Source organism: Mustela lutreola, chromosome 3 (assembly GCF_030435805.1).
Source record: "Mustela lutreola isolate mMusLut2 chromosome 3, mMusLut2.pri, whole genome shotgun sequence".
Taxonomy (NCBI): Eukaryota; Metazoa; Chordata; class Mammalia; order Carnivora; family Mustelidae; genus Mustela; species Mustela lutreola.
In genome coordinates this window covers 22,638,528-22,782,706 of record NC_081292.1, presented here as the reverse complement: position 1 = coordinate 22,782,706, position 144,179 = coordinate 22,638,528, and positions in this window count along the sequence as shown.

The window sequence follows — 144,179 nt, the reverse complement described above, 5'->3', positions numbered from 1 at the left end:
GGACCCTAACATTTTTTACTAGCTTTCCTCATATTTGTCAGTATTGGTCCCACTTCTTTATCATATCCATACTCTCCTACTGGAATAACAGTTGTGAAAAATGATTTGAACACTATAATGCACTGAATCAAACTAAGTTTACCTATAACATCAACACAAAACCATAACTACTTATTGGTAGATTAAATAATTTTTTTTTAAAGTCTTATATCTTCTAAACATAGTATTAAGTTAACCAGGTACAATGTTTAACTTTGCTTTTCTTTCTGGAATAGTTTTTGGGAGCTGAGAAATGCATTGAAACAACAAGTGAACAATGCCATCCAGTCATGAAAATGACCAAAAAGATCCCATTGTCTACACAGAAATTAGATCCATTCCGCTAACCATGTTGTCAGAACTATTTGGATATTTACACGATTTCTTTGTATGGAATAACCCTGTAAATATTTCTGTTCTCTGATGAAATTATAGTTTCAAACCCTGCATAACTTTTTTAATAACAGATATATTTATGCAGATTATACCATGTGATAGGCACCATTGCAAGCATTTTATGCATTATCTTGTTTAATCCCTACAACAATTGTATAGTAGATATTACTTACATTTCCTAGATGGGGAAACCTAGGAACACAGAGGCTGAGTCTGAGGTCACACAGCTAGCAAAAAAGAAAGCTACAAATCAGGCCCACGTTTGCCTAACCCCAAAAGCTTGCTCTCAACGAATTATTACCACCTTGTTTTGTGAGTCTCTGGGATAGATGGGCAATTCTAAAAATATATAAATTTGCTTATTGTGTGTTTGTGTGTATGAGTATATAGATCTAATTCACAGTAACAGTGAGTATGAAAGTTTTTAAAAATGATATATATTAAATATTTTAATATTTTAAAATCTGATATTAAGTAAATGATATTTTAATAAAATAAAGATGAAATAGATCTATATTTTCCTTCAGATTGAGAGGATTCTACAGTTTAATCTGTTAAAAACTTTAAAAATGCTACCTTTAAAAAGGTTAATTCACTATACACGCACCACCCACTACTACAGTCAATTCAAACATGTACAAAAGTTGAAAATGTGAAAATACTAAACCCACTCTATCAGCTTTAACCTCTAATTTGACCCTAAGAGTATGAATTTTACAAGATACCTATCATAGCAAAGACTAAATAATAATAACAATGATATCAGTTGTTCTTTAGAGTATATAGATATATGAAGATAAATATATTTTAAAACTTTCCCCTTATTATCATTTCTAATCTTTATGAAGCCTTAATAAGAAAGGTATTATCTCCATTTTAAAGATAAGAAAAGTTAGGCTCAGTACAATCATGTAGGTTGCATAAGGTTACTCAGCCAATAAAAAATGACCTTAGCATTTGAAGGTAGAGATTTCTAATTGTGTGGACTTGTTCTCACAAAATCCAATGCCATAGCATGGCCCCCCAAAAACATTTTATAAAGGTCAGGCACTTCCCTGAGATATTGTTGAAAATCCTAGGTAGCTGAAAGTCCGTTTTATGCCTTCCATGTGTTAGCAACACTATAAAAGTTAAATTCATCGACATCTGTAATATAAGAACTAATGGGATCAGTACTCTTTGAAAATTATGCTTTTTTTCCAAATGTCACCTTATGTTCCACACATATTTTCAAAAATGAATGCTCAGTTTTTAAAGAGGGACTAAACAAAATTGACAATGTAATTTTACCCAGGTACAAAAAAAAATACATTCTCTTGCCTTATGGGTTACTCTACCAGTCAGGCCGTGATAATAATTTACTATTCTGGAATACAGTTATTCTTCCAATTTTGACATAACTGCCATGTTATTTCACTCACATAATCCTCTGTCTATCCCAATAGTCAGGGGCCATTTTTCATGCAGTTCATTTGCATCAGAAATTATAGGTTTTGATACCACTGCCATAGCCTGTGTTTTAACTTTGAAATATATTGTAGCTAAACCTCTAATGTGGCTAATCTAGTTCATGATTCAATATGACTGCAGTCATGGTTCTCTGAAAGGGCTGCCACTGACAAAAATACCGCCCCTGGGCTTAAGCTGGAGGACTCCAAGGGCTCAGCTCCCCCAGCTCAGGTTGAAAGATTTCCCTTAGTAAACAGTTGTCTGAGGCTCTTCCTATCCTGGTCACTGGTCACCAATATATTCTATGACCCTGGCACTGTTGAGCCTCCTCTTTATATCTCTTTCTCTCTCCCTTTCTCTTTTAACTGACCGTAAATCAAAAAGGCACAGCATGGTTTTCTTAATTTATTTCTCCTTTCTACCATTCAGACTCTCACAGATGTGAAGAGCTCTTTCCCTGGGCTCAGAGCAAAGGAAGCATTGACAGCCCTCTCACCACTAGCTCCATGGCAGGGCTGGGGCTTTCCTCTGGTGCTCACACAGCACATCTCAGTCATCCAAGAGGAAGGGTATAAGCAGAAACTGACCAAGGTGGGAAGAGTTGCAGGCTGATAAGTTGGAAGGAACTTGAAATCACTGGTCTACTGCTCATTTTCCAGAGTCACCAAGAGCTGACCTGAGCTACTAAAGGTTACCCAACGTGTTCCCAACTAGTTAATTCATGAGTTCCTTCATGCACCAAACACCCAAGCATCCACTGTGTCCTAAACCCTGTATAAGATGCTGGGGATCTTGCGATGAGTGAGACATGATCTGCCTCGGAGAGAACACAATCTGGTGGGAAAGTTAGACTTGTAAACAAAGTGCCATCAAGAGGCACTGTAGCCATACAACCTGACTGGTCCAGAAAAATCCCAGTTTGTCCCTGTTGTTCTGGTTTCATTGCCAGTAGCAACCCCTTTCAGTCTCGAAAGTGTCTCTGTTTGGATACTGATGATAAATTAAACAAGCCCTTCAGCTGTAGGCGGTAAGAGAGAAAAATGTGAACTGATGGCACAAAGGAGAAGATAACTGCTTCTAACTTTCATTCTCTAATAAACCTTTGCATTATGTTGTTCCATGGAGGGAGCGATCCAGTCAGTGTCAAGGAGTCTTTTTGTTGTCTTTGAGAACAAAGGAGGAAAGCATTGTTAAATAGACTTCAGAGGACAGAGGTTTCTGAACTGGTGGGCCTAATCTGGTACTTGGACTTGGCTGTTGTTCATCGTCACACAACCAGTTTGCAACAGAGCCAGGCAATAAATCTAGCATTATTGACTCCCTCTTCAGTGCTCTTGCTATTATGTACAATGCAAATGAATACCCAGGATGTGAATTTGTGACTAAATGGACCTCACTAATAAGACTCCATGCAGCCTCTATTGGCTGCCTCTCACTCACCTGCTTTGCTGCCTGCTTCTGTCAGTCTTACCAACATTCCTCACTAACCATGACATAAAACACAAATACACAGAGATAACCCATTTTAACAGAACCTGACACTGTCCCTACAAAAGTTATGTCATAAAAAATCCTATTGGCAACCCACTATGATACATAATAATAATTATAAAAGAGCTATCATTTTCTAAGGACACATTTTGGGTCCTATTATTTTATCCTGCAAGATAATACTATCCTCATAATTATTCTGCAAGGTAACACTATCATGCCATTTCACAAATAAGAAATGTTATTTTCTGGGAACAGTCTGGGAACTATATGACTTGTCATGCAAGTGATGAATGGCAGAACCAGAGCTAAAACACAGGTCTGTCAAGTCTTAATGCGCCACGTTTTCCACAATCATATACCATCTATCCTGCTTCATTCCATTCCTCAAGGGAAAAAAATTGTTAAAAGATCCTGAAAAACAATCATAGTAAGGCTCAGTAGGTATTAGTAATTAATTGAGATGTTTATAGAGAAACAGAAGCATGAGACACAGACCCACTATCAAGAGTTGAAAGCCCTTGGGGTACCTGGCTAGCTCAGTAAGTTAAGCATCTGTCTCCAGCTCAGGTCATGATCCCAGGGTCCTGGGATTGAGCTCTGCATCAGGCTCCCAGCTCAGTGGGGAGTCTGCTTGTCCCTCTCCCTTTGCCCCTCCCCCTGCCCCCTCATGCACTCTCACTCCCTCTCCCTCACTCTCTCAAATTAATAAATAAAATCTTAAAAAAAAAAAAAAAAGATTCATAGGCTCTTTGGGGAAATAAAGCACACATACATGTGCATCCATTCACACATGCACAAAAGTACTAACAACATGGAACAGAAGGTGTGAGTGCAACAGAGCAGATTATAAGCACTACGAGACTCCAAGGCAGAGGAGACCGACATGGTGGTCAAGGAGAGCCACCAAGAAGAGGCAGGGTTTGAATCACAAATGAAAATGAGGAAGGTTCCAGGTAGCCAAAATCTGAGGTAGAATACTCCTTCCCAGGGTTTGCCATGGTCAAATTCAGGAGGAGTGATTAGAGAGAGACAGTGCACAGAATGGAAATGATGAAGTACTCGAGGTGTTACCGAACAATGGTTAGGAGTAGTGAGGGTTGCAAATCACTCACCTCGTGGATCTCAAGTTCCTCATATGGGAAATGGGAACCGGAATACACACGCCTGCCTTACAAGGTGGTCAGAAGAACTGAAGGAGCTGATGGACGAGAATCACCTCAGCATAGTAGTTACACACGGCATTCACCTGACAAACTGTAGCTCTTATTATTACCTTATGAATGTAATAGCCATCTCACTGACTTCCAGTGTCTCACTGGTGCTATAGGTAAAATGATAATAATCTTGAGGAGGACACTTTTGTCAAGAAATACCCAGCAGCTCTTACAAACTCTCCAGCCTTCCAGGAACAAAAAGTCACTGCTGTGTGCCACCAGATAACGACACCTCAGACTTGGCAGCAGCTGGGTTGCAGCCTCAGTTATTCACTCCAACGTGCAGACCCAACATCATTTTCTCAGTGTACCATGACATAAAAACAGGTAGAGAAGCACTGCGTGAAGGACCAAAACAAGGCGACAAAGCTTTATGCAAGGCTGGTATGTGCTTAATTGCACACGTAGGTCTCCATTAATTATCCATAATTTTAAGGGGGGAAATACGGATTTATTAAAGCACTAACTTCTTGTCAGACATACTTAATGCTATCTTTTTTCACTCCTCAGAGCATTCACAGAAATACTGTAAGCAGCATCCCATGGATACGCTTCTGTCTGAAATCCCCAAGATGCATTTCCATTTGATTTGAGAAAATTACAGCCCATAACTACTCTCCCTTTACATTTCTTGTTTTCTTCCTCTTCCTATTCTGTAAAGCAGAGCTTATTAACTCTGGCTACACATTAAAATTATCTGAATGGCTTTTTTAAAATTCTGGCATCTGGGTGCCACCCCAAATTTGTTATTATAATCTTTGGGAGTTTTGTGAAGGCATCAGTGTTTTCCAAAAGTCTGCTTTACCTCCCAGATGGCTCCAAGGTTGGGATCTCTGCAAAAGGATCCTACCACCTTCTAGGGTGTGCACAATCAATTCTTCCAATTTAAAACCACCTTCAAAGGTTGATTATTTGAGACTGGTCAGTACCTGCTTCAGACTCAAAGAAACACTCAAACAGAGATGCCACTTTGCAACATAAGGAGATGGCAGCCCCCATTAATTCTACTGGGAATTTTTACATCTATATCTATTCCTCTGCCACCCTCAACTCACACACACAAACATCATTACCAAATGCAAGAGTATGCAGTACAGCCACAGTTTACATGCCTCTAAGTAGTAATGTCTTGATTTATAGTTTGCACAAATTGCAATAAATGGCATTTTCTGTTATGTGGGAGGCTAATAGATTGTTCTAGAGTGAATACAAATCCATAATTCATTCAAGGGCTATACTGATGCTATAAACTAAGGCTCACAATTTAAGCAGTTAATCCATGGTAGTTTAATGCTGAGAATGGTTTTGGGGTGGTATTTAATTGGTAATCATCTATTATTTTAGTTGAAGCATAATTAACTTGACAGATACAAGAAGCAAGAGGAATGTTTTCAGAGACTTTTCTCCTTTCTACCTTCTTAAAGTCTTGCTACATCTCCACATTGCTCTCCAGGATGGCCATACCTTGTGCAGACAGGGAAGAAGAACTGTGGTTGTCTCAGGGACCAATGGCATTGTGTGGTTTCCATAGCTCAGCAATGTTAGGGTTAGAGTTAGAGAGAATAGCCCAGAAACTTGAATCTGCCATACTCCAACAAATCATCAATTTATCAGAAGTACAACAGAACTGAGGGAACAAAACTTAGGGTTGCTAGAGGAAGAAAATAAATCTTTCTTGGGTCATGGTTTCCCTCACTTACACAATCTCCTCTTTCTTTCTGTTCATCTTTTTTGACCTTCTATGTCACAGACAGATACCCTCTCTACTAGAAACTGTATCTGTTTTCTCACAGGCAGAGATGAAGTACAACCAAGTAGAAGTAGAATAAGTGCTTGGACAAGGATCCTGGAAGCAGTCTACATCCACTTGATGGATGTAAACTAAAATTAAGCCTTTTAAAAACAGACAATTACTACCATATAGCTTTAGAGAAAATTGGCCCTAGCAAATACCTGTGACTTCACTGGACTGAAAGTTTTTCAATGACAAGCTCTTCTAACTTTTCTCTTTAAGAAAGAACCAAACAGGTGATATTGGTTCAACTAACATTAAAAGAGTCCAGACCTTTACAAATTAGCATTATAGAAAAAACATAAGTCTACATTCAAGAATCCATAATACTCTAGATGTATTTTTCTCAGATTCCATACACAAGTGGAAAAATTAAGTTAAATCATTCACCTAAAGAGACATTAAATAGTGATAAAAGTGTTAATTCACCAAAAAGACATAACAATTCTAAATATGCATGCTTCTAACAACAGAGTTCCAAAATACATGAAGCAAAAACTGGCAGAACTAAAAGGAGAACAGACAAGTCTATAGTTATATCTGGACACTTCAACACTCTTCTCTCTGTAGTAAATAGAACTAGCAGGAAGAAAATGAAAAAGGATAGCAACTGAACTATACCATCAACCATCTCAATCTAGCTGTATACAGAGCTCCACCCAAGAGTGGCAGATAATCTAACCAGAAATACCTTGGAAAAACAGACGTTTTTTTCCAAGTGCACATGGAACATTTACCAAGATAGAAAATACCTGGTGTCAAAAACAAACCTTAACAAACTTAAGTGACCTGGGGTCATACAAAGTATGTCCTCATATCATAACTGAATTAAACTAGAAATTAATTATGGAACTACAACAAGAAAGTCTCTATGCACATGGAAATTAAAATTAAATTTCTAAGCAAAGCATAGGTCAAAAAGGAGACTAAAGGAATATTAGAAAATATTTTGAAGTGAGCAAAAATGAAAATACAATATAAAAAATTTGTGTGATATGTTTAAGGCACATTTAAAGAGAAATTTATAGCATTAAATCTTGTGTTAGAAAAAGAATAAAGATCACAAATAAATAATCTGAGATTCTACCTTAAAACAATGGAAAGCAAAGAAGAATGAAGGAATTAATAAAAACAACAGCATAGCAATGGAACTGAAAACAGAAAACCAATAGAGAAAATAAATGAAACCAAGAGCTGGCCATTTGAAAGATCAATAAGATTGGTAAATCTCTACCTGGACTAAGAAAAAGAGAAAGAAGTCACAAATCACCAATATTAGGAAGAAACTAAAGGACTGCAATTATGTTAGAATCTTCCCACCATGCCTGAACTCCATAAACCGCTGCGCTAACTATGTGTCAAATTTGCTACAAGGAAGAATAGCTGTGTGGTAGATTTTGTTTTGGGTGGAAAGCCCCAGAAGTATAAATGTGGAGCGAGACCTTACCTTAAAGACCTAGATAAAGAGAAGTTGCATAGATTCCGGCACTGTCAAGAAAGTGGATCAAATATCCTCTTTTAAAAAAACTTCAAAGCTCTTAAAGAGGTAACTGCAAACTTCTAACAGTAAGTCATGACTATGTCTGAACCAGTTTATGATGTATTCCTTTGGGGGAAATTGAAGAATTAGAGTTAGAAAAATGGGATAGAACAGGGAAAGATCATTTTGAAGCACTGAATACAGCTTCTGGATAGCACTGCTAAATGGATTTTTTTTTTTTTTTAAGATTTTATTTATTTGACAGAGAGAGACACAGCGAAGAGAAGGAACACAAGCAAGGGAAGTAGGAGAGGGAGAAGCAGGCTTCCTGCCAAGCATGGAGCCTGATGTGGGGCTTGATCCCAGGACCCTGGCATCACAACTCTTGCCGAAGGCAGATGCTCAATGACTGAGCCACTGAGGTGCCCACATTTTTTTTTTAAGATTTTATTCTACAGTTAAAATAATCAAGACAGACAGATAACTTAGTAAGGAGAAAAACATGGGCAGAAGACAATAAATACTTCACAAAACATTCAAATGGCCAATAAATATATGAAAGAGTGTTCAACTTCAATAGTCATTAAGAAAAAGCAAATTAAAACCACAAAAAGATACTACTACATACCAGAATTTCTAAATGAGAAAAGCAAACTTTAAATGTGAAGTAACCAAAATTTTCATCACTTCTAGTGCAGAATATACACAGGTATAACCACTTTGGAAATATATTTGACATTACCAACTAAAGCTGAAAACGCATATCCTATGACTCAGCAATCTCCTCCCAAAGGGTGGATGTTCTAAAGCAATGTGCTTGTATGTTCGCCAAAATATAGGCACTAGAATGTTCATAGTGGCTTTACCCATAATAGGTCTGTATTAGTTTACTATCGTTGCTGTAACAAATTACCACAAACTTCATGGGTTAAACAACATCAATCTGCTATCTCAGCATTCTGTAGGTCAAAAGTCCACAGGGGTCCTATGGGATAAAAATAAGGTGTTGGCATAGCTACATTTCCTCTGGAGGAGCTAGGTATAAGTCTGTTTCTTTGCCTTTTCCTGCTCCGAGAAGCCAGCTGTCATCCTTAGATTGTGTCTTAAAAAAGCAACCCTCCAACCTTTGCTGCCATCACATCTGCTCTCTGACTTTGACTCTCTCGCCTCTCTCTTTTAAGGACTCTTTCAGTTACTTTGGGCCTGCCTGTATAATCTAGAAAAATCTCCCCATCTCAAGATCATGAACTTAATCACAACTGAAACTCCCTCTTGCCATGGAAAGTAACCTATTCACAGAGATAAGGATGTGGACATCTTTGGGGAACCATTATTCTGTCTACTAAAAACACCAGAAAGGATTCAATTTCCCAGCAACTAGAGAATGGATAATTGTGCTTTATTCATATACTGGAATACTATATATCAATGAGAATGAAATTTTTCAATGACTTGCAATATTATGACTGAATCTCACAAACATAATACTGGGTGAAAGTAGGCAGAAACAGATTATAGGAGTCTAGATATAATGAACAGAAAGAGGTAAAATTAATGTATGATAGAAGTCAGGAGAGTGGTTATTCTGGAGGTGGGGGATTCATGACTGGGCAGGTACATAAGGAACTCTTGAGGATGCCAATGATCCTTCGTGTTGATCTGGGAGCTAGTTTATGGATGTGCTCAGTCTGTGAAAACTCCATCAAACTATACCCTTTAAGATACATGTGCATTTTTCTGGGTGTATATTTTAATTCAAAGAAGAATATGACACTTTTATTGACAAAAAGGAAACACAGTGTCCTGTGAGCAGAAGTAACTCCCAAACTTTTATAACTTGGTATAACAGGAAAGTTGAAGCTTTAGAATCAGAGAGGCAAGACCTAGACTTGTGACTCTTACTAATTCTGTGCTATTCTACAATTATTCAATCTTTTTGGTTTCCTCCTCTAGAAAATAAGGATAGTAACACTTCCTGCCTCACTAGGTATGTTACATATGTAAAGTCACATATGTGAAAACAAATGGAACACAACAAGAACTGAGTAAATACTTCTTCCTCTCAGTTTTGCTCTTATGTCTGTCTATCTGTCAACAGAACAAATATGCAACAGAAAAAAAAATTTCAAAAGCTGTATTTTTCTTTTCATTTTCATTGCCATGTTTAGAGTTATTTGCCAAGAACGCTATGAAACATTACTCCACACCCTGTAAAATTAGTAAAGAAGTAGTTTTGTTTCTTTATAAACACTGCCTATTTCTTTATAAAACTGCCAGCTTCACTGTGAAAATGTGTTACAAAGATGAGCTACTTGAGATCATGAAAGCATCAGGTATCACTTATACAAGCTATGACATCTGTAGGAAAAATTCAAGGAACAAGGTAGAAATACCGCCACCTCAGACTGACCGACAAAGCAAACACAGCCTAGAGCACTGCACATCCATCCTTGTGACTAGAAGGGATATCTAGAGAGCAAACCAAACTTACACTTCAATAGGCACCTCTAGCCCTCACTGCCCTACAGCAGGGCATAAAGAACAAAGAGAAAGATAAACATAGGTAGAAAGTGAGTTCCCCTTGAAATACAAGAACATGGCGTATTTGAAATCAGGACTGAGATCTGGAGCCTTAGAGATGGTTTAAAGACGTTAAGGCACTTGGAATTACTGAGCTTGGTCAAGGTCACTCAGACCCACACATAGTCTGGTTTACAGTCCTCTTCCCAGGGGTTTGTAAGTCATGGTTTACATTTCCCATTCCTCGCCAGAACATTTTATTTGTAGTGCTTACTTCTTAGCTGTATTTTCTCACCCCCATTTTTATTGCCACTGGTATTATTTCAACATCATTTAATTTTTGATCCCAACCTGACCTACTTTTCTTGCCCTATCTTGTGCCCTCCCCTCTTCTGACTCTTGCTCCCCAAATCTTCCCACTCTCTCTCTCTCCCTGAATGCCTTTCCACTCCCGCTCCTCCACACGGGGCAGACTCCTCTCAGGTGCTGCTCTGTCAGCCCTTCCACTGAGATGCCTGCCTGGCTCCTTGAGTCTGTACCATTTTGTCGCACCTGCAGGGAAACCTGAATCACTGTGTTTATCACACATACACTGTTTGTTTATCCATGTGTCTCATACTCTAGACTGTGTGCTTCTTTAGAACAAGAGAGGTATTATTCACTCCAGCCTTCTAAGTGTCTTGTTTAGAAAGTATTCCAGAAATGTTTGTTGAATGAATAAATGTCTATCTGGTGGTCACCAGCTAGAGGAAGCAGTTGAAGCTCTCTTTCTCTGTCTCTTTAGATCAACAGTCTCTTATTACAAATTCTTCAAATTTTATTTTAACCTAATGGTGCTTTATTTACCCAAAGAACTACTACCATGAACTGTTACTGGCCCTATTTTCTTACTTCTCTCTTCCCTCAATCAGAGCACATTCTTTATTGTACAATAATCTCTAATAATATATTTAGACTTCTCTTACCTATCAAATCAGTGATTTTAAACCAAGTATAAAAAAGAAACACTTATAAGACCTTTAGGTAACTAGTGAATGAAGCAATATTGCTTTGTTCTTATCTCAAAGTCTAACAAAAACCACTTCCCCACAGACCAAGTGATTATTTGATTCTGTGTGCATAGAGATTTTTAATAGAAGAGGCCAAAGAGCTATAAATGGTAGCCGACCATTATGTATAGATAGACTTTTCAGTTTACGGCGGTTGTTGATCTTGTTTTCCTCATTTTATTAGAAAAAAAATCTAAATGTTAAAAATGGAAGTTATTCTACTTAAAACTAACTGAGCTCAACTGAATTTCATAGGAAAGACAAGACTTCATGTCAGACATGAGGTCAAACTTGAAAATCAAAGCAAATGAGCTTTCTCTCCAAGCAGAGCCATTGTAAACTGCAGAATGGTGTACATCAGCACTTGCAAAGACAGTATTAAAGCAGTAATCACTTTTTTTCCAGTGAACAGCAGAGTGGTGATAAGGCCAGTCCTGTGCTCGTTGGAGTTGAACCCAGGCAGTCTGATTCCAACCCTTCTGCTACCTCTCAGGAAAACAAGAGCAGTCCAAACGATTTTTACAAATAGCCTGTAAGCACAGGCCACAGGCCACTCTTTTCAGAAATTTAGCAATCACAGGAAGAGAGAGAGAGATAGGGAAGTTGCATGAAAAAAAGCAGGGCCAAGGAAAAGTATTTTTAGGGAAGGAGAGTTTTGAGCCTGGTTTCAGCTTGACAGGAAAGAGCCAAGGAGAGATTAAGATATAAGAGAGCCGGCGGCAGGTGGCAGAGAGCTCCCCACCCCTGCCAGAAAGCTATCATGCATGGAATCCAGAACAGAGATTGGCAGACTCCACTTTTCAAGGCGAAGAGACTCTGAAACAAGGAAGAGGAATGAACAGAAAATGGGTGAAGATAAAAATAAATTTTGAGTCAGAGAGGAGGGAGGTTGAGAGTTCACCGTATATGGCTTCAAGGATCTCTCTGAATAGGAGGTAATTTCATCTGCTGAGAGGGAGGGAAGGAAAGGGCTGGGGTTTGAACAGTGTAAGAAGGGCTCAGAACACCTGATCTGAGGACCAAGTCGTGAGGGTAAGAGACATATGGATGAGGCTTGCTGAAATTCACTCAAGACTGTAATGCAGAAGCAATCTTACTTGTGCTTTGGTGAGCAAGGCCCTGAGAAAAAGGAGTTCAGGGCTTGACACTTTATTCTTTTCTATAATTGCTGCTTGATATGACAGAGTTTATTAAAGTTCTCTTGCTTCATTTCCCCTATAAAACAAGTTAATAATCATTGCCCCCTTCCTATCCCATAGGACTTTAACAAGCATTAATTAATATCTTCAAAGTGTCCAAAATGCCTTAGGAAAGCGCTATATAAGGACTTTTTTCATCACTTTTATTACTCTTGCAATTGCATTTCCTCACTCCGTTTAGAAGAGAGTCAAAATGCAATCTTAATAACTTCCTTCACTTGTTTCCAAAATTTATTTACTAAGTCCACCTAAAATCAGCCATTGAAGCATCAGATACAAAAAAGGAACAAAATCTAAAATCCTGTCCAGATGCTATTAAACCAAAAAAAGAATTATTTGAAGTTAAACCACATCAAAATGTGTAGTCTTTTTAGAACTCATTGTTCAATCCAACCTAATGAACTCAAGCAAAAGATTTCAAACTGGCCCTTCCCTCAAAATGCCAATGACCTGGAAGAAAAACCATAACCCTAGTGAAAAATACAGCATACTAATAATATATTTTTTTAAGGTTTATTATTTATCTTAGAGAGAGCAAGAGGGAGAGAGAGTGAGCACAAGCAGGAGAGGCAGAGGGAGAAGCAGAGGGGATCTCAAACGGACTCCACGCTAAGCACAGAGCCCAACTCTGGGCTCCATCTCACAATCCTGAGATTATGACCCTCAGATCACAACCCGAGCCAAAACCAACAGTCGGATGCTTAACTGACAATGCCACCCAGGTGCCCAATAATAATGAATATCTTAATGCTTAATGTAGCAGTGGCCCAATGCTAAGACGTCAATTATTCTGCATAGTTTTTCTATTTTCTATTTTGATACACAATCCCAATTCCTTCTTCCTTCCTTCATCTTGTCATTCAGGTGATATATTTTGATCATTTGTATGTTCAGGCACTGTTTTAGGCCTGAGAGTATGCTAGCATCTACCCTGACACACACACATTTCCCCCTTCAGATAGTAGTTCTCTCATTATCTAAAATACTGTAGTACCTTTACTTTCATTTCTTTTTGATTAGAGCATAGATAAATAGAGCTGAAATTCTATACCATCTCTACATTGACTAGGTCGACATTATTTATTGGTATTAAGACATAAAGAGTACTGAGCAATACTCTAATATCAATAATTTGCTGATCTTCATCCAAATAACTGCTTTCAAGTGCTAATTAGCCCATGGGTATCATGGGCTATGAAATCACTTGTATGAAACCATCAGAACTTCATTTAACAGGTAAAGGTTACTTTTCCAAGTTTATTTCTGATAACAGCAGCTACTTGTTATAGGATGTGGTTGCTATGGTGATGCGGGAGCAGGGAAAATTTTTACTTTACATAAAGTTTTATCCAAGTTTGCTCCTTTGAACTTAACTTGAGACACTACATGATCCAGCTGATTCCCATGATACAGGGTTGAGTTTTGAAGTCAGTAGAGTTTCTTCAGATTCTACAAAATGACGTATCTTTTATTCTTCCACATTATCTGAGGACCCCCATCGAGGCTATAGTTGGCTGAATGTAGGGATTGGGGTGGGGAGAATTAAAAGGAGAGTCCTGGTATAAGGAACAAAAAGAACTTCTCAAAGCTAGAGTCACAGAACTGTCAATACCGTATTTCTAGTCCACAGATTTAGCATATCTATGAATTACGTTTTGTACTGTAGGGCCTCCCTTGAACCCCCAAGACAATGTGGAGAAAACTCAAAATTCTTGTGGCCATCCCCTAATTAGAACCATCTAGAAGGCTGCATGTGTGGCTATGTGGCATGCTCACAATTCCTTTGACAACTCCTCAAATTTGTATCACCTAAAATTATCAAAAACCCAGTATTCTTTGTGTGTTACATTTGCATCATCATGTTGTTATGTCTGGGACAATTCCACAATCACTTTAACCCTGATGGAAATCAAGTTCAGACTTTTTCCCAAAACATTTCACAAAATAAAATTATCACCAGTATCCAGGAATTTTGCCCCCAAAATAATGAGAGGGAAGTAAAAGTACTTCATCAAAATCAAAAGCTTCTGCACAGCAAAGGAAACAGTCAAGAAAACAAAGAGGCAACCCACGGAATGGGAGAAGATATTTGCAAATGACAGTACAGACAAAAGGTTGATATCCAGGATCTATAATGAACTCCTCAAATTCAACACACATGAAACAGGCAAACATATCAAAAAATGGGCAGAAGATATGAACAGACACTCCTCCAATCAAGACATACAAATGGCTATCAGACACATGAAAAAATGTTCATCATCACTAGCCGTCAGGGAGATTCAAATTAAAACCACATTAAGATATCACCTTACACCAGTTAGAATGGCTAAAATTAACAAAACAGGAAACAACATGTGTTGGAGAGGATGTGGAGAAAGGGGAACCCTCTTACACTGTTGGTGGGAATGCAAGTTGGTGCAGCCTCTTTGGAGAACAGTGTGGAGATTCCTCAAGAAATTAAAAATAGAACTTCCCTATGACCCTGCAATTGCACTCCTGGGTATTTACCCCAAAGATACAGATGTCATGAAAAGAAGGGCCATCTGTACCCCAATGTTTATAGCAGCAATGGCCACGGTCGCCAAACTAACGAACGACGAATGGATAAGGAAGATGTGGTCCATATACACTATGGAGTATTATGCCTCCATCAGAAAGGATGAATACCCAACTTTTGTAGCAACATGGACAGGACTGGAAGAGATTATGCTGAGTGAAATAAGTCAATCAGAGAGAGTCAATTATCATATGGTTTCACTTATTTGTGGAGCATAACAAATATCATCGAGGACAAGGGTGTTAGAGAGGAGAAGGGAGTTGGGGTAAATTGGAAGGGGAGGTGAATCATGAGAGACTATGGACTCTGAAAAACAATATGAGGGGTTTGAAGTGGCGGGGGGTGGGAGGTTGGGGTACCAGGTGGTGGGTATTATAGAGGACACAGATTGCATGGAGCACTGGGTGTGGTGAAAAAATAATGAATACTGTTTTTCTGAAAATAAATTAATTAAATAATAAATAAATAAAAATTTTTTTAAAAAAAGTAAGTGTAAAGTGAGAGGTCACTGGCCAACATGAGAACCAATCCCAGAACCCCGGGAAGCAAAGCCAATTACAGCCAATACAGCTTGTCTATGGAGAGGGTAAGAACTTCCCAAGTCCAGATTGCGGCAGATGATTTTCCTATGAGAATAGCAGCATACATTCCTATCCCCCATCGCATATGCTTTCTTAGAACTTCGCCATTCTCTGAGCAAGGGGTAAGTCTATGTCCCATTCCCGTGAGCCCAAGCAGGTCTTTATGACCACCTTGACCAACAGACTATGTCAGAAATGACACTGTATGACTTCTGAGACTAGGTCATACAAATGTCACGTATGTCCACCTTGTGCTCTTAGGATGCTCACTCTTGGAACCCAGACACTACATTCTGAGAAAGACTAAGCAGGTCCACATGGGGAAGAACTAAGTTGCTTGTTCATACTCTTACTCTCCTCACATAATTTTTCTATATTAAGTTTCCCATTCTGTTTTAATGACCTATTGGTCTTTTTGCTTTAATTATCATTGCTTTCTAAAATGTTTTAAAACCTGTTAAGGCAAGATGCCACTCAAGCTTTTCTATCAAATTAAATTAGCTAGCTTTAACACTTCAGTGTCCAAATCAACCATTAAAAACATTATAATTATATTCACACATACATATATGTAAATACATATAGTGTTAGTTTCATAGGACTGCTGTAAGAAAATTTCATCTTTTTAGAGAACATGAGTCAATCTAGAACATTTACATGTACACACACACTTTTTAGTAACGTTGCTTTCTAGAAACGTTGCTACCAAAGTGATGCAACTCTCAATTACTTTTTTCTAAATGTTAAATCAAATTTTCCTAAATAATATATTAATTAAATAAGTCCTCTCTATCTCATTAGGATTATCTGTTTTACCACATACTAAGTTTTCATATACTCTATAGTTTGGATTTGAACACTACATTATAAGCTATTTTTCTGTCTCCCTGTCCAAATACCATATTGTTTTACTTATTACAGTTTAATAATATGTTTTATTGGGGTGCTTGGGTGGCTCAGTCAGTTAAGCGTCTGCCTTTAGCCTAGGTCATGATCTCAGGATACTGGGATCAAGCTCCCCAGGCTCCTTGCTGGGCAAGAAGCCTGTTTCTCCCTGTCCCTTACCTTCTGCCCACTCATGCTCTCTTTCTCCCTCAAATAAGTAATAATAATAAAAATCTATACTATGTTTTATTAACTTTCAGAATAAGCATCTTCATTACTCTTATTTTTCAAAATTGCCTTAGCTGTTCTTACCTGTTTATTATTCCACATAATTTCAGAGACATTTTCTTAAGTTCCATCAAAAACTGGGATTGGGGGCACCTGGGTGGCTCAGTGAGTTGAAGCCTCTGCCTTCAGCTCAGGTCATGATCCCGGAGTCCTGGGATCAGACTCTGCATCTGGCTCTCTGCTCAGCAAGGAGCCTGCTACCCCCACCCCCACCTGCCTCTGCCTACTTGTGATCTCTGTCGAATAAATAAATAAAATCTTTTTTTAAAATTTGGGATTATATTAAAACTGTATTAAAGGAATAACCTAGAGAAGGTATAAATTCTCATTTAACCTGAAAAAAACAACTGTCCAGACAGGTAGGGCTGAGCAGATGAGCCTGAGCTTTTCATTCCCTTTAGACACTGGAAACCTACCCCCACGTCCTGCCCCAGACCCTTGCTGGATTAACAGGTGGCATTGACAGCTCCTGTCAGCAGTTCACGTGGGTGCCAGGGAGCCTACAGGGCAAATGCTTTATCTTTGACTTTTGTGCAAGGATTCCCATTGAGAGGGTACCAAAGGTTCCCTTTTCTCCACAACCTCACCAACATTTTGCTGTTATTTTTTTAATAATAACCATCCTAACAGGTATGAGATGATACCTCATTGTGATTTTGATCTACACTTCCTTGTTGACTAGTGATGTTGAGCATTTTCCATATACCTGTTAGCCATTTGTATGTCTTATTTGGAGAAATATTTATTCAGGTCCTTCACTCACTTTTTAATTAAATATTCTTTTTTTTTTTTTTTTGCTATTGAGTTTAGGAGTCCCTTACATATTTTGGATATTAACCCCTAGTCAGATATATGGTTTATAAATATTTTCTCCTATTCTGTAGGTAACTTTTCCTTTTGTTGTATAGAATTTTGTTGTCCTCTGCTGTACAGAAGCTTATTTAATGTAATCCTACTTGTTTATTTTTGCTTTTGTTGCCCGTGATTTTGGTGTCATATCTGAAAAGTTATTTCTGAGATTAATGTCAAGGAGTTTTCTCCTAAAGTTTTACAGTTTCAGGTCTCACATTCAAGTCTTTAATCCATTTCCAGTTGATTTTTGTTTGTAATGGGAGACAAGAGTACAATTTTATTATTTTGCACGTGGATACTCAATTTTCCCAACATTGTTTACTGAACAGACTGTCCTTTTCTCATTGTGCAATTTTGGTGCCCCAGGTGAAAATTAGTTGATAGTATGTATCTGGATTTATTTCTGGGCTCTCTATTCTGTTCACTGATATGTCTGTTTTTATTTTAGTACCATACTGTTTTGACTACCATAGCTTTGTAATATAGTTTGAAAGCAGGAACTGTGATGTCTCTGGCTTTGATCTTCTTGCTAAAGATTGCTCAGGCAATTTGGGGTCTTTTGTGGTTCCATGTGAATTTTAGGACTGTTTTCCTCTTTATGTGATATATCTATGGCATCCTTTCTTAACCATGTGATGACAAAGGATTGCTGGGAACAAATGCCAAGTGCCTATCATTTCACCCTTCCTATCACTGCTTAAGGAAAAAAAAAAAAAAAAAAGGGTAAGAAAGAAATCCTATCAGTCTCCAAACCATCCTCCCTTCCTTTCAGAGTCTGTTTCCTTATCCCAGAAACGGACTAATGAGTTGTTAGCTTTCTCTCCTGCCTACAGAACAGGATGGACAACTGGTCACCCCAGACAAGAGATTTTTCTTTTCCATCTCTTTCTTCTGCCTTCCTCTTCTCCTTTGTTCTTTTGATTTAGAGTCCTGTGATGCTTAATGAACAATGCACTTCCCAGCAGCCATAAAGCAAGAAAAATTCAGTTAGGATTATAATCACAATTTCAATTATTTACACATGTTAGAAAATATTGCCATTGGGTTCTCAGAGTTATTTACTTTGGTGTTTTCTTCTATCTCGAAGTGCTAAAATATTAGCTCTATTCATTACCAACTGATTGTTTTTAACATGATTCTTCCCCTCCCCTCACAGTGTCTGAAATCCAATTTACAGCCTGCTAAAGGCCTCATAAGTTTTTTATGGATTATTTCCTGGGGTCACATTAATCTGGCTCCTTGTTACTTTACACTAATTTCACTTTGCCACAGTAAAGTAACGAGATTCGATCTCTTGGGAATTAATCCATAGAGACCTCTTAATGAGCCAAAGCCAGAACAGAGCGCATCTACTGTATTTAATTCCCCCAAGCACAACCGAGAAGAAGGAAGAGGTCGTCCTGCCCTTCTGTGTAGTGTAACCTGGGGCCCCAGTCTGGGAAGAAAGCAGGGTAGGGGCAGAAGCAAGCAGAGAAGACACACAGGGGAAGCTGTCAGAAACTGGGTATGGCACCAGGCTGAGCGCTTCCCCCTGCCTCTAGGATCACTGTGCCTGCAAATCCTGTGGAGAGGAGGGAGGGAGGCAGGGCAAAAAGAAACATCAAAAGGGCTAGATGGAAGGGAAACGAATTTTCTTTGCTTTTACTTAGCATATGTTGGCATACAGGACGTAACTTCTCTCCTCCAGCCTGCTTGCTATCTGAACCCAATTTCTGCACCCTTTACTGACACTTGTTTTTAGTCAATGCCTTGGTGTTGAGAAGATTTAAAGTAAAATTCTGTCCCCCTTTTCTCTTGTGTAGGATGTCTAGAGTTGTTAAGATTTCCTTTCCCAAGAAGCAAAAACAATAGACTCTTACAAAGTTTTGCAGAGTTAGGGTGAAAAACTTTACATTTATTTGAGAGGAAAATAAGCAGTTCTCTCAAGTTGTAAACTGAGGATAAGAATAACTTGGGGTTAAAATTTTTATGAAGAATTGATACAGAAAATAGAATAAGCATTTAAAGAGAATATGTTTTGAGAAAATACATGTAGAGCCCCCAACACAGTGGCCTGATATGAAAAGAAATACATAAAGGGTGGCTGTTATTATTCGCATTACTATTCTAATCTCCAAGCAGATTTTTATCATTTAGGAAAAAATTGGCCACTAGAAACACATTTAAGAATAACTTGCTTCTTCATAAAGCATATTCATATATATTATTTTTCATTGATTTTTGGTAAGAAGAACAGGGAGTATTTTTCGTGTTTCACAAATAAGGAAATAGGCTATGGAGGTTAAATAACCCATGGTAATTAGTTGCCCAGGGACAGAACTAGTATGCTTCTCTGGGTCCTTTCCTAGCTCTTCTCTTCCTAATTACCTTCCTCACCAAATGTAAGGGGATTCCATCTAGGGAAAACCTGCATTTTTCCTGCTTTGTCAGAGACAAAAGGACAGTGGATATAAAGTCTTGTCTATTCAGGATTAAAGTAGTAGCAAATTCCCTTGGCCAAAAAATATATGTCACATGCTCCAACTTACTTAATCAGTTATAGAACCGAAACAATCCAGTGATGTCCATCTATCTTACAACTGGATCCAACTTCCCATCTAGAAGGGCAAGAAAGGTGTATTATGTACTGACACCTATTCTCAAAAAAAGCCAACCTGTAAAATATCAGTGAAAATAAGGCATCACTGGGGAACTGGACTCTGTTAGGTAGATGGAGAAAATTGCAAACTGATGAATATGGACAATAAAATGAAGCCAGCATCCAAGCTGGGACAATTGCATTACTCCAACTGTTATCTCAGAAGATAATTTCATTTTGTAGAGACCTTAAAAGGGCAAAATACAATCTCTGGATTTATGAAGAAGATTGTTAAACTGTCAGCTATGGATATGAACAAAATCTATCATGAGTTCAAATCATTGTGTAAGAAAAAAGTTAGTGACTAATATGATAACAAATTTAAAAGTCATTATTATAATGATAATAATGTTCATATGCAACATAAGGGCAGCTTTGAGCAATGATAATCCAGTGACTCATTCTATACCAAAAAATCCACTAGTACCCCTCAGATAAGGTTTAGGACAATACTTGAATTGTAAAACTACAGTTTGTAAAGTTCCCAGTTCTCCTCAGTTCATTCATCAGTTCTTCCAAAAGATTTTAACAGCAGATCATTCATTAATCACTCTTTAATATGTTGGATGCATTACATGATATATTTTCATCTCTCATTTAGGCGTAGTTGCCAACTTATTTTTGGAACTAAAATAAAATTTTTTTTAAAATATTTGATTTATTTGTTTGAGAGAGAGAGTGAGAAAGCACAAGAGGAGGTAGGGTCAGAAGGAAAAACAGACTCCCTGCTGAGCAGGGAGCCTGATGCAGGAGCTGATCCTGGGACCCTGGGATCCTGACCTGAGCCAAAGTCTGTGGTTTAACCAACTGAGCCACCCAGTCACGCTGAAACTAAAATAAATTTTAAAACCAAGTCAGTAATTAGGTATTATTCCTGGCATTTGATCTTGAATGGTAAGGTGATGGGGGGAAAAAAATCAATAACTGATATATTTTTCTATCATTAACTATCTCAAACTAAAACAAAAATCTCTCCAAGAAGATTTCAAGGCATAAAAGTCCTTCATCTAAAAAAAACGAAATCCTCATTTGCTAGAGAGCGAGCGAGCACTGGAACTTTGGCATGACCAATTGTCCCACAAATTTATTCAAACTACAGTAGGCGCTAAAGTTTTCAATGTGGAGTCTCTGAGACAGAGAAAAAGCAATACAAAATTGAAAATGGATAGTGTCTACTCTTGTAAAAGGAAATATAAGCAGTATATGCTTGGAGAAATTCAGCCTCACTAGTAGTCAAAGAAATAAAAATAAAAACAAATTTTTATTTTTACCTATCAAATTATTATACATTTTTTTAAAAATAGGCAATTGTCCAAAATCCACCCACAACAAAGGATCTAAGGCTTTTTAAAGAAGTCAGAATGAAGATCTGGCATCTAGAATAAGTGAATGGATCCTCAGCTAAAATAATCAGAGATAAAGGGTCAGAAAGGTGAGCCAAGTTAGAATCTATGCAGAAAATATAAACTTAAATACAAAACAAACAAACAAACAACAACAAAAAAAAAAAAAAAAAAAACCAGAGAAGAGAGTGGTAAATCCTAGCAGGGCTAGAGGTGGGGATCAGAGGCAGAGCACAGAGCCGGGAGTTTGTGAAAATGCAGTTCTGATACAAATAGGTGTCAAGGTTAGTGAACAAAGTTCTATTCCCAGGCAAGAAGGAGTAACAAGAACTGAATTTAATCTCACCTTAAACAATTTAAAAATCCAATAAAATATGTGAAATAATAGTTTTGGATCCCTGGCATCACAAGATAGTAATGTCTGGGGGAAAGCAAATAAATGTAGTGAGCTCTGCAAGTGACCTAGCTTAATACCTAGGGAGAATTTCCTGACCACAGCATAGAGACTGGGGACCCAAACAGACCTTAGTAGTATCCCTGAATTGAGTAGACAGAGTTCTGGCTTTAGAGAGCCCAAGATGAATAAAATTCTGGAACAGAGTACTAGAGAGGAGAATCTTCACTGGAAAAGCTCTGGATATTCAGAGGGTTACCCTGGAATCTTCAGCAAACTATTGATTACTGTATACATGTGAGGACACTATAAAGGCCAAAGAAAGTACCAATGGAAAGAAGTAGGCAAAACAATCCTCAGGGAATATACAGGGTGAAATAAAGTTGCTACCCTCACCAACCAAAGTAGAAAAAACTCCTATTACACAGGGCATTGAATAGAGGCCTTGGAAGAATACTGCCTCAGTAGTAGCATCAAATTAACTCTGTACTAAAGGCTGTTATAGATTTCTCTTAACAAAACTGTCAACAAATAATGTGTCCCAGGAAAAAGAAAATTCCCACAATTATTTAAAGGAATAAAAAAGCTAACAACTAACAATAAAAAATTCACAGTATCAAAAAAAAATTCACAGTATCTACAGTGAATCAAAAATTACCAGACATGCAAAGAGACAGGAAAATATGGCTCATAATGAGGAAAATTGTCAATCAATAGCAACAGACCCAGAAATGACACAAATGATAGAATTAGTAAAAATCAAGGATACTAACCAGCCATAATAAATATACTTCATATGTGTGAGAAAGTAGAAAAAAGTCTAATTTTAAGATGAGCTGATGTGGAAAGTATGAAAAGATACAAATCCAACTTGTAGGAATGAAAACACAGTATCTGAAATGAAAAATAGCCCTGGGTAGGATTACCACAGAAACAGTAGATGCAAGATGGAGCAACAGAACTTCACAACATGAAACACAGAAAAGATACCATGGCAGAACAGGAATAAACAGAGAATTGGCGAGCTGTGAAACAATGTCAAGTGAGCTAGTAAGTGCATAACTGAAGCCTCAGAAGGAGGAGGAGACAGCAAAAAAATATCTGAAGAAATAATCGCTTAAATGAATGAAATTATAAACACCAGGTTGAAGAATCTGAATGACCGCCAGCAAAAGAAACAAAGAAAATCACATCAACATAAATGATAACTAAATCTCTGAAAACCAATACCAAAGAGAAAATAATAAATGCATAAAGTTACATAAAGAAGAAGAAAGCTAAGAACAACAGACTTCTCATCAAAAATAATGCAATACAGAAGACAGAACAGTTATATGAAGATAATATTGGCAGGGACAGGGGAGGACTGTCAACCTAGAATTCTATAATCAGTGAAACTATTTTCAAAATGGAAGTGAAATAAAGAGTTAAGGGAAAGAGACAAGAAACAAACATGTCCTCTTTCATGAGTCACTATGTAAGAACATGAGACAAAGGGATGGATGAATGAAAGTGCGAGGAAAAGATTCTCACTTATATAAGTGGTTCAGGAAAAGACCCCCTGAAGAGGTAACATTTGAAAAGTCCTGAAGGAGGCAGTCATGAAAATATCAGAATAAAAAGGAATCCAAGGGTGCCTGGGTGGCTCAGTTGTTAAGCATCTTCCTTCGGCTCAGGTCATGATCCCAGAGTCCTGCGATCGACCCCTGCATCAGGCTTCTCCTTCTCCCACTCCCCCTGCTTGTGCTCCCTCTCTCGCTGTCAAATGAATAAAAAAATCTTAAAAAAAAAAAAAAAAAAAAAAAAAGGAATGCAAGCAGAGAGAAACAGCAAGTACAAGGGCCAGAGCAGTAGTATGCTTGGTGTGTTCAAAGAAAGAGAGGAGGTTATATCAGGTTATGTATGTGGTTGTATCAGAGGGAAAGCATGGGAGAAATCACAAAGGGCAAAGGTGGTAGAACAAGGGTGCACAAAGTGAAACCATTTAGGAACCAGATGCCGCTGTCCAGTAGAGAAATGGTGGGCTTAAAGCAGATTGGTAGATGTGATAGGTAGAATAAGAACCACCCCAAAATAACACAACCCAATCCTAGGAATTGTGGGTTGTGATATATTACCTTACCTGGCAAAAGTAACTCTGCAGATGTGATTAAGTTAAAGACCGTGAGGTGAGATTATCCTGGATTGTCTGCAGGGTTCCAATCTAACCACATGGGTCCTTAAAAACAGAGACCCTTTCCCAGCTGTGGGAAGAGGAAGATGAGACTATGCAAGCATGGTCAGAGAGATGCAACATTGCTCCTTTGAAGATGGAAGAAGGGGTTATGAGCTACAGAACACAGACAGCCTCCAGAAGCTGGAAAGAACAGGGTAATGTTTCTCCCCTAGACCTTCCATAAAGGAACACAGCCCTGCCGATACCTTGATCTTAGCCCACTGAGACCCACATCAGACTTTTGACCTACAAAACTGTGAGTAAATTTGTGTTGTTATAAGCTGATGAGTCTGTGGTAACTAGTTATAGCAGCAATAGAAAATTAACTTAGTAGGAACAGAGGTGGAAATGTCACTCTAGCTGTAGTGGAAAGAACTGACTAGGAACAAGCAGGGGGAAAAGTGAAGGCAGGAAAACAACAACAACCAGCTTCACGTTTTCTGGATCCAGGGTTCAGCTCCTGCATTTAGCCCTTTCTAAGAAAGAGTTATACTAATGTGCCAATCAAAAACAGAAATTTTCACCATCCGTATACATTTACAAGGAAAAAACATGCTTATCAAAAGATTTTAATGGAAGGCTGAGCAGGCTGTCAAAAGTCCAGCCAGAAAAGAAACCAACCATACAGGCTGAGTAAAGTAAGGTGATTATAGTAATAACCACTGTAGTTAGGAACCCATCAAAATAGCTTTAATAACACTAAATAAAAGCCACTAGAGGTGATTTCTGCATAGGCAGAAATCTCAAATCACTCCCACTGAAGTATCTCCCCTGGTTTTTGCTGAGCCCTCTTCTGGGGGTGGCACAGGGCAAGGCATGTGAAGTAGGTATCCATCACTGGAGCAGGCTGTCATCTATGGAAACTCTTTTGCTCAACTGGGAGGATTGTCAAGACCACCCCTTGAGTCCCAGCCTCCTACACCCATGTTTCCAGAGCCCTGAAGTCACTCTTAATAATCTGAGTGAGATCAGTCAATATTCTTCATGCCCACATGGATGAAAGTCATGGCATAACAGTCCTTTCATTGAGCCTTACGTGTCTCTACAGATTTCAGCATCTGGCCGGCATCTGGGCCTCCTCAGGAGGGTGTCGCTGATCGCCAGATTCTTTTCTTCTTGGAGCCGCCTTCTCTAGCCCATAAACTTCCAATGTCTCCAGCTCTTGTTCTTCTTTTGTGGAAACAGATTTGTTTTTCTGTGGAAGCAAGATACTGAGGACATTTAGGAAATGGTTCCTCCTCGTTTACAAATAGGACATACAGGACATAACCAATGCAGCAGAGGACATGGGCTTATGACACAAATAATCAATCAGTGCCTCCTCTTAGGGAAAGCGGAATCACAGAGAACAGTAACTGATGCCAAATTTTGAGCACGAATATACACACCAAGTACGGGGTGAAGCACTCTACATAGGGTAGAGGATTTAATCCTAACAACACCACTTTGAAGATTTTATTATCTCTGCTTTAAAGATGAAGAAAGTAAGGGGTACCTGAGTGGCTTAGTCAGTAAGCGTCCAGCTCTTGGTTTTGGCTCAGGTCACTGTCTCAGAGTCCTGGGTCAACCCGGCATCATACTCCATGCTCAGTGGACAGTCTGCTTGAGGTTTCTCTCCCTCTGCCCCTCCCCCTGCCCGAGGGCACACTCCCTCTCCCTCTCTAAAGTAAATCTTTAAACAGATAAATAGAAAGACATAAGTACACAGATAGGTAGATAAGAAGAAATTAAGATTTGAAAAGCTTCAATAACTTGCCAAAGTTATCATAGCTAATACATAGCAGAGTCAGGATTCAAACCCAAGTCTATTTGACTCTACTAGGCCAAAGCACTCTGGCAGTTAATAAAGAGAACTCCAGAATCCCTTGACATCTCCGTGTCTTATGTTCAAGCACTGGAACATAAGGCTGAGCCACATACATCCATTATAGTGGGACTCAAATGCCCTACACAACAACTGCAGCCTCCAACAGTCTCATCCAAAAAATATTCAATATATATTTGCTACCTAGAGCTATAGGTTATAATGAGACCCAATTACCTAGAAATAAAAAAGGACCCAGATTTGGTTGAAGAGTTTCATTTTCAACTGCATCAGCATATGTGTATTTCTATAAACCTGGCTATTTTCCTCTCATATATCCACACCCAACCTTTTGGTCTGTGCACCTAATGACTCTTCCCATTTGGGTCGCTTCTAGTGATGGAAAGCCACCCAGATCACTATCAGCAATCTAAGCACTAATTCTCCTGGCAGGAGAACACAGCAGTACAGAATGAGTGATCTGGTGGAGAACAGACTTGGGTTCAAATCCCAGCTGTGCCACGAACTAGCCCTACACCCATGGGTAAGTCACAGCTTTCCACACCTCAGTTTTCCCATTTGTAAAACAAGGATAGCAAAATTTCAGAGCTGTAATGAGAATAATGAGGTAATATGAATAAATCTGTTAGCACAGTGGCACATAGTAAGCAGTCAACAAATGTTAGTTATTAGTCCTATTGCCACATAGCTTGGGACACAAGTGGCAATTAAAACCAAGGACAAACAATGCAGACCAAAGCAATGAGCCCTTCACTCTGAACCTCCAGAGAGATCTTAGCAGTGTGTGTGCCTTGAGCTGAAGCTGGGCAATGCAGAGAGGAAAACATATCATCAGCACTTGTAAGATGTTTCCATACGTTGCCCAGGTGTTGTACCCCAACCAGTCTTTCCTGCCCGTGTTCTCCTTTTCAGTGGTCCCTCCAGTGGAAGGATAAGGAGATAATTCATGAAGATGACTCACTGGAGCGAGAGGAGAAAATATTAGGACTTCCACTTCTAGTATTACAGTCTTTTAAATTTTAATTTTAATTTAAAGTCTTTTAAACTTAAAATTTATATTTTAAAACAGAGTAATCCACATGAATATTAGTATTAAATCTAAAAATACACAAACAAAATATTTGGGACACATGCTCAAGTTTTGTTTTTGTTTTTGTTTTTATGTAAAAGGGAGTGAAATCTGAAAAAACTTGAGCTTAAAGTTAAAAAACTTGAGATTAGAGTTCTGTCCATTTCTTAAAGTCATACAAAGTTATAAGCACAAGTGCCTTTAGGCTGTGCAGGTGAGTGATATCCAAAGGGGAAAGGGTGTGGTGAAGAAAGTAGAGAACCAGACAGTTCCTGTCCTGCCTCCAGGTGTTCAAAATAAAAACCAATTTGAATATCTGTAATTATTATTTTTTTTTAATAAAATTTGTTGAGCAAGTCAAGGTGGCAGGCATCATTTGGCCCACAAGGTCCAGGTGGGTAAGCTCCACTTCTGCCTTCAGTGGATCGCTCAATGGTCCTATTAAAGTGTTCCTTTTAGAAGTCAGCTCAGAGCTCTAATCCTCCAGATTCTCAAGGTAGCTTGGACTAGGGCTGGGAGTCAGAATACCTGGATTCAAATCCTGACTCTGCCCTTTACTCCTGTAGCATGTAACTGGGGGACTCGGGGACTCAGCTTTCTTGTCTCTTTGTGGAATAATGATGCATACCTCAAAGGGTCATTGTGACCTCTAAGTGAGATGATGTATGTCCAGGGGGTTCAATGGTTTCAATGACAACTAAATCATTCATCTCGGTGGCAGTTTAGCTGAGAATAGTGATGTTTTATGGGTTAATACTAGCTGATTGTCTGCTGTATGGGAAGAGAAAGAGAACTGTTCCGTGTCTTCCTGAAAGGGAAAATTAAATAAAAGGAAGAATTTGGGGAAGAGAACTAAAAATCCAAATGGCCTTGTCAAATGCTGGATTCTCCATCACAGACTTGTCCAATCTGAGGCTATATGTCTAGAGATTCTGTAAAGCAGACTCATTTTAAGTGAGAAGTTTGAAGTATACAACTTTGACATTATCTTCAAAAACTAAAATTTTATCATTCTAACCCAAATAAAATGGGAACCAGTTAAAAAGCAACATGATAACCAGCAATTTTAGGCTCTCCGGCAGGTCCAGAGGGAGAATACAGACATTTGCATACTGACGTAACTTTTGCTATCCTTTAAATTATACAACTCCCTGATTCATCCACATGAGATCTGAACCTGCCTCCCAAAGTCCCTCAAACCCCTGCCATAGAAAATAAGTTATTTAACAATTCACTTAACATAGTATCCAAGACCAATGGATTTAACCCTACTTATAGAGGTGTTCTTCTGTAAAGATACTGAGGAGGAAGAGATCATATCAGTATCAAAACTATAAGCAATCCATTCACAAATATTTTCTCCCCAGTCCAAACCTTGCCTTTGAGGATCAGACCCATATAGTCAACCGAAAACTTACCATCTAACTTCAACCTTCTAAAAAAATAAATGTATCATCTTCCCCTCTAACCCCAGCTTCCAGCATTCTGTCTCGGTGAATGGCACCACCATTCATCTATTTTTTTCACTCAGAAATAGGGTCATCAGTATCTCCACTTACTCCCTTCCTCCCATATAATTTTTATATTCTAAGTAACTCTTGAATATATTTACTCCTTTTCCTCTCTTCTTCCCCTCACTAGTTTAGACCAAGCACTCATTGTCTGTTGTCTGGACTACTGCAGTAGTCCTCAGTGGCCTTCTCTACCACTCTTGCCTCCTCCCATTGCTTACTATATGGACTTCCATTACCCCTAAAACAAAGCTTCAAAATGAGCAAAAGCGTTCTGCAGTGTTTGGTTCTGACTCACTGCTCAGCCCATCTCTTTCCTGCTCACCCTCCCCTTCACTCTAGCCACACTGACTCTTTTTGAGTTTGTTATACTCTCATGCTGACATCCACCACAGGGTCTTCTCTCATGTCCTTCCTTCTGCCAGAGATGCCTCTGTCCTTGATATACCTTGCTGGCTTTTACTCATTCTTCAGATCACTGCTTAGGCATTATTTCCTCAAGGGAACCTTCTGTTACCTCTCTGACCAACTCATATTAGCATATTTTAGGCTCTAAGGGCATCATGTAGCATTTGTCATGGATGAAGTTGTATATTTCTGCATGATTATGTTTATTGTTGTATCTTTCCCTAATAAACTAGAAAACACATGAAGGGAAGGAACTGACATTTTTGTTCACCACCAGGTTCTAGAATGTTGCACAGTTCCCAGAATACAAGTCCTCAATAAATAAATAAATAAATAAACAGACATCAATAATAAGGGATGAAAATAATAATAAATGCTATATGCTTTTGTACTAGTGACTTCATCTCTCTAGTTCTGATTTTAACTCTGTGAAATTTGGGGGTGGCAAGGGGAACAAATGAAGAATGAACACAAGAAGGAATTCAGAAGGCACCTAGAATTGCCAATGACTCAAATTCCTTGGCTCCAAAATGCAAAAAATTTTTAATTATAATGAAATAATATCCACAAAGAAAGTTGTGCTCATGCTGAGCTCACAAATACATGCCTTTTCCACCATAAATAGAACAAACAGATGCTATCTGCAAGGCCTACAGCACATCTGCGCAGATAAAGCAGCAGTGCTCAAAGTGTCCTGGGAAAGAAGTGATTTACATGTTTGCTCTCTGACAGGGCACATGCTCACACGTTGCTTCCAGAAAGCACTGACCTGGCCACACTCAGAGAATCCAGGTTGTGGTTCTGGATGTATTCTTCGGGTTCACCTTCAGTCAGTGTGTTTAAGAAACAGTCATGTTAAAAAAAAAAAAAATTAAAGAAAGAATTGCTGGCTGGAGGGCTTCTTCCTCCCTGTCACCCTCCCTTTCTCAAGCTTTCCCATTTGAGTGTTGTCAAGTTATCATGTACTAACTAATCAAAACAAAGGGAATATGAGACATGACTAAAAGTTTTATGCCAAGTATGAAAGCCGCCTGAAGGATGTGGTGGCACCAGCCATTCAAAAGACTCAACTTCTTTCTGACAAAATAAGACTTTGATATGCTTACAGTATTTTCTTCTAAGGATTCTGAAATCCTTTTTTTTTTTTTAAGTATTTAAAAAGGTTATCTAGTAAAGAGTTTTCTTAAGCAAGGTGGACAAACTGACATATAATAGGCATATAATGTACTTTTTTAAAACAAGGCAGTAGCTGACATAAATTGAAAGTGATTTCTTTATTCCCACAAGAGACAATGCTAAGAGGTGGGAATGGGAATTATTTGCTCTGGGAGCCCTGGCCACAGAGCAGTTTAATCTAATTTGCATGTGAGACTGGGAGTTCCTGGAATTGCATTCCCTTGTGGCCCCTACACTCCCATCCCTATTTCCACCACTGACGACGTGCTTTTTATGGTAACTGGACATGAAGCTTAGTAAAAGCAGTAATACAGCCAATCACTTAGAAATCCCAGCAAATATACTATAAAATGGTGACATCTTCAAGAACCTTTGGAAGTTACTAAAATAAACAGGGAATACTGTATCTACTGACAGTTAAGCCAAAAAAAAAAAAAAAAGTTAATGTTTCCCACTCAATATATTTTCTCCTTTCAAGCTTCGGACAACTTCGCCCTGCCACACCCAACTACTCGTGACTGGTTCCAAACAGTGACACCAGCTGATGAAAGATGACATTCTTGCAACTCCTTCCCTCAAAAGACTCATGGTGAGATGGCCCTTCTCCAGTAGACTATATACTTCATCATCTGTGTCCATCTTTCTGTCCCCGGAGAGACAAGTTCCAAGGGGAAGTCATCTTTCCGAGGCAGCTCTGGATCAAACCTTGGGAATTAAAACCAGGATGTGCAGACCAGCTTGGACTGCTGGCTACCCCCTCGGAAGCTGAGTCACTGACCTGGCGGTTCACTTAATCACTTGGAAAGTGGTTAGACTGAACAGGACATGTAGTGATTAGTAATTCAGACTGGTCTCAGAGCTTCATGTGTTTCACTGTGGGACGCCAACTGCAGCCTTTCTCTTGGAGTCAACAGGAAGTAAGAATGGCAAGCCAAATTTGACACCACTTGACGTAACCAGGGATAGACTTCAGCCTTATTTCTCAACCCAATAACACAGAGATTTTCAAAGTGAGTCCTTCTAGCTAAACACATCAACCAAGTACCAGGTCAGAATAAAGAATAAAGAATTGAAGAAAACCTGTTTTGATAACTCAGATTTAACCCTTTCTTGTTACTTGGCTTTCATTTACAAAAAAAGTAAATTTAAGAAATTCCTAAAGTCTCAGATCTGAAGGTGCTATGAATAAAGAGAAATAATATTTATTAAGTAAGCTATTCCTCACACCAATGAAAAAAAGACTGTGATGAAGCAAGTATAAAATCTACTTTCCTGATTATTTTTTTCATCATGCTGCATTTGTGGAATATCCTAAACTGGGCATGGTAAGACATGGCCAGACAGGGGTGCCTGGGTGGCTCAGTGGGTTAAGTCTCTGCCTTCAGCTCAGGATCGAGCCCCACATCAGGCTCTCTGCTCAGTGGGGGGCCTGCTCCCCTCCTCTCTCTGCCTGCCTCTCTGCCTGCTTGTGATTTCTGTCTGTCAAATAAATAAATAAAATCTTAAAAAAAAAAAAAAAAAAAAAAAAAAAGACATGGCCAGACAGTCAAAGGGAAACAAATAGGATTTTTAAGAAACATTTCCTACCTCTGGTTATAATAACTGGTGCAATGACCGGTTTCACGTTCAGCTATTTCCAACTATAGTTGTGGTGCTAGCAATGAGACTTAAAATTTGATCATTTCACAAGGAGAGTTTGGTAAAGGAAACCAATTTGTGTGTCTTTGGACTCACCCCTATTTTTTCTTTGTTTTCTGTCTTCCTCTCCAATTCATCCCACACCTAGATAGACCCCAGCTTACTTTTACTAAAATATAACTTCTGTGCATTTATTCACTTGAAATTGGCTGGACCTGACCACATGTCAACGATCACTTAGCAAAGCACAGAAAAGATGATGATGGCCTCACACTTGAAGAATTTATGGACAGTGGTGCTTCTCTAGTCAAGAGTCCTCTCTGGGACTGTGAGACTCAGTTTGAACTTTAACCTGATATTCTTTTTTTAATTTTTTTTCAGAGAGAGAGAAATCACAAGTAGGCAGAGAGGGAGAGCTGAGAGAGAGGAGGAAGCAGGCTCCCTGCTGAGCAGAAAGCCCGACATGGGGTTCGATCCCAGGACCCTGAGATCATGACCTGAGCCGAAGGCAGAGGCTTAACCCACTGAGCCACCCAGGTGCTCCAACCTGATATTCTTAAACTCCTAAACTAAGCCTTTATCAGATGTATGTTCTCTGAAAGTACCCAATGTCAACCTCACACTTCTGACACTCCATCCCATAGCCTCAAATGCCCCTTCCTTTGCATATCCAGATTCCCTGAGAACCCAACACACTTACCTGTAACAAAACCATCTCTGATCTCCCAGTCTTTCCGCCTTTCCAAATTCCAATAGCCCAGATTATCTATACTAATTTTTCAGCTTGACACCATCCCACATACCCTGTCCCAACCAAAATGCAGCCATAAATGCATAAATACAATATGTACATACAAGCATACATATCTACATACCTGTGTGTTAAAGAAAAAGGGGGTAGAGCTGGACTTGGGACATTCATTCTATAATGAAATGTGGGCCAAGTGCTTCACTGGTGTCATGAAACTGGATTTTTATTTAACCAAAAAAAAAAAAAAAAAAAAACCAAAAGGGGTGAGGGATCCTAAGCCGTTTTGTTAGAAAGAATATAAATTTCTCATGTAACCCAGACAGGATGATCTTTAGGAGAAAATTAATTCTTACCATAGGAAGCTTCACTTATTTCAGATTCCTTGTGAGAAAACAGTAAAATGGAAGGCCTGGCTCTTTCTCCATATTCCTCTGCAAGGCCCCAGAGTTTCTCCTTCCTGCTCCTTCACTCTGACCCTCTACCACTCACACCTTGACGTCACCCCAAGGAGACCTCAAACATAGCACTTCCCCCTTTTTTCAAGTCAACAAAGGTTGAGTGGAAGGAACAGTCTACCAGGGCTTTTTTTGCCAAGGCCAAGAGAGCAACCTCAGGAAGGAGAATATCAAAATGTGGAAGAATCAAACTGGAGAGGTCTCCCTGGATTGAAAGAAAGGAAGAGTAGGAGTGCTCATGTGAAAAACCTTGAAAGACCTAAGCAACATGGCCCCATCTCCTCATGTGGGACAAAGGATTAAACTGTCTAGTGACCTGGTTCCTGATTCTCTCTTCTCTTCCTCATGACCTAGAATTCTAAGGAAATTAGTTACCCAAACTGTTCAGTAAAAAAGAAAAAAAGAAAAGAAAAAGACCAGTAGTTACAAGTGTGGACTAAACCACCAAGGGCTGTCCCTGTACATCACTACTCATTATAAATTACTAGAAAAGACATTCTTGACAGTGACTAGGAATCTAGCAAACTCTAAAGCCAAATGTCACCCTTCTCCCCATCCCCTCACCCAACTCCAGTTTCCATCACCTCCTGAGGGCTGAAGTATACCCAGGTTCTAACACTGGAGGAGCAAAGACATCCTTTGATTGTGGGAAACTAGGACATTTAAAAAGAAGGCTTCCTTTGACTCTCCTACTGTGTCTTTCCACCTGACCACTGATGTTTGAATCACAATTTAAACATTTAAACACTCTTTCATCTGATGAGTCATCTTCAGTCTTATGAATTATTGTGTGAAAATAGTTTCTCAAAATAGGTTCTTAAAAGTGTCACTTTGGGAAAAGTACTCATGGGCAGCTACTCTATCCCAGCTATATTTCTACCTATGGATCACAAAGTCCAGCCTGACCTTGCAATAATTTTAATTTCCTCTTTCTATGTTCCCTACAACTTTGAAGGCAACTGTCATTCATTTTGTTATGCAAACCAAACAGTATCAAGCACACGGTACATCAATATTTACAGCCTTTGTCACGTGTGCCTACTATACTCATTTAATATATGTGCCAGGATTCACTGTGTTCTTAATCAATTTCTTAATCTATAAAACAAATAATAATAATACATACCCATAACCATAGAGTTGTAAGGACTGAATGATTTAGTATAACTGTATGTATTTAGACCAGGCATTACAAAACTTCTCTGTTAAAAAACCAAGTAGAAATATTTTAAGTTTTGTAGGTGAGAGTCTCTGTCTCTGTTCGCCTCTGTCATTGATGAGCAAAATCAGGCAGTGACCAATGAGTGTGTTTGTTTCAATAAAACTTTATTTACAAAAGAGTTGGTAAGCTGGATATGGTCCACGGGCAATAGTTTGATGGCCCCAGACTTAAAGGAGAAGCATTCAATAAATTTGTTGTTCACACATGTATAATCCTAATCACTAATGACAGTTCTTCATTTTCACATTTTATCTTTCCTAATAATATCTATCATTGAATTCTAAATACCTTAATTTACCTATTACTACTGTGGCCATTGATGAAGACAAGAAAGTAGTATTTTTTTTTATCTTGCTTATACATGCATATCATCTAGTGGTAGAAAAGTGTAATTGCAAGATTTTTTTCCCCCCAAATGCCCTGATTGTGTTCTAGTACATCCTTGGTAAGAGGGCTGCTTCCTTGGTCTGTCCACAGTGGATATCTGCAACTAAACATCCAGGACCAGTTCAACCCACCTGGTTACAAGGAACTTTCTAACAGACCTTTGATGGGGGTTCTTATAACTCAAGGTTTTGTGCAGACAGCCGAAAGTATTCACTTAGGGAGAAAGAAAGAAAATGAACCTGTTTAAGAAGTAAACTATTATTTACTAACCAACTAACTATGTTATGTGTGTATGTGTGTGTCTGTGTGTGTGTTTAATGATACTAATAAGTACTTCAGAGAAACAATACAGTTTAGGTATACTTTATCTTAAAATTAGCCTTATACTAGTATTATTCAATACTACAGTATTGAATGAACGCTTAGCATGAAGTAGAGGCAATTCTTTGAACCCAGTCATAATTTTCTCTATAAACTTTAGTCTCTAGTGTCTTGTGATCACCTTCTATACCCCGTACTTAGCTACATTCCATGATGACCCATACACATTTGCTACGCCTTATATCACTGCCAATAGTACTTACCATTGAGAATTCTCAGTCTCTCTTTCTGCAACTATGCACAGGTTAGAACTTGGATAGTGGTCTCATAAAAGCCACCATTCTAGAAATCTGGCTCTTGGTTTTTAATATTTTCTGCAGAGATCCTGTCTATCAGCATATTCTGAGACTTTTTTTGATAATGAAGATATCTAAAGATGATTTTTGGCTATGTGTTATTATAATGCAGTGGGGAGATCAGGAGACAAATGTTTTAAATGCTAAGTGAGGGAAAAAATTTTCTAGCTCCTTATTTCTTTGATGTGTCTCCCTAACTAAACAAAAGTCTTTTATAGGCATTTTGGGTGTTACTTCATAAAAAGAACCCTGACTTGTAAAACTCCCGATTTTTCTTCCTTCCTATGGAATCAGTAAGAAATCTTTGGGTCCATATCCCATTAGCAAGTTCATATCCCACCACTGGGTGTGACTGAGGGATTAAGTTGCAATGTTTTGTCAGTATTCTGAGAGACAGTCTCTTGCTTCTGCAACCCACCCCACCCCCAGATGGCTCCATCTGTTCTCATTCTTCCTGTGAGTCTCAAGCCCTCTCTTACTGTCACCACCATTACCACCACCACCAGACCTTCTATAGCAGCTAGCCAGCCTGGGACTTGCTTCCCTGTTTTTCTTTTGGTAGTTTCACTTCCTGGACATCTAAGCTCTTTTCCCTTCATTCCCATTGCCTTGACTTAGAAGAATCTTCCTCCTCTGCTTTTGAGGAAATTCTCAACTCCATTCTCCATTTCCAAACAAAAATCCCTGTTTTGTTTCCCCCAGATCTTGACGCTGACCAGAATAAAAACTGGACTGAATTGGCCACAGGACTATTTGGACTCTCTTTGTGATTTTTGGCTATCTGCTGTTCCTGATAGTTTACACTGACATGTCAGATTTTCCACAGTGGTCACGTAACATGCCCACTCCTCCTTCCTCCTACCTTGGGACTCACCAGCTAAGCTTTAAGATGTTTGGGGGATTTGTGTATAAAGAAAGGGCTAAGCATTAAAATGACCCAGACAAAGCTCTTACAAGACCATAATTCTGCCCTAGGCTCTGATAGAAATTAGCTAAGAGATCACTGGACATCAATTTCCTCATTAAATATTAGAAGGCTGGCCTCAATGTGCAATCAAGTCCTTCTCAGCTCAAATAATCTATCATTTTAGATGTACCTCAGATTATTCTGAAAAAGGCCACCTGGGATCTAATTACAACCCACTGGTCCTCACTTAGGTAAAAGTTGGAAAACAGGACTTTGGAATGCCTGATCCTATCCACCTTCTGCCCTCTGTTACTAGTATCTTGAAACTCTGAAGTTCTTACTGTCATTATCTGGGTTGAGATAAATTCTTCACTTTTGGCATTGTTTACCATTTCTTTCAGAAATGCCCTTAACACTGAAGGAGCATCCAACATGGATTTGCAACTATCTAGTTATTAATCCTGAGCCTGTTTCCTATTGGAGTTGTCTTCCCTCCCATATCAAATTCCTCAGGGCCCCGAATTGGGGATGTCTGGATTTAACATGGACTTCACTGCCCTCCATCATAGAAAGGATCTGGGGATCCTTCTGATGCTATGTAGGTTTCCTTGAATTTCAGAATTTCTGTTCCCAAGTTCTACAAGAAAGAGATATTTTTGAATTTTTATTTGTGGCATATATCCTGCTTATGCCAGCAGATGCGTCAAAGATACCGCAACAAAAATAGAGTTTTTATAGAAAAACAGAATTTAGGGCCTTAATTAATTGCTGACATCATATGTACTCCTTCAGAAAACTAGCTATTCAAAAATTACTCTATCCCCTTCTAGCATAATCTACCTCCCACCCCTTCATTATTATTAAGGACATATGTACAGAAACAGGATCTGTGCCTTGTCAGACTTCTTCCATGCCAGCCGCTCATACCCCAGTTGATGTTATAACCCTCCCTTTTTCACATCACAATTGGTTATTGTGCAAATGAGTATATTCTTCCAGGAACAGACTGTGACTTTAGGTGGTGCAAGAACAGGCATCGGAAGCAGATGAACTCTTAGCTAGCCAAGACTGGGATCTAACCACAAATGTCCTCAATAAGACACAAGAAAAAAATAATAATAAACACAAAGAGAAACAAAATAACAGAATAAAAGGTGAGGTAAAATTACTTTAAAAGAAATTTGAAGCCAAGTTTTCAAAGAGATGTCAGCTATTTTATAGGATGTACATAAATTTTCCAAGTTTTCATTCTCAAGATTAGAATCTATAAAGAGGACCTTTGTAGATTCAGCCTAAATTTTGAGACTTATTTCTCTACATTTCTTGCACATACAATCTGTGTTCCAACAAAACAACTATTTTACTACTTTTTATTCCTAAATATATTTGTATACCATTATGTATATTAATCCCACCACCTGAATGCCTATTCTCAGCCATAAAAAAAAAAACCTATGCATTCTTCAACATCTTTCTCACCTACCACTCTGCTCACCAAGTCTTAAATTGTAAAGTAAAAATAATGAGCAAGACATTGAGAGATCAGATTAGATATTGCAGATGGACTCCACCTGGTAATTTTTTTGGTGGTTCTAATTTTGGAAGCAGAGACACAGAGGACTTCAGAATTAACCTAGAAGAGAAGAGACTTGATAAGCCTATCAGAGAACTTTCCAGAACTGTGTTGTTCCTTGATGGTGATTTAGTGGACTACTTCCTAAAAATCACTTTATATCATATACCCAAAATTATGCACTTTTCATAATCAGTCAGTGTGATGGTCTTTGAGTATGTACTGGGAAGAATGCCAGGTACGATGGGAAACACAAACATACACAAATAAAAATGAAAGGAAACTACAAAAAGAAAATTCAGTATCTCAACTGGTAGAGCTCCACTTTATTGATGCCTCCCATGTTCAGGCAGTTTTTTAAGCACTTTATACAGTACCTAATACAATGAGCCTCCATTAAAAACAAAAACAAATTTAAAAAAAAAAAAAAAAACTATGAGATAAGCATGGAGTATCTTCACTTAAACAGTTGGGGAAGAGGGTTCAGAAACTTGCCCAAGGTTCCACAGTTGGTGTATGAAATCCCAAGCTGATCCAATTTTAGAGCCTAAATTCTTAGCTCTTCCTCACAGGCTTTTCCATCACTTTCCAGAAGCAGGCCAGCTGTTGTCTTACCTCACCTGGCAGGTTCTCTCAACCTTTACATGCCCAAGAGTTAGCTGCAAATTCATGAATTTGAGCCAGCCATGAGTCAAGAGTGCTTCAGGAACACTGGTCCAACAGAAAAAGCTCTAAAGACAGTTAAGAGCCTTCAAGTTCCTTCCCTATCTCCTCCTATGTTGCCTGACTTCAGCCAAACATTTAATTCTCACCTTCAAAAACTACACGTGCTCCTCACATTGCCTGAAATCCTTCATGGAGAATGGCTACTCTTGTATATTTCCTCTGTAAGCCTTTCTGCCTTGCCAGGCACAATTTCTTATTCTGAATTCATCTGAAACATCCTTTTATACATGGCTCTTTCAGCTTTAGCAGTTCACAGTACTTTAATTTCTCTTGTTCACATTTCATGTCTCCCGCTAGCCTAGGAACTCTTCGAAACCTAAGTACTCTTATTTATCCCAGCTCATCAATGCTTAATAACATGCACTGAATAAGTGAACATATTAAAAGATGGAAGTTTTACATATGTATATATATATATATATATATATATATATACAAACATATATCTGTTCCGAACTTTGAATGTCAGAAAAAGTTTGATGTGCCAATTCAGTGCATAATTTTTGGAAATTTGTTATCTGAATTTAACAGTTTTTTAAAAATATATGTTCTCAAAAAATGGGATAAATTCAAGTATCCCTGCCCTCCTATTTGGGAAACATGGTTCTCACCACTCTCATGGGAAACACAATCAGAAATCAAGGTAGAGAAGCAGTTGACTAAACATGTATTGCATTGAATCGTATGTAACTGAACTGAATTAAACGAAAAAGCAGTCTTAGCTTCCACTGACGGAGATCAGGGAGCTATTTGGGTGGAAAATCAACCCAGATGAAAGAAAAGAGCTGTTTGTGGTATCAAGAGCTCTGGGTCAGAATTCTTGGACCCTGGCTCCACATTACCATCATCTGGGGAGCTCTAAAAAAATTTTGGATACATGGTTCCCACCTTTAGGACATCTAATTTAATAGGCTTAAAGTGAGGCCTTGGCATCAAGATTTTTTAAAGCTCCCTAAATGTTTTTAATGTGCAACCAGCTCTGAGGTGACTCCTCCAAAGAAAAGGGTACTCAAGCATATCTGTGATTTTTGTGGCGAGGTAAAAGGGGGAAGGAGGGGACAGAAGTCTCTGGTACTGAGTCTACTTGCACCTCCCTTCACTCCAGTGAGGCAAGATTTTACACCTTCCAACAATCAACACAGCAGTAAACGAGCCTGCATCCTGAACTTCCAGAACTTGTGTGATGGAAGGAGCAGAGGGAGGATCACTTATAAGCATATCAGACACACCCTGTGCTACAAATTCAGCATGTTGACTACGATTTGGTTCCAGTCAAGCAGCTCTCTTCTACTTCTGTTGTATATGGTTGGCACCAGGTAAAAAGATCCAAAGAAAAACACTTGGGAAAGGCTGTGATACAGCCACAGCTGTGCCTCAATAGGGGGGGAAAAAACTGCCTGAGGCTTCCCCTTCTCTGCAAGGCTTCTTCAGCACTTTGTTTTCCTGTTTGGAAACAAATGAAACTGAAAAGTTTCAAGATGCTTTGTTACAATTACACAATCTTTCCCCCTTCCTTCTCATCCACAGCCTGCAAAACGGCAGCCCCTCATCTTCCAGCCAGAGCCACTGGACGTTCCCCAGAAGGTCATTCTCCCCCCAAAGCTGCCGCTTCACAGTGAACTCGAAAACCACTTGGCTTCTCTCGCTTAAGTGTTGTGTTTTTCTGCTGTGTTTCCAAAAGGCTCTTGGAGATTTTATGTTTGTATTTTCCCCTTTTCTGGCTTCATGTTCTCCTATGTAAATGAAGAAAGCTCTTCCAGTAGGGAAGAACGGCACAGTTGGAGAGTTTGCTGATTTCATACACATTTGCTCTCATTTAAAGTAACTTTGCATATCGGCATTCTGTACTGCTTAACGGAAATCCAGAACAATTTAAGAAAAAGCCCTTTTTAAAAATCAATTCCAATTAAGGACAAAGCAAATTAAAGTGGAGCCATACAAATTCATCTAAGAAATAAACATTGTAGCCATACTGCTGAATGTTATTAAATTTTGTTTATTTCAATCTTTTTTGTTATTAAGTATGCAACATTTTCCCTGCTAAATCTTTTCTCCTATAGATTACTAAGATTTAAAAACTGCTTCCTTTATTTTATGATTATGTTTATACATTTACCTTTTAGTACTACCTGAAGCCCATTCACCTTCCCCCCAATACAGAAAAGGAAAAAAAAAATCAAATGGTGAAAATCCAGGGACCCATGGCCAAAGAGACTTCCTATCAGTTTTGTCTTTTCCCAGGCCAAGATTAGGTGAGGAAAGTAAAGCAATAAAGTACTATCTGAATGTAAAAGGAAAATTAAGAACACCAAAAATGTCTTTATTTACACTTTTGATAATTTTGTCCATCGTGAAACACTTGCATTAATTCTGATTTTTTAGAATACTACATTAAAATTATTTAGCTTGATTGCTGAGTGTTTTGGTGCCCCCTTAAATTTTGTGCCAAGTCTCAGTTTTGGTCCTCCTTGAAAGACTAGGAACCAATCACAGAGGTTGACACAGCAGAGGATTCGAAGAGTGGATGTACTCATTGGGGAATTGAGAGACGTGGGCCTAGGTGTTCCTGCATATTGGCAATGGAGTTCTGCCAAACAGGGTTAGCAGGACTAATTTCTCAGGGATCTTGGAGGCCCTTGAAAACTCCATTTGAGTCTACAGATCGTGTCTGGGGGGGGGGGGGGGGGGGCAACGTCACATGACTTAGGAGGTATCATCTGAACAAAACCAAAACCAGAACTCAACCCAGAATGCCTGCACTCCCCTGCCTGCCTTAAGAATCAAACTCACTCAGGGCGCCTGGGTGGCTCAGTGGTTTAGGCCTCTGCCTTCAGCTCAGGTCATGATCTCAGAATCCTGGGATCAAGCCCTGCATCAGGCTCTCTGCTCAGCGGGGGGCCTGCTTCCCCCCCTCTCTCTGCCTGCCTCTCTGCCTACTTGGGATCTATCAAAGAAATAAATAAAAATCTTAAAAAAAAAAAAAGAATCAAATTCACTCAGTTCAATTCAACAAGATATTTGCTGAGCCCCTCCTATGACACTGTGCTTAGTGCTCTGATACAACTGTGAATAACATAACCTCAATCCTGTTCCTGCAGACTTCCTAGCCTAGTGAAAAAGTCAAAACAGGTTAAAAAAATTAAAAACCAATGATATCAGTGCTATAATAAAAGCAGTAAAAGGAGAGCCTCAGCACAAAAGCAGTCTCCTGATCTTGAGAAGACCCTCCAAGTGGTGGCATAGAAAAGGAGGAATTAGTACACGTGGGACCCCTCAACTCATGTACAAACTAAGATTCTAGAACTCTGAAAACGTTTGTGTGGCTAAGACCTCCTGCAAAGCACAACTTGAAAACATACCTCAGACCGTCTGTATTGTGCAAATACTGCCTGCCATCTCCACACCCCTGTCAGTAGGACATGTGCTTTGAGTTGTTTTAACAGTAGTAATTATCATTCATACTCAGCTATCTACACCCTCTAGTCTGGTTCCATTGGTGACCAGGAACAAACATTTGTTAAACAGCTGGACAAGAGGAAGGGTGCCAAGTCTTATAATAAAACAATTTACCTCTATTTAAAGCTAAAGCCTATCGGAATTGAACCTTGACTTCCTTATCAATGGTATGGCTGTTAATACCGTCCCATCAGTCACTTTAGTATGAAGACTCTGAAGCAGTTTATTTAAGATTCACTGTTGGGGTCATAAATTGGATAAGTAGTTGGGGAAAGATGGAGGAGAGCATAGCTGAGGGAAGATCCTTTACTCAATTCCTACCTTTATCCATGGCTACGAAGTTCCTAGGATTCTGTGGATTTAGAAGAAAAGACTGAGCTCACTGATATATGAACCTGTTTAACTTGCATCTGAATGTTTAACTAAAACATCTGACTCTATTTCCACAAACTGTCTTCACAGAGTGAAACCTGGGCTGCGGATTTCTTGAGCTCTATAGACACTGAAGTAGACAGTCCTGTCCTGTCAGGGGAGCACTCATTCCCATTCTTGACATTTCCTTCCAGGTAGAGGGTGATCAATGGCAGATACTCCCGCCTCCAGTCGAGCCCCTTACTCCCTTCCCTCCTCCTAGACTGGCAATGGAACTGAGCTCTGTCGTGTCCTATTGAGAGCAAGCTGTCAGGAGGAAACACATGTCCTTTGCTCCTCTAGAATGAGGCCAGTGCCCCAGGCCAGTTGGAAGGGTGGAACCCCTGGCTCCTGCAGGGGTTCTCTGTGAAGAAGCCATAGACACAGGCCCCCGTCTTCACTTTCAGCTTCAGTTGTCATAAGAGTGACATTTTGGTCTCTCGGCTGGTTTAGATCTTAAGCAGAGAGGAGGTTTGCTATTTACTGTCCTTCTGCCCTATGACCCAAGAATTCTCCTTTAGTGCCTAATTGTTTAGATACCTAATCTAGCAATGTCACAATAAAATGCTAAAGCTGGAAAGAATCTCAAAGCCTTTGAAATCAACCTTTTGTCTTTCAACACAACAGGGTAACAAAGAACTGAGGAACATGTCCTCCTTTGCTCATCAATTGCTTAATATGCCTTGTATCTTGAACAGTTTCTACAGCCAGTAAGAAAGCATAACATTAGCCCATTTTACAGATGAGGAAAGTTTTCAAAACTGGCCCTGTTATATAACTGGTGGTGGAATCAGATTGAAAGTCTTATCTGTTTAAATCCAGAGGCCCCTGGATTAACCTAGATGATAGTACTTACCATCCCATCAAAGGGATGGCCACATTGTGCTTAAAGATCAAACACAAAAGTTGATTTAAAGAATACTAAAAAATAAAGTTCACAACATCATACTTGAGGATGCAGAGTGTCTTGCCTAGCCTGTGCAGGACACCAAAACCTTGAGACTTGTCAGTACAAAGCATTGTTCCAGGCTTTATTTATTTTTTTTATTGTTCCAGCCTTTAATGCAGAAAAAAACACAAGCTCTGCTGGGCAGATTGACTAGGAAAATGTGGTGCTTCTATCAGAAGTTTGTAGTTTTAAGATTCCCTTGTGTTTTAGTGGCACCAACACACAAAGGGAATTAAGCCATTTTGATCTCCAATAATGAAAAACATGGCTGACGTTCAGACCTGAAACTATTTAACGCAAGTTAATCCTTGAAACAAATCTGGAATGAAATGAGGGAGAAAAAAAATCTTATTATGGTAGACATCAACTAATGGGTTGCATTTCTTTCTTCTCAATTAGAAATGGCAGAGGGGTTTTAATTATTTTTCCTTAGCAAGCACATCAAAACATATCTACACAAAAACACAGCAAATATGTTATAAACTTATTTAAGCCAAAGAGCTCGTCAACACTGTTTGCAATTATGAAATCATTTGGGGATATGGTATTTTTTTGGAAAGAATTGTTTTTCTCTTAGACGCAAACCACATCACAGTCCATCAGGCATAAATCTATTATTGTATCTTCAAGAGCAAAAATGGAAATTGTGCAACAAAGGCGCCACTGATAAATGCAACTAGCCCCCCAGAATCATTGGGATGATCTCATTAGTTATGAGAGATAACAGGGAATGTCATGGTTTCAAAAATGCTCTTTTAGGGGAAAATATTGTTGAAAATAAATGTTCCCAGATTTCCAAAGAGGAATTTGGGGGAACTTTATTCCCCCATCTCCATAGGTTATCATAAAGAAAAGGAGGCTTTTTCAGAGGTTTTTTTGTCACTTGGTCAGCAGCAGAGGGCATGGTAGAAATGGAATCGAACAATGAAATGCACCTGATGAGATCACAGCACCAGGAGTGGGACAGCCTGCATCTCAATTCTGTCTCTTCATCAGTAGATAGATAGATCGATCAATTGATTGATCTAACCTATCTATATAACTCTATATAACTCTAACCTATCTATATAACTCTAACCTATTTGTGTGTTAGTTTCTTTATTTAAAAGACTGGATAAGAATAGTACCTACGTTCTATGTTTGCTGTAGGTATTAAATGACATAGTGAATGTAAAATGTATAATATGTACTCTATAGCTATTTATTAGTATTATTATTATCACCCTAATTATCATCACATCAGTTATCAGTAGAAATACATGACAGAATAATCAGACTTAGATCATAATCTAGAAGTGGTGCACGGTCAGGCCAAGGAGTCAGAATTGGGATTTTACAGATTTAAAAACCAGAATTACAAAACCAAAAATAAGGATAAAATGAGTTAGGAACCCAAAAGGTTATATGAATAATGAAGAAAAATTCAAGATAACAAATTCAGGAAAGGTGCCAATAGTTGAATTACTTTGTTTCTAGCTCAACTTTGTCACAGCAGAGATGCCCCACCAAATCAGATATTCTTTCTCTGTCCCCTTCACCCAACACTTACTGCCCCTTATCTTATTCTGCCTTCAGAAATCACTATTTTAAATGAGTACAGAAAACATGAACCCAGCTGTCACTGACTGGAATTCAACACCAAGGCCCCACCAAGGCCCAGTTTCTGAGAGATGTGGGAAGGGAGTGGTTATAAGGCAAGAGTCAACACTGGGGTCGGTCAAAGGCAACTATGTTCTCACAAAGAAGAAATAAAAGCCCTGAGTCTAAATCCAAGAAGGTGGCCATTTCCGAACCCACAGTAAGGCTATTTTCATGTTAATAACCGAAAGGTTCTTAAATTTTCCATATTTGCATACTTCTCAAAATGATGATCTTATGAGAGGACTGTCATTTTACAAAATCAATTCTGACGCTCCATACGAATTAGAGAGCTGTAGGACTGCAAAATATTCCTCAGGATTCTTATGGACACTAAACTTGGAGGACAAATAGACTAGAGCCCAAGTTAGCCTAGGGCATTGGTCCCAACTGAGGCAATAGGAGGTGTAGAAAGACAGGGAACCAGTCAGTCATTGTTTGTATGATCTGATCCTCCAAGTTCCCCCAATGCAACCTTTATTATATTTAATAGCTGCAACCATTCACCATCCAATGAAGATTATTAAAAACTGTGAGGACCAAAAAATAACTTGTGACATAATTCTGCTTCCCTCATCATAGAACAAAAATTTCAGGGTGGTAGTATTTTAGAATCAACCGGGGTGACTGTGAAACTTTGAAGGCATGTCCTCTACCATTATCTAAGGGCTATAGGACAAGACTAAAGAACTGGAAGATGCAATCCCTACATTGGGATAGTTGTTGCAGTGTAGGAAAATTATTAGATAAACACAGTAAGCATTCAGTGGGTATTTGCTGAAGGGAACTGAGTGACAGCTGTCCATAAGAACTTGAAAGGCTTGCAAGTGGAATAAGAAAAAAGTCAAATGTACTAATATTTATTGAGCACTTATATTCCAAACCAGGTGTGGATACCAGACAGGATTATTTTACTGTTACTACCATGTCTGCAGCCCTCTTCTGAAGGTGACTGCAACACAGGCAGTCTCTAATTAAGTACACCTATAATACTCTTAAAATAGGACATTCTACTATGTAACTCCTGGCCCTTGGGCACAAAAAGGCACCTGAGACAAGGTAAGGCAAGCTACCTCCTGCCTATGAAGTCACTGCTTCAAACTTTTTACCCTTAAAGTAGCAATTAACCAACCTACTCATATTCCCCTGGAAATGTGAGCCTCTCTTTTAAACTAAATTTTGACCCCCACACTATTAGAGATTTTCTTCCCCGTTTTAATAATGAGCAAAACTGGACAGAAGCAAGAATAAACAATATTCCAAGTTAAATCTTTGTGATGTATAAGCTTGTACAGATGACTGAACTAGAAACTCTAAAATAAATACTACTTAAAAAAAAAAGGGAAGAAGAAAATCAATAAAAAGGAAAAATTCTCTAAGAACTAGAGCTATGTCAAAGCAAGCCATTGCAGGATCAGTGGTATTTCTACACAATGGTTGAACAACCTCTGCTTGAGGAGGCCAATCTGGGAAGAAAAATCTGGACAAGATGGTTTCTACAATCTCTTCCAACCTAAGATATTATAATTTATTGGCAAACAGCTGGGCACTATATTAAGTTAATTCCTTTTCTGTGTTGGCAAATGTAAAATGTATTCTTACAGAAACTTCTATTGGCAGTGTGGTTGTCTTGTAAAAGTAGAAAAGAAACTGGGAAAACTTTATTTTCTTCTCAGGATTTTCAGAGATGGCTTATGGTAAAACAGGATTCAAAGGATATGTGAAGTATAGCACAGTGGTTAAAAACATTAGTAAAAGAGGGTTTGAATCCTAGCTCTGCCACTTACGAGGTATATGAGTTTGGACATGTTGTTTAGCCTTTCAGAAATGCATTTTCCTCATTCAAAACAACTTACCTCACAAGATTATTGAGAGAATAAAATAAAGCATGTGATGTAATTAGCACAGAGCATATATCAGACTGTCAATAAATGATAAGCATTAACTGATACACAGTAAAGTTGGTTGATAGAACATCCATGTATTTTTCAGCTTCTGTGTTACCCTGGTACTTGACTTGGCAGTTTCTGAAAATTCCTGAAAGGAGGAGGAACGAATGAAATAATGTCCATTAGGTGAGGAAGAGAAAAGATTCTTTCTTCATCTTGTTTTTCATCAGAAACAGAAACCGGGTTTCAAATTCCAACAGACCTCATTTTGCCTCCCTGCTCAATATGAGAAAGACATTGAATAAACGATTTGGACCCCCTACACTTCAGTGACCTAACCTATAAAATGGTAATACATAATTAGGATCCTTTTAGCTACAAGTAACTGAATGCCTGAGTACAACTGTCTCAAATAACTTTGGCTTATTTTTCAAATATATCATTTGGTCCAGAGATAGTTCCAGAGTTGATTCTGTAGCTCAATTATTCAGAAACTAAATTAGTTTCTCTGCAATTGCCTTGGTTCCCCACCACGATCTCAAGATGGCTATGTTGGTTCCAAGAATTATATTCCCACATGAAAATGCCCAAAGCTGGAAGGAACTGAAAAGCACTTTCTCTTGTGTAACACTTTCTCTTGTGTAACACGTTTGCCTTTTCACCAAGAGAAAAATCTTAACCAAGAAGCCTCCAGCAGATGTCTCCTTAGGTCCCATGGTCAGAACTTGGATATATGTCCACCTCTAAACCAATCACTGTTAGGACATGATACTAAGGTTCAGTCATCATTCATCATCCATAACGAGGAAAGGGGTCTATACCACCACACATCTGAACAAAGCAGAGTTTTTTTTAGTGAGGAGGAGTGTAGAGGATAGGTAGGCAAACAGTAGTAACTACTCCTTGTACTTCCCAAGCATGTTGAAAAGCTTGAATGATACTATAATGTATCAAGCATGTGGTAAGTGCTCAATATATATTTGTTCCTCCTTAGTAATTAAAACATCTTAAAGCCATAATCCTCTGAGTTTAAACTATCCCCAAACTGGAAGTATTGACTTGCACAGATATATAAGGAATCACTATTTAGTATACCAAAAAAAAGTATTCCCTTTAAAATGATTCAATATCATATTCATGCATGGAAATATGAGGTCTCCACTACATTTAAGCTGTATCTTAGTAAATGTAAATTAAACAAGATATGCATAATCAACTTTTTGACACACCTCTGCTGCTTCCAATACACTTGAATTAATGTGTCATCATAAACTTCATCATTTACTGATGGTTTATTGAACCTACAGAAATCATGTTTGGGGAAAGGAAAATGGAGTCATACATAGTTATTCAGTTCAAAAGTTTATAGGACTAAAATGGAGTGTGGGTATTGATTTGAAGCAATAGGTCTGAACATCAGATTGGCCCAAAGCAGGGTTTTCAGACAGCCCTTATTTTAAATTTCTTTGCTGATGACTCTTTACATAGTGTTTAAATACCACTAAGCCTTTCTGTGCAACCTTGCCTTGCAGTTTCCTCTACCCTTTAGAAAGCTTATTCCCATCTTGTGAAATCCAACTTGATTTTTTTCTCCCCTGCAAAGACTTTCTGGTCTGCCCCCAAGCAATTATTTCCTCATCTGGTCTCCCAAAGCTATACCTCTTTTATCCCACTTAACACTGTAATTATTTACTCATGTGTCTCTTTCTCTCACTAAACTAAGAGCTCTTGGGGGCAAAGAACTGGGTCATATTCACACTGATAGCCCCAGCGCCTAGTGAATTGTTCAGCATCTATTAACACAGCACAGGCAATAAATCTTTGTTGAAGGAGTGGTTCCAATGTTCTCCACATCTACTACGTATCAGGCACTTGAAGTCTCCCGACAATCCAATGAATGAAGAGAATGAAACTCAGGGTGATTAAGCAATTTACCTAAACTGAACAGTTTACTGAGGCACAATCTCCATTTGAACCTATTTCTTTCCTTCTCCAAAGCCTGATATTCTCCAATGTTATATGTTACGAAGGTTTCATGGAGGCTTCATGGCTGAACCAATCAACATTAGCCAAAAGTACCGTTTATATGTTTACTTTGACTTCTCTTGTTTTCTTTTTTACAATATACAACCAGGAGTCATAGCCTTCATTTATTAGAAAGAAAAAAATAACCAAAGCATATAAATTATTATTTTCATTTCCTTCTTCTAGACAAACTCAGTCCTACAGGGCTATAATGAAAAGCTTGAGTAAATGTGTGATTGTTCTATAAATAAACCATCTAAAGCTGGTATTAATAAGAGTAAAGTTTGGTTGCCTACTGCTGGGGTTTTAAAGTGGTAATCACATCTCTTTTCTCAAAAATGAATATTAGGTATGGGGGTCAAATGGAAGATAGAAATATTTATTTCTGTTAAAACTAAATTTGAAAACAGAGCTTGGTACCACACCTAGATGCCTTTCAGGGCTCAGAGCACACACCTTCAACTGCTGTGAGTGTTGACTGCTAAATACCTCATAGATAACCCCCCAAGAGTTGTCCTCAGCTGATGGGGTCGCTTCAATTGAGAAGTTACAAGTCCATCATTCCCTCCCTCCAGCTTACCCCAGGCCTCCTCTCTCAAGGAGTTGTAATTTTGCTGTGGTCTCTATGTGCTTGGCCCTTCCCCTGCGGTGCAGGTGAACCTGACTTGAGGCCACATCTTTCCTTGGTCAGCTCCTTTCCTTTCCCTATTCTGCTTCCCTGCTCCCTTTCCTGAAGAGCACTCTCTCAGTAAACCTTATTTACTCAAACCCCTGCCTCAGGCTGTTCTACTAGTGAACTCAATCAAAGACACTTTGCTTAGGTGTGAGGCCACAGTTAGGCTTTCTAAATCCACAACCCATACACACACCATGATAACTTTATCATCACCACCCAATCACAGGAATAGCTGGACATTTTAGTGCAAAGATGCACTAAAATGGCTTCCCCAGAGAAAGGGAGCCAGAAAGAGACCTAAAATGTTTTTCCTGTACTTTTCCCTCCCAGGAAAGCAGAGTAAGAGTTCCCTTCTAACCAGCACTAACCTATACAAAGCCTTGGGATAACACTGGAGAGGCACATTTCAGATGGTAGAGCCCACAGTGTAGACACGGCTTGGTGAACTTATAACAGCTCAATTTCAGCTGCTTTCAGTCTCCTGTCCTGGCTCCTTTGTATAGTACCAACCTGCACAGTGACAATGAAGGCCTTGCCTACAGAAACATGACTAGAGATAAGCTCCCCTCCCCACTACCCATACAGAAGGGACCAAGAGCAACCAACTGACAAACAAATATCTATGTTTGGGGTTCAAATCCTGGATGGCCTGTGTATTATCATGACCCTAGGCAAACTACTTCACCTCTCTTCAAATTCATTTTTCTCACCTTTGATGTAGGGATAATAAAAGTACATTCCTCATATGGTTGTGGTAAATATGAAATGTTTATACACACAAGATGCCTAGAGTAACTTCTGATGTATAATAAGCTCTAAATAAATGTGAGATACCATTACTTATCATAACTGCACAAGAAAAACTACAAAAATGCAACTCACTCAATTTGGGGGATAAGGTGAGGGAAAATGCCACCCTCTGGAATTGAAGAAAGTACGAGAATCTGTAGTAGAAGACACTGCCCATCAGAGAACTAGCCTCATCTTGAGGACATGATTTGTAAGCTGTTTGCAAATGAGAAAACACAGATTCCCAAATCTCCATCTAGGAAATCAAGTTACCAACCAAAGTACAGCACCTAAGGAATGTGCTCAGAAGAGCATAACTGGAATCTAATAATTATTAAACAGAGTTACGACCATCTCAACGATGCTGTAATGTACCTAGCAAGTAGCACATCACAATGGTATGTCTTATGGCTGATGTAGAAAGGGTACTGGTTAATAACAGTTCATTTGTGTTTCTCAAGTATTGTCTGGGGTGAAAAATAATTACATTTGGTGGACACAAGTCTCCTTTCATTGGAAAATTATGCTGTATGACAAAGATGAAATAATTCACAGAGCTGTAATACAGCTTAAGCAACATATTATTACAGAGAACAGTAGTCCTAAAAGGGAAACTCCAGACCACAGCACCAGCATCACCTGGGAATTTGTTAGAAATGCAAATTCTCAGGTTCTTCTCCTGACCTACTAAATCAGAAACTCTGGGGATGGGGCGCCTGGGTGGCTCAGTGGGTTAAGCCTCTGCCTTCGGCTAAGGTCATGATCTTGGGGTCCTGGGATCGAGCCCCGCATCGGGCTCTCTGCTCAGCAGAGAGCCTGCTTCTCCTTCTCTCTCTCTGCCTGCCTCTCTGCCTCGTTATCTCTCTCTCTGTCAAATAAATAAATAAAATCTTTTAAAAAAAAAAAAAAAAAGATACTCTGGAGATAAGACCCAGTAATATATGTTTACAGGCCCACTAGGTGATTCCAAGACACACTAAAGTTAAGAATCATAGTGGAGACCATGCATATTTCTGTGCTTTGATTCTATGCTCATAAGCAACCTGGAGATGATGGATTTGATTTGACAGCCTAGTGTTCAAGAGGAATCTACTTACTAGAAAACTGTATCTTGTTCCTTAACCAATTGGCATTCCAATGCACAATAATTTCTTGAAATTTTTAGTGTGCAACAAATTCCAAAAGCTTGACAACCCTAAATGTACTGACGAGCTTCCTTTTCCACCTACTAAATCTCCTGACAGTATCTCTCTCTCTGTTCAGCCCTTAGCCATAATGATTCTTTCTGTTGAAATGAAAAGAAGAAAAAAAATCAACTAAGGGAATATACGTAAAGACTTAAAGATGTACATCTCACCACTACTGCCATCACCCACACACACACATACCCACCCCCAGAAGAAATAAGACTCTGACCAAGAAGAATCCAAACTAACTATATTCCCTACACCTCTTTCCAAACTCACAGCACACAATAAAATTAATGGGAAAGGATTCAGCTTGACTAAAAACATGCCCATGATCCAACATTGAAACTACATTTACACTGGACATAAATTAGTCTTCCCTAAATTAGAATGAGACATACACCGTGCTTCTCTTCCAAGTGAAAGTCTAAAGTGTGCATGTGTATGTACACATGTGTGTGTATAACAAGGTATTATTTCAGGGAAGCAATATTCTTTCCTAATATACCAAATAAAAACAAATAGTCTCAAGATCACAATTATAAATAACTTCTAATTATCCTTACAAACAAATAAGTGGCTTCTTTGTATGCTATTTTTATTGATAAGAAGGTGATGGAGGAGAGTGGCAGAGGATATCAAAAAAAGCACTATTTTAACTAAATCTGTTGCATCACAGTGGTTTACCTCCCTTTGAACTGTGTTTTTTTTAATCAAAGCAGGTTGATTTCCACTTCGTGGAAATGTTTCATTTCAAGCCACTGGAGTTTTATGAGTTTTTCTACCACATTTTACTGGAGCCTTGTAAATCTTATGAAATTCTGGAATGTCTAGACCATAAAAACCTGTCACTTGAACATGTTTTCTACAGAGATGTTTCTCCCGTATGCAGACTTACATGCTTTGCAAAGATTCATGGAAGGGAGAAAAAAAAAAAAAGCCCTTTAAGATATATCCCATAGTATCTGAGTCAGAAGATCACCTTTTCAGTTGACTGGAATTTCACCTGTCACAGAAAAACCTTTTATAGAACTATCTAAAAGACTGAAGCCATTCATAGTCATGATCTTAAAAGTTTATTACCTTTACCCTGTATGCTTCTTGCATTCAATCTTGTTAAAGATACATAGTGAACGAACATTCATTGCCATTATTAAAGGAGGTAAGTGCGCCACTGAGAACCAGCTTCCCAGATTGCTGAAAAGAAGCCCTCCAAAATACAAATACTGCAACAAGGAAAAAGTACTACACGCTTTTAATGAAATACTACCAACTCCTGAATGCTGCTAAATGAATCACTCCTTACTGCCCATGAAGTTTATCAATTTGGCCTTAATGTAAACAGAAACAAATTAGCATTATTTTCTAGTTATTTGTCTAAAACATTGAGAACTGCTAATCATGCATGAGAGTTCCCATATTGTGATTCCTAAAGCTATTTGCTTCAAATTCCTCAGTCACCCATGTAAACAGTTTCAATGCCTGGGCAGATGCTGCTGGATGAACCCAAATATTTGCTTCATGCTAATTTTATGAATTCTATGTGAAACCACTTTTTTATCCTAAGTTTGAAGAGAAAGGTGCTAATTGCTTGCATCTTCAGATGGTTGGTGTCTGGGTTTAGAAAAGTCTTTTATATCAGGAATTGATTCTCTTCCTGGAGAGGAAGGAGTACTTGAAACCCTGCCACTGAGGTGGTAAGCTGGAAATAGTTACATCAGCTAAGAGTGGACCAGAATGTCTAGGTTAAGACAACTGGAAAGTTGTTTTAGTCTCTAAAGAACAACCTTACAGATGGGATACCTGTGAGTCCCCACCCTGGAAATAAGTATAAAATCACTAAAACTAAATATGTTAATTGAGTTATCTCTGAACTGGGATACACACTTAGTACCATGTGATTTCCACTAAAGATGTGGTCTACCCATTTGGAACAGGAAGACCTAAGTTTGTTTGTTTTCTCTCACTGAACTCGCTCTGTGTCTTCAAATTATTTACTACCACTTCTCTGAGCTTGGTTTCTTCATTTGAATTAAAATATGGTGAGTAGTTTTTAAGGTATTAGTCAACTAATTTAATAGCCTCTGATCCCTCCAAGCCAAAGACCAAAAGCTCTGGAGTGATATTTGATCTTGGAGTGACACAATGAATGGCTCTGTGATAAACATCAAAATTGTTCATCCCATAACTCTTATAAATCTACCCCATAAGTAACATATAATCTGAATGCAATAATATCACACGTGATATATATGGCACATTCCATCGCATTTTGAATGCTGTATGAAATCCTCACGTCCATTCACTGTAGTATTATACCAAGTGAGGAAAACAGGTTCAGAAAAGTTATGAAAGATCACAGGAAGACAGAGACTATAATTCCTCTGATCTTTACTATATCAAAACCAAACAAAGGGGGAGGAGAAATTAAGAAGTGCTTAATCTCAAGACTAGAGAGGCAAGGGGCACCTGGGTGGCTCAATCTGTTGGGCATCTGCTTTTGGTTCAGGTTGTGATCCCAAGGTCCTGGGATCGAGCCCTGTGCCAGGCTCCCTGCTCCTTGGGCAGTCTGCTTCTCCCTCTCTCTCTGTCCCTCCTCCTCTCCCCTGCTCCTGCTCATGCACTCTCTCGCTCAAATTAAAATAAATAAAATCTTAAAAAAAAAAAAAAGACCTAGAGAGACACTGTCATAACTCCTAAAGAGGATAACCATATATCCACTTAGTATCACATGCAATGCAAGCCCCAAAATGAATCTTACGTTTTTATTAAATAGGGAGTCTCAGATAAATGAGTGATCTTGATCTCATAGTTTATAAGATTCACCTATTTTTACCTATACAAAAATAGAGTCTAACTCTTAGAAAAACATTGTGGCTTATTGGGGAAAAAATATTCTGAAGTTAGAAGATCCAGCTTGACATTACTACCCTGCTATTTACCAGTAATCTCTCACTTGGTGTCATTTCTCAATCTGCTGAATGGATATAATAATGTTGAAGACAAAAGCACTTGCAAACTATATCTTCTATTATGAATATTGGTGATTATTCTTAATAACAGCAAACACTAATAAAATATATGGAGTAATAATGTAATAATGATCTCTTTTAACATATATATACATGTCATCAAAGCACATATAAAATAAATTGTATTAACTTAAATGAAGGGGAGGGTGAGGACAAGAACCATGTAGGAATTAGAAAAGGTCCAAATTATAAAAGCACATTCAGAAAAATGAACTTATTAGTTTTAAGTACTTCTTCAAGTCTGGAAACTGCAGAAAAATTACTGTTACTCAATTTTCAAAGAATCAAAATAAAGGAAATTCTGTTGGACATTTTTAAATTTATGGCCCTTCAAATGCATAAAATAATTCTAAAATGGCTATTTGGGCAGGGAGTAAAGAACACATCTTGGCATAGTAAAATAAATAAAGCATCCTTAATATAGTATTAAACTAGGTTATAAAACACACAGGCAACAATGAGGTTACTAAAGCAGCTTCTTTAACTGCTCAATAATGTTCTTTTTGTAACGCATGATCTAGAGTCATCACAGACCCAAAGTAAGATGTGTGCCAAGACAGATGTCAGAAAGGAACGAATACTTGACACCACTGAAAATGAATATACATATAAGATAAATGGGAGGCACAGCAGCATGGCAACTAGAATATGACACAGGGTGAACAATGGAGAACAGGAAAAGAAAGGTTGAATTTCATTCTCTGACATTAAAAAATAAAGAAAGAAAGAAGTCTGGTCCAAAGCAAAGTAACAGGAAATCTATATCGGTCTCTGCCACTCTCTGTTTCCTGATACAGAGCTCTTAAAACCCTTGGGAACAGGGGTGCTAACGCAGAGCTTCTAAATCTCTCATAATTTCCTATGAGGTGACTGTTGTTGGGCCCCTGGATGGCTCCTGGATGTGTGCTGGTCATCAAAAGGACCTTTAGAGAGGGGAGAGGAACTGAAAATGGGAGTTAATAAGCAATCATGCCTACATAATGAAGCGTCCATAAAAATCCCAACAGTATGGGGTTTGAGGAGCTTCCCGATTGGTGAACAAACCCATGTACCGAGAGGATGGCCCACACTGTCTCTACAGGGGCAGAAGTTCCAGGGCTCAGGACCCTTCCAGATCTCAGCCTCATACCTATGTATCTCTTCATCTGTACCCTTGATTATACAATAAACTGATATAGGCAAGAAAGGTGTTTCAGAGTGTTCTAGCAAATAATCAAATTCAAGGAAGGTAGTCATGGAGCCTCCAATTTGCAGCTAAGTAGGACAGATGCTGTGCCTGACCTGGGGATCTACCACCATAGTCCCCTCTTATCTGCAAGGGATAAGTCCAAGACCCTCAGTGGGTGCCTGAAACTGTAGACAGTACCAAACCCTATACATACGATGTTTTTTCCTACACAAACATACCTACAATAAAGTTGAATGTATATATTGGGCACAGTAAGAGATTAACAATAATAACTAATAATAAAGGAACAATTGTAACAATAGACAGGCATACCGCAGCAATTTCGCAGGTTCGGTTCCAAACCACCACAATAAAGCAAATACCGCAATAAGGGAAGTCAAATGAATTTTTTTGGCTTCGCAGTGCATATGAAAGTTAACGTCTACACTATTCTATAGTCTATTAAGTGCACAATAGCATTATGTCTTTTTTTAAAATGGGGTGTTTTTACACACCTTAATTTAGAAATTCTTTATTGCTAAAAAATGGTAAACGATCATCTGAGCTTTCCGCGAGTTATAATCACTGATCACAGAAAACCGTAACCAAATAGAATACGAATGAAAAAGTGTGAAGTGTTGCGAGAATTACCAAAACGTGACACACAGGACACTCGGTGTCGGAAAACCCAGTGACAGGAGATTCGCCCACACCAGGCTTCCCTGCACCTCTTGCTGGTAAAGAACGCGATACCCGCAAAGGGCAATAAAACAAGGTACGACTGTACCGGAAGAGAAGTTGGGTAAACGCGGGCTCTCTCATTCTCTCTCGCTTTCAAAGTTCTCTTTTTGTACGGTACTCACCCTTCCTGTGACGACACGACGTGATAAAGTGCCCACGTGAGGAGATGAAGTGACGCAAGAGAGGAAGCGACGAAATGACGCAGGCGTGGTGACGTCGAGCTAGCCTGCAATTGACTTTCTGATGATTCGACAGACGGAGGCTCCGCGGCTCCCTGGCCGCCCGGGACGGCGGGCATTATTGGAAACTGCCGAAAGCAAAACCACAGATAAGGGGGATGGCTGTCACAAGGATGCCCTTGTGACTGGCATCTGAAGCAGCGGGCAGTTTTGTGTGACTGAGCCTTTACCCTGTGGGGTCTATGCCAACTCCGGTTAGTTGTCAAAATTAAACAGACTTGGAGGCCTGAGTGGTTCATTCGGTTGAACGAGTCATGATCCCAGGGTCCTAGCATCGCGTCCTGCCTCTGGTCTGTGGGGCAGGGCGGTTTACTTCGTCCACTCCCCCTGCTTGTGCATTCTCTCTCTCTCTCTCTGCCAAGTAAATAAATAAAATCTTAAAAAAAAAAAAGGGGGGGGGGGTGGGATTGAGCAGACTTTTAGGACACCTAGCTGATTTCACAGAGAACTGCCTTGTGTGTATGGGGTGGGGGGGGAACACTATACATCTGGTATCCGACTTATCGCTCTTCTTCCCCAGGTTATTCCACATCTCATGCTGAAATTTGTTTCCAAATTTGACCAAACATAAAGAGAGAGAGAATATTCTCTGTAGAACATTCTCAAATCACATGTCTAGTCATAAATTAGGACATCCTCTTAAATGCTCTGGTCACCATAGTTGTCCGACCTAAATATAAGACCTGCATTGCCTCATTAGAGCCAAATCTAATCCTACTTTTACAAAGTGATATTTGGGTTCCTGAATCTGGCAGCCCTCCGCCAAAATACAACAGGGCATCCTCACCTAAATGGTCTCCTTCAGTATGCAGAGTCCAAGTAATTTACTTAGTAACTACACAAACTGTTATTTAGAGAATATCTACCAGGTGCATTATTATACTTTAGAAAGGTCAATAGTATGAAACCACAGTAATCAAAAGGCTTTCATTGTATCACCAGGAAATAGTGTCACTAGCAGATAATGGCCTACCACGAATTTAGCTCTCAGATAAGCCTGGAGGGAAAGCCAACTTCTACTACTTGCTGCCTATGCTACCTTCAACCTCTTAGAGCTTCAGTATTCATACCAAAGGCTAATAAGACCCATCTCTCAGATAATACAGATAAAACACTTTTTTGTACCAAAGACTGATATTTTAAAAAGATCTGTTGTTTGGCATTATTATAAATGTGCTCTTTCTATATAATCTCTTAAATATTCTTTCCAAAAATAGTTAAAAAGAGATTAAGTAGTCCTAACGAATTGCCAAAGGAATCTTTACTATAACAAGCATTTTATGTTTTATGAGAATAGGCTAAAGGAAAGTACTCTGCAAAGAGATTATTTTACTTCTTCAAAAACAGTGATAATTTAAATCTTCCACTCTGTCAATCTATCCGGGACACAAGTACTCCCTAATACGCCAGGTTTGGTATAATTTAGTTATCCAATACCATCACACATTTCTTGACCCTGTATACTGTATTTCCACAAAATAAAAAAGGAAAACATTGCATCCTAACAAACCTGGTATCCTATGCATTGGCTATGGGCATTTCTAGAGCAAGCTGTGTCTCTTTAAATATATAAGTCTTACATTTAAACATGCCCACCAAGTATCATGATGCTGAGACTTCACCAGTTTACCTCTGAATATCAAGACAAGATTCTCCAAATCAGGTAAGACACAAACTGTACTCCCCCCTCACCCTTGGTATTTGTCCACTAGTTGGTTTCCTTGGGGCAACAGAAAAGGCTTAAGTGGCTGACATTCACTACACAGTTAGAACAAAACAGTGGGGAGTCTCATTTCCTTCTAAGCATCATTCAGAAAATACAGAACAGGATTCTAAGCTCCACACCCCCCCCCCCAAAAAAAAAACCCCACAAAACAAAACAAAATAATACAAACAAAAAAACCACAAACACAAAAAACACAAAAGAGTACTATAACTGAGATCAAAGCTTACATGTTTCAAGAACACCACTATTAGCATTCAGGTTAAAAGAAAAGTGTTCACTTGTTTAGAAAATATTTACTGAGCATTTAGTGTATAAATATCAGACTCTATTCCCGACTCTGGGAATGTGGTGGTGAATGAGACAGACAGTAGTGCTGTCCTTCTATTTAAAATGGCTTCTCCTTTGGAGCATTGGCTTTGTGAATTGCCACTGCAAAATCAGACCAGGCCAGGGAGGCAAATTATGGCAATGGTAAGGCATGAACTTTGGAGTCTTAATGGCCAGAGTTCAATTCCTGGCATCCCATTATTATAACCTTGGCCAGACTGCTTAATGTCTCTGAGCTTGAGTGTCCTCTGTTGTCAAATCAGAAGAGTGAAGAGCGAGCACGCCTGCCTCAAAGGGCTATTGTGAACACCAGCAGGTTCAGACCGTCGGAAATGCCTAGAACAGAGACGACACTAAACAAAAAGCAATTTCTTCCATTCCCTCATTCAAGCCCAAATATCCTCTGTGGATAGTGAAAACACATAAAGGCAAAACATTGATATAACAACTTTGGTTTGTCTCAGAAATCAAAGTGGGGCTCACCTTAGATTAGGTATTATTTTGTTTGAGTCTTCTATCAGCAGTGTGGGAGAATGCAAATAAGAGTAGCACACGGCCTTCTTCTATCATTCTTTATTTTAATCAGTGGTGCCTTAAGAAGCTTAAAGGAGAAAGAAGGAAATCACAAAACTCTGATGCCTGAATCTGTAAGTGCTCACCAAAATAAAGAAACTTCCATCATCTACTAGAGACCTACATGAGAGCTGAAATACTACTTTCTTCTCACCAACCTTTTTCAGTTTTGAAAATAAAGCTCAAACACTTTGCCTCCATTTAGCTCAGCAAAGGTAGCGGCTTAAACATAAAAGTGCAAACACTGCAAAGGGGAAGAAAAAAAAAAAAAAACCACCCGTGGCTGGCTGCCAGCTCTTGGCCAATCAGTCCTCACAAGGAAGGTTGCGTCAGAGGCTTCCAGCCTGCTGGAACTTCTGCAGCTGCCTGCAACGCAAGCTTGGACCACCCAGGCCGAAGTGGACTGGCATCTGGAGAAACACACAAACAATGGAGAACGTTAGAGCCTTGCATTTCCGAGCCAGAGATTCTGTCACTAGGCTGAGCCTGGTCTTTGAGAAGTCCTAGGCAAAGAAGAAATCTAGGATATGCTAAATGACTCTACTATTAAATCACTGTCTCGGGTTAGCAGCATAACCTCCAGGATGGAAAAATATTTTTTCAGTGGAAAATCACCCGTATTAGCGTTCATGGATCTAGTTTTCAACTGGTGTTGGGCTCTCACCCAGTGTAATTAACATCTTACCTGTGGGTGGCTGGTAGAATTGCTTTACACCTCTCTCATCATCCCAGCCCCAATACTTCCTGAAATGCATTATACAAACAGATAGGAGGTGATGTTTCTAAAGATAGACTATTTGGTCGAGGGCTCTATCGTAGCCCCTCCATTCTGCTCTCGGCAAATTTATTTTTCTAATTTAATATCAGAAGGCAGGCCTACGTCACTCAAAGGTTTGCTCAAACGCAAGCCATGCCAACTTGTTATAATCACAGGGAGGTACAATAGCGGACGTGGGGGACGCTAATTAATGAGTTGGACCTCGAATCCCAGACGGAAAGCCAAGGACGCGGACTTCTATCAGATCTGAATGGAAACTCTGCCCCACTGATGATGGATGTCTCTGGGAAATACGCACCCTCCTCGCACCCAAAGTACAGATACTTGGGAAGGCGTAGGAGAGAAACAGCCCGCTAAGACTGAAATTGAAACTAAAACCTGGGGAAAAGCACTAATCCCATCCAGACACTTGGATTTAACTGGTCCAGAGGCAGGCTGAGCATCAAGACTGTCTCTATTCACCAGGTGACACTAATGGCAGCCAAGGTTGAGAAATCCTACAAAAATTCCCTAGATAATACTGACCGCCTTCATGGAAAAGTTAACTAGGAAATTAGTGTATCACAGCATACTGATTTACCAGACCTATCAGAACAAAACATAGCAATGATTCACTAGGTTGCACTACAAATGTTCACTTTGCCTTCTGCACTAGACTGGAGGCTTCAAGAGGGGGTTTTATCTGAGCTTCTGAGAGAGATCTCTAGACATGGTAAATGCTCAATCATTGAACGGATGCTCAGAAAATACCATATTGTGTGTTTCAAAGGAAAGACAAAGACTTTATAGAAACATGTTTTCTGCCATCCTCTAAAGCATTTATTTTCAAATTTCAGTGTGCATGAGAATCTTATTCAATATGTAGTTTCTATGCCTCCCCCACAACCTAATGTCAGACCAAGGAAATTCAGGTTGTTTCAGCAGCAACTTTATACGAATTCCTCCAGTTACCTAGTACAACACAGGAATAAAACAACGAAATGGTACAACCTATACACCTGAGATGAGAATCCACAGCCAGCTAAACGCAGGTAAGAAAGGGCTTCTTTTTTTTTTTTTTTAAGATTTTATTTATTTATTTGACACAGAGAGATCACAGTAGACAGATAGGCAGGCAGAGCCTGCTGAGCAGAGAGCCCGATACGGGACTCGATCCCAGGACCCTGAGATCATGACCCGAGCTGAAGGCAGCGGCTTAACCCACTGAGCCACCCAGGTGCCCAAGAAAGGGCTTCTTTCATCTAAGCTCTTGACACCAAAGGAAGATCAGAAGTTAATGGTACCAAGAACATAGTGAGTTGTGTAGTTCACGACAATTCATACAGATGAAGCTGCTCTTACCAATTTAAGATTAATAGTGGAGAGTTGACGGACTGAATATTCTGGATAATGTGTGGGTCCTTGGCAGTCAAAAGCAGTGTTTTTGGCTGAGAGCTACACTTGCTACCTGGTGAAGGGAATCCAGATGAGTTCTCTTCTAGAATGCATTGCGGAGTCTAACTGAGGCTGTACTTCTTGTTATCTTAGGAAGTTCTGCAAGAGTCGGGTTTCAGGAAAATCTAGAAAGCAAGTTATATTATCAGGAGAAACTGGGCAAATACACTGTGGCATAAAGTTGTTATATTGTTATATTTGTTTTGCAAAACAGAAAGTCCTATTTGCTGTTCTCCCTCTAGAGTTAGTAGGGCCCAAGGTTTAAACAGTTTTATCTTCTTCAAGTCACTGGCTTAGAACTTAATGATGCCTTTATAAGGACTCCATTCAAATCCTGGTCTACCCATATATTTGCTGTGTACCCCTGGATGAGTTACTTAACTCTCTGAATCTGTTTAATCATTTTTATCACAGGGAAACCATATGGTTACCTCATAGAGTTATTGTGAGGATCAAATATAATGTGCCCTGCACAGTGACTATACATGTTAGCTGATAATAATATTTATCATTATTATTTTTTGTTTTCCTTGCCTCCCTGTGGTTCTAGGCAAAATAAAGTTCTTCATGCCCTTGTCCAGGCATAATCCCTGTGCTTACCTATATTATTTCTATGTGACGTCTGATCTATTTTTTCTATCCTTTTTTGTACAGAGAACGACCCAAAATCAGACCAGATGAAAGCTTTAGGTTACCTTCTGTAACAAATAAACCCCTGAATGTTAACAGCTTAACACCTTAAAAACTGATTTCTCACATAACAGTCCAAAACCAGTGTTCCTGATTGTAGATAGTTTCCCTCAATGACTGGTGATTAAGGGATCTGCTCCTGTCCATCTCTAGCTCACCGTCCCCCAAGGCTTCAAAGGATTCTGCACCCAACAGGCAGACAGGGAAATGAAGAAAGAAGAGTTTCAGCCTGTACCTTAAGAGCCCTCCCCAGAAGTGAGTCTCTTCCCTGCCTGGCTGGTTCCAGGGGTGAGAGGTAACATAAGGCCACACCTAGAAAGGGAATAGAAAACAGAGCCACTTGCCAAGATGCTCACCCCCAAGCAACCGCTCCAGATCACGCAAGGAGAATTCAAATGCTTGTTGGGTTATCATCCATCTCTACCCAAGAGCTTTTATTTTAGTTTGCATGAAGGTGAGGTCCTGGAAACCTAAATTGAAAGGAAAGTTAGAGATCTCCTACTGCAGGTGCTACCAAGGCAGACATGCCTCAAATACCCCGGAATGGTCACCCAGCTAGAGCAAGATCCTTGTGAGAAGCTTTCATTAGGAAAGTGTTCCTTTCGTGGTCCCAACTGAGCCATCTGGTGTTTCACAGAGTAAGTGTATGCACATATTTCACCAGACCTCAAATGAAATAAATGTAGCTGGCTGTAGGATTCTTTTTCCCCAGTAAGTACCCATAGCTCTTCAAATGTTCTTAATATACCATGGTTTTCAGACTCTTCACCATCATGTCTTCTTCTCTCCACTGAAAGCGCGTCATTTGTCATGGTCCCAAAAGTATTTGACCCCTGCCAGATGCACACAATATTCCAGACACGAGACTGGATATCCTATTTGGTATCATCTTTTCTAAATTATACTAACCAGAGTCACAGTTCTTCCTTCACCTTTGGTTTCTTCTTTCTCCCACATTTTAATTTCTCTCGTCATGCTTCCTTAACCAATGGATATCTTTAGCTTCAATTTGTCTGTTCCCATTGTCATTTAAATTCCTACCAGTCACTTTCTGGCCTCTCACCAAATTAGCATTCTTGCATCAGACACACTAGGGCTGTTCAGAAAGTAAATTTACAAGGTGTTTTTATGAAACTGATTTTAGGAGATGGCAACTAATCCCTACAAGTATTTAAACAGCAGCTGATTGCTACTTTCCCACATAATCCAATAGATTCACACATTTCTTACACCACAGAACCTGCTTTTTTTCCTGCCAGCTGAGTAAATTGCAGGGTCCTTGGTTATTAAATCAACTTCATATCACATCAGTGAACACAAACTTTATTGAGTTCCAGGCTTGTTGCAAATAATGTCTCCTAGAGACAGAATGAATTTTGCTTGAAACTGGGGCACACTTTTCCACGTCTTCGAGTATTGATTTGTTCAGTGATTTGTCCTCTGTGTGTTTGCAGGTCCTCAGATTACATGGCTTTGCTCCCTGCTGGTCCACTTCCTCTCCAGGACTGGGCATGTCATTCTGATACACTTTCAATTAAAAATGTTCTTGCCATAAATTTAAACAAGTTGACCATGAAATTCTGCAGCAGAAACCACTCTTTTTTTTTTTTCATTAAAAAAATGGAAACACATGTTATAAAAGAACATTTAATGACATGGAAAAATATTCAAGATATATTGGTAGAGAGAAAAAGCAGATTTCTTAAAATGCAAACACAATATGAATCCATATTTGAAAAATAGAATATATAGTGTGTGTGTGTGTGTGTGTGTGTGCATGTGTGCATGTGTATGTCTGCATAGGAAAATGGAAGGATATTCACCAAAGTATTAGCAGATCCTCTTTGGGTGGTGAGTTTTCTAAAGATAATTTCTTTGTTCTTAGCTATGTTTTTGAAATTTCTATAATAATAGTAGAACTTTAATAAAGACAAAACTTCATGTTACATATTTCTTTTAAAGATTAATAAAGGTAGACACATAACTCTAAACAATTAAATGCCATACCACAAGTCCAGAAAAATAATTTTTTTATATTCAGAATCCATACCACTATCTCTTTTCTTCTGAACCTTTGGTTCCTAAAGAAACATTGTTTTAGACAGAACATTTGTGTCCCCTGCCTCCAAATTTATATGTTGAAGCCCCCAGTGTGACTCTATTGGCAGTAGGGCCTTTGCAGAGTTAACTAGGGTGAAATGAGATCTTAAGATTGGGACCCCAGTCTGAAAGAAGTTCTTAAAGGAAGAGACAGGAAAGGGCACACTCCCTCTCCATCACCCTCCCACTCCTCTTTCCATCATGGAAGGACACAGCGACAAGTCAGGAAGAAAGTCCTCATCAGGCACCAAATCTACAGACTCCATGATCTTGGACTTCCCAGCCTCCAGCACTGTGAGAAAACAAAGCTCTGTTGTTAAGACACCTCTCTGTGGCATTTTGTTAGAGCAGCCTGCGCCAACTGATACAAACACCACGGTGAAACCAGTTCATTTTTCTCATTATGCATAAACATTTAATCTCATAGGTCATTTCTTGAGTAATCGCAACACTTCGATAATCCTCACCCATTGTTATCGAGATGTGGAAGAGGCAGAAATACTCTTCCACATACTCAGGTGAATTCCAATGTTTGCTGAGCTACTTCTCTCTCCAGGCCTTCTGATTCTTCTCTATCCCCAGCCCGTGACATCTTTGGGGTCCTGGTGGTTCACACATAGTCACTCAAGAATTCAGGAGGCAAGGAATTTAGCAAGCATAGACAGAACTGAGGACACACAGATGGTGGGGGTGGCGGGAGAGTTTTGTTTTTTTGTTTTTTTTTTTTTTTATCATGTAACTGATGTCGAGGTAGAAATCAAAAAGGCAGATGGAAATAAAGAAAGGAATGTAGAAGGGTCTTGCTGAGCACATCTTAATTTATGAAACCCAACGATATTTGCTGTAGGCCCAGCATGTAAACTCAAATTAAATTAAGCCCAATCACCCAAAGCGAAAAGCCCTCCTATATGATCGTTCACTGACCTCAACGTTAGACTCAGGCTGCAGCAAAGAGGTCACGAATTGTTCCTGAAGCTATGCTTAGAGTCAACAGAGTTTCAGAATTAAAGTTCTGAAATCCTGGAGGTTGTGACCCCAGAGGACAGAGCAGACAGCTCCCCACCCCAACGTCAGCATCCCGCAAATGTTGGCTGGAATGCGCATCGCTGGCTGTGCTCCCCTGTCCGAGGACTCCAGATGCATCCGTGGAAACAAAGCTGGCTACAGAGCATACTCTCTCCCTCCCATTTCAGGAACACATTTCAAAATGCCACTTTATTAGCAGCTAAACAAAAACACCTCTCCGACAGGGATGAGGGAGCGTGGCATAAACATGTCATCCCCACCTATTGTTCTGCAGACTTGAAATTCTCCTATGACTGATTATAAAAGGCAGTTATAGAGGAAACTGTTTGAGTCTGCTGAATGAAAAACAAACAGAAAGGCATTCAATGACGAACAGATCTGATGGATTAAAATGCACCGAAGAAAGACATCTCAGGCGATGCCTGAATAGGCCGAGTCGGAATGAGAGGAAATTCGGCCTGCAATTTCCAATCAAGAGAAAACTGGCAAAGCAACAGAATTTGAGGCTCCCTCAGATTTACACTTTATCTGCTAATTAGCATTAACATGCGTGGTAGAGGTATCTCACCAGCTTGTGGCACAATAAAAAACGAAATGTGTTATCACCACAGAATGTGTAATTACTTTAAGCTCTGGCTGAAAATTGCAGGGTACTTCATTTCAGAATTTGTATATATTTATTGTTAGAGATAAACTTGTTGAAGTATATCTAATCTAATTTTATGTTATAATTCCTGTTTAAGATAATTTTAGTGTCAGCAAGCCAAGGACTGAAGTAAATACTACCATAAATTGTAATACATTAAAATACCAGAGCATTACATCCATTTGGCCGTGACTTGATTCGCTTATTGTTTAAAGACAAAAAAAAAATCTCAGATTACATCAAAACTAGAAATATATCCTGTGGGGTGTTTTGTACCCATGTCAGGTCATGCCGTCGATGGAGTCTGCCAACAGAGACTCCCTACCTCAGCTCCTTGGAAATGTGAATCACTGTTAAAAGAATTGTAGATTTCCGTTTCCCTTAGGTAGAATTTATTATTTTTGTAAAATCTCCTTCAATTGCCCTGTACCTCCCCACAAGGGAAATGCATTAGGACAGATTATTTGGCTTTAAATCATAACTAGGTTAATATTTGTTTTAAGTTTGAGTTAAGACCTAGTTTAAATTCCTCCTTAAATTGTTAAACAAGACAATTTGGGGCTATGGGAAGGAAACTATAGCGTGTTTTTCAGTCATACGATATTATGGCAGAGGCTACCAAATCATGCAAAAGCAATTTCTTATTTTCCTACTAAATAGGGGATTATAGCGAAAGTGTTGCCTGCATACAGACTGTTCATTTTTGAGCAGCATTCTGTCAAGGCTGCTATACTTGGAAAGACATGGGGTAACACTGCCTCTGAAAAGGGAAGGCTGGATCTAACACTATTTCTGTTCAGCAACTAGCGATTTCTCTGCCTTTTTATGCCCTTGTTTCTCCAGAAGAGAAACAAAGGAGGGAATAAGGAAGGAAGAACCAATAGACAAGGTTGTATAGCTCACAATGTCAATGCTTTTATTCGTGTAGTTTGTGTTTGTAAGATACAAAAGCTTTTGCAAATTTACTCTCAGTTTTCTACCTACTATTCCCTTAGGAAAGCATTGAATTCAAGGACCCCATGGGATAAATCTTACCATGATTCTTTTGGAAAAAGCCCCAAGGATTTTAATGTCTGCCCACTGGCCTCCCTGTTGTGTGAAAAATGGTGGGAGCTAATGAGGCCTTGAATGACTTGGCCCATCTCATAACACTGATGTATTGGTTCTCCAAGAGCCTTTCTACATGTTGCAATAATTAAATCATATAGATTGGAAGTCTTGAAACTTTGAAATTCTTTGCCTGGGGAAGCAACTTCACTCGGCACATTCAAAACACAACTGGATTTTCTTTTATGGCTGCCTTTCAACTTGGGAAATTGATATTTTATATTTAATGATTCCTAGTGATATCTTTGCACCAAGCTTGGCATATGAATCATGAGGCCAGTATGTAAATAAAATCCAAGCTTCCCTGTAATGTAATGGGAATGAACAGAACGGAATGATTCCTTCGAACAAGGGACCAGGGCAGGGCAAGAAGCAGCAATTCGCCTGGTTTACCCCCAATGACCAAAAGCACTGAACAGACGTGTTGTCCCTGCTGCTCTGCCTAATGACCGGTTAAGTATCTCTAAGCCTCTGCCTCTGATTCCTTCTCAGGCTTTCAGAAGGTTGGCGGAAGAGGGGACCTTTCTTCCAAAGTCTCATCCTTGCCTGCTGAGCAGAACTGTGAGTTTCCCTGGAAGGAACTCTCCTTGTTTCTAAAGTTGTTTCAACTCCAAAGATCCGTGATCCCCCTCCTCTCTCCCTGTATATGGAAAGTAGTTTGGAGTCTTACCAAATGAAAGCAGCTAAAGACAATCTGAAGCCATGATTGTCCATACCATGTGAATATGAACTCTCTTCTCCAACCAACAGCTTCAACGAGAAGTTACCTTGAGTGTGTTGACCTGATGCTGATACAAAAATTTAAGGCCAAGTCTAGTGATGCATTCAGATGAAATATGTTTCCAAAGTAAGACTTTCTCTGAGTGCACAGGAACTTAGCACAATTTACAAGAAGAAGCATGAGCCATTTGCAGTAAGTAGTGCTTTTTTCATCCAGAATCTTACCTGCTACCTTGTCTCATAACATGGCCTAGAAGCCTAACACGGAGCCTCTCTCGGCCAACCCAACATTAATCTATGAGAGCAGAACAAAAGGGAAAAGGCAAAGTCTGCCTTTGGACAGCTGCCAGGGTGTCCTGTGATTGTCTGTTCTACAGACTTTAATGTAAACGCACATGGCTTTGTTTCCATCTCATTCAAGACAGTTTCCATATTTGCATTTTGACCAATAATATTTTTATAACATTTTTAGAGTAATTTATTATCTGAAAATTTACTTAAAATCTTTTCTGTAGGCTCTTAGAAGGGCTCTGTAAAGTAGCTTGACCTGAGCCACTTACACAAAGGTCAAAGTTGAAGTTCAGTGATTTAGCAGTCAGGACACAGAGGACACACTCAAAGAGGGAATTTAAGGAGAGCCTTTATAAAGGGGCAAGATACAAAGATGCAGGAAGAATCAGAGTGCTGCCCACTGGAGCTATCCAACACTAGGAGCTCTTGCCATCCTTGAATGGTTGCATGAACTCATCCAGAGCTGCAAGAAAGTACATGCCCAGGAACTGGGGCCCTTGGTAGAGAATCAAAGACACTGAAAGCCCAGGAGGGAGAATTAACTTCCAACCACACTCTTCTTCTGCCCTCTTCTCCCCTGCTACCGCCTCCATTAGCCAAGTGCGGGTAGAAGTGCGAGGGCAAGGGAATCCTGTTGGTGTCATTACTACAGGTCAGCAATCCAGGGCGTGGAGGAGAATAAAGAACATCAGAAGCTGATCTGGAGGAGCAAACAGGGACTACCCAGCGCGAGTGGGTTACTCAGGTCACTCAACTTATCAGAAGAAATGCTTGATGTAAAACAGGCTTCTCACAAGTTCCTGTACTACTATAAAGCCCACCAGTAAAACAAATTTGTTACCACTTTTCACTTCTTATGGATTTTCATAATAGTCCTCAGAGACCAACAAATACTGTTAACTACTGTTGTCACCAACATCTTAATAGAAACACACATTCCTGTTTTACATATGTTCAAACACACTCAGTGGTCTTTTAACCACCTTTTATCAAGAGCTCCTTTTATAGGCTCTTAATTATTTCCTAATTATTTACATTTTCCTTTATGACAGTGCCTTGTTAACCACACATTAAAAGAAAGTTCTCTATCTTTGTGATTTCAGAAATAATTAATTTTGTCATCCTATGGACTTATTAATGGGACTTACTTGTTTCCCGCCCCTCACTTCTTTATTTCTCCCCTGCTTTGTTTGTAAGACATCCTCTCCCTTCCCCTACACTGGTGTTCAGCTGTATGATTAACTAACTCTCTCATTCTCTCTCTCTCCCTGGCAACCTACACTAGATCATAGGCCTTTTATTTTTTTCCATCCTTAATATCTCTTTGGTGGCTTCACTGAGAAGAGATTTCTGCAGTCGAAGCTGTGACACATGTCTTCTGCTGCTGCAGCTGTTACCTTTGCCTTTAGGCTAAAAGTCAGGAATATACTATTGATGTTATCTATAATTTTTAGCCTGGAATGGCCCATGTTGTATAGGCTGAGCAGCCTTTACTCAGACTCACCTGGATCTGCTGTCTGGCCTGTATTTCTACATTTGAGGGGTTAATGTTCCTAGTGACTAAAAGTAACTCTGACTTCCTCACTGGCAATCCTCTATTCAATAAAATGGGTAATTTACACCACAATAATACACATTTTTTCTATAGTACATGGTAAAACTATTTTAAGTTTAGGTGAAAAAGAATGTGACCAAGAAGTATTTTAATTTTCTCCAGAACCGGACTTGATACAAAAACAAAGACAAAACCCATCATGACAACCAGTGTGGTAGGAAAGTGAAAAAAGTTTGGTTTCAGGAGTCCCATAGCCCTGGGCTTCAGACTCCAGTCTTTGGTTAGTACTCATCATCTTGGGCAAATCATTTAATCTCCAAACCTCCCCTTCCTGACTATAAATTCATTGTAAGAATGCCCTTTGGTGGCAGATTTTAGGTTTATTAAATGGGGTACTGAGGTTAATGGGAATGGAATACCTAACAGAGATCAATAACATCCTCCTCTCGCTCCTTCCTCTCCCTGCCCCTCATGCCCCCATGCTGCTCTTAGTGGACTTCCGCTCCAGGGTAAGTCCTCCACCTGGTGCTTCCCATCCTTTGCATTCTATGCAGTTCTAGCCCTCTCTTTTACTATCTCTATTTGTTCCTACTCCTCTTTTTCCCTCCCATGTCTGTCAGCTGACCAAGTTGAAGACCCAGAGGCCAGTCAACCAATGTAAACATGTGAATTTTACAGGAATAAGATAAGAGTGAGTGATAAAGACTATAGAAAACTAGAGAATGTTTGTTCTGTCTACAAACACGTGAAATACAACACACACACACACACACACACACACACACACACACAAACACTGTCTGCCAAGCAAAATACATCAGCAAGTTGGATTTGGCTTTTGAGCAGCCATTTTGTGTGCCGGCCTTCCGATGGGGTCCAGAGACAGTCACTGTTCCCAAATCTCGGGAGTCACCATGCTGCTGATGCTTAAATTTTAGTTGTAACTTTGAGCAATTTTCCAATAAAACTCTCTTCTGAAAGCATTTACACATGATATATAAGAAATCCCAGACCACTTTGCAGATATACAGATATAAAATCTAGGTTTATATGCTTTTTTTTCTCTACCAAAAAAGCTGTTGTTACAGCCAAAGATTTTCCTAGACACACAGAACCATATTTTCAAAAGTCGAGGAAGCAAGCGGAACTCTCAAGAAACAGACACACACAAGGCAGCTAGCTATGAAGTATTCATTCCAAGTATCTCTATAGGATGTCAACATTGCCAAGACAACAATGCCATGAAGTAGGAATTGCAATTATTATTATGTTTTCTTCACCTCAGATCCCAAGTATTTGATCTGGGTTCATGATCAAGTTTTTCATAAACAGGTGCTTTGCACGGTGCCTGGCAATGGTAATCATTCTATAATTATTTCTGAGTGAATAAAGTCAAAGAATCATTAGCGGATTCCTTCCAGGGGCAACATCAAATTCTTGGATAAATGGATTTGGACTGTGATTCCTAGAAATGGGGTAGTCTCTTGCTCAGAGAATTAGTGCACCCTGGAATGTCGTGAAATGATGTCAGGCTCTATAAGCAGCATCTATAATCACAAACCCAGAGTCAGAGTCTTACATGTGTGCCATGTGGAAAGGGATGTGGGTCTTAACACCTGTGGTGTTTGCTTTTTTTCAGACAAATATGCAAACTGATAACAAGACCATCTGGTTCTTCATCCTCAGATATAAAAGATGACTACACGTGCGGAGAACTAATCATTTTGTTCCCTCTCGCTGCTTGTCTGATTTCATAAATATCTTTATACAGTTCATTTTAATAACGATTGCTTCAGAGTTTTCTGGTCCTCGGCTTTGTTTATATATTCTTAACTTCCCAAGAATGAAAAACTATCAAGTTTCTTCAATTACCATATCAACAACAACAAAACTGCCTTCTTGGAATTGAAATCCAAATTTCTATATTTCCAGTGTGCTGCTTTCCAGGAATTATAGGGCCTACTATTTGAAAGTTTCAAATGAAAATAGATGAACAAGGGTGAATGGAGGATTTCTGACAAAGTAATAAGAGCCTGAGAGAGAAAATCTTGTTGCTACCTCTTGTTTCACTCCTTTGCCTGGGCTTTTCCTGTTTGGGTTGGCTCCAATTCTAGCTACGATTCCCAGACCCGAAGTCAAAATGGCTGCAGCTACCAGCACAGCTGATGTCTCTGACCTTCTGCTTATCCCCAACCAATCATGGTATAAGAAATTCCCTTTCCTATTAGTTTCAATAAGACTATACTGGACTCTTTCAAAAGGGGATCTTAACAGGAAACCAGGAATAAAGAAAACAGATAGAAAAGTATAGACCTCAAAACACATGCAGAGCCCATGAGTGTTATTCAAAAGTCTGCTATCCACAGGTGCAGCTGGTGCAGTGGATAAGATTCCCCCCTCCCCCACCCACCGCCTATGTTTTTTCCCCACCTCCACCCTATTCCTCAAAGAGCCTGAGATGCAGAAAGGAAATAGAGTGCTGGAATCCTGTAAACTACCCCAGCCAAGGTAGATGTGCTGGGCTTTGGTTAAGTCAGGTTAGGAGCTTATATGTTTTCCTTTGTCTTTTTTCACTTAGTTTCCAAGCCAATACTACTTGGAAAATAAATGTAACCTTACGTTTGTGAAACAAAGGAAGACAGGAGCTCCTAGTACAGATAAGAGGAACAATAGGAACTGTCTAGGGTTGTGGTCTCCAAAATAGATCCATTCACCCTAGATAGTAATGCCGTAGGAAAATACTAGAACTTGCATGTTTATGTTCTCTTACCCTTTTAAAATATTTCCTTAGCTTTTACTTCAGTAACAAGACATATGTAATATGCAATCCAGTGGAATATGTATGTGATGCTCAAATAAAGGCCCACATGTTGTTTTGAAGACCACCGCCCACAAAGATTAATACTGTAATGGTAGCTTCCATGGCCACTCGGGATTTGGGGAAAATCAGGCAGAGATAGAGCAGATCAGAAGTGAAAACCCAGGCAGGAACGAGCCAAAACATCTGATATGCTGATCACTTCCTTTCTAGTGTTTCCCATATACCACATTTTTGGCTTCCTACAGAACACCGTGTGAAGTGGCCAGGCTCTGTAACCAGACAAATCCCCTCTACTTTCTGTGTAAACTTGGGCAAGTTCCACAACTTTTAACACCTCAATTCTGTTTCTGTAAAATGGGATTTGTGATACTTACATCATACGAGTTATTGCAAAGACTAAATGAGATCATGTATATCAAGTACTTGCCCTATTGCTTATGCGCAGTGATCTCTCAGTGAACGGTGGCTATTATTACTCCTACTTGTTCCTTTACATGAAGACCCCCACCCAGCCCCACAGGTCTAGGCAAGGAGAATTCCAAAATTTTAGCTTGAGATTTATAGGGTAGTAATACCTTACTTCCCAAATAAGGGTAGGAGACTTGTCAGGGACAGCTCTGCCTTCTCATGAATTAACCATTCAATCCCTATGAGTTAAGTAATATTTTCATTTCGCTTATAACAGAACTAAGGCACAAAGAAGCTGAGTAGGACCTTACCAAAGATTACGTAGCTGCTTTGTGATGGAGCTGGTAGGTGGATCCAGAGTAATCCAGCTCCAGAGATGTATTTATCTGCAACCTAAGGCTTTCTCAACCTTGGCACTATTGCCTTTTGGGGCTGATGAATTCATTGTTTTTGAGATGGGCTGTCCTGTGCATTGGAGGATTCCCTGCTCTCTGCCCGTTTGATGCCATTAGCATTCCTTCTTCATTTGTGACATCAAAAATATCTTCAGACACTGCCAAGTGTCCCCTTGGGGGCAAAATCACCCCTGGCCAATAACCCTGCCCCGCATCAATCAACCCTTTTATTCTTCTAAAGATCATTCTGTTAACTGTGAGTTAGGCAATGTTTTACTATTATTTTACTCAGGACAAAACACAGGCACAAAGTTCATTCTTGTTCTTGGTTATACAGTAGTATCACTTGGGGAGTTTTTGAAAACCTTGATTCCCACACTGCCCCCAAGGTTCCTTGGATCAGGATCTTTGGGGCAGTTATGGAAGAAGGGGGAGGAGAACCAGGCATTTCTGCTTTCAAAGCTCCCCAGGTGATTCCTGTGTGCAGCCAATGTTTAGAAACAAAACTCTAGTTTTGTTTAAAAGAATCAGTTCACAGAACTATGTATTTACTATGTAATTGGGAGCCTAACTCCTTTATTACAGTATACCTGTATTGTCCTCCATTTCCTTGAGTCCTCTTCCCTAAATGCTCCCACTCAGGGTCTCCCTTTCCAGGTACCTCGCTTGAACATGCCCTTTTTCCACCACACACCCCTCCCCTGTGTATGCCTCCCTATTTTATCAAGATGGTCCTTCTGAAATGCCCTTCCTTGTTTTTTCCTTCCCCAGACTCTACCACTATTGGGTCCATGGTCAAAGGAGCAAGACTGATACAAAGCAAAGGTCAAGCAAAGCTTTATTTCGCACCAAGCATCGAGAATCAAACCGACTGGCCAGGGCTGTCTCTTGCAAAGAGGCAACCCCTCTCTGCCTTATAGACTAGAGTTTAAGGGCAAAGGCCATGAGGTTGGGCCTGGCCACGCACAGGTGGCCAACGAGATTGTAACACACAGAGAAAGCCTGCAGAGTCATGCTAGGTCACACATAAGTGACCAATTGAATTACATTTTACCCTCTAGTAGATATTTGAACGAGCCTATCACCTTGGTCAGAATTGGCACCCAAAAGGCGCCCAAAGGGCGGAACCCATACTCCTTGGTAGCTAGGGAGATAGTATGCGCCCCCACGGATTGGATACGTCCACCTGGCCTGACCCACCCTTGTATTTGGGCTTTGTTACCTGGGACTGGTTTCTGGGACTTGTTTTTATGGAAGTCCCCTGGGGGGAGGTGGGCAGGGTCAGTTTAAGTTTTACTGCAAAAACAACAAAATCACTGTTTAACCGGATGGAGTCGCTCTGGCTAAACAGGCCCTTACACCACCATCAGCCTTCCTCTGACTTCAGCTCAAGTCAGCTCAGACAGCACCCCTTTTGGAAACCAGCTTTGATCTACCCATCATCTTTGGTCTTCTACACTGCCTTAAAAAGCCGTAGTATAGCTCCTATCCATATGTCAGTGTCATCTTTGATATTTCTCAGCCCCTCTCCCCCAACCTCCTCACTTCTAACATCAAATCTCCCAGATAGATCTCCACAAGGGCTAGCTCTGTGTCCTTTATCTCTGACCCCCTAGAACAGAGCTGTGTCTGATACCTTACACACAACTTAATGTATATTTGCTGAATTAGTAGGTGAGCTACCCTCATCTTTTTCTCACCGTTCACCAATCCGTGTGGATCACCAATCCACTCCTTTGCTAGCTTCTCCCTGCACATTTCATCACTGCCAAACCTCCTTCCTAGTTCTGAGCCATCTGTTCACTGGTGAGAGCGGTGGCTGACCTGTTTTCACTCCCTGGGACTCAGGAGAAGAGCCAGGCAGCTGTGGCTGGAACTCATCTCTGGCTTTGAAACCTAAATGAAGCGATCATCAGCAAGCTCCAAGTTGTGGTGAGCCTTGTTCATGCTTGGATCATCGTCTGTCTTTACCACAATTCCAGGCTTGCACGTTAAAATACAAGAGTGATAGCAAAACTGCCATGTTCTCTCTGCACTCCATAACTGAGGGCAATCCAATTTGTTTCCCATAATGAAGCTGCACCATTACCCACTGGCTTTACTCTGTAAAAAATTTCCTTCTGCCGGATTCCTATCATTCAGAGTATTTTTAAAGATGCACTAGTAATGTGTGGGAAAACACTCAACCTAAGTGTTTTTCTTATAATTTTATAATTATAATCAATTCTTATAATCAATTCTTAGGGCAAAGTAGAGCATACAAAACATCTGTGCAGAGGACGGACTCACCCATATGAAGAAACTCCTCCTTGTAGGTTCAGAGGCCAAGAAAGGAATGGTGTAGGGGAACTAGTCATGTCAGTACAGTGAACAGGCAAGTGTCCATCTCCTAGACTCCCCTCCTCTGCCATTCTGACCCTGGCCCCTGACCAAATGACTCTAAAACTGGACAAAGATTGATCCAAACTACAATGGGGCTCTGGGGATGGTTAATTCCTAAGTCTTGCTTAGTCAGGAACACCTCACAAACCTAAGTTTCTACAATAGTCCTCCCCATCCCCCAATGCTCACCATTATTGATTAGGTGTCCCTGAGCCCATAACACTTTAATCCTCAAAAAAAAAAAAAAAAGTGATTTCTCCCCAAGTGGAGAAAAACTTTACTCCAGACTTATCAAGTATCATGTTGATCATAATCTAGTCATATTATTTAACAGATATGTTGAAAGAAACCAGAATTAAAGTTACCATTCATTACCTAAGGTAAAATTATTCTAGCTAATATTTTTGGTAGAATTGATAATTCTAATAATGCTTGTTTCATTGGTCACCCTTTGACTAAAGATATTTTTATCAAAAACAGTTGATGAAACTGGTGATTTTAAAATAAGGTAACATTTACAAGAAAGAAAGGGAAAGATTAAATCATAAGTAAAACCCTTCAAGTTTTTTTTTTTTTTTACTGTTTAAATGGAAACTATTTTGTGAAGATTAGATAAATATCAGTTTAAATAAAATCAACAATAAGTAATATATCAAGTGAAAGTTTCTTCACTTTATAGAGAAGTCACAAAACCCCTCCATCAGATAACTCCCAAATTCCTCCCCAACTTTTCCCAAAGTTAATACACTATAACCTCCTAGGTATTTCAAAACTGTAAACTAAGGAACTAATGTGACTATTTCTTTTTTTTTTTTTTCTAAAGTGACTCTTTCTATCTTTTATGCATTTGTTCCTTGGGCTCCCTTCCTCTCTAAGGCATGATTGTTCTGGTCATCCTGAACACATTTCAATGTTTTTTAACCCAAAGAGATAACTAGCTGCTTTTGTACAGATTCGTTCAAGAATAAACATTAGCTGGCATTAAAATACTGCTCTTAGAGTATATTATGCATACTACTACTTGCCAGAATAAAGTTTCAGTTATTACACGTACATTTATAGATATACACATATGTGTGTCTATATACAGACAAGTAGAATTTTATGTAGAGAGACTCTGTGTATATGAAAATGAGACCTTTATTTGCCTGTGTAATGTGCCAAAATATTAAAATTAGATAATTCAGCCAAGTTCTTCATGGTTTTGCTTGAAAATACCTTTTAAAATTCATATAAAGTTGATTGACTTTCTTGGGACTTTCAAAAGAATCTAAGTAATCTTAGGGTTAATCTAAGTTTCACAAATAATCTATTTGATCCTCAAGAACAAAGGACGAAAAAGAGGAAGAGGAAGAAGAGATGGAGGTGGAGGAAAAAAGAAAAGGGGTGGGTAGGGGAGGAAAATGAGTCACAGAGGAAAGAAAAAATAGAAACTCATCGGTGCCAATTTACAGTAGAAGGAAATCACTCTTAAACAGTCATGATTCCTCTTTGATCATAGAAGTGGGGACCAGATTTTTCTGGTTCCCTAAAATTCTCCCACCTTCCTAAAACAAACCTTTATCAAAGGAACTGATGATGTCCAGCCGTTAACAGAGTCTCAAACGAGACTAGATGGATTAAACTCCCAGAAAAGTCGTGCCTCAAATCACTCCCTTGAAAACTTCCCTGGGCCCTTTCCTCTCCTCTTTCCTCTCCAGATTTTCATCACATACCTTCACCTGCTTTGTGATGTTTCCCATCTCAACAGATATAAATTGTTTATGTATATGTTACTCCAACCAGACTAAGAGTAACAATCCTACAGGCAAAATCTGGGTCAGGCCAGCTTTATAAAAAGACTTAAAACAGTGTCTGCTTCCTTGCAGGAGCTAAATGTATGCCTACTGTGTTAAGAGATTCCTACCGGAAGAAAACTGGAAATAGAGCTGGAGTCTGCATCTTCAGATGCATAGTTCACTGCCATTAACCACTGCCATTAGCACCTGTAGTCCTAGGACACTGAAAGGCGTGCCAAGGGTTGGTCATTATTTCAATCCTGACTAACTCATTTTCAGAAGAGTAGAAACTGCCCTATTATTTTAATTGCAACATCCTTCCTCATTCCAGTATCTCCATAAGTTTGATCTCACCTGTTCCAAATAAATTACACCAGGAAAGAACTTTGTCATGAGATCAACCCGTAGAGTAAAAAACTGCCGTGCTACAAGAGAGAATAACGTAGAGAGGGCATCCATCTGCCCACTCATTCATTCCATTGTCCATTCTTCCACTTGTTGATTTCTTTGTTTCTTCATTTGTTTTGCTAATAATCAGATACATAGACTTGCACTAATCCTAACCTTAAATTCACCCATGTCATCGTCCTTGCTTCAGGCAGGGCTCTAGTCCATCTTCTCTTATTGTTGGTTTGCTCTAACAATTTACAAATTCTCTTGATTCCAGCACCCAACTACAGAACCAGAATATTGACAATGACTTACATCTAAGTAGTCCCTCCTATTTTGGTCCCCTTCTCTCCCATGTGAGGAAATCACTTGGCAGAATTTTTTATCCTCTTTTTTAATTTTTATCTCAATTTATGTATTTGAAACAATGCCTTCATTGTTATCTACTCAAAAAGTACTTCTATCCATGTTTCCATGTCATAAAATAGCAATAGCAATGATTTTATTTTATAGAGATACTCAGGAGCTTTGGTCAGCATACACATGGCACATAGTCATGGTTCAGCAATCTCTGGGTGAAGATTTCAGGCTTGGGGAAGGTAAAACCACTCTGCACTTTGGCTGGTCCCTTGTCCCCATGCTACAGCCTCACGTGTCCAGGAGCATGGTAGGAGCCAGCATCTCTCACAAAATAGGAACTGCCCTCTGCTTTGTCATTGGCCAGTCCTCTCAGACAGATGACTTTTTTTTTTTTTTAAGTTTATTTATTTAACTAATCTCTGCACCCAACGTGGGGCCCAAGCTCACAACCCAGAGATCAAGAGTCCCATGCTCTTCTGGCTAAGCCAGCCAGGTGCCCCTCAGGTGGAAGACTACTAATAAGAGCTAAATAAACATATTTGTCATGCAAATGCCTCTTCCACAGAACCGCACTCAAGTCAATATTACTTCCTCCCTTAGCCCCTTTTTATATGACAAAGCCTCCAAGCATGCTAGTATTTAATCTTACAGTTGAAAACGATGATACCTCGCGACCCACGAGAGCAGAAGTGTTCCAAATGATGTAAACAAATGCTCAAAGAAGGACTAATGCACTATGGGGCTGTCAGTAATACCACACCACTCTTCATCCTGTTTCTTTTCTTCTTGGACCTGTCAACCCAGTCCTGGTCAGGCTCTGGCGGCCATCTCAGGCTCCAATGGCTCGGGTCCCTGCCCTGTCTTGTTTCTCTTCCTGTCTGTGGTTCTACTTGGATAAACATTACCTTCAAGTTACACAGCAAGAGGCAAGAGCTGATTGGCGTCCAAACCATATGAACAATATTGTTCTCCCTTGTATTTGAATCTCACTTTACAACTTTTCGGTGTCTTTCACAAATAGTACATTATTTGAAGTTCACAAAAGTCTCTGAGACATGTGGATATGTAAAATGTCAGGTATTTTGTAGAAGACAAAACTGAAGCTCAGGGCAGTGAGGACATTTGACCAAGGTAACAGAAGTAGGTGGGATCTAGACTTTCTGACTCCCAAAGAAACTCTTTTCCTTCTACCCTCTTCTCCACCTGCTCCAAGCCCGCACCCACAAAACACTGATAGTCATCTACCTACAGCCCTCTCATGGAGGATTGGAATTGTGCCTTCCTTGTTCATCTATTGTTGTCACAACATTTACAAGAGAAATGCTACAGGGCAAAACAATCTTTGGAAAACTATCTCGGCTTATTTGCAATTTCAGTCCTGGCTCTTTTACATCAGTTGTGTAAAGACATCTTAGAGACATGCTGCTAAGTTAATTCTTAAATGTCTTTGTAGGCACTTTCTTTAAAATGGAACACGTCTTTACATCGTCCTTAATTATGTCAGTCTTCCCATCGCCACCTGTATTATTTGAAAGCCCCTCCTTAAAATGATGTTAACAAACAGTCCTAAGAGGCAGTTTAAAGCTGTCTATTCCTTTAGAACCAAAGGAAATCGAATTTGTTCTATTAATCCAGCCTTTGGGGGTTAATGGAGTCCCTTCATTCATCTTATCACAGCTAGAAAGCTTCATGATGGGGTCCCCATGCGCAGATAACAAAACCACTTTCTCAGCTTCCCCTCGGCCCTCTGCCACCACAGTCAGTTTTTGGTTCATAGAGTCATTCACCAAGAACAGTACTCCTTAATTACTCTCCACAATTCATAACTAATCACTGGCATTGTACAAAGGAATGAAATAAAAAGATTCATTTGAAAACATGGGCTATTACGAACCGTTATATTTCTGTACCTTGAACATCATCAACATTCTGGATTCATTTCACTTGGGTTTCCATTTGTAATACTAGCATGGCACGTACAGGAGGCATAAAAGTCTGCCGTTAAACGCGGCATTAATCTGCATTTGCTGCGTGCACAGCCCAGCCCACTCCCAGCTGACTCAATCTGGGGCATTACCTGGGTCCACTGACATTCAGCTATGTGTCCTTCTGGCCACCGCAGGTTGTGGAAGCCCCCACAAGGCACCTGCACTCTCCTAGCATCTGTGCAACTGCCCTGGATTCCCCAGGGCTTTTCAGGCTCATGTGGGCCTGGGTAAATGGGGCAGGAGGGTGTGCCAAGCAGCCGGTTTTTATTCCGGCATTTGCCAGAAGGGAAATTGCTAAAATGTTTTAAGGCCCCCTCAGGAGAATAAAAATGTCACACTGCCTTTAGCTTTTATCCCTCAGCTAAAATCAATGTTTTCTAAAAGAGAGGAGCTTTTAATACTCTTCTAAGAGTATTGCTTCAGATCCAGCTTATATTAATTAAGCACATACTTTTGGCAAGAGTTTTAAATAACTTCATTCCCATAACAATCAGCTATTAATCGTCTTCACCTCACATTTGTGGAAACTGAGCCCGAGGGACCAAGTGGCTCCTGAAGGTCACACAGCCTAAGGGGCAGAAGCAGAATTCGCACCTGGCTCCTGGAAGGCTGGTCGGTGTTCCGTCCTATGTCGTTTCATCCCGCCATACTCTGATCACGCTCTACAGAGGGAGGGGGTAAGCGGAAATGAAATATGCTATGGCTGAGTCCTATATGGAACTGTCATGATTCACTTACTCATTCTTTCAACAAATATTAATTGAGGAATTACCATACACCAGGCCCTCTTTGAGGTGCCAAAGATACAGCTGGGATTGAAAGAGACAAAACTCCCTGCCCTCGAAGAGTTTACACCTACTGTCGGTCACAGTCAAAAAACAAGATGAGAAAAGTCAAATGTAGAGCATGTTTGTGAGCTTTAAGTACTAAGGAGATAACATATATTAGGGAAGAGAGATGAAAGGCCACACACAGGTTGGAAGGGGTGGAAATTTCCAGCATAATGGAGTAGGAAGACCTCCTCCCTGAGAAGGAAACTTCTAAAAATTTTTTTGGTATTTCAGTTGTATTCAATTATTTCATTGGTATTTGCCTTTCAGCGTTGTTGGAAGGAATCCTGTCGTTGCATTCTTGAGATATATTGTAAGAATCAACTTGATAATATTGATCAACTGTCCAATTATTTGCATATTAATTTGGCCCCACCTGGTGACTTAGGACCCATCTAAGGACCAGAAATTTTGGTTGTGTTTTGGAGAGTTCTTGGCCATTGCGGAGAACACAGAGCAGACAAACATGAGTTTATGTCTCATGCTTTCTGCGGTCATATTCCAATCCCTCTGCTACCAGCTTGTAACTTTCAGCGTGTAACACAACATCTCTTAGAAAAGTCTGTAAGAGAGAGATATGATGGGTACTTGCCACATAGGACTGCTATGAGGGTTCCGTGAGATCAATCCCTTCCAAGTCTGTACTCAGATGGGAGTCTATATCATCTACATGTACATGTAATGTACATGCATAATGACTAGTTAATGTAAGAGACATTACTCTTGATGACATATTCACTAAAAACAAAGAATAAAGCTACCCAAACACTCCTATCTATGGCTTTCAAAGAACATCGATGTGAGTATGAATGTGGTATGGCAAATATCCCACACTGAGGAAATGTTTTTAATTTAAGGTGTGAATATAAACTAAAAAGGCAGGGTTTCTTTAAAGAGTCTTGAAGGCAATGCCACAAGCATCCTGAAGCATAATTGACCTCAGATAAAGATGTTGAAAAGTAACATGCATGGGGACACAGGTACAACTGCGGAGGTGATTATTTTTCATTGGTTAAAAAAAAAAAAAAAAAAAAAAAGCGAACCCATCAGCAGTAGGGACTGCATATGGCCATCATCTGTATCTCCCTGGTCACCAGAACAGTGCTCAGCAGACAAGCATGAGGAGACCCAGGAAGTGTCTGATGACAGCCAGTATCTGAGAATGGCGAGCCAAAGCTTAGCTGTAGGTCTGTGGTTGCACGCTCTGTTCCAGACTGCCCCAGGGTTTCCCAGGGATGCCTGAGGACTATAACTGACCAAGGCACTGAGAGCAGTCTTCCAGCATCCGCCTGTGCCCAGACTCCCCCTGCACCTCCACTTTCATTGATTTTATATACCAGAACCCAGGTCAGAATTTATTATTTTTTTAAAGTCTTACTACTTTAAAAAAAAAAAAAAAAAAAGGTTTGAAACCTCTGAAAACCATTATTTTATAACTAGCATGTGGTTTCCATTCTGTCGTACTTTCAGGATCCAGCCCAGTACCTGCTCCATGATAGTTATTCCAAGACTATTTGCTCAGTGGCTGGATTACACTGGGAAAACTGGGAGAAGCACACAAACACAGCTAACGCGGAAATCAGCCCCATCCGACCGGAACTCGTACAAGCAACTCTGGATATAAATATTGTACCAAGTAGGTAAGATGGCGGAGGATAAGGAGTTAGCAGATTTCATTTATTTTTTAAGTTACTGAAACCGCTCAGAATTTTAAGATGAGAGAGGCAAGGTAACAGTAGATGAACAGAGAATTAGCTAAGAAAGGAGAGACAAGTAGGATTCTGAAGTCTGCCAACTCTGGCCTGAAATTTCTCATTAGCTGGGTAACATTGGACAAGTGACTTAATCTTGCTAAACCTCAGTCCAGTTGTAAAATGAGGACAGTAAGAGTATGTGTGTTTTCTTGGGGTGTTGTGTGGATGAGATAAGGTATTTCACGGAAGGTTTCTAGTACAATTTGGGGCACATAGAGAACATTCAGTGAAACGTTAGCTGCATACACACACATAAATATACACACACACTATATGGGTATATATACACACATGCTATATATATGTGTGTCAATATATACATATATACTACATATGTACACACTAAGGGGATATATGTATACATATTTGTGTTTATTAAAATTCTTAGACTATGATATAAAAAATAATATAATCCTGGGTTTTAACATGAGTTTATTAGCAGCAGAACCAATTGTTCAAATACATGGGAAAATCCCAAAGTATGGGTTCTCTGGCTAAACCAAAAGCTTAGAAAGCCCATTTCCCCTCACACACACACATGTGCATGTGCCCACACATGCATACACACATTTACACACAGGCATATATGCACACACATATGCATACACACACTTGGCTAGCCCAGCAAGCACCCTATGTCTTATTTCTCTTACAATCACCCCGCAGGACTTTAAGGCTCTTTGGAAAAGACTGAACCATTAAGAAGGTCTAATTCTCTCACACATCAACAGCACAAACAGGCCCAGAATAATGAAGGTATTTGTCTGATGCGTATGGACTATCCAAAAACAATAGCCAGTATTTATTAAGAACTAACTATGCATCAGGCACCACGCTGAGCAGTTTACCTACATCACCCTAATCAACAGCTTCCTGAATTAAGTATTATTATCATTACCATTTCACACACGCGTGCGCGCACGCGCGGGGATTAAATAAGTTGGCCAAAGTCTTAATGCTAGTAAGTGCAAGAGCCTGGATTTAAACCAGGTTTGTATGATTCCAAAGCCTTAGCTCTATTACCTTCTTACTTGTAACCCAGGCAACCTGATTCCCCATTTCATCAGCTGAAGTCCTGCCCCAGATTGTTCCAGAACCTCTAATTGATGTACTTCTTTTCCTTTCAGAATATGAAACTGCATCTCTGATTCATAAAACACCCAAGACACATTTTCCAGAAATCTGATGTCCCTGCCAGAGAATTTGAGCTATGTCTACACAGCAGTCCTATTGGAGTCAACCTGATCAGTCTATGTTAAGGATGATGTTTTTAAAAAATTCGTTTTTGGAGAAAATTAAGCGACAAGAGGGTTGCCTAAAGTTTTCCGCTTTCTCCTGGCTATTTTGGTTTCATTTCAGAATAACTCCTCCACCCCTGCCCCCACCACACCCCCTCGCCCCCAACTTACAGAAAACACTTCTGTGATCAAATTCACAGTGAGCAGCCCTGGCAGTCTTGAAGATGGAGTCATCTGGTAGATTTCTGTGTGTGCTCCCTTCCTGTGAGCCCCAATAAAATAGGCATTTGCTACCATACTTAAAATTCATTACTGATCATGGGAGCCAGCACCAGCATAAGTGATTTTAAAGTAAGAGTATCACTGTGATATTGGGTTCTCCTGAATGAATGAGTAACACTGCTGGCAATGTGTTTCCTTGACCCTTTGTGTTTCATAGCTCTCGCAGGGAGCTATGACAACTAAACATTTCAGTCATTCATGTACTAGGAATTTTTAAGCACTTCCTCTATACCTGGCACTGAGTAAGAAACTGAATATTAATTTTTTAAATAAAAATATCTTTCTTACTTGAGTGTCTTCCAGGGTCCAGGTACTATGCTGAGAGTTTTTCAGACATTGTTTCATTTCACTCTCAAAACAGGGAGCTTGAAACCGTTACTACCCCTGGCTTACAGATGAGGAAACGGAGACTTACCAAGTTAAGTCATTTGTTCCGAGTCCCGTAGCCATGTAGTAATGGAGCTGGGAAACTTTGAGTCAGAATGGGTTTCCTGGCATTTACTGAATGACCTCAGCGACAGAGGCATCCACGGGGTTTTTCTGAGATACCGATAGAGATTTTGTCCTCCAAGAAGCTTTCAGATTAATTGTGTAGAGCAGTGGTCCTCAACTGGGGAGATTTGCCTCCAAGGGGGCATTCAGCAATGTCTAAAACCAATTTTTATTTTCACAGTTGGGGTAGGGGGAGATGCTACTCGTATCTGGTGGGTTAAATCCAGAGAAGCTAGTAAACATCCTACAGTCTGGAGGGAGCCCTCACCTCTCCCCCACCCCTACCACAAAGATTCACTTGCAACAAAATGTCATTATTTCTAATGTTGAGAAACATGGACATAGAAAAGACAACCTGTAGAGAACTAAAATTAAAATCAATAATGTATAGCTATGCTAAGTCACTGAAGAGAATAGAAAGGTTAGATTGTGGAGAATGTTTCAAAGAGAAAAGCTTTGGAGTGCAAAGTCTAGAATACAAGTTTCGGCATTGGATAAACCCATATCCCAAGTCTGCCCTTAACAAATCACAAAACTGGACAGAGTTTCAATGTCCTTATCTTTAAATGGAGATAAAAAATACTGACCTTACAAGAATATTATAACAATTGATATGAAGCCTTGAACTTGCTACCCTAAAAGTGATAACCATTCTGAAAGGCCTTACTTTCCATAGTTACAGATAATGTCAAAGTACCTAAAATAGTTGGACTGGGTTTACTATAGTGTGATTACTTCAACTCTTTTAATGACATAACAAGTCACTACGTCATCTCTCAAGCTGGTTGTTGCACAAACCATTACATTCCTGGATGAACCCGGAATAAGAGTCAAGATTCCAGCTCTCTCACCAGTATTTTTGGTTCCTTCATGTTCTTGGTAAATAACTGCTCTAGACTGGATGTCTAGATGCTTGATCCCTCCACCCCAGATTCATTTCTGAAAACTGAATTCTCTACGGGATAACATTTGGAGGTGGGATGTGATTAGGTCATGAGGGTGGAGTCCTCATGAATGGGATTGGTGCCCTGATAAGAGAGCCCCAAGAGCTCCTTCCCCCACTTCCACCATGTGAAGGTATAGCGAGAAGACAGCCCTCTGTGAGCCAGCAAGCAGGTCTTCACCAGACACTGAATGTGTGGGCACCTTGCTCTTTGACTTTCTAGCCTCCAGAGCTATGAGAAATAAATGTCTGCTGTTGAGGACCCACCCAGCCACCTAGGCTAAGGTACTAACTTCTCTATGTTAAGCCACTACACAATTCCTGAGTTGTACTATCCAAACGAATCCCCAGTGATTTAAAAAGTGGGTGACATCCTGACAATTTTAGTGGCCGCACTTCAGCCTACACATTTTTATGAGAAGAGTCAGTTCCTCCCTGTCCTTCTTCTTATTTTTCCCTTCCCCACATGCCACACAACATGTCTTTATGCCACCCAGGGGCCAAACTTGCCAACAACTTCCATCAAGGAGATCTGTATCTTTAAAGGATGTAGCAGAATGACCCTGAACCCAAGCAGGATGAGCACAGAACTCTCTGGACAGATTCAGGCCCAGATTAGTCTGAGCCCAAAAAGTGAGAAGGTACTAGGTCCTGGGGCTAAGGATGAGTCTTAGGGTGCCTGAAGGTCTGGCAAAAGCCAACACAGCTGAGTACGCTAGGTGACAGCATGGCCCAACAAGTCAAGAGTCCATGTATTTTTCTTTTCTTTTTAAATTTTATTTATTTATTTGACAGAGAAAGAGATCACAAGTAGGCGGAGAGGCAGGCAGAGGGATAGGGGAAAGCAGACTCCCCACTGAGCAGAGAACCCAATGCGGGGCTAGATCCCAAGACCTTGATATCATGACCTGAGCCAAAGGCAGAGGCTTACCCCACTGAGCTACACAGGTGCCCTCAATTTTTTTTTTCTGAGAAACTTGAAATAGTCCCCTTTTCTTGAGGAAGGGGAACTGGAATGTGTGGAAATTGCTCATGAGGAACTTTGAAAATAGTTCTCCTAGGCAAGTCTGAGCATGTTGTTCTGCTAATGAAGAAATGGTGGCTGGCCCTTGATAAAGCAGTGGATGGGTTTCCATAGCTCTCAGCTGCCCACACGCAGGGCTCATCAGGGCCTTGCTTCACCAGAGTCTTGCATGGATCCATCTGTCATCGATGCAGAACCTGCTCAGGCTGGGTTTCACACACAAGGACCTGCTCCTTTGCTCAGGACTCAGCCAACTTGGCTTGGAGCATGTTTGGTCCCTTTGCATGAAACACTTTCTGAGACTTACCATTTCTCTGCGCTACAACATTTCTGTCGTATCAAAAGTGGATTGTGCCTCTCTTTCTGTTAAAAAGGAAAATTTCCTATATTACATGTGCTCCTGACATAGCCTTGCTCTCTCATTCTCTACAGTGAAAAGAACAGTAAAATCAGACAAGTAAGTTTCCCTCTAGGAATGAACGAGCTTGACCACGTTAGAGCATTTTTCTCTGTGAAGTGTAGAAAAATGTGCCTACCTCAGAGGTTTGCTCTGAAGATTAAATAAAGAAGTGAAATGACATTTTTCAAGTTCCTTGCTTAATGTCTGGCATTCAATAAATGGCGGTTGCAGGTGTTACTATTTTGATTATTACTGTGGTTGTTCAGTTTCCTTATCTGTAAAGCTACACATTTGATCATTCAGTCAACACCAAACTACACTCCAGGGATACAATGGTGAATAAGACAGATGCGGTTCTTGTTGTCATGGAACCTCTTTCCAACAGTAGAGAAATGGACAATAATCAGGTGCAACATAATTTTAGAGAGTGGGATGCGCTATGAAGAAAAACATGGCAGTGAATCAGGGAATGACTGTTAGAAATGGGAAACTACTCTAAATTCTATAATCAGAGGCAGTTTTGCTAAAAAAAAAAAAAAAGTGCTGAAAACTGAATAATTAGGAATCAGAGGGTTCTAGGCAAGAAGAATAGGAAGTGCAAATGTCCTGCAGTAGGAAAACACCTGAGGGGTTAAAGACAGGAAAGAATATCAGGGTGACTGGGGCACAGTGAGCAAGGGAGAGAATGGCTGGGATCAAGCCAGAGGAGCAGGAAAGACGTCCAGTAGAGCAGGCTGGTAAGTCACAGCAAGGAATTTGGATTTTATTCCAAGTGTGGTAGAAAGCCACTGGGAGTGTTGAAGCAGGGAAGCGAGGAGCTTTGAATCACAATTTTAAAAGATAATTTGAGCCTTAGCCTCAACCAGAAGAGGGCAAAAGTAAAGGCAGAGGAAGACAATTAGACAGCTAATAACTCAGTAACCACAGGTAAGACGATGATGGCTGGGACACAAGTCTTTCCTTCTCTAGGTCACTGCGAAGAATAAAGGAAAGAACATAAGTGCACCTGGGACAATTCTTTACACAAAGGATATGCTAACTAAAAATATTTTAATTCTCTTCTTTCAACTCTGTTCTTTAGCAGAAACCCTATTTCCACAAAGAGCTCTAAGAGGCAGACATAACGCACATAACTGTGAATGCCAGAGACTTGAAATCTCATCAACTGCATGTTGATACAGCAACATTATAATAAGGCCGAGCAAATGCCAATTTAAGCCTGGTACATATTGCCTTGTGTTGCCATTTTGTTAGAAGTCCAAAAACTATTATGCTGGAACACTGTAAACTCATTTTTTAAAAAGTAGCGGAGGGACCATAATGTGTTTTGAATTCACAATCTAGGATCACCATTCTCCTCCAGCCCAAAGAGAAGATTAAAAAATTTCCAATTTAGGGACGCCTGGGTGGCTCAGTTGGTTAAGCAGCTGCCTTCGGCTCAGGTCATGATCCCAGCGTCCTGGGATCGAGTCCCACATCGGGCTCCTTGCTCAGGAGGGAGCCTGCTTCTCCCTCTACCTCTGCCTGCCATTCTGTCTGCCTGTGCTCGCTCTCTCCCCTTCTCTCTCTGATAAATAAATAAAATCTTTAAAAAAAAAAAAAAAAAAAAAAAAAAATTTCCAATTTAAAACCATACCAGATTTGTCTTGCAATTAATGCTGAAGGCACAATCCGGCTGTCTTGAATTAAAGCTGCATGCTTTGCTGCTATCAGCTAATGGATACTATAAAGGGTCTGTTATAAAATAAGTGCAAGGAATACACTTAATTGTAATTCAGATGAGGGATAAGAAACGCAAGTGGAGCTGGGGAAGCTCTGGATTAGAGCATTCGCAGGGAGTCAGGAAAGAGGAGGCAGCATCACGTCATCCTTAAGAATCCGGGTTCTAAGGAATGACTTCTGGGAGTGGATCTGTCCTTCCTTCTGTATTCTCCTGGGTGTGCCACCTTGGGGGAGTCTCTCCATCTCCCTAACACCCAGTCTCTGCCCCCGTGGAGTCTGAAAAAGAATAATACCTCTGTCAACAGACGGTGGTCAAAATCACACATGAGCATCTATTTAAAGGGTATAGCATGATGTTTGTATCAGGTTTAAAGAAATATCAGTTATCTTTATTACCCTCCAGTACCCTGAGGCTCAGGTGAAGGGACTGGAATTATTTATTCTGGAACTGAGAAGGCTGAGTGTATAATTTAGATTTTTACGATGAAAATCGCCACAGTGTATTGAATCCTCAGGGGACTAGATGCTGTGCCAAGGGTGTAGGTTTGAAAAGGAGAAAAAAAAGGGGGGGGGTAACTGGGTGGCTCAGTCATTAGGGGTCTGCCTTCAGCTCAGGTCATGATCCCGGGGTCCTGGGATCAAGCCCCGCACCAGGCTCCCTGCTCAGCGGGAAGGCTGCTTCTCCCTCTCCCCCTTCCCCTGCTTGTGTTCCCTCTCTGGCTGTCTCTCTTCTCTGTAAAATAAATAAATAAAATCTTTTGAAAAAATAAAAAAATAAAAATAGGAAACGAAAAACAAAATCAGCCCCCAACATTCAGAAGCTGGCTGGGCACTCCCAGCTAGACCTTGTTAGTCTCCTATTAGACATAAAGCATCTCACAAAATACTGACCTCAGACAAGGTTGCTCTGAGACCAGAATAAAATGACACAAAGCAATGTCACTTTATAACCCTGTCCCAGCACAGACACAAGCGAATGCCACACAGCTCCTAGCTCCCCACATGAATGACTGCTATGGGTTTACCGGTTACCTCTTTATACTCAGCTGGTTCCACCCCCATAGGTAAGTTTCATTGAGATACGCAACCATAGAGTTGCCTCTGCTTACTGACAGTAGCTAATCTAGAGCAAACCCTCTCCATATCACCTACTCGGAGCCCAAATTCTCTAACAGGTTCTTTCTAACACCCTCTTACAAGACATTCCCACAGTTGCTATAGGGTATGTCTTCCTCCACTGCAACAAATAATAAAGCCAATTTGTTTAACTACAAGTGTTTTCCCAGGGATCTTTGAATGAAGTGCATTAATCCTTAAACAACCCTGTAAGGCGTGTACCTCTATTCAATAGCAGAGGAAATTGAGGTTCAAAGCAATTAAGTGACTTGCCCAAGATCCTCCACACAGCAAATGTCAGAGAATAGACTTAAGGTCAGGTCTGTCCCACTGCAAAGTCCAGGTTCATAAATGCCTCAATTTCATCCTAGTCTTAAAGGCTGATCACACTTTGGGTCTGGTCCAATGGATGACAAAGCAAGAAAAAATTGTCAAGAAGCAACAGGAGGGCCTTCTTAATAGGAAGAGGCATGAGATGTGTTGGAAAGGGGAGCTAATTTTCCCACCAATGGAAGAGTATTCTTCTTAACTGAACTATAGTGAGGCGATATAAAGGTAAAGGCAGATACATTCTGACTTTAGAAAATGTCGAGCAACTTAGCAGGACAGGTTGGGGGCGAGAGAGGACGCCGTCACACCCTACAACTCTGTTCTGTTACTGATTCAGAAATAGCAGTCTATAACTGAATGGTACTTATGTTCAGAACAAAGATACAGAAGCCGTTAGGAGTAATATTATCCTCCAAATGATTGGAAATATTTCAAATAAATGAGAAATAATTATTTTTAAATTTCAAATTTATCTTAGTAATTGGATAATATAAGATTTAGTTTAATTATTTTCAGGCAGAAAGGGAAAAACTGGCAAGTGAACATTTAATGGGGAAAATATATAGCTTGCACAATTTAAAAATAAAATCTGACAGTTTGCATGCTTAGCACCTTTCATGCAAGAATTTCAGAGTGTTTTGTAAAATGAATTACACCTCCTTCCCTTCCCCCACCATCCCTAAAGAAGCTTTATTTTACAACTGCAAGAAAAGGCTCGTGAAAGCATGACAAATCTCGCATGCCCAGAGACGTGTGGCATGCTCTGAGTTCAAAGGAGGCCTTGGGTTGATCTTCTGAATAGGAGCCCACTCACATATGTTAGCCAGTATCCGGGGAAGCTAAATCCCTCCTTTTGGACCTGCTCTCCTCCTCAGTCACTTTAACCCCCTTGTCCTCCTCCTGGAGGACCCCATATCTTCCTTCCTTCGATTCAGGAAGTTGGTCTTTCTGTTCTATCTGGTTTCCTTTGAATATTCCCTGAGAAATGATGAGGAAGGAGAAGTTTCACAAGGGAAGCAAGCCTTGACAATCAGGCCTTTGGAGAGGGCCTCTGCAAGGAAATAAGGCTTTTCTGTGGCCATGTAGGCTTCGTCTTGGCGGTCAAGGAAGACTTCCTTTAGAAGGTGATGTTTGAGCAATCTGAAGAAGTTAGGAAGCAAGTGAAGGAAAGGAATATTCCTAGGCAGATGGAATACAAGAATGAAGGTCTTGAACCAGGAGGATATCTAGAGTGCTGAGGCATGGCTGAAGAGGAGAGAGTTGGGGTAGAAGAGCAGCAGTTAGAGAGGTCAGTGTGGACCGGGAGAGAACAGGTTGGGTAGGGTCTTGTGGGTCACTATAAGGACCCTGGCTTTTCTTCTGCAACAGATGCAGACACTGGAATTTTTTAGAATAAGAGTAACATCACCTTAAATTTTAAAGGAATCTGAATGGTATTTTCAAGCATAGACTAATGTGGAAGTAGAGAGTTCAGTGAGACGTTTATTGCAACTGTCTCTGTAAAAGATGATCATGGCCTGGACAACCATCTTCGGAGGGGAAGGTGGAAGGTGGAAAAAGTCTCAGGAGTCTCAATATATTTTGAAGAAAGAGCCAATGATATTTGCTGACAGAATGGATGTGGGGCATGAAAGAGCTGAAGGTGACTCCAAGCATTTTGGCCTGAGCAACTCGGAGGATAGAATTGTCATTGACCAAGATGGGAGAGACTGAAAGTACAACACTTTAGGGAGGAAGGATCAGAGGTGCACTCATAGGGATGTTCCATTTGAGATGTCTGTAAGACATCCAAGGAGAGATGCCCAGGAGGCATTTGGATATACAAATCTGGAGTTTGTAGACAGGTTGACATTGCAAATAAAAAATTAAGCACTGCCAGCATATTGGCAATAGTGGAGTCACGGAACTAGATGAGAGCACCAAGGAAAAGGGTGCAGGTGACAGAGGTAAGAGAACAAAGAGCTAAGCCCATGAGATTTGGGAGAAGTGCAGAGGAATCTACAGAGGAAGCAGGAGGAGGTGAAAGTAATGACAGGAAAAGACCCAGAATATGAGTATTCTGGAAGCCAAGTGGAAAAAAAAAAATTTCAAGGAGAAGCAAGGGATTGTTGTGTCCAATGTTTCTGATGAGTCAAGTGTAGTCACTAAAAGTTGGTCAATGGATTTAGTGATGTAGGGTCACAGGCATCCTTGAGGAAAACAGTTTCTTTGACGTGAGGAAGGGTTTTTTCAAGAAGTAACAGTCTATTTACATGCTGGAGAGAATAACCCAGGAGAATGAAGAAATTACTGCTACGAAAAAGACCATTGCTGAAGCATGTCTTTGAGCAGTAGGAAAGGAAACAGAATTCAGCACTCACATGGAGTGGCTGTCCTTTGATAGGGGCATGGGCATTTTCTTTCTACAGTAACAGAAGGGAAGGGAGAATGTATCACTACAGATGCTGAGAGGCAGGTAAATGTGGTGGCGGTCTGTGGGAAGTTAGCTTCTGTTTCTCTGTTTTCGGTAAAAATAGGAATCGAAGCCATTTCTAGTGACACAGACATACTAGAGATTTGAAAAGAAAAGTTGTAGTTTGCTTGTCCAGAAAAGCAGAATGAATAAATGAAGAAATGTAATTTGATTTCTGGGAAGCATTAGATATGCACGTAAGGTTCAAGGTCATTATGTCTGTGTGTGTGTTTTTCAGCCACATCAATGCATGGGTACAGGCATAGAACAGGCAGAGAGTTCTATTTAACCGAGGTTGGGGTTTGGCCATGTCAGTACAAATAAGGAGGGCAAGAGAATCGAGAGTACATGCAAGATAATGATTATAAGGACTGACTGTGGTATTTGAGTTGGTTAGGGAGGCATGTGCTTAGAAGGGAGGGTGAGGAATACGGTGATAAGATGGATGGCTTGTAGAATGAGCTGGGAACAGAAGGGGGGGACAAGGAAAAGGTAGTAGGATCAATAGGTTGCAGATCCCAAAGAGTTCAAGGAGCAATGGTATCAGGGCTGTTAGGGAAAGTAAGCTGGAGAGGTAAGAAGTGGGGGTCAGATGGAAGGATACTTGAAACTGAAATTATGGGTGGGCTGTATGGCATCCAGACTCTAGAACATATAGTGGTTGGGGATTGGGTCAGAGGAATTGTGCTGGCATGAGATCATGGGAGGAAAGGTGATCAGGGAACGGAAGGGCCAGGATATTGGAAGTACCATCTGGATATTAAACAAGGGAGGATCAAGAAAGGGGAGAATGACATTGACCCAGGGTGAAAGTCTTCAACAAGTAGATAGGAGAGACCCAGGGCATCTACAAAAGACTACAACAAAGACAGTGACAGTTGAGATTGTCTGATGACAAGAGAGTCAAAGCGGCAGGGTTTTAGGGAAGAGGGAGGAAGAATGAATGGTCTCGAAATGGAAATGGTGAACTAGGAAGACACCAGCTGCCCCTCTCAGCCCCAGTGCACAAGAGGCGAGTAGGGGAGGAGCTACCACCAGAGGGAGCTGCAGGGAGAGCAGGGTGTTTGAGGAAGTCCAGGTTAGGTCAGTCCGGTGTTGCACACTCCTGTACATACACTGCTCATACACACAAAACACACAACCAAGGAAACATACAGATGGGTGCACGCTTGCATGGATAGATGTTATGGTATGCAAAATATAGCTCAATAAAGCCTTTTTTTTTTTTTTTAAGGAAGCATATAGAGATCTTTAACAGCAAGGAAATCAGACCCATTTTAGGGGAAGTAAAAAAAAAGTCTTTTTAAGAAAGTATCTGATGGAGATGTCTCAATATAAAAAAAAATCTTATATTCTTAGCACATAATGATATTACCTTTCCCTTGTTTGTTTGTTTGTTTTTTAAAGATTTTATTTATTTATTTGTCAGAGAAAGAAAGAGCATAAGCAGCAGGAGCAGCAGGCACAGGGAGAAGCAGGCTCCCCACTGAGCAAGGAGCCTGATGTGCGACCCAATCTCAGGACCCTGGGATCATGACCTAAGCCAAAGGTAGACACTTAACCAACTGAGCCACCCAGGCACCCCAGGACAGGACTTTTAAAGACCACCCCTGCCCTGAAGATGTAGTACAGAAGTATTCTGTCCAAAGTATAAGAGAAGAGCAGAAGCTAAAAAAAAAGTATCTGATGGGCATGTCTCAATGTGAAAAAAACACTTATATTCTTAGCATATGATGATACTACCTTTCTCTCCTTTTTTTTTTTTTTTAAGATTTTATTTATTTATTTGTCAGAGAGAGAGCACATGCACAAGCAGGGAGAGCAGCAGGCAGAGGGAGAAGCAGGCTCCCCACTGAGCAAAGAGCCCGATGTGGGACTTGATCCCAGGACCCTGGGATCACAACCTGACCTGAAGGCAGCCCTTAACTGACTGAGCCACCCAGGCATCCTATACATTTCCCTTCTTTGAATTCACAGAGTTCTCTTTGAATTTCATTCATGGCCCTTCCACCATACTTCATCTGAGTATCTGCCCTGAATTATCTACAAGATTGGAAGGCCCCTGAGAGCCTTGAGTATGTCTCCCCCAGTTTGACACCCTCTATATGATGTGGCGCCATTTCTAACACACTGGAGACCCAAATAATGTTTCTTTAAATGTGCTGAATTAATTTAAATATTTATTACTTCAAAGCATCGAAGTAACACCTACTCTATTCATATAAAAAGTAAATCAGAGTATTTTATTAATTGTCATTAGCTAATAATCATCTTAAAGTCAGAGAGTCAGAAAGAAATGGTCAAATAAATGTGAAGAATGTGTCCGACATGCAACTTTCAGAATTATATGGTGAAAAAAACCAGTATATAATTGCCAGGAAAGTTATTTAAAGCAGAAATATGAGATTAAAAACACCAAAGGTGTAAATAACTATAATCTGCTGATTTATTACACGTGTCTCTTAGAGCCAAGTTTTATTTTAAGATTAGATCTTGGATATTTTCACCATGTTGCCGCAAACGAAGCTAAAATTTTCTAAACTCAGATGGTATGCATTTTTCATCTCTTAGATGTCACTTCATCTCTTCTCAAACCAAGTTCATTTCTGTAACTTAAGTATTGTGAAATATATATATAAAATCTTTTAGGGAGGTTTTTTTTTTTAAGTCTAAAAGGCACTCTAACAATGCTCACCCCTGTCTGCATTTCATCAACAGACCACATTAGGGAACAGGCTGGCTCTAGAAATAAATAAAGGTTACTTTTTTATCATTAGAACTGCAAACATGGCTTTAACTATCAGTGATGATTCAGGGCCACTTGCTGAGGAAAATCATCCTTTCAATCATAGGCAGAGGTGTGAAAGTGTATTATGGATCCCATATTGCACACCGGACCCAATTACCTGCAACTCTTTCCTCTCTTACAAGCCACATTCTACTTGGGTTTCTATACATATCTAATTCTGACTGCTAACTTAATCCTCTAGCTATATAAGGGAGCAGCCCACAATAAAAACGCGAGGTGTAATCAGTTGTTTAAGAAATGATTCACTACCAAAGGTAGTGGCTTCTGAATGCATCTATGTTCTCAAACTTTCCAGCAAGGCTTTGCTACTTCTATTCCTAAGAAACAGTTCTCCAATTACACCACCATGAAATGTGACCTTTCTCTCCAGCTGGCACTGAGGGTTAGCCAAAATCATTAAAAAAGTACAGGTGTGCTGACAATTCAAGCCAACTCAACAGTGGCATGGTATGAGGCTGAGTGGATGAGAAGGGGAAATTTACAGGAAGGCTTGCACAAAATTGAATCCTTAATATAATCTTAATAATGTGAGCTGCTTAAGCCAAATATTTGGCCTCCACACCTCCCCCTTGAAATATGATTGACTGAGAACTTATATGAAACTGCAGTTTAGGGATATTGTAAGTTTTTAATGTATGAAGTACAAGTATTTGCTGTATGTATGGCTTGTCCAATTTGACTCTGCTTTATCTCCTTCAGCGTTTTGTCCCCAAATGGATTGGGGAGGGTTGGTGTCAATGGTCAGTGACCTTTAACCACTGGAGAAGCTTCAAATTGTCCCGGTGACCAAAAAAGGGCAGAACAAGGACCAGTGATAAGGAACAGAGGTGGATTTCTTTTCCTCCTACGGAAGGACTTCATTAGGGGTGCTAAAAGAACAACAGGCTTTCTTGGGAAGCTTATCATCTCTAGAAGTGCTCCAGAGACAATGGGTCGTAAGACATCTTGGGTAGCTTAGACTAGATAACCTGGAAGACTTATTCAAGTTCCAAGGTTTTATTCCAGATTCCTGGCCAAGGCACCATACTGGGGTTGGTATGGTTCCCATTGTCTGATGGTGCCATCCTTCCTCTCACCTCTGAACCTTTGTATATCCCATTCCCTCTGCTTGGGCACACTTCCACTCCCTTACCCCTTCAGCTTCTAAGCCACCTGCTTCTTCCTCTACTTCCTCCTAGGAAGTCTTTGCTTTCCTAACAAATTTGGGCCAGGTATTTTTCTTTGGGCCAGGTATCCTTTCTTTAGGGCACTCCTTACCTCCCCTATCACAGCACTTGCTCTACCCGATTGGAACTCTTTAGAGGTAGGGAACATATCTGTATCATAATGGCATGACCTCACTGCACAAGACCTACACCAGAGCCAGCTCTCAATGAATGTATGTGCAATGACTAAATTACTGTATTATTGAAATCCTGCTCTGTCTTCTCCAGAAATCCATTGCACCTAGAAATAGTTGAAGCAAAGATACTTCACCTTGCTTAGTCATACTATTTTATGGGCCTCAAGTCCTTTTCCTACCTAAGAAGTGCTCCTAATAGAACACAGTTACCATTCATGTGCTGTAGGAATACTTGTGTGCTATCAGATCACAAAGGAATCTTCAAGCTAAAGCAGTTAATTAATACTTGCTAAGGCTGCACATGTTTTAAAAGCCACTTCAAGAAGTGAATAAGTCCATTCACAGCAAAACTGTTTGTCAGGCCACCATCTATGTGACCTAAATTCTCATTTTGGGTGGGGCGAACTCCGTTCTAATTAAGAATCCTGATGATGCCAGTCCCAGGGAGAACCTTGCCAGGGCCAGTCCCCACAAGCAAAACTGTGGATGTTCCAGTCTTGTTAGAAAATGCTCTGAATAACTGGGAGGTACAAGACACCTTGCTCAGCTACTTCCTGCAACTGCCTACCAGGGCTAATGGGCATAAATCAGAAACGGTGATGAGGATGTACCCATCGATCTAAGATGCATAATTAAAAGAAGATAGTTCAATCCACTTTTCCACATGATGTGAAACCCATCCATTAACCTAACTGATTTAAGAGGGAAAGAACACACTCAGTATTGAATAGTTTAAGTGATGAAGAACAGTCAACTCTACAATTTCATCACTTCCCATCTACTGTCATTTTTTGAACTATGACTTTTGTATGACGGCTGTGTGCAAACTGCTTTAGTCATTCGAAACCCAATAAGTAGAGGTTGTTGATGAGAAGAATCAGACTAACCTATGCCAGTTATCCCCTGCATCATGACCGAAGATGAGACATGTCCACAGTTAACAATCCTATAGCCAGCCTCACCCAACTTCCTGACAAATCTTCCTACTCAACCACAATTTTCCCTATGTTTACCCTCTACCTCTTCAACATCCCTCATAAGAAAAGATCCTACTCTCATTCCTACTTGACTGTTGCTTACCTCAATCAATGTTTCTCAAACTTTAATGTGTTTAAGAATCATCTGGAGATTTTATAAAATGCAGATCCTAGGGGCACCTGGGTGACTAACTGCATCTGCCTTGGGTTCAGGTCATGATCCCAGGTTCCTGGGATTGAGCCCCATCTCGGGTGTCTCTGCCTGACACTCTGCCTGCTTGTTTTCAATCTGTATCAAATAAATGAATAAAATCTTTTTTAAAAATAAAATAAAGTAAAATACAGATCCTAATTTGATATGTCTGTGGTAGGCTTTCAGAGATTGCTGATGCTGCTGGTCTGTGAACAATGATCTAGAATAGTAAGAATGGATGCCCAAGACTCAGCATAGGAGCCATCAATCTAAACAGCTTTAGCCAGTCTGCAAATTCCTAAAATTTTTAGCAAATGATTATGTGTATGGAATTTTCTAGGGAGAGGGTCTGTAACTCCCATCAGATTCTCAAAGGACCCCGTGCAAAAGTTAGGAACAATTGGCCAAAGCTACCAGTTTCAACTCCTAGCTATGTCATGTCTCCTTCTTCCCCAACTGTATCTTTCCAGCTGTTCTTGAAGTATTCACCCAGCAATCCCATCAACAACTGGTTTTCTATGCCCAACCAGATTTATGTTATTCAAAGTACCTGGTAGGCTGGTCATAACTGATTTTAAGAATTGGCACCACCAACAAAAACAGATCCAAGATTAATGACCCAGAGACATGAGGGATTAAACAGCATGATGTTGGGCAAAGAAAATTGTTTGGGGAAGCAGAAAGACCTCAGATTGAATCCTAGTTCAATATCCACCTGAGTCTACAACCTTAAATAAATTGGTGAGCTCCTCTAAGCTTTGATGTTCTCCCCTCTAATAAGATCTATTTGTAGGCTTTTTGTGAAGATAAAATAATAAGGACAAACTTCTCACCACAGAGGGCTTACACAATTAATTAATTACTCTTCTCCTCCTCTTTTTCATAGATGAAAAACTATGAAAGATAAATTAGGAACTAAATTATTAGTAAACAATTTAAAACTAAGATCTAATAGGTTAATATAACAATAAAAGAAGTGCCCTTCTAGACTTGGATTCTGAATAATAAGAAAAAATATCAGACTGGGTGTGGTGCATAAACAATGAATTTTGGAACACACACACACAAAAATTAAATTTAAAAAAATACCTATTTTTATATTACATTTAGGTAGTTTTTCTTTAGGACCTAAAATAAAACTAGAACTGAAAATTTGGGAGGAATTTTTAAGGGAAATAAGGAATTCTTACACCACATTTCAACCTTGTTTGGTTTAAGGAAATTGTGTTAGAAAATGCCTGCTAACTAAGAACTCACAGCAAATATGTAGCCAATTTTAATACAACACTGTAAAACTGTTCTGGAAAGTTAAAACTAGTTATTAACAGAGTCTGGGTGGGAAAAATATTCTCTAGGGGTGAAATGATTTCCCATGTGAAGACTCAGGCTCAGAGGACTCTTGATCATAAGCCGTTCCAATATTACATAGTAAAAATGTCATTGGTTCCTTATCGAAGAGTAACTTAGTCCTCACAGGCACATTTTCATCAAACCTCATGCAGCTAATTATTGCAGAAATAATGTTAAACAACCCGCATTTCATGCTCAGTGTGATATTATACCTTTAGTTGTTTGTCCCAGAAACTTCAGCATTTAAGATATTTCATGGCCCCAACACACACTTTTAAGGGAATACTTCTTATTCGATCACATTCTGTTTTTAAAAACTACTGAAGAATTTGAAAGAAAAGCTATCTCTTTGGACCAATTTGTCAAATAATGAGAGTTCAAAGCTCTATTATCTCTTATTCTAAAATACTCTGTTATCCCTTGAGGATAAATTGTTCCATTTCTGATAAGGTCCTTGCCCAATCCAAATTACAAGCAGAGGAAGTCTTGGGGGAGAAATGTGTTTACTTATTTTTCCACGTAACATCTTCAAAGAAACTTTAAGGAAGAAAGAACTCCTAAGGATATCTTCCAAAAGTAAAAAATTCAGTAAGACATTTTCCTCATCCTCCTAAAACAATCTTTATCTCCAAGGAAATTGAACCAGTACTCAAGATCCTACCTCTCAATGTTTTCCAAAAGAGTTGTCCTTATTCATCTAATATAAATATCATCTGTGGACTCATTCTTTATACCCCCAAGATTCACATTAAAGCTAGTTTAAAAATAATTTGCCATTTACATATGTTTTCACTAGATTGAAAGTCAAAAGCTCTTCAACCCTTGCCATTCCGGCAACAAAAGACAGATCCACATTATCTTAAGGGTTTTATGCAGCAAGATAGAGTGCTGGGCTTCTGAAAGAGATACGTTTCTCGTGGTGAAGGGTTAAAAGAGGACACCAAACCACCCTCTGGAAGTCATTAAGTTACAAAGCCCCAAGAAGATAAAAGTTTCCATTTTCTAAAATGTAAATCAAAAACATATTCATTAGTATTGCAAAACAAACATGCAAATCTTCACCACTTGAAAAGCTCGGCTAAATATGTACAAGGGCTAAACCCAAAAATACATCTGGTCCTCGGTTACAGAACTTGCTTTTTTGGTTTTATCTAAAGAGTTTGTCTGTCTTCCATGGTTGGCTTCTTGGATTATTGCAATTCATAATAAGCCTTTTAGCTAAGGATGAAATAAACAAAGATAAAGTCTATGTCCTCGTTTTAAATGGTCCAGATGGGATGATTTTTCCATATGTTTAGCACACCCACTGTTTATTAATCATTGCTAGCAGAGCTCAGAGGATTACTGGGTTTAGTGCCTGGGCCAGGGCTGAAATTTACAGTTTGTATAATCTCTGCACACCTTTTTAATGGTCCATCCTTTCTGGATTGTTCTTTGTGCCTAATTCAGGTTGGGTGTGTATGTCCAAACCTGTGTGTGTGTATGTGTGTGTGTCATCGTGTGTGTGTGTGTGTGTGTGTGTGTGTGACATATTATAGAGTAGAGAGTCTCAGCCAACTGATCAAGATGAGGCTTTTGTGCCCAAATTTGGATACAATATCAGTCTCAAGGAATGTGTTACATCATAACAATGACAATGTGGGTAAAACTGGCAATACTTGACTCACTACCCTTTATAGTGATTTACTTAGTGTCTGGCAATCTGTTTTTCATATGATGTTTGTTTCTCATAAACAGTTTCAACATGGGAAAGTATGGTGTCAAGATAACAGTCATATCATTCGTCATTGCAGAACTTCTATGAGCTTGCCAAAAAAAATCAGATTCTTTTATCTTGGGCTTCGTACAAGTGCTTGCATTCTGGTGATTGTTTCTTCTCAATGTGCTATATTGTGTCTTGAAACCTGACCATCACTGCCTTGGTTATGTTGTCATTTCAATTTATCATAAGTGGGAAATAAAGTCTGCGGAAGGGTCAGCCTCAGGGACGGTGAAGGAAAAAACTTACAAGAGGCGGGAGGTGACCCTCAGACACAGTGCCGCCGCAGAAAGGGGAGAATCCCAGTGAGTTAATATAGCAACGAAGACACCCGGATTATTTCCTGTAGTTTTTTTTTTTTTTTTTTACTTTTTTTTCTATGGATATGGTCTTAGATAAAGTATACTACTTCTATTCTTGTAAGTGTACCAAGCTTTAAGCATATTTTTAGTTGTACCATGCTTAAAACAACAATTTGGGAGGAATAAAGGAGAAACCTCTCTCTTTTTATATCATGATCATAAAGCCACCTTGTCGATCTGAGGGAATTCTGACAGAAGGCTTCCATATTCGGAACACCCCCTAAAACTTGGAAAGAGAAAAAAGGGGGGGGGGATATTCTTTAAAATTTCTTTTAATAGAATTGGTTAAGACAGTTAATGTAGAAAATGTTCTATTAATCATGTATGCTTTTTATAGTATTTTAACATGGGTTTTGAGATGTGGTATTATATCTTCGACAAATGGAAGAATGGAAAGCCTCCATAAAGCATAAGAATAGACAGCTGCAGGCACAGCAAACTGAATATTCAGTCATTCGAAAAGGCTTTGAAATCACTCTGCTGGAGTCTTGTGTACCATAATTAAACTCGGAGCAAAGATCTTTTATGCTCTCTTACCCTATGCTGTGGGTGCATAACATTTGCCCTAGAAAAGAAAGAATCCTTGCTCAGAAACCAGCATTTTTTCAAATGAATTACCTAAAGGAGTAGAATTTGACTTATGTCCTGAATGAAAATGATCTAACCTGCACTTGGAATGTCCATTCTATGACCCCGACAATGGTCCTAGATATTCTGGGAAATCTACACAAAAGAATATCCTTCTGGATCTACTTCGGAGTCGGTGTGGCCAGGAAAGCTGCTCCATTTAAAGCATTGTTGGCAGGCAGCTTGGTACCTCAGCCTCCACTATGGTGATAACCCAAGCCCATTTTCCTACACAAAGAAAAAAAATGGTAAAATGACTAACCAAGGGAGGAAAATATTATTCTTTTTAGGCAGCTAGTATGTGTAGAGCTTATCTGGCCAACTACCTTACAGACTTCTGGCTTCATTGTCCCTCAACATTGCTGTATCAATTTCTTAGTTTTGATCTCTCCTCTTCCTTCTCTTCCCACCCCATCAGTGAACCTCAGTCTTTGTTCAGGTCCTTCTGCTGAATGGGACCTCTTCCATTGCCGAAGTCCATATTGCTGTCTACCTTCTCTGGACCACTAACACTCACACTGACCACCTATACTGTACATATAGATACACTACCGTGTGCTGCCGTGCACCATTAATAATAGTTTCCTGTCTCAGGATGCCTGGGTGGCTCAGTCGGTTAAGCATCTGCCTTCAGCTCAGGTCATGACACCAGGGTCCTGGGATTGAGCCCTGCGTCAGGCTCCCTGCTCAGCAGGGAGTCTTCTTCTCCCTCTGCCTGCTGTTCCCCCTGCCTATGCTCTCTCTCTCTCTCTCTCTCTCTGACAATGAAATAAATAAAAACTTAAAATTAATAATAATATAGTAATAGTTTCATGTCTTTTTTCTTCTTCACTTGACTATATGCTCCTGGATAACAAGGGTTTTTTCTAAAATGGACCAATAATGACTTCACTGAGCATATGCTATATGCCAAGCACCATGTTATGTTATGTTATGTTCGTTATGTCACTAACTCTAGAATATAGAGTCCATGAAAACACAGTTTTGCCCACACGGTGCTGGTAAAATGAACAGGTACTACAATTCTCCAGTGCCAATATCAACACTGAATGCCCAGTTTTGAGAATAATTCAAATGCAATATAGAAAACCCAAACTCCATAGACATTTTAGAGGGTCAACGTCAATGGCCAGAAAAATTATTCCAGTAGAATGAAAATATTCTCTCATCTCAGAACTGGCTCACCGGTTTCATTGGTTCACTTTGTGTTACTTAAATGAACTTTGATGACACTTCATTATTTCGCCTAGATTTTCCATGGCTATGCCAGTGAGTTTTAGTCATTTGTTAGAACTCCCTGAGAGAACTGGCTAGAAATCAACATTTCTGAGTGGTTATTTTTGTCTTTTGAAAATACCTGACTAGATTATACCACATAGTAACAGCTATATTCATTTTCCACACATTCAGTAGTTCAGTTAAATTGGACAAGAAAAGAAGTTTCCCAAAACCATTTCGACTACTTTGCACCTCACTTGTAGATTCTATTCCTTTGGTCTTGAAAGCAACTTCATACCCCTGTAGCAAGGCAAGAGGAGCCCACCAGAAACAGTCAAGCTGCTCCCTGACAAGGAAAAGGAAAGGAGAGCTAAAGCTCAAAGCCCCTTTGAATTAAAATGGAAGTTCAGAGGGAGGGGTGATGCAGAATGTATACCCACACCGGAGAGATTAGCCACATAAACCCCACCCGGCACTGTACTTAACATTTTTCAAAACAGTGAAAGCCCTGGGTGCCAACTGAGATGCGAAATTATAAAGCCAACCTTGGCCCAGTGGGGAGATATATTTTATCCTACCACATTTTTACATTTGCATACATGGCACCCTTCAAAGCCAGGAGTTTATATTTTCCCACCAAGGCTCAGCATGTGTGAAAAATGCTTTCCAAGAAACAGGACTGGCTAAGATGCAAATGCAAATGTGCATTTGTGGGCAAGCAAATGCAGTTTAACCTGGACTGTGAGCGTCCCTCCATACCTTGAGTTTGGAAATAACCCAAACCTCATCCCGACAAGAACTTTGAACCTTGGAATTAAAAAAAAAAAAAAGCACAAGGAGAGAACCACTGGAAAAGCAAATGCATTTCTCAATAAAAACTACATAACTTGAAAAAAAGGGAAGCGGGGTGGGGGGGTATTCGGGACGAGATAAGCATGCTCAAGGCTGGAAATTATTTGCTAGCTCATTCTTTCTATGAAAAGGATTATCTCTGTGGCCACAAATAAATTCCAAAGCCTCTGGTTCCATAAGAGCTTTTTTCCCCTTGGAAAAGGGACGGGACTAGAATTCTACTCTACTGACTGACAACTCGAAAAGGATTCTCATTGTAAAGGTTTGGACAGAGAGTCATGCTTCAAGGTGGGGGTCAGACTTACCTATTGCTTTCTTTTTCCACCACCCTAAAGAAGAAGATTCTCTATAGGTTGCCAAACATAGATACAGGTTTAGGTCTTAGAAGCAATAAGCTTACAAGTACATATCAGAACCAGAAGGAAGTAGTTTACGTGGGCTGGCGACAGGGAGAAGTTGGTCAAGCCTGAGATTCCCGCTCTGCTGGATTTCATCTTGCCAGGACCTTGACCCACATTAGGTCACCCCTGAGCAACTTGAGATGATTTATGCTCAGTGGCACTGGCTCTTTCATTTTGTGTTTTTGGAAACAATAGAAAAAAGATGTCCAAGAGAGATTACTTAGAGATTTGAAATTTTATTTAATGCATGATTATTTGCCTACATATGGCCTAGGCCTGTTTGGCATAAACTGCCAAGTATCTTAAATAGTTCCCAGGAAACTCCCAGCTTCCGCTCCACTGCCATGACTTTTCTGGACCATTTTAATTGTTCCAATAAGATGCTGCTAGTGAAGAGCCAAGCACTGATAAACCAGTAATTTGCCAATCTGGACGTGAAGACCAAACAAGGAGTACAGAGATATTCCCTCTTCAAAGAAGAATGCCTTTCCAGTGGTCATTTTGTGTTTAATTCTTTTGCGAAGAACATTTTATTTGGATCAGCTTCAATTGCCAAACATGAAAAATGACAAAAGTAGGCAATGGAGAGTGGCATCGTGCCCCAACACGGGGTCCTAAGAAGTAAACAAATTTTCTATGGTGTGGTCCAGTGCCAGCTCACGAAGGAGAGGCCAAAATCCTAAATGATGCCTGAGCTCATAAAACTGTTCTTTCCCTTATCAAGATCAGGTTTTAGGCTCTCAGATTTCAAGAGTTTGCTTTGATTTTTATTTTTCTTAGACCAGCACATGAAGCTCTCACATGTTGTGCCTTGGGCATTAATTAATATGGGCAAATAAACACCTCATGTAGGAAAAAGCAAAATCAATTAACAAACAGGACCTATTAACTACTCATTATATATGAGGTTCTAGTCTAGATGCTCGAAGAACACAAAAGAAGAGCCAATGTGGCTCCATCTTGAGTTTTTGTAGGGCTAACTGAAGAACAGAGATGAGAAATAATACAATACACATTAAGTGCCAAAATATGGTCAGACAAGCCAGTATTTTAAGACTTGGAGAAGAGCCTGGGTCAGTTAACAAAGGCACAAGAAAACAGTTGAGATTTGAGTTGAACCCAAGGAAGAAGAAAACTCAAGCTAAGGGAAAAGAGAGGAGACACCTTCATGGCAACAGGTAAAAGTATAGAAGAAAATTCTTGCCGGTTCTGACACTGTAGTAATTAGAGTTTATACATTATTTCTCTTTTCTTAAACCTACTGGAAAACTATATACATATGTTTGCTCCTTACAAAAGGAAAAAGCCTTCAGGCAAATCAATAATCAGTTTGAGACTGATCAGGTAAACAATTCTGCAGATACTAATGGGCCCTGTGAGAACACTAATGTGAAGGGGGAAAAAGTGAAATAGTGAATAATCAGTAATGGGAAGAAGTATAGTACCTGTGCTATAAATTTGGCCTGAAAGCTATGTTCTTTCAGAAGCACATTTAGGGTAAAACGTGTCATTCTTCATTCCTGTGAATAAAGCTTCTGATGAGTTCTTTGAAGACTGAGCTTCATTTAGCTAGTAGCACTTATCTAATACCTAGTGTGTTTTCTAGGTTTATAGTAAGTGCTCAGAGAGTATTTGTTAAACTGAACTGTCTAAATCACATCTCAAGCCGATCAAATTGTAGACATTTGTGAGCTATATATTTTTTTCCAGTATTAATTGGTATACAGTAAACTATGCTTGGAATAACCTCAGAAAGTATTTCCTTACACTGTTACACTTTTCATCTCTTTCTGTACATTATAAATGAGACCTTTTGGTTCAACCCATCTATACCATCTTTGAACACAGAGAAAGGGGTGAGGATTTGCGTAATTCCCCTTATCCTGGTCCCTAATGTGTTTCTTAAGTTCTTGTGTAAAAATGAGCACAGTCCATGCAGCAAGGTGAAGCTGACCTCAGTATGATGACATTGATTTAAAAAAAAAACCTTAGGTCAGGAATTAGTGTGTGTTATCACGGGGGCATTAGCTTACAGAGGAGTTACATGCAAATGAGTTCCGGTCTATCTCTCAAAGCAATAACAATTCACAGTAGAAAGTATATGATGTTCTGAGGACTAATTGAGTCAGTCAGAAATTAAAAGAACTATGTGTACAAAACATAATGAGCAGATTTATTAGGGGAAAACACACAGCTGAAGAGAGAACTATTGAGCCAACAAAGAAACTATGGAAAAAGTTGCCCAACACAGTTGCAAGGCTTCCCATTGACTTCTGGACAGCCTTCTTGATCCCCCAAAGATATAAACTATGGCAAATCTGCTTTTGGCTGCTCAACTCTTTTTTTTCTTCAAAGAACTTATAGATCCCACTGTAAATAAAGATCCGATATAGGCTACCAGTTGAAATGAGGGTCCTGTCAATAATAAGGGAATCCAAAGCAAAGCAGAAACTCATCTTAATTCATCACTAGCCCTGCACACATGTGACCACTTTGAATTTTCATCTGGGTCATTAACAAACACATTCGTGATTCATGACCATTATGTTTTACTTTCCTGGCACATATATAAGCCTGGCATTATTCAATTTCCTATCCTCCAAATCTTTATTGAACAACAGCCATGTGTGGATGGTACCAGAGCAGTAGCTCCATTTCTAGGTCCCATGGATATAATCATGAATAAGTCTTTGTCACTCTCCTCAAGATGCTCATTATGATAGATACAATCAAATCAAAGGTGATCTTCATGGCTGTGAACTGATAATTGAAGACAGAAGATATTAGCTCAATACACAAATGGATGCAGAAACAACACAACAAATCATGGCAACGTGAGTGCCTTAATGTCAAGAGAAGGTTAGCCTTTGGGACCAACCAAGAAGAGTGATTATCTTGTGAGAATAGTGGATACAGAGAGCCTAGAGGGGAACAAAAGCTTGGATAAGGAAGCATTGAGACATACTTACTCCCTCTGGGTCCCGTTGAGCCTTCAATGACTTTCCCACAGGTGTTTTTCTCCTGCCATTGGAAGAATCACCTGGGAGACAGCCAGCAGTAATGTTCGTCTTTGTCTTTGCAAACCACACCCAAACCCACAATGAGAGAACTCCCAGGCAGAGATGCCAACCTTAGACACAAAGCATAATACAGCAGATACAGAAAAATGACTCAGTTTTAGAAAGAGGAAAAGGCTGATCAGACAGACGGGACCGGGACACACTATAATGGAGCCCATAATGCCTAGTCCAGAGCTTCCTGGAGTGACTGTCATCAAAAGTTAAACCACTCCTGGGTTGCCTTGAGAATGAGAGGAACACTTAAGCAACTAACTCTTTCACATGTTGAACCTCACTGTAAACTAAAAACATATTTACATGACTTTACAGTTTCCCAAAATCACCAGATCTTCCAAATACATATTTGGCCCTCAAATACAGCTGGAGCTCAGCCAACAAAAAAGGGGTGGGTGGGAGCTTTCTCAACTCTCCCATTGTCTCCCTTATCCCTAGGTGGATAGAACATAAGAGCTTACCTTAGCTAACGGACCTATAATTCTTCTTCACACTTCCATGAGGGTCAGGCATTTGGTTCTTTCAAATCTTCAGGTTATTAACTTTTATTTGGCACTTCTGGGTTTTAAGTCTGGTGTTTTCAAGGCAGTGCTGTTGTTCCTGATCAGTTTAGATGCAGCTTGGCGTCCATGAAAGAAGGCAGTCATATTCTCAGCACCTTCATTTGGCCTCCTAGCTATTTCTCTCCTGTAAGTCCTTGTAGGAAAAGATGGCGGTTGTCATCCCAAACCTCTGATATCACTTTCCTCTCTATTACTATGCATCCATCTATCTATCTACCAATGTACATACTATATTTCCTCTATATTACTCTCTCCTCCACCTCTACATGTCCCCAACCTCCCCAGTCTCTGAAGGGTCCCCTCCTTATTGCCCTAAGTTTGTCAGAGCTGACAAAGAGAGATTGCTCTCAGTTTAAGGCTGGTTCATCTGTTAATCCTATCAGGGTACTGATTCAATACTTCAATTATTTTATTTAAGTGCCCCTGTTAGGTACTGTGACATAAAAAAGAAAAACTGATCATCTCTAGCTTCCTGCTTTTAAAGGGTGAGCAGCAGCAGGAATATCTAAATGTAAGTATAAAAAGAGATGCTCCCATAATTTGTAAGTCGCTTTGTGATTTGACAAGTATTTCCTCATTTAATATTTTGCTTAATCCTTAGACAAATGCTACAAGATAAGTTTATCCATCATCTCCATTTTACTGGGATAGAACCCTGAAGTTCAGTGCAGTCCAGTGACTTTTCCTGAGGGTACTCGACAGTAAGGGAACAGCAACACAACTTGAATACAGGAATTTTAACCCCATAACCCTTTGCTCTTTCCCAAGTGTGGTGATGTAAGAAAAGTACAAAGAAGGTGCTATTGGAATTCAGAGGAGAAAACACCATGAAAAAACGGGATGTTCTCGAAACCACATCACAGATGAGTTTCTCCTCCAGGCATCTGGCTGCAACGTCTCCAGGAACCAGTTTATCAAACAGTTGCTGCAAGTCCAGCCAACAGGGTCCTTTCCTGGAGCTGCTTCTCTGTCATACAGAAGAGGCCATTGTGGTCGCCCCATTGTTTTCAACTGCTTTGGAACATTAAGTTTATCTTTATAATTGCACAGGTGTTAAGGTTGCCAGATTCCTGTATTGAACAATAAAAGGACAGTAAATTATCAGATTTTTAGTAGGAGACTTGAGTCAAAAGGAGAGGCTCAAAGTCCTTAAGCTGAGTTAGCCATCTCTAAACCAGGACATTGCAACATCAGAACTTTAATAACTTTAGTAATTTTTTCATCCAACAAATATCATGAAGTTTCTACTTCATGCAACCCACTGTGCTAAATGCGGGTGTTACAAAATTGAATGAGCTAATGGTGTAAGGCACATGCATTGAGCATGAGTGCCTACTTCTGAATGATATGTTATACATTGGAGACATTTTGCTTTTCTGGACAGTGGGAAAAGCCAATGACACACCATTCCAATTTAATATAACACTGTCTGTAATAGACTTCTCCCACGTTGAGTCTTATTGTCCAGTCAAAAGTCTTTTATAATCAAATTCTCCACACAAAACTTCATCCTCAAGTATTTCCTGATGATGCACTTGGGGAATCCTATTTTGACGGACTTTAAGTCATTTGGGTCTTCCTTGGGAAGGAGTGACAACCATGTGAGATCTGTCCCTATCTCTGCCCCAAGCTGCTTTCTCTCTGACCTTCTTAGAGTTATGGCAATCACTCATTTGAAAACTAAAAAACTAAACCAAATCTCACTGTAGCCTCCCAAAGCAACTGCTGATAGCAAAGTTGAAAAGCCAATATTTCTGGCTCGTCCTTCCTCTGCCAAGAAAGAAGTTTACACTGGGATGGCCTCCCACCTAGCAGGAGTGGAACAGAACTCTCTCTTTCAGCCTGGCATTTTCCATCATGCAGATGAAAACTTTCCTGGTCTTCAAGTCTCAGCAGCTGGGCTATGGAAAAAGTGGGTTCATTATTCGGAGGAGCCCAGCCTTCCCGTGATCTTCTCCTCTTCCTCTTCTTTGATCTCTTCTTCCTCCTTCTCCCCTTCTTCTTCCTCCTCCTCCTCAACATTTCAGTTTCTGCATTGCTCAAGAGGCAAAAGGAATTAAGGCTACACAAACAAACAAAACCATTTTCTCAGAGCTCCTCCATAAGATCAAAAATGTTTCAGGAATGAGCATCACTTTCGCTGAGTTTACACAAAGGCACTTAGATCTCTGGGTCAGACTGGCTCTTGGGAAGAGACGTTTTCCACCAAGATGATGTGAATGCCCTAAGGAAGGAAATGACAACGTGATTTTGGATAAATTATTTGACCTACCTGGATGTTCATTTCTTCAAGTTCCAAATAATATTTAGATTTATCTAAATTAACCATGCTGTTAACTATTATGGAACTACTCATTCTGATAAATGCCAAGAAGACAAGCATGGTAGAAAAGTTCTCAGGAAAATTTAATTCTCAAGATAGGAAAAAGAATTTTTTTGTTTGTTTGTTTTAAGACAGGAAAACTTTTACCCAAGGAAGCCAAGGAGACAATCAAATCACAAATGCACCAAAAGATCATTTCCAAAGGTGTGTCTCTCAGAATTAGAAACCTCTGACATACTCCCCCACAAAAACTACTCTATAAGATTGGAATACTCAACAAACAGTAGCTGCTCTTGGAAATTCCCAAAGAACACTCCCATAGCAAAGACGAAGAAAGGTACCATTTTTTGGTGTCAAATCCTTCCTTTTAAATATGTATTTGACGGGTGCCTGGGTGGCTCAGTTCGGCTCAGGTCATGATCCCAGTTTCTGGAATTGAGCCCCATGTCAGGCTCTCTGCTCAGCAAGAAGCCTGCTTCTCCCTCTCCCTCTGCCCTGGCTCCTCTACTTGTGTTCTCTCTCTTGCTCTCTTTCTCTCTGAACTGAGTAAATAAAATGTTTTTTAAAACAATGAAAATAAATTAAAAAAATAAAAATGTATTTGACCACAGAGATTGGGCTTTTTAAAAAGCATTTATTAAAAAAGAAAGAAAGAAAGCATTTATTAACATTTCTTTGGTGGGAAACACCAATGAAAAGAGGGGGAAACAATCCACTTTGAAAGAAGAATGCCTTCCCAAAACCAAACTGAGCTCCTCAGCACATACCCGGCTTACGAGTACAGCAATGTCATTATATGTGTCTGTCTAGAGTCTACCAGACTGAAGAAACAGCAAATGCATTTTCCCTTCAGTAATTGGCATTCTAAGCCTTGGCACCTGGTCCTTAATCTGAATCCCAAGACCCCACCTCTCTCCAATAAAGTAGCCTAACTGAAGCTGCTTCTCCCTTTTGCACACCGTCAGCCTCCCGAGTGTCTTTAATATCCTTCCACGCCTTTAGTCCGCCCCAGAGACGGGGGACCACTTCTCCAACCATATTTCATAGAAACCAGTATTTGTCCAGAACACATGAGCCCCACGTCAGGTAGGGAGGCAGTCAATAAAAATATAACTGCCTGGGAAGTGAGCAGCCATCTGAAGGAGCCATTGTTTGAAAGATAGCTCATAGAATATGCAGCTGCCTGGAGTGGAATCAGAATGGGAAATAGGGCTGAACAGAAAAAAATCAGGGGTGCCTCTCTCCTGCCCTGGAAATGAGCCTCTTAAAATCCCAGGAAAGGGGTGCCTGGGTGGCTCAGTGGTTTAGCCTCTGCCTTCGGCTCAGGTCATGATCCCAGGGTCCTGGGATCGAGCCCCACATCAGGCACTCTGCTCGGCAGGGAGCCTGCTTCCCCCTCTCTCTCTGCCTGCCTCTCTGCCTACTTGTGATCTCTGTCAAATAAATAAATAAAATCTTAAAAAAAAAAAAAATCCCAAGAAGGTGGCCAGTGTAGTCTGCTAGGCTTGGTAAAAACTATTGTAGGGCCTGCAGTGGGCATTAGACACCCCTGGGGATGGGTAATTTGTCTGCTCCCACCTCGGTGCACTGACATCTCACCCAGTTTACCACCAGAAGAAAAGCAGTACACTTTGTATTTCTGAGGAATGTCATAGTTTTAAAACACTTAACTTCCCTTGTGGTTTTTTATTGTATCTTAGCCGTGCAACTTTTTTTTGTTGTTGTTAATTATTTTTATTAACATACAATGTATTATTTGCCCCAGGTCTGTAAGTTGTCAGGCTGACACATGTCACAGCACTCACCATATCACGTGTCCATAACCCCATCACCTCCCCTCCACCCCCCTCGCCCCAGCAGCCCTCAGCTTGTTTTGTGAGATTAAGAGTCTCTTACGCTTTGTCTCCTTCTAATCCTATCTTGTTTCATTTTTTCTTACCCTACCCCCCAAACCCCCCACTCTGCCTCTCAAATTCCTCATATCAGGGAGATCATATGATAATTGTGTTTCTCTGATTGACTTATTTCACTCAGCGTAATACCCTCTAGTTCCATCCACATTGTTGCAAATGGCAAGATTTCATTTCTTTTGATGGCTGCATAGTATTCCACTGAGTATTTATACCACAACGTCTTTATCCATTCATCTGTGGATGGACATCTAGGTTCTTTCCATAGTTTGGCTATTGTGGACACTGCTGCTATAAAGATTTGGATGCACGTGCCCCTTCGGATCACTACATTTGTATCTTTAGGGTAAATACCCAGCAGTGTGATTGATGGATCGTAAGGTAGTTCCATTTTCAACTTTTTGAGGAACCTCCATGCTGTTTTCCAGAGTGGCTGCACCAGCTTCCATTCCCAACAACAATGTGGGAGGGGTCCCCTAGCCCTGCAACCTTTAAGAAGTTGTTTTCCTCACTAAGCTCTAGTTTTCCTCATCTGAGCTCTAGTTTTCCTCATCTAGCATTGTCAGTGTTTGCTCCTTCCACGCAAGGATTTGCTGAGCATTCTTTAAGTGTCGGGTAGGATGCTGGGCCCAGAGTGGTGGCCCTTATAGTCAGTAAGGGAGGTCTATGATTGAGAAGGTGAATAAAGGACAAACACAATAGCACCCAATTAAAATCGCTTTAAGTAAGACAAAGAGGAACTTTTAAGAGGAGGTAAGAGGGGAGCCTGGGTGGCTCAGAGGGGTAAGCCTCTGCCTTTGGCTCAGGTCATGATCTTAGGGTCCTGTGATTGAGCCCCACATTGGACTCTCTGTTCAGCAGAAAGCCTGCTTCCCCCCCCTCTCTGCCTGCCTCTCTGCCTACTTGTGATCTCTGCCTGTCAAATAAATAAATAAGAGGAAGGAAGAATGGTACGTGTAATTCCACAATGCTTCCCATACTCACAGGTAGTAAACAGATGGGTACTAGGAATCGAGGGGACGTCAGCCATGCAGCGAGCTCAGGCTCCTGTGTCCCAGGCTGTCACTTCCCAGGTCCATGCAGGGAGATGAGCCGCTGCTTGTAGCCCAGCAGGGAACACCTCCAGTTTCTGAAACGGGGCAGCTGCAAGCACTGTGATTTACAGGGGAGAAAAAAGAAGTGGGGGAAAGGAAGCGGGAAAAAAAAGCAAGAAAAAGTAAAAGAAAATGGCCAATCCCCCCCCCCCAAAAAAACCCTCAAAAAACAAAAACCAAAAAACCCCTCCTCCATCTACAATTCAGTTTGGCCTGACAGCCAGATTGAAAATCTAGGGCAGAACACAGGGGACCTCCCACCAAGAACTATAGCTGATTATTCCATTCTACATTTTAAAAAAGAAAGGGGGGGGTTACTTCTCGGAAGTGCAAATGAGGATTGAGTTGCAGCAGAGCACAAAAGGCCAGCATCTCTGAGCAATGGGGATTTCGTGCTCTGTGTGGAGGTGCCGTCTGACAAGACAAGTTCATGGCAGTTCACATCGCCGCCGAACCCGAGGGCCCAGGAGGCTCCCATGGAGGACTCCCGGCACACAAGCTCTATCACCGTTACAGCTGTGGGTAATTATTAGTAATAATAATAGATAAGATTTACATAGCCGGTTTCGACGAAGGATCCCAGGGCAGATGACAATACCTACACATTTAGGGATGCACAGCCGCCCTCAGCAACCTGCGGAGGGACGGCTTTCCCACCCCTGCCGCGCAGAGGAAATGCAGCAAATTATCACCGGGCGCTCGCATCCTGCAGCCACTCAGGACAGAAAGCTACAGGAGTGAAATTTAAATATTAATTTAGAGGGGGTTTTTTTGGAAGCATGCATTCTGTCCTTAAGGAAAAGCAGAGAGGACGGTAGATGCATGTCATTATCCATTTCTCCAAACCCCCAGAATGAATGAGCAACACCAAGGAGGAACTCTCGGGTAAACTCTGGACTTGGGGACATGAAGATACGTCCATGCAGTTTTGTCCGTTGTAACAAATGTCCTGCTCGGATATGAGCTACTGATCATGGGGGAGACGTGCCTGTGGGGCACAGGGTATATAAGAACCATCCATACGTTCCGTGCAAGTTTGCTATGAACCTAGAAACACTCTAACCAAGTCTAGAAGAAAGAAAAGAAAGGCAGAGAGCTGCCTCTTGACAAGCTGAGGCTGGTTCAATATTACTCAGATGTATTCTGCTTGAATCCCAGTATCAGTTCAGAAATTTTTCCCAAGGATTTCTGGATTCCTCGAGGGGCAGATTATGAGATTCAAGGGCGGGAATCACCAGTCTGGAGTTCGAGAAACGTTGTGGGGAAGGAAGAAACATAAAGGGGGCTTTATATAGCCGGTTAGCACCTGAAGCTAACTCCCTCCAGGGATGCTGGGAGAATTCCCCACACTGAGCTATCCTGAAGAGCAAGGAGGCTGTGGCTTTTATCCACCTAATCTTCATCCTTCATTGGTGGAGGCTGCTTCAGGGAATTAACTCAATAGACCTTCTGGTTTGCCCCACAGACCCTAAGAGCACTTCACAGCCAGGAAAAAAAAGTCCTTGAGCAGAGAGCCCCTGGGTGACTCAAGAAGTGGCCTCTCAGCGCACAGGTGAATGGAGGTGTGGACAGGATACCCACTCCTACTCCAGCCCCACATGGGATTATCTACGCCCCAACTCTGGCTAATAAATTGGGCAGAGGGATAAAATGTCAGTAAAAGACTAGAATATTCAGTCCCCTTCTGTTTTTTAGAGAAGGAAAAAGAAACATCTAAAATCGTAAATGCAGTTTCCAATATCCGTAATTACATACCCCCATGCCTATCCAAAAGAGGTGGTAAATCATTTGTTTTAGTAATTAACAGAGACCTCGGGTAAATAATTAATCTCATTCTGTGACTAGAGCAAGCTTTGGCAGATCTGCACATGGAAATCCAAATATTTGGATGTGTTTAAAGCATTTCAGATTTCTAGAAGATATGTGAGCCGCCATGGTGGTTCACAATGAGATCGGTCTCACGATGTCCCCTTAAAACAACCGTTTCCTTCAAGGGGGTAAGCAGTAATGCAAAACATGTTGTTTTGTGCTGGAAAGTTTTAAAGAACTGTGTTAACCACAATAAGACTGAGGCTTTTCCCTTCATTAATATTCTAGTTAAATATATGCCAGTGACAGGCAGCCCCACCTTATGATGTCCTGGGACAACTTTTTAAAAACATTTTTACATTGTCTGTTCCATTGATTATGTGTTGGGTATGAAAAAATAAAGAAAAGGTTTTTGTGATTAAGGAACATAATAAAAGAAATTTTTAAAGATTCTTCAGGGGCGCCTGGGTGGCTCAGTGCGTTAAAACCTCTGCCTTCGGCTCAGGTCATGATCCCAGGGTTCTGGGATCGAGCCCCGCATCAGGCTCTCTGCTTGGCAGGGAGCCTACTTCCCTTCCTCTCTCTCTCTCTCTCTCTCTCTGCGTGCCTCTCTGCCTACTTGTGATCTCTATCAAATAAAGATTCTTCAATTTATAATACACACTTGAAGTATTAAGGTCCTACTCATGAACACCATTGGATATTAAAGATAAGACCCCAGGTTGAAAGCGAGAGGGTAAAAGGTAAGATAAACTGGCCAACAAGTTCTTGCATTCCAAAAAATCTTTTCCATCCCTTCATCTCCCACTTTCCCAACCACCTCACTCCAAACCCACCATGCTGATGCATGTGTAAGAAATAGTGACAGAACAAGGAGACATTAAACATAAATGCAGTTTAAGAAATGGCGGCCAATGTTAAGTAGCCTAGAGGAAGAGAGACTCTTGGGAATTAACATGGAATTTGGCTCTTCTTAATGCAATTAGACATGTCTGGGCTTCTAGACCACAGTTGGTACAAATGCAAAAGAAATCCCCAGTAAAGATACGCATTTCAATAGGTTTAGCTCTTTTCTTTCCTCTTTTTGCCAGTTCAATGGAATCATTTCTGGCTTTGTTAAAGACTACTGCTCCCACTCAAAGATTTAAATTTGCAATAAGGGTTTTTTGTTTTTGTTTTTGCTTTTGTTTTCCTACTGTGCAGGTCAAGGATGCAACGGGGGTGGGGGTGGGGTGGGGGGGTTGGGGGGGACCAGTTTATCAGAGCCTGTCTTACAAACTGAAGCTTAAAAAGAGACAATAAACCTCATACCTACATTACGCTTCTGTTTGAGGCCATAGGAGACATCACTCCTTGTTTTCTTACCTCCCTCAACAGTAGTAAGCAGGGTGCCCACCACACGAACAAGCAGCACATGCAGTCCTTTTGTCCTGGGCCAGTGCCTTCCTCCATTTCACAATTATGGTCTTTAGAGAAAATGTTTTAATTGTTCATTCATTTGTATATGCAACAATTGTTTAGTGGGCACCCATTATAGACCAAGTACACAGCTCAGAGCATGAAAAGACAAAGCTTCCACCTTTATGGAGCCACATGTTAGTGGCTGAGGTCCTACAGGAACACCTCCTGTAGACACTTGGCTGACATTGGTTCTCCATTCATATTGGAGCAGAGAGGTATCCTGGACATGCTCAGATTCTTTCCCACCTGCCTCCAGGCCATTTTGCCCTGACTGCCATTTCTGCCCCTCCCCGTCATATCCTTCCCCATCTGGCTCTCACCGTTTGCTTATCTTGGATCCTGACCTTGCTGTCCCAGACCCAGGGGAATCTGCTCTCCTGGGGAAACTCTCTTAGGAACGGACAACCCGCAAAAAAGCCTCAAATCTTCCCACACCCCTACTTCAAAATTAGAGATTTTGAAGTTACATCTGGATCAAATGTGAGCTCAGCTACTGTTCTAGTTGGATATGCTTTGGGAAAAGTCATTGAACTTTATTGTGCTTACTTTCTTCTTCAAAAAGAATGATGCCAGGGCACCTGGTGGCTTAATAGGTTGAGTGTCTGACTCTTGATTTCATCTCAGGTCATGATCTCAAGGTGGTGAGATCCAGCCCCCTGTCAGCCTCCGCACTCAGTGGAGAGTCTGCTTCTCTCTCTCTCTGTCCAATCCTACCTCCAGCACCCCCCCATGCACTCTCTCTCTCTAATTTTTTTATAAATAAATAAATCTTAAGAGAAAAGAATAATAATACCAATCTCATAGGTACATGATGAAAATTAAAGAAGATAACATTTGTATATGTATTACACAACTCTAGTCCCTCAGATTTCCCTGTTAGTGCTGCTATTATTAACATGTAAATTACAGAATGAAATCAATTCATATGTATTGACTGGCCCCTCAACCTAGATAAATAATTTTCACAATATATAGAAGACATTTTTGATCAATACATATATAGCTTTCACCATAGGTGCTGGCCACTCATCTATCATTTGACAATTATTCATTGTTAAGTTTAAGTTTTTGTGACTGAGCTAAACTTTAAAATCTACATTATAAAGCATGTGTTCTATGCTAGGTATTGTGTAAATACAGCCATCATGTCACTTAAATCACATAAATCATGATTATCCTCATTTCATAGAGGAGCAAACTGAGTCTCAGATGAGGAAACTCGCCCAAAGCCAGGTCTATGGTTAGAAATGACACAGCCAGAATTTCAGCCCAAAGCTGCTTGACTTCCCAATAAGAAGGTCAAGCTAACCACGGTGAAATTGCAAATTCACATTCCTTTGCTCATGGTCCGAGCAAGCTCAACCCAAAAGAATGGATATGGAGAGAAGTTTCAACAGTAGCCTAAGTCCACAGGCATCAGTTTGAAAGAAATTGAGCTGAACTGGAAGAAATGAGGCTTTGACCAGGAGAAAACTTTATTTTAAATTGAAAGGCATTAGTTTTAGATTTTTTTTTCAGACCACTTTTCTTTAGGATCCTTGTTTATGATACAGGTAAGGGGTAGAAGGAGCTGCTAGACACAAGCTCCCATTAACAATGATATCTAATTGTTCTGCAATAAACTCCAAGCATATGTGTACAGGATTTTGTAGCACTTGCTGAAGGCAACTTTTGCTCTTCTGCAGGCTTTCCACTAGATGTGAATCAAGTGACTTAGACTCACGTATTTTGGGAAGAGGATAGGATCATGAAGAACCACAAAGTCATTTCATATTATCAAAGGCCACATCTATTTCCCACTAAGAAGCAGGCCGGGCAAGTAACAAAAGGTAGTGTTGTTCTCTTGGATGATGATATCTTGTCTAGCCTCCAGAAAGCTGCCCCTTCCCTGATTCTGTAGAGTCTCTTTGACGCCGACTCTTAACCTTTGTCCTATCCAATCCCCTTTCTCTGGAATTCACCCCACTATTTGCCATCATCTTAAGTATTAGACTCTAATCTTTTACTAATTTTTTTCTCAGATTTTTTTTTCACCCTTCTTCTGTGGCAACCTCCTGGCACCAAATCCCTCCTAATTAATGATCTCTGTTTTTGAACTTTATTTTGTTACCGGCCCTTGCATGACTTTGACATAGCTGGCTTCCTATTGTGTTTCTTTTTTTTCTTAAGATTTTATTTATTTATTAGAAAGAGAGAGAGAGACCATGAGTGGGGCAGAGGGGCAGTAGAAGAGGGAGGGGCAGGGATAGAGGAAGATGCAGACTCCCCACTGAGCAGGGAGCCTGATATGGGGCTCCATCCCCAGACCCTGAGATCACACCCGAGCCAAAGGCAGATGCATGTTCACCAACTGAGCCACCCAGATGTCCCCACATTGTGTTTTAAGACATCATCTGTAACCTCATTCCAGACTCAAGATGGGTCATATCTTTAGCTAAAGGTAAAGAAATATGAGAAACATGTGAAGGAACTGAGATATACTACCTAAAGAAAGGAAGATCTGGGGAGCCTATACCAAATATCTTTAGGTAATCAAGAGGTTGCTAATGGCAGAAATTCTAGATTTATTCTGTGGCTCTAGACAGGAAATTAGAACAAATGGAAAGACTGATTTTTACTCAATATTAAGAATTTTCTAACAATTATTGTGTCTAACAATGGAATAAGCTGCTCTCATAAGTAACATTTCCTTATAATGAGATAGTCAAGCAAAAGTTTAAAAACCACTTCTTGGGGAGGTAGAAGGGATTCGCAAAATGAGAGCTGGTCTAAGACAGCTAAGTCCCTGCCAACCTTTGCAATATCATAATTTGAGATGGTGAAATTATTTTTCTCAACCTATGGATAAAAGTACAATTCTCAATAAAATCCCTTAATGGGGCAATATTTCTTGATCATATCTTCATTCTCTTTTTCACTCTATGAAGTGGGTTCAGAATGCTGCTTGCCCTACACATTTCTAAAGAGAGAGGCTATTGTGAAATAGGTAGAAACTCACACTGGTCTCCCAAATACAATGTTTTCAGTGTCACTTTCAAGAAAGGGAGCAAAGGAGTCTTGCAGGGTATCCTGTTAGACTCTCAGGAGAAGGCTTTGAATGTCAAAAACGGAATCCTAGCTATTGTGGAAGAACACAGTTTTTTCTTTGCCTGTTTCTCATTTCCAATGGAAAATGTTTTGGATTTCAAGTTACAATCATTGAAAATGTCAAAACTTCCTTCACAGCACATAACCTGAGGCTATATTTGAAACCAAATGAAATTCCATGGAAACCACTTAGACTGCTCGGTGGACTGTGAAGCCTTTCTCAACTGCTCCTCGCTCAGGAAATTTAGAACCCGAGTAGAGACACTTCTCTTAGGTCAGTCACCGAACTTCACTGCCTCCACTCCAACTGAAACATAAAATGGGGAACCCACAGCACTCCAACACCTCTGCCTTAAGATGCTTTGAATGATTCCTCAAACTGTAAAGTGAGATATTTCATGGCAAAGGTTTTTATCACTGTAAATTATCTCCTTAAAGAATGACCACACTTACATTTGATGGAGTATTACACAGCCATTAGACATTATGCTCATAAGGAGTTTCTAATTGCATGGAACAATATTGATGTTGCCTTTGTCAAGTAGGAAAAAAAGCAACTACATTCAGTTTACCAATGAACAAAAGCCACTTCTGGCCAGGATGCCATAGAAAGTTTCATCATTCATTCCTTGTGCTCTGAATGGGAAAACACATTGATAAAATTTGAGAAAGTAAAACCAAAAGATACTTGGTTCAACAGTAAGATAAGTACATGTGTGGACTGCTGATGGGACAGAAGAGCAAAATGCTAGATGGGACTGAAATCTCAGGACTGGCAGAATCCCAGTTCAATCTTAGCAGCAACAGTTAGGTATTTGTCTCATTCAAGGTACAGAAGATGGGGTCATAAGCCAGACTCACTCAGGGTAACAGGGGATTGGGGTCATAAGTCAGGCTCACGCTTGAAGTCATGGGCTAGAGTGGCTTTGGTCAGTCACATTTATAGGTACCAGGGTTAGGATTTCAACATATCTTCTCAGAGGACACAGTTCTACTCTCAACACACCCCAAGGCAGGAATCCCTACAATTGCCTTTACTGGACCTGGCTCTGACTCGGGGACCCAGAGAGCTGAATGAAGGAAACTGCAAAACCACTAGAGAAATGCAAACAAAATTAAAGCCCCTTCTAATCAAAATGAGTATAGAAATAAAAGTTGCAAATGCATGGGGAAATAAGCCAAAAAGACAGCAAAAAACAAACCCAAAACCAAAACCAAAAACCCACAAACACATCTTTCCCCCATATGAAACTTATTTTATAAGAATATCAGTTGAAGACTATTAAATAAAGTACATTAAAGAGGATAAAGCTGTCACATCCATTAAAGAGTACAAGGAATTAATAAGCAGAAATCAAACAAGAATAAGAGGCTATGAAAAATGATCAATTAAGCCTGAAAAATACATTAGGGTTATTGAAATAAAATGCTGCGACAGGATAAATTCTGGACTATTCCCAGCTAAGGAGAGAATTCATCCTGAGGACGTCACCCTGAATATGACACAGAAAGACAAAATTACTTTAAAAAATAGGACAGCTACAAAATATGTAAAAGAGAATTAAGTCTCTGATATTTGACCAGTAGGAATTGACAAAGTACAGAATGAAGGAACTAACAAAGAATCAATATCCAAAATGATATTTGTTGAGCATTTCAAAGTGAAAGAGATATGTGAGTTCTCAGAGCAATGAAGTTCTCCAATAAATAAGAATAAGCCCATGTTAGCAGGACATGGAGGATAAGGAAATAATCTCAAAAAGGGCCAGAGAGAAGACACAGATTACACACAAATAACCAAGAAGTAACACCTGAGATCATTTCCAAGCTATGGCAGTGCTGACGTGCCCGCCAAGTGCCAAGGGAAAATAAGTATCAATCTAGAATTTTATACCCAGTTAATCACTTGTTCTAGCATAAGGGCAAAGTAAATATTTTTCCAATCATAGAAGAACAAGAATGCATTCCCCCCACCCCATAGACACTCTCTAAAACAACTATTAAAGAATACACTTTGGGGTGCCGGGTGACTCAGTCATTAAGCATCTGCCTTTGGTTCAGGGCATGATCCCAGGGTCCTGGAATCGAGCCCCTCATCAGGCTCCCTGCTCAGCAGGAAGCCTTCTTCTCCCTCTTCCACTCCCCCTGTTTGTGTTCCCTCTCTTGCTGTGTTTCTCTCTGTCAAATTCATAAATAAAATCTTTTTTAAAAAATGTACTTTAACAAAGAGAAAGATGAACCCACAGGAAGAACATGAAATAAAAGTAAAAAAAGAAACAAACAAACAAAAAACCCAACAGTGAATAATACACACAAAAGATGTGTTAATAACCATAAATGAAATTAACTATTGCTATAACAATAATTACTACTGACTATAAACTATAACAAAACAATAACAGTAACTGGTTTAGATTATAAGGGGATAAAACTACAACTCCAAGCAACTATAGCAGGAAGGTGGGATGTTTGTGAGTAGTTATACCGTGGTAGGACACTGAGAAGAGACCAGAAATACCAAAGACACTTAGAATCATTAAGTCTACATGGAAAAAAGACTGAAAAGAAATACAATAAAATGTTAACAATGGCTGTCTCTGAAAATAATAAAGTCTTTTTTTTCTTTTCTTCTCATTCACTTCTGTATTAAATTTCCTAGAACAAATATATTGTCCTTTTGTAAAGAGAAAATTTAGCCCCCTCTAAGAAATCACTTCACATGACCTCTTTTGTCTTCTCCTTGCCCATAAAGATGCCCATTCCTTAAAGGTAGAGACAACAGTATTGGCAATACTAGCTCTGCAGGTTCAGATGGGCATCCAGAACTTTCTCAAGATAATCTGATCATTTCACATTGTTGTTGTGGTGAACCAGTTAGCTTAGTTGGCTCAGGCTGCCATAATAAAATACCATAGACTGGGTGGCTTAAAAAGGAGAAATTTATTTTTCAAAGTCTGGGGCTTGGGAAGTCCAAAATCAAGGAGACAGATGATTCAGTTTCTAGTAAGATGTCTCTGGTTTGCAGACCTCCTCCTCCTATGTCCTCACATAGCCTTTCCTTGGTGCATGCACATGGGCAGACCTCCTAAAACTCTATTTCCAAATACAATCACATTGGATGTTAGGGCCCCAAAAAATGAATTATAAAATGACACGATTCCAGTCCATAGCAACTGATATTCTGGAGATTTGCCAAACTCCAATCATCTAATACATCCCCAAGAACCTACACAGAAAGCCCTCGCTTATTTAAAATAACTTCCCCCCATATCCACCCTGGATTGAAGGAATGTTACAGTCTTTATTTAAAATAAAGAAATGCAGTTTTATGACATTCAAATGCATTTATAACCTAAGCTAGCAAATAACAACCTTGTCAAGAGGTCCTTATAGGAATGGATGCAACGGGAGCTTCCCTGGTAAGCATATCTGTACAACACAAAAATAAATGCCTATGTATGTCAAGTAGTGATTGTTCTTTAATACACAATAAAGCAGAGTATTTCAATGTCATGTCTGAAGGTCTGGTCAGCAGAGATCCAAAGCAGGTGAGGGACACAGAGCAATTTATATGGTTATGCCATGGAAGAACATTCTAAGCAAAAGGAGCCTTAAGAGGAAAGTCTCTCCTTGGCATGTTTGAGACAGAGCCAGGAGCCCTGTGTGGCTGGAATGATGTGCTTAAGGGAGATGGGATGAGAAAGAAGATGAAGCCAGATCCTGTAGGGTTTTAAAGACCTTTAAAGGATTTGGCTTTTACTCTGAGTGAACTGGGGAGCCATTAAGGGGGGGTGGGGGCATGATCTGAACTAGCATATCACTCTGTGTGCCTAGAATAGACTCTACCAGGCACAGTGGAAGCAGAGAGACCAGCTGAGGGACTCTGCAATGATCCAGGGGCAAATGGTGGTGGCTCCGGCCCAGGACTAGTGTTCATAGACACCTTCCTCCTCCACAGACTGTACTCTAGGCAAGGGCAGCCCTGTCTATGGGCCTCTGGGATTCAGAGTCTGGTTGCCCCTGTTCCAGTCCTGACTGAGGAGTAAGCCAAAGACAAACTCGGGTGGGGGAGAAACCTTGAAGAGGTCCACATTTTTACTTGAGGAATGCCATCTGCTGAATGTGAGAGCAAGCATTAGAAGTCATCTCTCTCCAATTGCTTTATTGAAACCCACAGAGGTTCTGAAGACAAACTGATATCTGAAGGGCCCAGCAAAATCCTCCCCACCTCCTTTCCCTGTGTGATAATCAAATATTTACTGAGATAAAGGAGAGAATTATGCAACAAAATACAATATACTCTTTGAAAACTTCATCCCTCCCTGTCTGCGTCTGAAGGAAGCCATTGCACACGTGTGCCTTACCGAGTCTATTCATAGGCAGTAATTACTTTGGCATTATAAATTACATTAATAAAAAAAAAAAAAAAAAGCCTGGCTCCATACCTATCTGGTTTGTGCCTCATAGTTTCTTTGTCAATAGTAAACACGCTGCTTAGCTGAGGAAGGGAATCTTTTACTCCAAACCCTAACCAGACCTCAATAGTTTAAACGTAGGTTGGATCCTGAAGAAGAGGGAAGAAAAATCACACCATTACGTTGTATCTTTTTCATATGAAAGTGTCTTCTAAAATAGATCGACCAGCCAGTTTAATATTTCAGGGGGAAAAAAAAGACAAAGAGCCATTCTAGATAAGGGGGGAGGACACAGTACTGACTATAGTTTGTTGGCAGATCGCCATGTTGTACACATTTTTACATTTTTAAACAGTACTTACCCAGCGTTCTCCTAAATCCCATTAAATGAAAACTTTCTCTAATTTTAAAATTAAATTTCCTGTATTTCCTGATGGGCTTCCAAGTTCTTCTTTCCCTCCTCCTCTTTGAATCCCATGGTATTTCTACAAGAAGAGAGGTATTAGCCTCCTGGACAGACTCCAGTTGGCATAATTGCCCTCAGCCTCACTTTACCCCCTTGGGATTTTCCATTGGGCATAGATTGTTTCCTTACTTCCTGTCCTGAAGTAGTGGAAGGACTGCCCTAAAGCCTGTGGCTTACAGCTATGACCAGTCCCCTCATGGGGGCATGCTTCATTTACTCTTCAAGAATCCAAGCATTGTACTCCAAACACCTTTAATTACTTTCCCCAAACATAACTAGATTTTTGAGCACTCAAGTTCAACATGCACATATTTATTTATAAACTACATCCTTGCAATATTACACAGATTCACTGCATAATTTCTAAAAATATAACAAAATAAGAATTCAGTGAATATCTTATAGTGTATATTTTTATAATGAAACAAAATTTTAAAATTATCATTAATAATATTTTATGACAAGCAGAAAGACTGAATGTCTGGCATGACTTTTGGAAATCTTGGGGATACCTGAACTCAAGGCTGTGTTCTTCAGATCCCTGTATTTGAGTACTTCATTTTATGGGCATTCAGAGCTGAAACGGATGCCTACCACAGATACACATACCCCAGTGGGGGGCAGGGGAGACACGTCATTGGCTGTACGTACATGGCTGTGCTTATTTGTTAAACGTTAATTATGCAAAAGTCTTGGTGGAAATTCAGCAGGTAAGTTTCTGTCTTCCCTTATGCCACTCATTTTTGTTCATAAACTAATTGGAAAATGCTACATTTCTGTGTTTCAAAAATGGGTTAAAAAACCACGGGAATTCTAGACATTAAAGCAGGTTAGAAAAGTCTGCTCCTGTGTTTTTATAATACACAGATATAAAAGTTTTTGTAGACAAAACATGTAATCATTTGGGGAGGCAAAAGGACACAAGGTGTAATCTAGTTTCAAAACTGTATCTTTAAAATTCTTTCTCCATAGCAAGATTTTATTTGGGAAGAAAACTATTTATTTATTTTCAAAACATCATATGTATGTGAAGGGACAGATTAAATATATTTTTTAAAATGTCCTTAAGTAGCATTCTAAGGAGGACTACTTGATACCAATTTGAAATACTTGTGATTTTGTAAAAAAAAAAAAAAAAAAAAAAAAATTAAAATTAGCAACTTATCTTTAAGTTTGATAATTCAAAAAAAATTGTAATAAGATCACTATTGAAACTCTGTGCTGTGCAAAATATGGCCACTCACCACCTCAATACAAAATGATAAATTTCTAGTGTGTGGTATTCGTCAAGGTTTTCCAGAGAAACAGAACCAATAAAGTATATTTAAAGAGAGATTTATTTTAAGGAATTGGCTCCCACAAATGTGGGGCCTGGCAAGTTCAAAATTCATAGAACAGGCCAACAGTCTGGAAATTCAGATAAGGGCTCAAGTTGCAGTGTGGAGTCAGAATTCTCCAGGCCACTCCGTTGGAAACCCACGCAGGTTTCCATGCTGCAGTCTTGAGGAGAACGCCTCCTTTGGAAAACCTCAATCTTTGTTCTAATTTAAGGCTTTCTGCTGATCAGATAAGGCCCACCCACATTATGAGGGGTAATCTGCTTTATTGAAAGTCTACTGGTTTAAATTTGAATCACATCTACAAAACGCCCCACATAGCAACTTCTAGACTGGTGTTTGCCCAAACAGCTGGGCACCAGAGCCTAGCCAAACTGACACAGAAAATTAAGCATCCTATGTGTAATGCTCTTTTTTAAATAAATGCGTGTGTGCGTGTACACAGAGTTTTATAAAATTAAACACTTTGATGCAACCCTTTGCATTAAAGTATGTTCTGTGGCAATACCGTGAGCCACTAAAGCCAGCACTGTGGACGGTCCACACTAAGGCACTTCTGGTCCCACTCGGGGCACCATGATGGCAAGGGTAACCCACACACTAAGTGTAGGGAGTGTTTATTTTCCTTTCTAATTTTTTAAATTAAAAAGTATAAACAAAAATTGAAATATTTTCTGGCCACCTGTCCATCTGGAATCCACCAGTCTACAGCATTAGGAACCTAGGAGGAAGGTCTCTGAGCAATGACTTCAAACATTAAGACACTAAAAAATCACCTAAAATGGTATTAATAGGGGCGCCCGGGTGGCTCAGTCGGTTAAGCGTCTGCCTTCAGCTTAGGTCATAATCCCAGGATGCTAGGATGGAGCCCCACGTCTGGCTCCCTGCTCAGCGGGAATCTTCTTCTCTCTCTCCCTTTGCCTCTCCACCCTGCTCATGCTCTCTCCCCCATCTCTGTCTCTCTCTCTCTCAAATAAATAAAATGATTAAAAATTTTAAAAGTAAAAAAAAAAAATAAAAAGGTGTTAATAATGTATATTGCTAGGTAAAAGCCACTGAATCCAGGACTCCGTGGAACTGGGCTCCAACCCAGAGATCAGTGGTTGTTGCCCTGCATCCGGGGATTCTGACACGAGTGCTTGTTGCAGACATCACCCCAGCCTGCCCTGTCAGAGCCCAAGCACCAGGCAGTCGCTGGCTAAGTGTCCACCACGGACCGGGCGCTGTGCCAAAAATCTACACCTCTCCAAAAGCACAGATCGGAACCGGTCTCGAAGAATTAAGTTTTCTAGAAGTTTGTCTTTTTAAAAAGTACAAGCCATTATGATAAAAAAAACAGTCAATAATCTTTGGTCCGTAAGTCTATAAGGAAGCAACTGTTTAGTAAAAATGTTTTTCATGTGCACGCCCTTAGATGGCAGGTGGGAGAAAGTGCCCTGTGAGGGCAGAAAACCTGACCTCCGGCTGCAGCCCTGCCACTAACTAAGAATAGGACCTGCAGCAAGTTATTAAATCTTTTTATATCTCCACTTCGCTAAATATAAAGCGAGGGGGTTGGACTAGATTTGTAGAGTCTGTTCCAAATCAAACATTGTGTGATTCTGCCTGCACCTGGGAAATCAGCATAGGTCTTTCTTCTTAACAAAAGCAGGATGCTTTTCCAAATAACCAAAAAAAGATAGATATCTTCAGCTGAAAATTGTAGTGTTCTTTCATTCACTCAATTACATTTCATCTGGTTGATATAAAATGAACCAGGCTGGTGAAGCAGGTCTGGCCTATTTCAGTAGAGTCCGTATTCTCCAGAGATCAGCCATGTCTCAACCAAGTGGAAGAAGAAACTGGAAAGTGAAACAACCCAAGACCCATTTAATTCTGAAGCCTAAAATAAATGTGGTTTGCTCTCAGTCTGCCCATGCCAAAACAAACGAACTTTATCAAATTCATGGAGGAAGAATAATCACCCAAACTGTCAGCATCCTAGAAATAAAGCAAGCCACCTTATACATTACATTTATTTTTAATAAAGAAATAAGAACTTTTCACTAATGGGTTCATTTGTACCATTCTCCACATGCACTTGAACCTTCCTGCTATTGTTTGCACGATAATATAAAACTCTCCATATAGATAAGGGTTCATCAGCTAGTCTTTGCATCTATAAGATGCAAACTCAGAGTAATATCATAAAGTAAGCAATTTGTCTCCAGTGCCTCTCTGTTTTTCAGCACACTTCAATAGTAATTATTATTATTATTAGATAAATATAACACGATAGTCCCTTAAGTAATATAAGGCACTTTTACATACAGCATTGTATTCTGTCCCCACAATCAGCCTGTGAGTTAAGCCAAGGAGATACTATCACCATGTTACAGAAAGGAAAACTAAGTTGCAGAAAAATGAAGCCACCTATCCAACATTGTGTAGCAAAAAAAACAGCAACAGGTGACCTGTACCCAGATTTTCTGACTCTAAGAATGAATAAATAAGGTCCCATGATTATGGTGGCTGACCAGTATACTCATCTATCTTCCTCGGCATTTCTCCTGGGTGTGAAATCCTGCCTCCACGTCCAGACTCACCTTTCCTCTTTCCCATTCTTTAGAGGCCTTCTTTCTGAGGCCTGATAACTAATAAGTGAGCTTTTACTAAAATGTGAATGGATGCCACTGAGTTTGTATTCTCGAACTTCTAGATAGTGTAGAAATAATCTGCAGAGATGTCTGAAGGCAGTGACTTAATTCAAAGACTATATATTAATGGTGGTGAACTATCAAGCCAGTTAGGAGCTAGAAATGCTCTTCATATTTTAGATCAAGAGAGCTGCTACTACTATTTGAGTCATAGTCACAAAGGTACATGGCTTGCCCTAAAGTTCTCTCATGAAGGCAAAACTACAAAGAAAACACCAGGTCAGATAACATCCCACACCACTCAAATCCCAGTTGAAGGTAAGTCAACAATTATTGAGCACCAACTACTTATAAACAATGGCCCCCATGATATTGAAAGTCAAGTAGCTAAAGAGTAAAATCCTCAATTAGCTACCAGGGAGTCCACGAAGGGAGATGAGAAACTACAGGCCTCAAGGGAGAGGCCCCCTTCTGGGAAAGAAAGAAGTAGTAATAGCATTAAACGGAGAAAAGAAGAAAAGATGGCTCCTTTTAACAGAATTAAACTTAAAACACCATCTTTGAGCAATGGTAAAACAATTAACTGACAGTTGTTCTAATGATCCCAATACGAAAAGTAAACTAAACACAATAATATATATAGAAGATGGTCTGTAGAATTTGGACCCCAAAGAAAAGAGATCAAGACTTGTAGGGTGCCTGGGTGGCTCAGTGGGTTAAGCAACTGCCTTCAGCTCAGGTCATGATCCTGGAGTCCTGTGATCGAGTCCTGAATCAGGCTCCCAGCTCCACAGGAAGTCTGCTTCTCCCTCTGACCTTCTCCTCGCTCATGCTCCCTCTCACTGTCTCTCTCTCAAATAAATAAATAAAATATTAAAAAAAAAAAAAAAAAAGACTTGTAACAGGACAGACACACTCTTAGAAGAATTGTCTAAGGATTCAAGGGCTTTTGCTAGAGTCACAGGAGAAATTTCCACCAATTGTATTTAATTATGTCTGAGCTAAAATACAGTGAACTGTTTATATTTTCTATTATGTGATATAGTTCAATTTATCTCAGTTTTCTCCTCAGATGCCTTTATACGCCCTTCTATTAAAAAAGGTTTTTAAGCAATGTTATTGACATTATCCTGGACTGAGTGGATCTTACCTTTTTAACATAGTTCTGAGCCTAAGACCTAAAAAACATAAATGGGCACTTCACACAAAAGAGAATGTCAGAATACCCAATCAACATAAGAAAAGATTCTCAACTTTATCAGTCACCAGGGGAAAAAAGCTAATTAAGACCATAGCAAGCTACCACAACACCATCCCCAAATAGCCGACCTGTAATAGACTGACCGTACCAAGGCTGAGCAAGAACATGGAGCAACTGGAATTAATATATTGATGATAGGCATGGGAACTGGTACATCTACTTGGGAACAGATTCATAGAACTTACTAGAGCTAAATATACACAATGACCCTTGACTCAGCAACTCTCCTGGATATAGTGTTAATGACCGATAAAGCATGTACATGTGTAAGGATGTTCATAGATGCTTTATTTCTAAGAACTAAAGCCCTGAAACATCCAGATGTCCATAAAAAGTAGAAATGTAGATAAATCGTGGTATATTTATACTGTGGAATACTGCTCAGGAATAAAAAGTAACAAAAGCCACGGATAAATGGAACAACATAGATAAATCTCACAGATACAATGTTGAGTGAAAAATGTCAGAAACAAATGAGTGTATACTATATAATCCTATTATATGAAGTTCAAAATAGGCAAAACTAATATATGGTGATAGAAGTGAGGATAGTAGGGGCACAAGGGTGGATCAGTTGGTGAAGCCACTGCCTTTGGCTCAGTCATGATCCCAGGGTCCTGGGATCTATCCCCACACTGGGCTCCTTGTTCAGTGGGGACCCTGCTTCTCCTTCTCCCCCATTTGCTACCCCATCTGCTTGAGCATGTTCACTCTCTCTCTCTCTGTAAAATAAATAAACAAAAGAAGAAGAAGAAGAAGAATAGTGGATGCCTCAGGTGGATAAGGTGAGAGGGGTCCAAGGGAGACTTTGTGGATTCTTATGTTCTGAATACCTTTATTTGGATGGTGGAAGAGACCGATAGAGAAAGAGAGAGAGAGCGATGCATAAGTATATATGAAAATTAATCAAGCTATACACTTAAGATCTATGCACTTTTCAGTATGTAAGATGGAAAAAAACAGATGAGAGCACCCTTAAGGAAGTGCTTCTCTGGCTGGGTTTTCTTGGTCCAGGTGGATCTCACACCACTGTCCTCAAAGAGCTCACAATCTAATATTGGTGGGGAGGGAATGAGTCAGTTCATGTAGGACTGTGATATGTACACAAAGGGCTACTGAAGAGAGTGATTAATCCTCACTGTGGACACAGGAAAGATTTCAGAGGAGGTTACATTGCAGCTGGGTCCAGAATGATGGATAGAAATAACCAGTAGAGAAGGCAAGGATGCATGGGGGACATTCCAACCAGTGAACACAACATAAGTAAAGATGTGGAGGTGAAATATAAATGGCTTCCTCCAAGGGGAAAAAAATATAATTTGTCATTATGGAAGTGTGGCTTGTGAGGCAAATCAGAGAGATGTAGGAGAAAATGTCAATTAGGTAGAGACACAGTGGTTCTTGAATGCTGTGGTTAGGTCTTTGGGATTTAGAGCCTGCAGCTAGGAGTTGGTTTATGGACAGAGTATGGAGTAGAGACAGGTAATACACATACACAAGTCTGGGAAAGGAGGTACCTGGTTTAGCTTTAAACCAGCTAGTTCAAACCAAAAATGTCTGCCATCTCTGAACTCAAACAGGACTCAGAAGTCTGTCCTGAAGCAGGCACAGTCTGTCTACCCATCCCATGCTTCCATGGTAAGTGTTAAACCCATCCTTAAGCCAGTTGTGGGAGCACTGAGTTTGGCTCTGAGAGTGATCTCTTTGACTCTACCATATACCCAAGGTGATATCTTTGACTCCATCATATACCCAAGGTTCTAGACCTAAAGAAATGACCCATCAAATACAAAATTAGCCTCATGGGGTTAACATCAGATCTAGTGGAAGCCCCAGTTCCCAGCACACTCATTAATTATGTCTATAGAGAAAAATGAACAAAGATGCTTTTAGTGATTCAGCCCAAATACTGGAATTGTTTTCATTGAGAAGAAAAGATTTCGCTAAGACTTTGCTACTACAGTGCATTTTGAGTAATTTCTCTTATTCAGAGTATACTGTATTCAGAGTTTTAGCACATAGTAATTAGCATACTCTTTAATACATGTTTTATTTAAAAAATTTCAGAGATAGCAATTTTCTAATATTGGCCAGTAAGTCTTTCTTCATAGAAAAAAAAATATGGATTTCCAGCTTTAATAAAGCTCTGAAAATTATTTGCTGCTATTTTGGGGACAAAGTTATAACAGTAATTTGTTATCATATGGTCCCTTCCATACCAACATAGTTAAAATGTGCAATAATCCTGTGGCATATATTATGCCCATTTACGAAACATAGCACTTTTACATGAAATATGTCATGGAAACTGTTCACTGAAAAAATACATGACATGAAGCTAATGCTCTGAGAGTTTAACTCCTGACCCAAGATCAGAGAGATATTTTAAAAAAATAAATAAATAGGGGGAGGAGTCAAGATGGCGGAGAAGTAGCAAGCTGAGACTGCTTCAGCTAGCCGGAGATCAGCTAGATAGCTTATCTAAAGATTGCAAACACCTGAAAATCCATCGGCAGATCGAAGAGAAGAAGAACAGCAATTCTGGAAACAGAAAAACAACCACTTTCTGAAAGGTAGGACCGGCGGAGAAGTGAATCCAAAGCGACGGGAAGATAGACCCTGGGGGGAGGGGCCGGCTCCCGGCAAGCGGCGGAGCAACCGCGCACAAAATCAGGACTTTTAAAAGTCTGCTCCGCGGAGGGACATCGCTCCAGAGGCTAAACCGGAGCGAAGCCCACGCGGGGTCAGCGTGGCCTCAGGTCCCGCAGGGTCACAGAAGGATCGGGGGTGTCTGAGTGTCGCAGAGCTTGCGGGTATTGGAACGGGAAAGCCGGCTACAGAGACAGAGCCGACAGTAAGCTCGCAGCTCCGTGTTACCTTGAACCGGTCGCAGGCTCGGTGAGCTCGGAGCGCGGCCGGAGGTCAGGCAGACGGGAGTAACTGGGCGCTGTTCTCTGAGGGCGCACTGAGGAGTGGGGCCCTGGGCTCTCGGCTCCTCCGGGCCGGAGACCAGGAGGCCGCCATTTGTATTCCCGTCCTCTGGAACTCTACGGAAAGCGCTCAGGGAACAAAAGCTCCTGAAAGCAAACCCGAGCGGATTACTCACCCCGGCCCCGGGTAAGGGCGGTGTAATTCCGCCTGGGGCAAAGACACTTGAAAATCACTACAACAGGCCCCTCCCCCAGAAGATCAACAAGAAATCCAGCCGAGACCAAGCTCACCTACCAAGGAGTGCGGTTTCAATACCAAGGAGAGCAGCAGAATTCCAGAGGAGGAGAAAGCCAAGCACGGAACTCATGGCTTTTTTCCTGTGATTTTTTTTAGTCTTGCAGTTAATTTAATTTTTTCTTTTTCATTTTTTTTTTTTTTTCTCGCCTTCGGGTAAAATTTTTTTTTTTTTAACTGTTACCTTTTTCTTTTTTAACGATTTTTTACTAGTTTATCTAATATATATATATTTTTTTTTACATTTTTCTTAGGTGTTTTCTTTTTTAAAAAAAAAATTCTTTTCTTTTTTTTTTTTTTTTTTTTTCTTTTTTCTTTCTTCCTTTTTGAACCTCTTTTTATCCCCTTTCTCCCCACTCACGATTTTGGATCTCTTCTAATTTGGCTAAAGCATATTTTCCTGGGGTTGTTGCCACCCTTTTAGTATTTTACTTGCCCCTTCATTTACTCTTATCTGGACAAAATGACAAGACGTAAAAATTCACCACAAAAAAAAGAACAAGAGGCAGTACCGAAGGCTAGGGACCTAATCAATACAGACATCGGTAATATGTCAGATCTAGAGTTCAGAATGACAATTCTCAAGGTTCTAGCCGGGCTCGAAAAAGGCATGGAAGATATTAGAGAAACCCTCTCGAGAGATATAAAAGCCCTTTCTGGAGAAATAAAAGAACTAAAATCTAACCAAGTTGAAATCAAAAAAGCTATTAATGAGGTGCAATCAAAAATGGAGGCTCTCACTGCTAGGATAAATGAGGCAGAAGAAAGAATTAGTGATATAGAAGACCAAATGACAGAGAATAAAGAAGCTGATCAAAAGAGGGACAAACAGCTACTGGACCACGAGGGGAGAATTCGAGAAATAAGTGACACCATAAGACGAAACAACATTAGAATAATTGGGATTCCAGAAGAAGAAGAAAGTGAGAGGGGAGCAGAAGGTATACTGGAGAGAATTATTGGGGAGAATTTCCCCAATATGGCAAAGGGAACAAGCATCAAAATTCAGGAGGTTCAGAGAATGCCCCTCAAAATAAATAAGAATAGGCCCATACCCCGTCACATAATAGTAAAATTTACAAGTCTCAATGACAAAGAGAAAATCCTGAAAGCAGCCCGGGAAAAGAAGTCTGTAACATACAATGGTAAAAATATTAGATTGGCAGCTGACTTATCCACAGAGACCTGGCAGGCCAGAAAGAGCTGGCATGATATTTTCAGAGCACTAAACGAGAAAAACATGCAGCCAAGAATACTATATCCAGCTAGGCTATCATTGAAAATAGAAGGAGAGATTAAAAGCTTCCAGGACAAACAACAACTGAAAGAATTTGCAAATACCAAACCAGCTCTACAGGAAATATTGAAAGGGGTCCTCTAAGCAAAGAGAGAGCCTACAAGTGGTAGATCAGAAAGGAACAGAGACCATATACAGTAACAGTCACCTTACAGGCAATACAATGGCACTAAATTCATATCTCTCAATAGTTACCCTGAATGTGAATGGGCTAAATGCCCCTGTCAAAAGACACAGGGTATCAGAATGGATAAAAAAACAAAACCCATCTATATGTTGCCTCCAAGAAACACATTTTAAGCCCGAAGACACCTCCAGATTTAAAGTGAGGGGGTGGAAAAGAATTTACCATGCTAATGGACATCAGAAGAAAGCAGGAGTGGCAATCCTTATATCAGATCAATTAGATTTTAAGCCAAAGACTGTAATAAGAGATGAGGAAGGACACTATATCATACTCAAAGGGTCTGTCCAACAAGAAGATTTAACAATTTTAAATATCTATGCCCCCAACGTGGGAGCAGCCAACTATATAAACCAATTAATAACAAAATCAAAGAAACACATAAACAACAATACAATAATAGTAGGGGACTTTAATATTCCCCTCACTGAAATGGACAGGTCATCCAAGCAAAAGATCAGCAAGGAAATAAAGGCCTTAAATGACACACTGGACCAGATGGACATCACAGATATATTCAGAATATTTCATCCCAAAGCAACAGAATACACATTCTTCTCTAGTGCACATGGTACATTCTCCAGAATAGATCACATCCTCGGTCCTAAATCAGGACTCAACCGGTATCAAAAGATTGGGATCATTCCCTGCATATTTTCAGACCACAATGCTCTAAAGCTAGAACTCAACCACAAAAGGAAGTTTGGAAAGAACCCAAATACATGGAGACTAAACAGTATCCTTCTAAAGAATGAATGGGTCAACCGGGAAATTAAAGAAGAATTGAAAAAAATCATGGAAACAAATGATAATGAAAATACAACGGTTCAAAATCTGTGGGACACAACAAAGGCAGTCCTGAGAGGAAAATATATAGCGGTACAAGCCTTTCTCAAGAAACAAGAAAGGTCTCAGGTACACAACCTAACCCTACACCTAAAGGAGCTGGAGAAGGAACAAGAAAGAAACCCTAAGCTCAGCAGGAGAAGAGAAATCATAAAGATCAGAGCAGAAATCAATGAAATAGAAACCAAAAAAACAATAGAACAAATCAACGAAACTAGGAGCTGGTTCTTTGAAAGAATTAATAAAATTGATAAAACTCTGGCCAGACTTATCAAAAAGAAAAGAGAAAGGACCCAAATAAATAAAATAATGAATGAAAGAGGAGAGATCACAACTAACACCAAGGAAATACAAACTATTATAAGAACATACTATGAGCAACTCTACGGCAATAAATTTGACAATCTGGAAGAAATGGATGCATTCCTAGAAACATATAAACTACCACAACTGAACCATGAAGAAATAGAAAGCCTGAACAGACCCATAACCAGTAAGGAGATTGAAACAGTCATTAAAAATCTCCAAACAAACAAAAGCCCAGGGCCAGACGGCTTCCCGGGGGAATTCTACCAAACATTTAAAGAAGAACTAATTCCTATTCTCCTGAAACTGTTCCAAAAAATAGAAATGGAAGGAAAACTTCCAAACTCATTTTATGAGGCCAGCATCACCTTGATCCCAAAACCAGACAAGGATCCCACCAAAAAAGAGAGCTATAGACCGATATCCTTGATGAACACAGATGCGAAAATACTCAACAAAATACTAGCCAATCGGATTCAACAGTACATTAAAAAGATTATTCACCACGACCAAGTGGGATTTATTCCAGGGCTGCAAGGTTGGTTCAACATCCGCAAATCAGTCAATGTGATACAACACATCAATAAAAGTAAGAACAAGAACCATATGATACTCTCAATAGATGCTGAAAAAGCATTTGACAAAGTACAACATCCCTTCCTGATCAAAACTCTTCAAAGTGTAGGGATAGAGGGCACATACCTCAATATCATCAAAGCCATCTATGAAAAACCCACCGCAAATATCATTCTCAATGGAGAAAAACTGAAAGCTTTTCCGCTAAGGTCAGGAACACGGCAGGGATGTCCATTATCACCACTGCTATTCAACATCGTACTAGAGGTCCTAGCCTCAGCAATCAGACAACAAAAGGAAATTAAAGGCATCCAAATCGGCAAAGAAGAAGTCAAATTATCACTCTTCGCAGATGATATGATACTATATGTGGAAAACCCAAAAGACTCCACTCCAAAACTGCTAGAACTTATACAGGAATTCAGTAAAGTGTCAGGATATAAAATCAATGCACAGAAATCAGTTGCATTTCTCTACACCAACAGCAAGACAGAAGAAAGAGATATTAAGGAGTCAATCCCATTTACAATTGCATCCAAAACCATAAGATACCTAGGAATAAACCTAACCAAAGAGACACAGAATCTATACTCAGAAAACTATAAAGTACTCATGAAAGAAATTGAGGAAGACACAAAGAAATGGAAAAATGTTCCATGCTCCTGGATTGGAAGAATAAATATTGTGAAAATGTCTATGCTACCTAAAGCAATCTACACATTTAATGCAATTCCTATCAAAGTACCATCCATCTTTTTCAAAGAAATGGAACAAATAATTCTAAAATTTATATGGAACCAGAAAAGACCTCGAATAGCCAAAGGGATATTGAAAAAGAAAGCCAACGTTGGTGGCATCACAATTCCGGACTTCAAGCTCTATTACAAAGCTGTCATCATCAAGACAGCATGGTACTGGCACAAAAACAGATACATAGATCAATGGAACAGAATAGAGAGCCCAGAAATAGACCCTCAACTCTATGGTCAACTAATCTTCGACAAAGCAGGAAAGAATGTCCAATGGAAAAAAGACAGCCTTTTCAATAAATGGTGCTGGGAAAATTGGACAGCCACATGCAGAAAAATGAAATTGGACCATTTCCTTACACCACACACAAAAATAGACTCAAAATGGATGAAGGACCTCAATGTACGAAAGGAATCCATCAAAATCCTTGAGGAGAACACGGGCAGCAACCTCTTCGACCTCTGCCGCAGCAACATCTTCCTAGGAACAACGCAAAAGGCAAGGGAAGCAAGGGAAAAAATGAACTACTGGGATTTCATCAAGATCAAAAGCTTTTGCACAGCAAAGGAAACAGTTAACAAAATCAAAAGACAACTGACAGAATGGGAGAAGATATTTGCAAACGACATATCAGATAAAGGACTAGTGTCCAGAATCTATAAAGAACTTAGCAAACTCAACACCCAAAGAACAAATAATCCAATCAAGAAATGGGCAGAAGACATGAACAGACATTTCTGCAAAGAAGACATCCAGATGGCCAACAGACACATGAAAAAGTGCTCCATATCACTTGGCATCAGGGAAATACAAATCAAAACCACAATGAGATATCACCTCACACCAGTCAGAATGGCTAAAATCAACAAGTCAGGAAATGACAGATGCTGGCGAGGATGCGGAGAAAGGGGAACCCTCCTACACTGTTGGTGGGAATGCAAGCTGGTGCAGCCACTCTGGAAAACAGCATGGAGGTTCCTCAAAATGTTGAAAATAGAACTGCCCTATGACCCAGCAATTGCACTATTGGGTATTTACCCTAAAGATACAAATGTAGTGATCCAAAGGGACACGTGCACCCGAATGTTTATAGCAGCAATGTCCACAATAGCCAAACTATGGAAAGAACCTAGATGTCCATCAACAGATGAATGGATCAAGAAGATGTGGTATATATACACAATGGAATACTATGCAGCCATCAAAAGAAATGAAATCTTGCCATTTGCAACAACATGGATGGAACTAGAGCGTATCATGCTTAGCGAAATAAGTCAAGCAGAGAAAGACAACTATCATATGATCTCCCTGATATGAGGAAGTGGTGATGCAACATGGAGGCTTAAGTGGGTAGAAGAATAAATGAAACAAGATGGGATTGGGAGGGAGACAAACCATAAGTGACTCTTAATCTCACAAAACAAACTGAGGGTTGCCGGGGGGAGGGGGTTGGGGAGAAGGGGGTGGGATTATGGACATTGGGGAGGGTATGTGATTTGGTGAGTGCTGTGAAGTGTGTAAACCTGGTGATTCACAGACCTGGGGATAAAAATATATGTATATAAAAAATATATGTTTATAAAAAATAAAAAATAAAAAATAAAAAAAAATAAAAAAAAGAGAAAAAAAAAATAAAAAAATAAAAAAATAAATAAATAAAAGACCTTGGAGGAGCCACCTGGGTGGCTCAGTTGATTAAGTATTTGACTCTTGGTTTTGGCTAAGGTCATGATCTGAGGGTCAGGAGATGGAGCCCCACCTTGGGCTCCATGCTCAACCAGGATCAGCTGTCCAAAGTCAGCTCCCAGAGGTTACCAGTGGCGTGGCCAGTGAGCTTAGGACTAGTATTAATTAATGATGCCTGAGACAGGCGATCAGGAGGAGCAAGATGGTAGAGGAGTAGGAGACCCAGTATCATTGTGTCCCAGGAGCTCAGCTAGACAGTTATCAAACCATTCTGAACAGCTACAAACTCAACAGAAGATAGAAGACAAGAAGAGCAGCAATTCCAGGAACAGAAAATCCACCTAGAAAATCTACATTTCTGGAAGGTAGGACGTGCAGAGAAGTGAATCCGAGGCAATATATGGAAGACAGACTGTGGGGGGAGGGGCCAGCTCCTGGCAAGTAGCAGAACAACAGAGCACAAAAATCAGAACTTTTAGAAGTCTGCTCCACTGAGGGATATCGCTCCAGAGGCTGACAGGGAGTGGAGTCCTCGTGGGGACAGTGCGGTCTCAAAACCCACAGGGTCACAAAAAGACCAGGGGGTGTCTGAGTGTGGCAGAGCCCCCAGGTGTCGGAGTGGGGAAGCCAACTACAGAGAGGGAGCCAAGGAGTGAGTTCTCAGTTTGGGGTTACCCTAAACCGTGATCTGAGGCATAGTCAGGCCACTGCTCTTCAAGCAGGGACCCAAAAGCGGCAGTTCTGGGAGACCCCCTCCTTCTTCCTCTCGGAGAGGTGGCGGAGAAGTGGCGGAGAAGCACACTGCAGGAATCTGCTGGGTTTGGAGACTCCAAATGGGGCTGCGCACCAGAGACAGAAACGTAGGTCACAGGCAGGGTGAGCTCGGAGTGCGGGGGGGAGACCAGGGAGATGGGAGTGATTGACTGCTTTTCTCTGAAGGCGCACTGAAGAGTGGGGCCCCAAGCTATCGCTTCCTCGGGGTAGGAGATCAGGCGGCCGCCATCCTCATTCTCCTCCTCCAAAACTGTATGGAAAGCGCTCAGGGAACAAAAGCTCCCAAGAGCGAACCCAAGAGGCTTACTTAGCCCCGCCCCTGGCAAGGGCGGTGCAATTCTGCCTCCAGCAAAGGCATTTGAGAATCACTGCAACAGGCCCCTCCCCCAGAAGATCAGCACTAACATCCAGCCAAGACGAAGTTCACCAATCAATGAGAATGGCAAAACCTCAGAAATACTGGAATACAGCATATGGAATTCATGGCTTTTTCCCCATGATTCTTTAGTCTTTCAAAGTTAATTAAAAAAAAATTTTTTTTTTCTTATTCTATTTTTTAAATTTTTTCCTCTTTCCTATTTTAATGTTGTTAAACTATTTTATCTTATCAATACCTTTAAAGAAACCTTTTTAAATTTTCATTTTTATAGTTGTATTCTATCCCTTCATTGTATTTAGCGTTATCTTTTGTATACATATAGGTTTTTCTTTCTTTATAATTTTGGGATACAGTTTCTTCTCACAGATCAAAATTTACCCTAAATCTAGTATATGGCTTTGTTCTAGTCTCCAGCCTAATAACATTCCTCCCTCTTTTTTTTTCTTTTTTCAACCAACTTCTTATAAATTCCTTTTTTAGAATCTTTTTAAATTTTCCTCTTTACAGTCATATTCCATTCCTTCATCATGTTTACCCTTATTTTTGTGTGTGTGTATATATATATATATGTTTATCTTTCTTTAAAACTTTGGGAGGCAGTTTCTTCTAACAGACAAAAATACACCCAAAATCAACTGTGTGGCTCTGTTCTATGCATCAATCTAATCATATATATATATATATATATATATATATATATATATATATATGAATGTTTATAGCAGCAATGTCCACAATAGCCAAACTATGGAAAGAACCTAGATGTCCAACAACAGATGAATGGATAAGGAAGATGCGGTGTATATATATACATATACATATATATGATGGAATACTATGCAACCATCAAAAAAGCAAAATCTTGCCTTCTGCAATGACGTGGGTGGAACTAGAGGGTATTACTCTGAACGAAATAAGTCAATCAAAGAAAGACAAATAAATGATCTCTCTGATATGAGGAATTTGAGGGGCAGACTGGGGGTTTTGAGGGATAGGGAAAGAAAAAATGAAACAAGATGGGAGGGAGACAAAGCACAAGAGACTCTTAATCCCAGAAAACAAACTCAGGGTTTCTGGGGGATAGAAGGGGAGGGATAGGGTGGCTGGGTTATGGACACTGGGGAGGGTACGTGCTATGGCGAGTGCTGTGAAATGTGTAAGACTGATGATTTACAGACCTGTACCCCTGAAGCAAATATATATTATATTTTAATTTTTTTAAATGCCTGAGACAAAATTACAAGTCCCAGTGGTCATCTTTTGTCTCCCCCCTCCTCTGGACTCCCTTTCTCTGACCATCCAAGGTACCAGAGCACGTTCTGCGTGGTACCATCCAAAGCCATCGGGAGATCTGAAAGCCACATCTTCACTCAAGTCCTCTGAGAAAGCGGGGCTGGAGGGGGTTTCTCTGAGTATAAGACAGAGCCAGAGACACGCAATGGGACCACCACAGAGTAGAGATTCAGCTGCCCTTCTTCCCTCTTGTTTGAAGTCTGTACCTTCTTCTTCTCCAATGTAATAACACTTTCTTGGGCTTTGCCCTCATCCTGTGAATTACTGCACGATAGTACAAATCACCCTATCACTGTTTCCTTGACCGTCTTCTCCATGAGACACTTCCCTTCCAAAAGAGTTTAAAACAAAGAAAACTCTAACTTATTGCATTTCTCCATTCCAGCCGCATCCTTCTTCTGAATTATCACCCTCCAGTTAAGAAATACAGTCGCAATTGTCCACGATACATGAGTTTCCGTTCCATGGGATCCTACTTCATATTCTCTTTAGAAGGCATGTGGCACAAAGAACACACAGCTTCATGACCCAGGACCACTAAATCAGCAAAGAGAAAGCGAGAGTGGGTGAGAGACAGAGTTGAACAGGGAATGAGGTGACAGGGACAGCCAGGGAAGAGACAGCAGAAAGGAGGAAATCGCCTCTGTGGAGGCTGACCCCTGACTTCATCCTGATGCACAAAGACACAGGACTTCATAGCCCACCACACAACCCACTCGCACCAAGAATATTAGTGCATAACACAAATTATAACACAGAATTCCTGGGGCACAGGGAGAGAGGCAGGGGTAGAAAGGTTTACAATGTGCACCCCAAAACCCATAGCCTCATACACTCCACGGGCCATATCTCCCAAGCCTCCATGCTATACCACACCACAGATGTCTTTCCTGGTTCCAGAACTCCCATGACCACCCCAGACCCAGACATCTTTCCTTCCTTCTAGAGCAATATGGCTTTACCAATACGGTATACATTGTAGGACACAGACCCTCAGCAAAGAGCCCTCCAGCTCTAAGATCTACCTTCCCTAGAAGGTCAGAGGAGATAATAAACAGGATTTTTCCTTCCCATAACTGATAGACAATAGCTTCAGCAATTAGGGAAGGGAAAGAGAAACTGGCATTTTTAAGCACTTCTTACATATCAGTAACGTGCGGGGTTTTTTAACCTATGTCTGGCCCAAGAGCAACACTTGAGACTCTTACACTTGGAGAAATGGATGCAACAAAGGAAAGAGATTATTCATGTTCTCATCCCTGAAGCGGGATTTCCAGCTCCACCCCTCTGCGAGATGCGGAATATGCCTAAAATGAGATAGTAAGTAGCACTCATGTAAACGATGGTGTTGACAGAGAGATCAGGAATGCAGCATGAGGTCCAGGCAACTCAGGCCATCTTTTGAGGCTTTAAGATAATTGGGGACAGGCTTCCAGTTAGATGTGAAATGTTGCGTAGCAGAAAAGCGAATGGGTGGGGAGCCGGGCAGGAGGAAGACGCCGTATCAGAATGTATCATTTTCCAGTGCCAAACAAGGTTTCGTTTCTGGCTCCAAATGCCAACTAATCCCTTCCACTTAAATTCTATAATTTGCCTGCGACCGTCCTCCACGTCGACATTGGGCAGAGCCTGGGGAATCACGGCAGCGCTGGCTGGGTGGGCAGGGGCTGGGACTCCAGGACCACAGACAGGATGACCTCATTTGCAGAAGGCTTTGGTGGACGGGAATAAAGACGGGCTCTCTAAAGCTGGGGTGGGAAGTGCCGCCTCGGAGACTCAAGGTTATTTTATCAGGGAATAAATCAGAGGCCTCTCTCATGACCACTTTTTTCCAGGCACATCTTGGTGATTAGGAGGGTGTGTGTTCAGACCACAGGAATCTCCAAACCACCCCGCCGCCCCATCGGCTCTCTGGGACACAAGGCGCACGGCTGGTGGGAGCCCCCGAAAGGAGCGTTCTTGAGTTTTTGCTTTCTGTCTCTCGGAGTGTACGTGGTTTCTTCTGTCTGCATTCCTATTTGGCGTTGTCTGTTTGTTTGCGTGGACAGTCTCAAGCAGAGGTTGGGGGTGGCCGTCCTCCCCTTGCTGTGGCACGGCTGTCAAAACACCCAGGGTCTGGGGCACCTGGGTGGCTCAGTGGGTTAAAGCCTCTGCCTTCGGCTCAGGTCATGATCTTGGGGTCCTGGGATCGAGCCCCGCATCGGGCTCTCTGCTCAGTAGGGAGCCTGCTTCCCTTCCTCTCTCTTTCTCTGCCTGCATCTCTGCCCACTTGTGATCTCTGTCAAATTAAAAAAAAAGAAAAAAAAAATCTTTAAAAAAAAAAAAGAAGAAAGAAAGAAAGAGAAAGAAACCCAGGGTCTGCTGTGTTCTGTTTCAGACTCCCTGGCCAGGCTGCGGGTGTGGACCAGCGCTCCTGTGGGCCGGCCTCACAGAGTCCATGCTAGTGGGCACCGGGAAGGCAAGGAGGGGAGGGCTTCAGGGCAGGGAGCAAGGCGGGGGTCCACCCACCTGTGAGCCGTCCCAGAGAGGGCAGCAAGTGTCTGTCC